The sequence below is a fragment of the Acomys russatus genome, chromosome 11, assembly GCF_903995435.1.
Source record: "Acomys russatus chromosome 11, mAcoRus1.1, whole genome shotgun sequence".
NCBI lineage: Eukaryota > Metazoa > Chordata > Mammalia > Rodentia > Muridae > Acomys > Acomys russatus.
In genome coordinates, this window is record NC_067147.1 from 31,325,050 (window position 1) to 31,464,962 (window position 139,913).

Below are 139,913 nucleotides of genomic sequence, written 5' to 3' on the forward strand. Positions count from 1 at the left end.
GCGAGTTCAGGACAGCCAGGACTACACAGAGAGACCCTGTCTCAAAACAAACAAACAAAACCAAAAAACAAACAAACAAAAAAACCTCATGTTCCTTCCTGTACTCCTCACTCAAGCTTGGTAACTAAACTCACTGGTTCCCCAGGGTGAACTATAGTGGAGCTTAACTTTTCCTTCGGGACCCTAGGAGGGGGGATGGCATTTACTTTTCACCAAGGAAGGATTTCTCTCCAAACAGGATCCAGAGATTTCCTGAAATGAAGGGTTGCCAATACCAGGCCCTTCCTGTGTGTCTGTATCTTGAAATGTGTCTGTAAACCAAACTTAATAGAATCTCCTGGAAGCCATGTTATTCACTCCTACTCGTTCCAAATATAAATGACTCTGCATATCATAAAAATATTTGCAGTTTGTAAAACCACTCTTGTCTTTACCTAAGTCTAAAGTTCAAGGGCTCCTCTGGGAGATACTGGCAATTACCAGTGTTTAGTTCGGATATCTGAGTGTCAGAATCTCTGTAACCAAAGATAAGGCTGTTCTCTAGCCAATAACATTAAATTTACATATGCAAAAGTAGCCGAGCAATAAGCACAGGGATTAGTAACAAGAAGCCAGCAATCCCAGTGTCTTTGTCTGAGCATCTGTTTGCAAGGAACCCAAACTAAGATTCAAGCGCCTGCAGTTAATTTTGGCTAAGATCCCAGGAAACAATGGATGGGGGTGGGGTAGTAAGAAGGGAGAGTACCAGGCAGTAAAGAGAGTAAAGAGTATATTTCTCGTTTCCACGCGTCCCTGAAGCTTAATCCTACTTTAGAATTCTGAGAACTACAACTGATGTGTCTAGCTGTTGTCCCTTCCAAGAGGCAAAGCTGGGAGTAGCATCTCCCATGAGTTCCTGGGGGGAAGAACTAGTATATCCATGTTTATGACATCACAGTGATGACAGGAAAAGGGGAAGTCCTTTGACAAAGTGGTAAAACGGAGGCAATGGAAATTAGACTCCCACAAAGATAGAAAAGATGCGAAGGTACCAGGAGTACTACCTCCAGATAGATATTTTTGGATTTAAAATAAATCTCCAGGGCTGAGAGATGGCTCAGTGGTTAAGAGCACATAGTGCTCTTACAGAGGACCTGGGTTTTATTCCCAACACCCAAGTCAGGCAGCTCACAGTAGCCTGTAGCTTCAGGGATCCCCCCCCCCCCTTTCTCTTCTGGCTTCCTCAGGCTCTATACTGTGTACAAACACAGACTCAGTGGCATGCATATCTATAACTAAAAGATGAAATTAAAAATAAGCCCCTAGGATTCTTTATCAGTTAATCCTTTATTTGAACATCTGTTTTATATACCCATTGTGTTAAGTAGACACAAAAGTTGGGGTCATCTGCGAAGACAGAACCTCAACTGAGAAAATTCGTCCATCCAACGAGGCTGTAGACAAGTCTAGAGAGCATTTTCTTGATTAGTTATTGGTATAGCAGGGCCCAGGCCATTGTGAGCAGTGCCACTCCTGGCCCTGGGGTGTATAAGAAAGAAGGCTGAGCAAGCTAACAGGACCAAGCCAGTGACCAGCATTCCTCTGTGGCCTCTGCTTCAGTCTCTGCCTCCAGGTTTCTGCCTTCAATTCCTGCCCTGGCTTCTCTTCAAGATGTACCGTAAGCTGTAAGCTGAAATAAACCCTCTGTTCCCCACATTGCTTTTGGCCATGGTGTTTATCACAGCAACAGAAACCAAACTAAGGCACTTATAAATCTAGGGTTGTATAAACATTTCTTGGTTAAGAACAGGTAGAGAGCCAGGTGTGGTGGCACACGCCTTTAATCCCAGCACTTGGGAGGCGAATCTCTGTGAGTTTGAGGCCAGCCTGGTCTACAAAGCGAGTCCAGGACAGCCAGGGCTACACAGAGAAACCCTGTCTTGGGGAAAAAAAAAAAAAAAGAACAGGTAGAGAGCAGGGGAAATTAAGAAGCCCCCACTTACTCAGATGTCTCAAGGAATGACAATTAGGTCTTCATTGTGGTAGCAGAGTTCTGACTTCAATTTTTAATATGAAAAGGGAAATTAATATTTAAGAGGAAAACAAGGGGCTGGAGAAATGGCTCAGCCGTTAAGCTCATGTACCACTCTTACAGAGGAGCCATGTTCAGTCCCCAGGACCCACACTGGGTGCCTATAACTCCAGCTTCAAGCTTCAGATGCCCTCTTCTAGCATCTGTCGGCAATTGTGCTGACGGACACATACTTACACCCAAACGCAACAATTATAAATCCACTCCTGAAAAAAGGAGGAAGCTTATAGGCTTCCCACAGGGATTGTAAATTTTAAAGATGATTCAGTCCTGATGAAATGTAAGAATGCCTGGTGTGGCTTATCTACCACCCACCCCCCACTCCTGGGGTCCAAGGATCACTGGCTTTCTCCGTTATACGTTCTCATGTTGTCTTTATGCTGCAGATATTCCAGTAAAGTGCTAAATATTGAGAGAAATAGAGTCATTATTGTTTTCCATGACACAGGTTTGGCCCATACAAATGGAACCCTCAAAGGGACTGTGCACAGTCACCATAAGCCAGCAGAGCACAGTGTTTGCTAAAAGTGTTTAGTTTCTCCCGATGAGATGCTGTTATGGGAACAGCTCTTGTTTCTGGCTCCTCTACTTTGCCAGTGAGAGAACTCACCTGTCAGACCAACTTTCAACATTCAATGTGACAGGAAATGGCTCACAACTATGCCCTCTATCTGCTTCTGCTAAGAATTGTCCAGGCTCTCCATCCTATGATCTTCCTCCCTTTTCATCCCCAAGGACACATGAAAGCATGCACACATACATGCTTTCATATTTATTAAACAAGTAAATAAAAGCAAGACTTCTTTTTACAGGTTCTTAAAATTTGTTTTAATTACGTATCTGTGGAGGGTTTGTGCAAATGCATGCAGTACCTACATAGGCCAGAAGAGGGTGCTAGATCTCCAGACACTGAAGTTACAAGCAGTTGTGAACAGACCAACACGGGTACCAGGAATTGAACTCAGGCTTTCCTGCAAGAGCAATATGCACTCTTAACCACTGGACCATCTCTCCAGCTTTCCCAAGAAAACTTTAAGTGAAAGCTAAAATCCAGTCTCCTCTCTTCTGTTCTCTTGTCGGTGTATCCATTCTGTCCTCTTCTTCCCTGTGCCTAAAAAAATAAAGATAATATGTGGCTCATCTTGACTAAGGTTTGGAGCTGTGGCACCCAGTGCCTAATTACACATGTGGGGCTGGGTACTGTTACATGCCCCAAAGCATTCTTAGCCATCAGAAAGTGGGCAGGCCCCCGGATTCAGAGAGGCATTGGTTTTTCATAATTGCATTGTTTCAGTGTGTTTTCAGTTGCTAAGAACACAATACCACGCATAGGGTAAATATAAAGAAAAGGCATTTGCTTCGGTTCACATTCTGACCCAAAGGGCCATGTCTGAAAATGGATTTCCCGCCGACACAGTCCTAAGGTGGCACAAGGTGTCATGTATATCAAGAAGACGCAGTGTGTGCCAGGAACCCAGTCAAACCGGCTCTTACCATAGCACTACTCTCCAGACAGTCCATTAATCCGCTAATTGTGTGAATGGATTAATCCATGCATAAAGGTAGGGCACTCACCACCTCTTTAAGGTCCCACCTCCTAATAGCTCATAATGGGGATTAGATTTCAACATGAGTCTTGGATAAGACAAGCCATGTTCAGGCCACAGCCGCCATAATCCTGCAAACCTGAGCAGATTTAGACCACGCATTAGCTCACACAGTTCCTCTGGGTGGATTATCCAGGCACATACATAATTTTTAAAGTCTGAAATTTGGTGGTTCTGGCTCAGGAGGTTACAGTCAAGCTGTCAAACACTCAGGGCTAGAGGACCAATATCAAGGCTATTGACGTGTTTGTCGACAGGCTTTCGCTCCGCCCAGGCTGTTGGAAAGAGTGCAGGCTCCATTTATTCCCTTTTGGAACTCACCACAACACTCCCTGATGGTTGAAAACACATAGCAGTTGGCTTTCCCCACTTCCCGCCCCCCCCCCTCCCCGAGTAAGTAATTAAGATGAGGTGCCGAATGTCTTTTAAAACATAATTTCATAAATGAGGCTGGAGAGGTGACTCAGCTATTAAGAACATTTACCGAGTTAAGTTGCCAGCACCCATTGTGAGCACTGGGTGGCTCACAGCGCTGCCTCTAACTCCAGCTCCCGGGATTCAACACCCTCTTCTTTACACGTGTCGACCACACCCGTTCACATAAATAAAATAATATTTTAAAGTGGTAGGTCATCATTTTTGCCTCAAGCTATTGGTCACGCTGTTCAAAGTGGGAGAAGAGACCATAGGAGAGGATGAGGACCACTAGATTAGCACCACTGAAAGCCATCTTGGAAGATGGCAGCCACAAACCCCTGGACCACCTACAAAAGTTTTGCCAAGAGCAAGTACTGGGAGGAGATGTATGAGTTTACTTTTGGCTCTTGTGCCTTCTACTTCTCCAAGGAACTCTGAGCTGAGCGGATGACTGACATGCTGGAGTCTCTTGAAAATACCACCTACTATTAGACATAATCAGGATGGATCAAGAGGGTACATTCAGAGAATTGGAAGAGCCAAACACTACACTTAAAGGTTGAGGTCTCTGTGGAGCCAGTCTAGGACCTTACAATGAAATGAGTTCGGATCTTTTCTTAACTTGCATAGAGTTGTCTTTCATAAAGTCAGGGGTACTCACTCTGGAACATTAGGTTGTGAAGAGGCCGTGCCTATAATGAATTCTTGTGGGCTAACCCCATCGTGCGTGGAGAGGGTGAGGCTCAATGTGCCAAGTGCAAGTCAAAATGTTAATCTTTAATCCCTGGTAGGTGTAATGGCTTTTAGCTGTCACAACTCTTTCATCCAAAAAAAAAAAAAAAAAAAAAAAAAAAAAAATTCTCAGCCACCACCTTTGAGTTCTGCTTCCCCAGCAGAACCACAGTCCTGATACTTTTAGAAACTGAGAAAGGTGACAGGCTGTGGTCATTTAGAATCTGAGGAACCCAAAGACTGAGGCCAAGAAGTCATCAGGACTCTAGAACTCCATGGATGTTACAAACTGTATGTACTTATGCATGTGTGTATATCAGGTGTGTGGCGTGAACACTGAACATCTACTTCACAGCACCTCAGGCAGGATCCATAGTTCCCAGGGAGCTTCTGAGAGGCTCAGGGAGGTGCACATGGACAACTGAGTGATTTCGTTGGGCTTCTGTTGTATTAGAAATATTTTATCAGCCCTGATAGGCTAGGTCAGGCCAATGCCAACCTCTGAATCTCGGTGGCCCAGTGGTTTCTATCTTGCTCATGTTCCGTGTCCACATTGAGATGACTGTTGTAATCTCATTGCACCCACGCCAGGGAACAGGCTAGTGAAGCAGTTGCTATTTTGAACTTGGCAGGTGATAACCCTGGAAAGAACACACTCCCGGAAAAGTCTATACCAGAATTAAGTGTTCAGCCCCAAATGGAAACACATCCATCCTTTCTAGCCATGTCCATTCATAGCACCTGGCTGAATTGGTTCTATGATCCTGTCCAACTACAAAGGACTAGAAGATATATCCTTCAGTGCCCCCAGAATGTACAATTGACAGCTGTATTAATGGTCAGCACTGGCATTCCAATGAAACAGAAGCCCGGATTTCGTCTCTTCTTCTTTCTGTGTACCTTAATTTCCCTGGTCACCACTTCATCTACCTTAGTGCCTGCAGCTGCCTCCGGCTCCCATTGGCTGAACCGATGCCAAGCAAACCAACAAGATTATAGCGATGCAGTCTCCAAGCACCAGCCTCCTGGGCAGCCAAGGGGTGGGAGGCCTAAAGAATGGGGACACCAGGGCTTGGAATGTCAGGGTCTAAACAGACTCATCATAATGAAACACTAACCAGGCAGGGTTAAAGAAAAGTGAGAGAAATCACAGTTATTCCTGGCTTTCAGTCTCACTGGGAATCAATATCGCCAAGAGAAGGGAGACTTCTGTGATTCTCCCTGCCCACAGAGAAAGGGAAGAAAGTCTATCATTGGAAGAGTTTGACGGGGAAGAGATTCTCCTGGTTTCCACGTGCGACACTTTATCTGTGGCCAGTGGCCATGTTCTCCTGTTCTAGAGAACTGGGTGCTTTTGTACCGGTAAAGGTGATTGCAGTCGAGAAATAAAATAGCATTTGATGACTGTGATTGTAAGCTAAGTGTCTTATTCTGTGCATTTCACAAGTTTCCAAGGTCAGCAGCAGAAATGCCCATTGACAGATTTATAAAACTCCATTGTACGTGCCAGGGTGTGTTCCCTCACTGCCCTCTAGTCTCTCCATGGACCAGCTGCACCTTCCTGTTTGACCATACACCTGAGTCTTGGCTAACAACATGTGGGCAGATGTAAGGTGAAAATTTCCACCCCTGAGTCCATCCATTCCTCACCACCAAGAAGCACCCATAACCTTGCTAGTGTGCTCTGAATGGTGAACTGGCCGGGCCACCTTCACTAAGGCAGTACCAGGCTCCTTAGAGGCTTATGAAACATTAAACAGATCCTGTCACTGGCCCAAGATAGCTTCACATGCTAGCGGTGTGCTTGGCTTCAGCAAATCCCTTCTGCCGTGTAGCTGCAATTGTACCTTCTTTCTCTACGTGGTAGTTTCTAGACTGTAAACTTAGAGGTCACCCTTCCTGCCTAGATCTTCAACCTAAGCCTGACCTGGTTAAAACAAAATACTTTGATTTAATTCTGTGCCTAGGTAGCAAGGATCCCCACATACATTGCCGCCTGCCCTGTATCCTTAGCCCAGCTGTGACTGTATCCTGAATAAGAGCACTTTTCTCCAGAAAAATTCCCTTCAGTATTGCAGTTTGAATGGGGGGGACTGTGAATCACGGTCTATAGGTTAAGCACATGCCTGTAGGTGGACCAATCAGAGCAGCGGTGATGACCAGCCCTTCAGTGACCACATGTCTTCCTTCTGCAAGTGTCCTTCCTTCTTGTTTAATTGACTCCTGTTGGGAAACCCTTTTTAAGTAATTGGCCTCTATAGAGATGGGTATATAAATTGTTAGTCCCCAACTGCCTTCTAAATGCCAATTCTTACACCCACTGATAAGCACGGCCCTCACCCCTCATTAAACAAACAGATAAACAACAACAAAAAAACTTCTCTTGGTTACAGAGTACTACAACTGGGCAAATGCAGGGAATAACTGACTGGTGAGTGGCCATCCCCAATGAGACATCTATAACAGAACCCCTAGCCTCAAGGCTCAGGGGACACAGAAGAAGAAAGGGACAGAAAGGTCAAGAACCAGAGGACCAGGATGGTTGCTGCCAGATAGTATCTTCCAGATACGGTGGGGTGTTGCACCCATAAATCTGAATGATGTGTCTGCCTGCACAAGATTTGCAGAAGATCACCCAGGTCGACATTCCAGCATCAAGCAGGGAGGGCTCACAAGGCCCCGCCCCTAGTTGAAGAGCTACAGGCAGCCAGCAGCTGCTTAGAGTTCGTTTTCTTCAGGGACAAGACCTCCGATAGGTTGTCCATATTCAAGTGGTCACCTCGGTATTCAGGTATATGGGCAACACGAATCGGGCTCAGTAGAGTGTGTGTGTGTGTGTGTGTGTGTGTTAAACAATTATGGAAGAGAAAATAGATTTGAGATAGAGTTTGGGGGTACATGGGAGAAGCTGGAGGGGGGAGGAGTAGGTATGATGTAAACACATTTCAGCTATGTATGAAATTCTGAAAAAGAATTTCAAAATTAAATAAATAAAGAGTTGCACACGAAACTTCCAGGATTCGTGCTCCTCACCAGAGAGAGGGAAACAGAATCTTCCATTAGAGACAGAGAACTCAACACTCAAAGCAATGGAGAATGTCTGTAAGAATGTTCCAGAAATATCCTGTGATCTCTGCTTATCCAAAGCCCCCAGCTGTCCCAGCAACCATCCTGTGCCAGTAGCACTTCCTTTTTGTCTAGGATATACTTAATTGGATTTCTGTCACAAGCAAGAGAGTCCTGACTGCTTTGGTAGGGGATTAGGGCGAATGTATGTGCAGCTCTGGGTTCCTGGCCATCACGCCACCTTCAACCTAAATCCCTGACTAGTTGGATTAGGTAAAGCAATGGCAGAAAGTCAATAGTAATCAAATCTCCCTAAATGGGTCAGGGAGTAGAAGCCATGCCTAGTTCAGAGTACAAAAAAAAAAAAAAAAAAAAAAAAAAAGAAAAAAGAAAAAAAAAATTGCCATGGCAGAATTTAAGGAGCTTAATTTGTAAAGGGGTTGGTGGTTGGGTAATTCTGCAGCCTCAAGAGTCCTTCCAAAGCTACCCTTACGTGTTTGAACCCTACCTCCTGTGCTGTGGGGAGCCACAGTGGCTGCTATCCTAGACCTCCAACCTCCTTATCAGTGATCATTCAGAACAACTGATCTACCGTAGGCTGGTTTCTCCTGTTTTTAGATGGTAGATGGAAGAGATTAGATGGCTTCAAGGTCTCTGGACACAGATTCTGTGCTGGCCTTATTATCCTTAAGGGAGTGAAACAGAGGAGAATGGGGCAAGGCTCGCCATTGGCAAACCTCAACCCACAGCTCTCACCAGAGGATTCCTGGAAGGGTTCGCGGACCTGTGGACTAACCAACACCGCCACCTAGCGGGAAGCTTTGGAAGTCACCACCAGCTTCCATACCTGATCAACCCTGAGGCTCTGGGACATCCCATCTTCTCTGCCTCTCAACTAAGGGAAGCTCTTTTATACACAGGCCCTTTGTGCCTAGACTTTGTGCTGCTCTGTACAGGAGCCCAGTTGTCTAGGTGGAAATGGGGCTTCTTATTCGTCATCAAACACAATAGATGCCTCCACTCATCCTCTTGAGATAAAGGTAAGACAAAAATACTGTCCCCCAAAGTGGCATTCCCCTCCCTCCCTCCCCCCCCATCCCCGATATCCTACTTTCTATTTTTACTGCCCTTCACCTCCTCACCTTTTTACCTACTAATTTTGGGAATTGTCCCTCATACTAGTTGACAACTCCAGTCTGGGCTGTGATGTCTGTTGTTGATTTTGTAAACTCTTTGTACCTTACTGAGCAGTTCTTACTTGCAGTTCTTTGGGAAGATCATAGTGTCTCCTCTACCCTGTTTGATGAAACAGCAAAATCCCAGTGAGGTACTAGAGCTGTTATCAATGCCTGAAGGAACCACCATACTAGACGTCTTTTAATGTCTGAGCTACTGGTTTCATTGTCTGGCCCATTAGATATTCAAAAGTTGCCATTCGGAGAGTACCAAGTATGCTTTACCACTGGCAGTTGTCCTATCTCAAATGTTGATGCTGTGGCATGATGCTTGAAAGCTCTGTGTCCTATGAGCACACGAGAGGACCAAAGATTATGCTCTGCACTCCAGGACTGGAAAGCTGGTCCATAGAGAAGCTCACCTCCACTCCCAACCCTACTCACTTCTCTCTGACCCTCAACTTCTTCAAGCCTGGGTCAGAAGATCGGTACCTCTATTGGATGGCTGGGCAGCATCCTACAAAGCCAGATGAGATTCTTTCCTCCCTTGGTACTCCAGTGTGAAGTGTGGCCAGGCCTGAAATCTGGTGGGAAAACCCACCTTACTAGTCTGTTCTCTTGTCCTGAGTAGGAAGGGACGATGATGGTGCATTCTTGGGTCTAGATTCCAGGTACCATCCCAGACGGACTCATTAAGGAGACACTTGAACTATGACCTACCTGTGGTGTGTTAAGCTCATCCTTGAACCCAATGTGGGAGCAGAGAAATGAATGAGCAGAAAATAGCAAGAAGAACACCAAGGCTCCATTAAAATACATAGAAAGTGTCCACAATCCTGGTCATTTGATCTTCTCTTCTCTTCTCCCACCCCCACCCCCACCCCCGCCCTCTGCTCATATCAGTGCAGGTGCCTGTGGAGGACAGAAGAGGGTATCAGATCCCTTGGAGCTAGAGTTACACACAGTTGAATCAACTACATGAGCAGTGGGAACTGACCTGTGGTCCTCGACAAGAGCAGTAATTTTAACTGCGGAGCCATCTCTCCAGGCCCACTCAATGGTCTCTTAACATGGCATCCTCCCCACTTCCAGGCAATGCAGAATAGAAGCTGTTTAAATGGAATGATTTGCTGGCTCCACTTTATTCTTCCAGGATCACAAGTGAAGCCAAGTGGGGAGGTGTCCAGTTCTGTGTACATAACTGACCCTGTGTTTTTAGCAGTTGCTATTGTCAGGATAAATCCCAAGGATTATGATGACTCTTCCCTGTTGATTGAAAAACACCACCCTGATTTTCTAGGGATTTGGGCCTCTCTTCTCCACCCACCTCCTGGGAAAAGTCATGAGGCTGGAGTAGTTGGGGAGTCTCTATATGAGCAAAGCATTAGTTAGCCTGAAAGAAGGCAAAGGTGTGTCTCTACGCAGCAGGGGCCTGTTCTTTTTTGTTTTTTCATTCTTTTTGTGTTGCTGCCCTGTGTTGGACAGTGTTCAGGTCTATGTAGAAAGCTCCTTTAAAATCAATTTATTATTTTCAATGTACACGCATGCATCTTGTACATAGAAGCTCTGGTCCCCTGGAAGAGCATCCAATTCTCTTAGCCATCAAGCCACCTCTCTAAGCCCCACCTGCATCTCTTCTTAAGCCAAAGCAAACCCTTTCTATTTAAGTTGCTGCTTGTCAAGTGCTTGGCCAGGGCATTGAGAAAAGTAACTAACAGGTATAACAGTAACGTCAGCAATAAACATTTGTCCACATCATAATCCCTCCGGAGACACCTTCCTTTAGTTGGTGGTTCTTGCCCTGTGGCCTAACAAGCTGCCTGTTCTTCTCCAGGCTTCAGGCTAACTGAGAACTAGAAGGAATGGCCATTATGGCTTTCAAACACAGGCAGATTTTCTTTAGTAGCCAATTACATATTGTCCGCATGTAAATCTAGAAAATTAAGGCAATTTGCTCTGAAGCAAATTCTCCATGTCACTGCAAGCTATCTAAACACACAGCTCACCTTCTGAGACCGCAAAGCCACACACACCTGGTGTGGGATCCTATCTTCAGCCTCTCTTCTCCCCCCTCCATGGGCAGTCCTGTCAAGTTTCTCCAGGCTGCCCCTGAGGGTCTCCTGTTCCTACAATAAGGGCCACAACAAAGTTACCAAACCCACTCTCGAAGATACAGTTCTCAGGAGTTCCAAGTAGGGCCAGATGTTTTTTTTTTTTTCCTAGAAATCTCAGAAGAACAGAATGGACAAACATGGTGGTTCAAGAGGGAAAAAAAATCATTGAGCATAATAGAAAGAATCTCAGTCTTTAGGTTTAAAGAGCCTATAAAATATTAAGCAGAGGGAATTTCTAAAATGACACACACTTCGATATGTACCAGTGACATTTCCGTGACTCTAGGATAAAGGAAAAACCTCAAAAGCTTTCAGAGATAAAAAAATGTGTTCTTTTCCTACAAAGGGACCAAGAATCAAAAGGACAGGAGACCTCATCAGCAATTCCCAAGGCTAAATGGCAGGGAAGCGAGCCCTCAGAAATCTGAGTGTGGTGGTTGGGGTAGAAGTCTAGGTGCAAAATATCAGCTCGTAGGGAAAAACGAACAAACATCAACATATGCTGTATAAGCCTAGAGCTTGTGTGAATTGGGTTAAGTGATTGTATGTAAGAAAACTTACTGGTGCAAATGCAGGAGACAGCAGCAGAGAAGCTGGGCATGCTGTGTGTGTGTGTGTGTGTTTGTGTGTGTGTGTGTGTGTGTGTGTGTGTGTGAGAGAGAGAGAGAGAGAGAGAGAGAGAGAGACTACCTGAGTCCCTATGAAGGGTGAAGGCAAGGTGGGAGCTTGGACTGCTGGGCACTTTTAGTACATAGACTTTAAAAAGACTGAAGTCGGCAATATAATTGACCTTGGAAAGTGAGGTGGCGTGGGTTGGTTTTAGTACTACCCAACACTGTTGACACTGTGTATTTGTTTCCCATGTGTTTAAAAGGCTCCCAGAGACTGGATCTTTAAAACCTGTCTTATTTAGAGAAAGCAGAAGAAAACACCCTAACTTGCCAAGACAAGAACCCACTCATTAATCTTAGAGAAGTGACTGACATCCCTCCAACCCTGGATGTAGATGTTCTAGACTGAACAGAGGTGGCAGGTGTTCAGGGTACTGACGTCAGCTAGGCTGGATGTCAGCGCAGTGATGTCCTCTCAGTAGCTGGCATCACCGCTTATGATTCAGTGTTTGCCTCTGGTTAGCTTGTTCTTGGTGGGTGGGTGTGCCTTGGATGCCCTGGAAGCCCTTACTGAACTGTCCCAGAAGCACTGAGATTGGAAGGTATATTTTTATCTCGTGCTGGTAGCAGAACTCTGAAGATAATTGCAAACAAACAAAATTTTTCCTTGAGAACACAAATTATAAATATCTTTAAAGTTTCTGCTCCCTCTCGTATGTTGACTGTTGCCCTGTCAGTTTATTTTCTCTCACATGGAATGTTCTTTACAATGTTGTCTTTGACCCCACCCCAACACACACACACCAAAAACAAACACAAAAAAACAAACAAACAAAACAAAACAAAAAAAACTACTTAGGAATGTTGTTTTTAAATTTCAAATGTGTTTATGTTCTCTTTTGGCTACATTTCCTGCAGTCAGATAATCTGAATAGTATTGACTTCTTTTTAAATAGCATTTATGGATTTCATTCCCCAGTTTAACATATGCCTAATTTCTACAAGTGTGTGTTGCTAAGGGAAACTTATATTTTAAATTTGGGAGTAGAAGGTCCAATATGTGTTCACTGTATTATAGTTATGATAACGATTTCCAAAGACACAGATTTTTTATTTATTTGGTCTATAAAAATTAACATTAAAAACCCCATATGCTGCAACCTTGAAATTTTTCTTGTATTTAACTCTTCCTCTGTGTGTGTGTGTGTGTGTGTGTGTGTGTGTGTGTGATGTTGCTGCTGCTGCTGCTACTGCTACTTTGTTGTTGTTGTTATTGTTTGAGACAGGCTTTCTCTATGTGCTGGGACTCACTATGCACCCCCAGGCTGTCCTTGAACTCACAGAAATCCACCTGCCTCTGCCTCCCAAGTGCTGGGATGAAAGGCTTGCAATAATCACATCTGGATTTAATTTGCATATTTTGTGGCTATTTTACTGATATAATATTTAGGAAACATAATTCGTTAGCATTTTCATGAATTGGAATTTTACCATTATGAAGTTACTCTTGCTATGCAAAAGGCATTTGTAGAGCTAGCCTGTCTCACACTGAGACAGCGGCAGTAGCTTTACTTCAGTTAGTATTTGCTTCGTTTTATGTTATTTTCTCTTTATTTTTGTGTGACCTTTCTGGCATCCATGTTTGAAATAATCACATCTGAATGACACACAGTCAATCTTCTAAGCACACTCTGGGCAGATAATCTGATCTCTTACATTATTTAGCTCCTTAATGTTATTAATTAGGATTAATGAATATTTATATTTATTTCTACTATCTTTCTCTGTGCCTCTAACTTTCATCAATCATAAGACACACATTTTTATATCTTTGAAATTAGAATGCTTCTTATAATTTATGTAATTGCTAGCTATTTTTCTTTATTGGTGGCATAAGAAAATCAGACATGTTCTACAACCAATGTAATCTTAGAGCCTGTGAAATGTAATATTTGTTTTTCCTTATGTTTATTTCTTGTACCCCATTCCTTTCTCATATTTATTAATTTAAAATTTTTTAAACTTTTTAAGTTCATGATATTGCAAGCTACACATCCTATGTGTCACTGTAATCATGACTTGTAAATGGTATCAAGCATGCCTACATTAAAATTTTAAAGCTAATTAGTGTCTCACTTGCAATCTTCAGAAAGTCACCCTTAAAACAAGAGGGTGGGGCATAGGATCTTTAAAGGGACATCAAGAAACTGCCTGTAACAAAGTCATGGGAAAGTGGGAGGCTGAGGAGAGATGAAGCCATAAGGGGCAGTAGGGACAAGGTACTCTTCAGGATACATGGGGTGCACACTCTCTGAGGAAGCAAGAAGGTTGTGTGGGACACCACTCCCACCAGGGGCTGAGGACTATGAAATAGTCAGCTCCCAACTCCCTTGGGGGCTGAAAGCTACCCCAGGGTGTTAACACTTCCAAACTTTCAGTCTGCACATGCTCAAGGTTGCAGGATACCGGAGGAAAACATGGGGGCATAGAAGAGGCATATGTGTAAGAGGCACGTTTGCCCCGTCAATGCCATCTTTTTTTGTCATGGAACCCAGATTCTCTGACTTTCTTCCTCCCAGCTGCCCTCCAGGAATCCTCCAGCCCTCAGTGGCAGATTAAGGATGTTGAGGCACCCAGCCTTGTGGACTGGGCAGCTACTGGGTTCTCAGCCTCTTTGGTGTGCAGACAACCATTGCAGGGACTACCTTGCTCCTTTTAGGCAGACCAAACTAATAAGTGCCCTTTGAGATATGTGTTCATTCCATGAATTCTGCTCCTCTAGAAAACACTGACTAACACGGAGTCTCAACATAACAGCCTGTGTTACACGAAGAACCACTGTAGACACAGATGGTTCCACGCCTGAGGTCCCTCTACCAAATGTCTGTCTCCTGGATGTTTAGAATTGGGTCAACTTAACAGAATCTCGGGTCAACTTAACAGAAGCTCTGGTCATCTGGGAAGAGGGAATCTCAGCTCAGAATATTCCCCTATCAGATTGGCCTGTAGGCAAGTGTGTGGGGCATTTTCTTGATTAATGTTTGATATGAGAGGGCTTGCGCCTACTGTGGGGGTTGGGAGTGCCACCCTTAGACCTCTGGTACTGGGTGGTAAAAGAAAGCAAGCTTAACAAGCCATAGGGAGCAAGCCCGGAAGTGGCACTCTTCCATGACCCCTGTTTCGTCTCCTGCCTTAAGGTTCCTGCCTTGGGTTCCTGCTCTGACTCTGCTCTGTAATGGACTGTAAGCTGAAATAAACCCTTTTTTCCTCACATAGCTTTTGGTCATGGTGTTATGACAGGAAGAGAAAACCAACAAAGACAGTCCCACAAGCAGCACCATCTAGGGGCAGATCTGTGTTTCTGGATCATCTCAGAAACTTAAAACCATCGTAAATCTTAGTGGGTTAAGCATTTCATGAGCGCAGAACGACAGGAGACATAAAGTATATCAAATCATTGTCATTAATTAGCTTGTGTTCACTTAGGGTAATCTCGACAAGCTGGATCTTTTAAAGGCTTGGAAAATATAATTGAATTTGGCATATTCAAGCAAGTGACAAATTGGTCTATGATTCTAAATTAAATGTTGGCTTGATTTGATGTTAAATAGTTTAAGAGGAAGCCACTTAATTTATAATCAGTGTTAAAATGGTTAAGAGAACTTGCATGGCAAAGCTGTTTGATCATTCAAGAAAGACTAGTTTCTTGCGTTGCAACTTTATTTCATTTGGATACTCTAACGTTGTAAAGAAAAATAAAATCTATTAAATTTACAAATGTTTTTAAAGCATCTAAATGAAATTAGTTCATTCAATCAAATTTACTTAGCATTAATGAATATCAAATTCCCTTAAGCCACCAGTCTAATTTGTACTAAAGTTTTCTTGAAGAGAATTATTTCATATAAAGTATACCAAGACTAAAATAGTAAGTAGAATTTATAAGACGTATTTATAAGTTTAAGGGAAAATACAATCTATAACTGATAAACAAATTGCTAAAAAGCAAACAAGAATTGATTACAGTGTTGTTCTCTATGCATCAAGGGCTGGGAAGACAGCTGTCAGTAAGGCACTTTTTTTTTCCAAGAGTGAGGACCTGGGTTTTATCTCCAGACCTTGTGTAAAGAGCTGGGCACCAAAGGACATGCTTCTGTTTGTGACCCTGGTGCTGAGGAGGCTGAGATGCAGGTTCCTGGGGCTCACTGGCCAGCCAGTCTGACTAAATCGGACACCTCCAGGTAAAACTGAGAGATTCGTTTCAAAAGCCAAGGTAGACTCTGAGGATGTCACATACACAGCAATGCATGCATATTCATGCCTACAAACACACACACACACACACACACACACACACACACACACACACGTGCAGGCGCACACACACACACCTCACCTCAAAACTGACTCTCCTTTCTCAGTGTGCTCGCTCTCATTCTCTCCCACATCTGAATGTCTCGCTGGGTTTAAACTTTTACAACTTCGTTCTTGCATGCTTCGTGTCTCAGTTCCCTTCCCCAGAGTGAAGCTCTGAGAAATACCTTGTAAGGACGTCTCTTCCACTTCTCAGACATGTCTTCATCTGGATCTGATTAATCCACCCACTGGGGTCTTTCTTTCTTCATCGTAATGTCTCTATTTCTCACTCCACATCACACAATTTGCTGGGGCTCTTCAAACTGCTTCTCTTTTTCAGGCCCCTCTCTGCCCCTGTGAGGACTTGACTTGGGTCACCAGGTGTGCTGTCTCTGTAGCACGCTGGCCTGCCCAACTGGCCGGAAACCTGAGGCTTCACAGCATCCCCTGACCCACCCCTACCCCTCACCCTCCCCCACCACCCCCACCCCCATCCTGACCCTCATCCCCTCCACACACACACACACACACACACGCCCCATCCCACAGGCCACGCCTGCCTCCACCCAGCTATGCCTCTACTTTCAGCATGGGTTTCAGTTTGCTGAGTGGCACCAAAGGGTGAGTGGTGGCACATTTACAGCTGTCCCTACAGAGATATGTGAGCAATATGGAACGGGGTGGCGAGGGTGGGAGGGCTGGGGGCGCATACATTCCACTTTCTTCCTTCTAAAGAGAGGTGATGTTGCTTTTCAAAGAGTTTTCCAGAAAAGAAAGCCCTCCAGCTCTGTCCAATTCAAAAGCCACAGGTCACCTGTGCTCCAGGACAGCTAGGAATGTGACCCAATATAAGAATGATGAGCTGAGACTTGTGTGTGTGTGTGCAGTTTTGTTTTGGTTTGCTTGTTTGTTTTGGTAACTGGATTGCACGGTCATCCAGCATGAACTTTACTGAGGACTGTATTATACTGCAACATCAAGAGGTTGGACAGGCCTGCACCAGACATGCCTTGCCAAATACCCATGTGTGTTTTCTTCAGAGTTTCTTTAGCAGTAGAGACTGGTACAGGATGATGAGCCAGCATCCTGTCTCACCTCTTACCCAGCTCAGCTTACTCTTATTCTACGCAGACATTAAAAGAGCAATTTGAAGATGAGGCAGAGCACGTGAACTTCTTAGTCCTTATCCCAGGCTCTGCTTTCCACAGATCTTCAGCTAAAGGTCCTTAAATCTGAGATTTACTGTGCAAATTAGAATCTCCACTCACAATTTTAGAAAGATTCCATTTATGCCCTTAACAAAGGTACCAGCCAAAGACTATAAAAATATTTAATTATTTAGAATTTTAGCTTGCTCTGCATGATGCCAGCTCTTGTTCATGGTGGATTACTTTCTTTTGTGTGCTGTGGGTTTTGTTTGCCATTTCCTCGTCAGTGGGGCTGTGTGGAAGGCGTGCACAGTCAAAAGAAGAAACGCACGAAAGCATGTTGTTGCTCAACTCAAGCTTTATGCAGTCCAGAACCTCAGCCAGGGAATGACGCCACCCACAGTGGACAGGTCTTCAACCCTTTGATTAACGTCCTCAAGATGAGTCCTCCCGGACATGCCCAGAGACCCATCTTACAGGATTCCCTATCCTGCCAGGTGCTCACTTAACCTTACCCATCACATTATGTATTAATGTGCATACATCAAACGAGAGTTCTTAATATTTTCATCTCCTCATCATCATTTTGTGTTTAGAGACTTCAAGCTCATCTCTTCCAGTTGTTCATAAAATCATTTAATAGATATCACCAAATATAATCACCCCATTGTGCTAAGGAACACTAGTACTCATTACTTTTATCCAACAGTGTTTGTCACCTCCTTTCCAATCTCTATGGCCTTGCCCTTCACCCTTTACTGAGGTTATTTGTATTTATTTTTATCTTATGCACATGAGTGTTTGCCTGCATGTATGTATGTGCACCAAGTATAGGCAGTGCCTGTAGAGGCCAGAAGAGGGTATTGGATTCCCTGGTCCTCTGCAGCCAGGGCTCTTAACCACCAAGCCTTTGCTCTACCCCTCATTAAAGTTTTTAATTCACACTTTCTAAGTTTACTAATGATCTTGGACATCTTTTCATGAGTTCATTTATCTCCTTTGGCAAAATGTCGGTTTGAATTCTTTTCAAGTGGACGGTTTCTCTCTTTGAGTTGTAAAATTATGTCTATTGTGTTTTGCAAAAAGGTATCTTAATCTGTGGTTTATGTTTTCACTTTTTCTTCACAGTATCTTTTGGAGGAACAGAACATTGAAATTTTGTGTATTCCAATTTGTCAGCTTGTTTCTTTTCTGTCTTAGCTTTCTATGAAATCCACTCCCCAAAAAAGATTATTTCATGTGCTTCCTTAAAGAAACTGTCTGAGATTTTGAAATTAACAAGTAGGTGGGTAGTCTATTTCAATTTAATTTTTTGTGCATTGCACAAGGCATTGTGCCAATGTCCAATTGCTTCATTACTATTTGTTGAAATGGCTATCCCTTCTCTATTGAATTCAACATGTATTGAAAATCAATGGACTGTGTAAGTGTGGGTCTATTTTCTGTTCTGTTTCATTGATCCGTGTCTCCAACCCTTTGTCAGTTCATGCAGTCTTGATTGCCGAGCTTTAAAGTAAATCAGGAAGGCAAGTACTGTATATCTTCAACTTTTGTTTCACATAATTCTTGTGGCTTTGCCTTTTCTTATATATCTTATAATTGGCTTTTCTGGCTCAATACAAAGGCTGCTTGGATTTGGGTATTTGGGGATTATGGTGAATTTATAGATCAATCTGGAAGGAATTGACATCTTCACAGCAGCAAGACTTCTAAGGCCAATGTATCTTGTCATTTATGCTGATTCCTCTCAGCAATGTCTGGTAGTTTTCAGCACAAACCTTTCACAGGGTCTATTTTATTCATCTCTAAATATTTCACAAGCTTTTAGTGGCATTATACGTGGAATTTCTTTTTTAAATGTATAATTGTTCATTACCAGTTCCTGGAAATAAAAAGGACTTTTGTATATTCTCTTTGTATCTTGCAACCGGGGTAGGGGAGGGGGTGGGGGAGGGTATGGGGGAGGGGGATGGGGGGGTGGGGGGAATCACAATGGCATTTGTTTTCTATTCTTCAGGACTCTCCATGTAAACAATCATGTTGCCTGCAAATAGTTCTTACTTCTTTCTTTCCGTTCATATGCCTTTCATCCTCTTATGTGAGCAAGATGGATAAACTGTAGGTCTAAGTCTAAATCAACACTCTCAATAAATACACAACAACTGAATGAAAATAAAACATTTTGTCATGATTTAATAGGTAGCATTTTCTTTCTCAGTGACACCTGAAATTATGGTATATTTTACTATCAATAGTGTTAGGAAAAGAAGAAATCTTGCTTTTCCTAGATTATGCAGCAAACAAACCCTGGAGTTATGTTGTGTGGAGGTCCAGATATCAGGTTATATATACCCAGGGACTCCATACTTTATACTATTATCACTTACTTCCTTTAAAAGCATGGGTTTTCATTTTAAGACTGAACCTTGTCTGCTGTATGAGATCCCTGAAGGCTAAAAGTGGTTGGTAAGCCAGTGACATTTAGTGGCTGTTGATCATGATAAATATAAATAGGAAATTCCGCAAACGGGAAAGGGCTGGGGGCTTACTTTATTTACAAGCTAACATGGTCACCTGATAGCTTCCTGCAGACACAGGGCGCCAGGGCACAAAACAAGCACAGTATTGTTTGTAGGATGGCAGGCAAGTCTGTGTTGGTTCCTCCTGGCTATAAAGTGCCTCAGGGGCCAGGCATAGTGGCTGCTTGCCTGCTAGGGAGGCTGGAGCGTATTGCTTGAGCAAGAAAGCTTACATTCACAACCAGCCTGAAGAGATTCCCCATCTCAAAACAAAAGCGACCTGCCAAGGGGCAATGCAAGACTGGCTCAGGTGGAAGCTGGGCAGGTTCCAGCAGCGGACAATTATACATTTAGGAAGCAGCATGTTTAATAACACCCAAAGCCTAAGACGTATTGAGAGATAAATCAAGCAGAGCATATGGAAAGTTATTGCTCAAAATGATAACACATTGAGCTGAAGAGATGGCTAAAGGGTTATGAGCACTGGCTGCTATTCCAGACGACCCAGGTTCAATTCCCGGCATCCACATCATGGCGCTCAATCATCACACATGATTGTTTGTTGTCCCAGCACATCTAATGCTCTCATTTGGCTTCCATGGGCATCAGACCAGCAAGCAGTACACAGACATACATGCAGGCAAAACACCCGTACACACAATTTTTTAAATTGATTTTTAAAACCTTAAAGATGATAACACACTGCTGAGAAAAATCAAAGGCTTAATAGAAGACCTTAAACTCTGTTCAGACATGAGAAGAATTAACACAGATTTGTATTTTATCTAGGAAACCCCAAACTTAGAACCCTGAATCCTTTCAAGGACTTTGAAAGAAAACAGCTGACATCATGGAGAGATGTTATCATCTTCATCATCATCGGCATCATCAATTATTCAGAGCATTTATCTGCCACTATTTCAAACAGAAATGCCTTTTCTACTCCCAAGAGCATTTTTAGTACAGTATCCTTGAAAAGAGAGTACACAGGATGGTTAATAGGACACCACCTTGGAATTGCTCAGGTAGCCATGACAACAGATCAGATCAATACAACGTTATCTAGGTTTACGGTGATGGTAATGGGGTTATTAACCCTCCACAGTAGATTGAGGAAAGGAGGATCTGGAGGCCTCACCTGAGATTCTAGCTAGTGCTCCCCTCCCCGTCTCCAAGCTGCACGCAGTCATGGGAGATGCTAGAGTACATAGGAAGTGAAGGTTGGTGAAAAGCTGGATTTGATGATGCAACTTCTAAGAGTTGCATCCATGCTCAGTTGGGATTTTGCAGTGATGTATATGCTTGGGGTCACCTCTACTTCTATACATGATCCCTCACCCATTCTCTGTGAGAAAATAGGAAGTAAACCAATTGGTCTCACCATGATGGACTTTAATAGAATCATACTAGGATCTGTCCTGTGTGCACGTCTAGAGTGAATGGACCTTTGGTTGTGCCTCCCCAGAGAAAGTTAACACAGTAGTGACCTAGTGAGTGACACAGTCCTAGTGGTCAGCAGAAGTAGAGCCTGATGTTTGTCTCCAGTGTGTCACAGATAGGTCTGTGGCAGTTTGTCCATGTGTTCAATAAACTTGTTTCTAAGACTCTATTTCCAAACTTCTCTGCAGGTAGGTCTGGTCATGTGACACAGATGGCAATGAAACACAGATGGAAGTGGTACTGATAACATTTAGTAGCTTGACCATAAAAGTTGGCCCAGTGCAGTAGCCAGCATCTTACATTCTAACAAATACGCCAGCCTGACTACTACCTTACCCCAAACTTAAACATTTCTCCCTTGTACATGATATCTAAGTAGAAAAATGGCTTAACTGTGTACTGTGTGTGTGTGTGTGTGTGTGTGTGTGTGTGTGTGTGTGTGATTAATGTCTAACAGAGAGTTATTAGAAACTAAATAAGAAATGATCTTTTACTGTAATACAGGTCTTGGCTATTACATTTATTATCTGTATATGTGTGCACACACATGTGTGAGTGTGTGTGTGTGTGTGTATGTGTATGTGTGTGGTGTAAAGATCTCTCATGGTAATGAAGAAGCACATATTCTGAGGAGCATGCTTTAGTGGCTCCAAGCCTCATTGCTTTTGCGGTCTTCATGTATAAAATCATACAAATATATCTCTTGAGCCCAGAGTAAGTCTGATTAAAAAATTAGTGATGAAGGCACATGTATTCTTTGCATCTTCCCACTCTTTTCTGTTCTAAGAACCAAGGTAGGCTAACACATCTTTGAAAGAAAAAGATAAAATTTAAAGAAAACAAACAATTTTTGTGGAGTCCTTGGATGATGAGAAACTTTAAAGCAGCCTCACAGTTGTTAGGACTCAATCTCCAAAACCAAGGGAAGTGCAGGATGCCTTTAATGCAATAGGCCAGCTGGACCAACATTGTGGGAAATGACAGGCAAGGCACACATTGGTGGCACTGCTCAGATTTCTTTCTTTTTTTCAATTGGTGGAGGTGGGGGGTGCAAATATGGCTCAGCAGTTAAGAGCACTTACTGTGCTCTTGCAGAGGACCTGACTTCAGTTCCTAACAAGTCTGTTGAGTAGCTCACAACCACATATAACTCCAAGTCCAGGGGCATTTGATGGAAGACAGAGGGGAGTATTGAATCCCCTGGACTGGAGTTGTAGATGGGTATGAGCTGTCTGATGTGAATGCTAGGAGCCAATGGAACATAGGTCCTCTCTAAGAGCAGTTAGCCCTCCTAACCACTCAGCTATCGCCTCTCCAGCCCCATGTCTCAGATTTCTGATGCTGGTCTGAGATTTCAGGTCTGTGTTAGGTTAGCAAGCCAATCATAAATTGTCACATATGTGATTTGTGACACGATGTCTCCATTTAGACAACAGAGCCCAGGGAGCCTCCTGGCATAACTTTGTAACACTGGAAAGTGTCTTTTGTAAGTATTACTGTAATGATTAAAAAATAAGATGCCAAGCAACAGATAGGATATGAAGAAATTTATTATATGAGCATGGGCGAGCATAGAAGTGGGAGGGGCACCCTAGAGAGAAAGAGAGAGACAGAGACAAGGGAGAGGATGAGAGAAACAGGTAAAAGAAGAAAAGAGGCAAGAGAAGGACAAGAGAGAGAGAGAGAGAGAGAGAGAGAGAGAGAGAGAGAGAGAGAGAGAGAGAGAGAGAGAGAAGAGGTATATTTGCCCTTTTTATATCCTAGGTAGCTGGCACAAATAGTGGCAGGCAGGTAATGTGATGTCATAGGTTGCTAGGCAGACTAGGGGCAGTACACTAACAATTACAGCTCTGAGGAAGAAGGCTTCCCCAGTGCAAGTGTTACAGCTTTGAAGGGAAAGGTATCCTGGAAGTTGGGTGTCAATCAAGACCACAAAATCACATAGCACAACACACCTCACACAAGAGATTTATTGGGAGGGAAAAACCCAAGAGGGTGGATGCCTCGGCTCAGGCAAGAAGCAGCAGAAAACTGAGCAGAAGACAGGGTCTATATAGGGTTTTCTGGGGGAGGGGCAGAGATTTCCAGGGTGAATATTTCAAGGGTGGGGATTGGTGGGCTTTCAAGCCCTGAGCTTGGACTTTTACTCTGCAAAGTGGCACTTGGCTTCCTGCACCTGGAGGGGCTGGTCCCAACTGTTAGGCCCTTAATGTGTTCTGTGAGTGGACTGTGGTGGTTGAAGGCTCTCAGAGGTGGGGCTGGGACACTTGCATGCCTTGAGGGGCTTCATTCCCCCTTTTTGTTTAGTATTGATAAACAATCAGAGATTGGGAAAAGAAGACAACATTATCTTTATACTACTTCCTGCTGAATGGGGGCAACGAAGTCTTTAGGGTGAACTTGAGCTTCACCATCAGGGTATAATTGGGTGTCATGGGCCCCTGGCTCCATAGCTAGGGGCTAATCCTGTTACAGCAGCTGATTAAAAGTCTAGTTAGAAAGCTTTTGACTCTGTTGTTGAAGAAGTCTAGAGAAGTTTATGAGGCAAGGTTTGACTAGTAGGATTAAGAAAAGGAGGAGAAGGGGGTTAAGATGGCTAATATCCAGTTTCATACGGACTGTCAATTATCCCCTGGTCAGAGGCATTGAGCTGTTTCTTATGGTTTTGGAAGTCTGTCTGGAGTTGTAGGATCTTATCTTTTCCTCTACCTGACGGTTGACATAGAAGCAGCATTCCTACCTTAAGAAGAGACAACAGTCACCTCTTCTCTGGTGTTAGTAAATCTAATCTTTGCCAATTTTGTAGCACTATGGCTGTCTGTGAGTGTATTTGGCCCTGGAGTTTGAGAATGGTCTGATGGAGATCCTATGTGAACTTAGATGAAAACCGATGTTAAATATCTAGGGACGTAGTCAGTCCTGCCGCTCCAGTGGTGACACACCCAGTTATACCCAGAACTGCTAGAAGGGGTACGATCTGAACCACTCCTTTTTCATGCCATGCCAATGTAAACACTGTGATGGGCACTGGCAAGGGCTATTTTGCAGGTACCACCCCTAGTTTTGGAAAAAGGAAGACCAGGACAGAGGTCTCAGACCACCCAGTGGCTAGCAAGCAATAAACTTGTGTGCTACAGATAATTGAGGCACTGTGAATGTTTATACATAAGGGCTGGGTAGCAGTGCTCAGAGTCAGATATTGCCACAGCCTGAGGGATCCAGGGTGCCCATAAGGCTGTCTCTGAGCAGTTACAACAGTCTGTGATACCAGAGCAATGTGGGAGAGGTAAGGGGTAGTGGTGGTATGTGGCTCAGAGCAGTTAGTGAGAGATGAGGTGAGAGAGCCTAGTAGTCTAGAGATCCTCAAGTTACTCATGGTAGTCCTGAGTTTGTCTCAGGAGGGACATACGAGCAGAACTCCCCAAAGCATGCAGGCAGAGTGCCATTCAGCAGCTGATATGTAAATAGAACGGCCCAAATTTGTCCTGTGGGATTTACAGGACCAGTATGGGTAACCTCTTTAAGTTTCTGGTCACTTTTTATAGCAGTCTTCCTTTTCACCATAGAGAAACCGGGCATAAGAGGAGAAGGGAAAGTAGTCTTAGTAAAAGATAAGATAAGACAATTCCAGATAGATCCCAAAAAAACATAAAAAAACAGCTCTATGCCTCTGGCCAGGGGATCATTGACAGTCTGTATGGAACTGGATACCACCCTTAACTCCCTTCTCCTCCTTTTCTTAATCCAACTAGTGATACCCTGACTCATAAACTTCTTGTCTAGATTTCTTCAACAGCAGATTCAAACTTTAGATAGTCCAGATACTGAAGGATAAAGAAGTGACAGGGAAGTGAATGAGCCTTGGACAGCCTGGTTGATATAGAGCAGTTTCCCAACCCTATTAGGATGAGCTGTTGGTTAGAGGTCGAGGTCTCTTGCACACTAAACATCCATATGTAAGAGCCATCCCAAACAGGCGTAGATAGGAAGAAATAAAGGAGAGGACAAGTTTATACATAAAAGATTTTTGCATCATTTGTTTGCAACGTGGCAGAAGTTGTCACCGTTGAAAACTGAGCATGTCAAATTTGACCATTGAACTGTACAGAGGCCAAGTCGCTTGTAGTGACAGGGGCTTCTATAAGCTCCATGTGGGAGCTGAGAGACAAGAGAGAAGAAAAGGCCAAGGAGGCATAGGGAAGGTATGTGACTTCCAGGACAGAGCTGAGAGATAGGAGGGACAAAGTCACAGAGGCCCAGAAGGGCTGAAGGAAGCTACTTAGCAGACCATTCCCAGAGAGAGTAGGCAAGGAAATGGAGGGTTCCCATAGAGGGAGAGGAGCAGGTATCTTAATACCTAGAGAGTTGCCCACATGGTAGGGTGTAGCAGGCTCCAGGAGCCAGAGACAGGACTTTCCCCCAGTAGGCAAGGAGAGACAGAAGCTTCATGGAGGTGGAGGTAGCTGATGAGATGCACTCTAGACTTTGGAACCAAATACAATGGGTGACAGAAGATAGCAGAAAGAAGTGATCCATATGCACCTTAAGAGAGTCAAATCAGCAGCTTGAGTCAGTTTGAAACGTTGAGATGTGGGCATGGCTTAAAGATAAGTGTGGCATCACTTACCAGCACTACCTGGAGAGAGGGAACTCGGGGAGGGAGTGGTGTTTGGAGACCCTTGTTTGTTAAAAGATGGGACAGGTGGTAAGGAGGGAAGGTGGTAATAGGTGACCCAAATGTTACTCTCTTTGATTTGTGTGTAAGAAGTTCAGCTGTGGCCAGAGGTACATTCTTTATATGAATGCATGGAGGTATAGCTTTAATACCTTATTAAGCAAGCACTGTTTTTAAATCCTATCTCTCATAAACTGAATCCAGTGACCAGAAAAGCCCAGGGATAAGTTCTGAACCCTGGCCACTGAAGCATCCATAACAAGCAGCATTAGCAGTAGTGACCATGGGGCTGGCAGGGGCCGAGAAAGCAAAAGCAAAACCAATAAACACGGAACACAGCCAGCTCACAATTTCAAAGAAGACCAGTCAGAAGCAAAACATGTGATGGCCACCATCATTCATTCATTCAATTGAGCCTGACTGGTATCTGTGTTGGTTCCCATGTTTACAACAAAGCTTATGGGTACACCAGAAAACATAGGCCCATCTGCACACAGAAGGCAGACAGACAAAAACTTCACAAACAGTTAGGATCAGGAGAATGGGCTTTGTCTTGTCTTTTGCCCCAGATGGGAGTGAAAGGGTTTTGGAACTGGATGAGGGGGGAATGGCATTTAGCTACAGAAGGGTTTAGGGTGTACCATACTAGGGAATCCAGTTAGGAAAGACAGTTAGGGAAAAGGTATGTCAGATTGTGTGCTTTAGAAGAGAGGAGAAAGGGGATGGCTGGTGAGCCAGGGTCAATTGGATGGGGGAAGAAAACGAAATAGAGGCTCCTAATTTAGCTAGGAGGTCCCTTCCCAGCAAGGGGATGGGACAGGTGGGTACCACTAGGAAGGAGTGAGTGATGTGAATACCCCTAAAGATACAGCTAACTCATGAGGTTTGCTAATGCTGTCCTCCTACTTCAACAGTAGAGAAATGAGGAGAGATGGGTCCCCCAAAACTCCATAAGGATCGACAAAGTTGCCCTAGTATCCTGAAGGCAGGAGGTGGATCTCCCTGATACTGTGATGCCTATCTAAGGCTCTGCTGGAGATGGTCATGGTCAGGCCAAGAGAGCCTGGGCCTCCTTCATCATTGTTTTAGTTAGGGTTTCTATTGCTGTAAGAGACACCATAACCATGGTGAGTCTCATAAATGAAAACATTTGATTGGCGCTGGTTTACAGTTTCAGAGGTTTAGTCCATTATCACCATGGTGGGAAACATGGTGGCATGCAGGCAGACACGGTGCTGGAGAAGGAGCTGAGAGTTCTACATCTTGTTCTGCAGGCAGCAAGGAGAGACTTTTTCCACACTGAGCATAGCTTGAGCATAGCAGACCTCAAAGCCCCCCATCCACAGGACCTACGTCCTCCAACAAGGCCACACCTCCTAATAGTGCCACTTCCTGTGGGCCAAGCTTTCAAACACATGAGTCTATGGGGGCCATACCTATTCAAACTATTACAGTCATCCATGGCCAGACCTAGGAGGTCATCTGGAAAATAACCTGGACTTGATGTTTTCATGCTTAGAAAGACATGAGGACAGTCAGCAGCCCATTGTCCCTCTTGATGGCACTTGGGCATGATTCAAATGGTTTGTGAGGGGTTGGACAGACCTGGGCCCAGTGATCCTCCTGACCACATCTGAACAGGGATCTGAAGGTTCTTAGGCTTTGGGAGCCTGGACAGCTGCTATGGCTGGCTTAAAGGCCGTAGACAGCATGAGGTATTTTTATTTCCAGGCTTTTTCATCTCTCCCGTGGTACACCTTGAAGACCTGGGCTAAAACTTCTGCCTGTAGAGTCAGGGGTCCTTTCTTTAGACATTTAGATTTGGCCTCAATATCAGGGAAATTCTGGGATAAGAAGTAAGTCATTATAAGTTGTTTTCCACCAAGGGTCTTGGGATCCAGATTGGTATATTGTAGGAGGGCCTTTGTAAGGTGGTCTAAGAATTGAGATTAGTTTTCATGCTTTTCCTGAATGGCATCTTGGATTATTTTCATAACTTAGTGCTTTAAGAGAAACCTTGTGGAGACCAGCCAGGAGGCAAGTTATAAACTGGCCACCAGCTAAAATACCCCTCAGGGTATTGTAGGTCCATTCAGGATCCTGGTCAGGAACCACCTCAGCCCTTATCAGATGGGCGGCATTAGTTTGGTGGGTTTTGTCTGCATGTGCTCTAGCCTGGTCCTAGACTCACCTGTGTACCTCCAGGAGATGATTGTTGGTGAGAATCATATAAATGTCATGGAGGGTGAGGGTGGAAAATTGGGTAATATATTGAAATTCTTTAATAAAGGTAGAAATATTAGCAGTGTAGGACCTCAATCTCTTTTCTATTTGAGAGTTCACTTAATGAGAGGGGAACATGTAACCTGACCAAGCCTTCCACTCCAGCAACCTCCTGCAAGGGGATTTACGTCAAGTGTGGGGGGGTGTAAATGGGTCCTTAGGTGGGAGTGAGTAGCAGGCAGACTAAGGGCAGCCAATGGGCTAAAGAGAGTTGTTTGGGCAGCCTACCGCTGAGGAGGGAAAAAAGGAGATTGAAGAAGTCAGAGAGGGAAAAAAGGGATTGTGGGTAGAGGTTGGTAAGGGAGAGGCTTGTTAGTGTGATTGGAAATAGTGCGGTAGTCTTTTGGTTTGGGCTTTATAGCTAAGAGGAGTTGGGTTTTTTTTCCCTTGGTTGACTCATGCTGTGTGGTCACTCTTTAATAAATATGAGAGTGAACTCACATGGCAAAATCCATCCTTTCCAAGCCTAGCAAAGATAGCTGTCAGTCACGCGTTTCCTTTCATATGACCTATGTGTAGATTTTTAATCATCAACCCCAGTGTTACAAGTTTTAAGTTAACCATTTTGTTACAGATTTTACAGGTTTTTGTCTGTTTGTTTCTTTGTTTTTTATGACTGAATAGTGCTTTGCTGTTTTTTTGTTTGGTTGGTTAGTTGGTTGATTTGTTTTTCAAGACAGAGTTTTTCTGTGTAGTTTTCTTGGCTATCCTGGACTCATTTTGTAGACCAGGCTAGCCTCTAACTCACACAGCTTCACCTGCTTCTGCCTCCCTAGTGCTGGGGTAACAGGTGTGTGCCACCACAACCAGCTGATGTAACAGGTTTTCTTTTTTTATCATATGCTCACAAATCTTGAGGTACAGAAAGTTTACACAATATCCTTACACTCTTGAGATAGGATTTACATCTTAGCAAAAGCTAAGAGAGTATGAGATGACTAACAATTGTCCCTCTTAGGAATAGCCTGTCCTTTTATTTTGCTCTCTTTTCTCTGTCTCATAGTCAGGCGACCCACCTAATGTGGGACAGAGATTTTTGAGGAAACCTTTAAATAAGCATGCTTGGATGTGGAAGTAGGGGAGCCATACTCCAATTTCAAAGCCAGCTTTAAAGTGGGACAGCATAAAACAACAGTTTAATGTCACTTATACCTACAAAGATGGGACATTTTTGAGTCCTGGCTATAGAGAGAAGATACTGCAGGGAGGAGGACGTGAGGGAGCACCAGCCAGCATCGAGTGTGTGCTGGATGTGTGCACATGGCAGCTGGATGTGTGCACATGGCAGCTGGCCTCATCTTTGCTCCCCACCCCGCCATCCACCCCTCACCCCACACCTCCTGATAGGTCCCCACTTCCACTTTGCAACAAACTCATAGACCCATCAATGTTAACTTAAAAGCCAGGACATTACTGGGGAGAGTGGGACAGGGCAACATGATAACTAGACAAAAAAATATAACGGCTTGGAGAGGAGAAATGAGAAATGAAATCTCTTTCATTTACCAGATCGCTTGCAGTAGTTGTACAAATCCTGAATAATATTAGGATCTAAGGTGCTGTTAGGCAGCCATTTGGACTGATTATCTGGGAGTATTGAGACCAAATTCAATTGCAAAAGTGAATAAATTTAGGGCCCTTCATGCCAGGTGGTAGCTGGAGAGGCAGGATATTTTCTAAAAAGCATCCCAAGGGGGGATGAGAAGGTATAGAAGACACCATTCTCATGCATGAGAGAAGGTGCTGGGAGGAAAAAATGTCACTGTGCAGCTTGTAGTTAAGGGAGTCCCCAGGACTCCAGTCCCTGGAGGGCCAGAGGAAGACACAAGTTTTTCAGTGGGTCATCAACACACTCAACTGAGGACAGGGGCTTATGAGGACAGATTAGGTGCCTGGTACCAGGGTTCTCATAGAAATCAGAAGGTGAGGAGGCCTCAGGCACTATCCACAGAAAAGGGTTAAAGAACAGAATCACAAAAGCCTTGAGGGCCTAGACAAGCTGTGAGATTATAGGCAGCTCTCAAAGGAAGGTGGGAGAGGAACACAGAAAGGGACATATCAGCCCAGTGGGGCCTAAGGAAACTACAGGCTTACAGCTCCAAGAGATGGGACATGTTGTCAGGTGACGAGGGCCAGTTGTAGCCTTAAGGACTGTGACTGGGGCTATGTCCACCTCCAAGAGTACCAGAGGAGTTCAGGATGCTCAGCGGTGGCTTCCTCAAACTTAGAGAAATGTTTTCACTAATCAAAGGGGAAACTTGCCTAATGGCCACTGGTGGGTGGGGTGCCAAGTGATCAGTGAGTCTGGGTGAGTCTGTGGTGGGTAGACCCCAAGGAGGGAGCATGGGCACTAGGAGAGCCTATCTGAGGAATGGTGCTAACGCGGTGTTACACTTCTGAGGGGGAAGGCTGTTGGAGTGAAGTTTTGTGCACTGTGTAAAGGGTGTTCTTGAAAATGCAAATGCTGACTTCTGTGCTGGTGCAGATCAGATTCAGGCCAGACTTTGGCATTGTCTTTATTACGAAGCACCTCCTATCTCAGGGCTTTATAAAATTGTTTTCTCCACCTTTTGGTTGGTTTTAATAAGAATCTGATGGCCAATAAGCTGAGGCAGTATTAGGAGGCAAGACTTCTGGGCCCAGAGAAGGGGTCCCAGATGGGGGCCAGAGGCAGAGGGAAGTCGCCTTTGGGACACGGATGAAGGAGAAGCTGGGGCGAGACTAAGACCACATGGTTGGGAAGTAGGCCAAGCCAGTATAGCTGGGTTAGAAGTGCTCAAAACCTGCCCAACTTAGTACCACAGTTTAATAATAAATATAAGTCTCCGTGTCTTCAGGAGCTAGGATGGGCATAGAAAAGCCATACGTTTACAAAAGACTTCCCCAATGCAAGGCTTAGTGCGCCGAAGGGAAAGGTATCCCGGCAGTCGGGAGCCAAAAAATACCACAAAAAATCACACACAGCCCAACACACCTCACACAAGAGATTTATTGAGAGGGAAAAGTCTAGGAGGGTGGCTGCCTCTGCTCAGGCAAGAAGCAGCAGAGAACTGAGCAGAAGACAGGGTTTATCTGGGGTTTCCTGGGGAGGGGAGCAGAGCTTTTCAGGGTGGGGATTGGTGGGTTTTCAAGCTCTGAGCTTGGGCTTTTACTTTGCAGGATAGAGCTTGACCACCTGCATCTGGAAGGCCTGGGTCTGGCTATTATGGCCGATAATGTTCTGTGGGCAGATTCTGGCAATTGCAGGTCCTCAGGGTCAGGCCTGGCCACTGCATGCTTGAAGGGGCTTATATCTTTGCCTACTCCTTTCTTACTAGCTTTCTCTCGCTCATTGCGTTGGCTTGCTATCTCGTGTCTCTTGTGTATGCACCGAGCTTTCCCAAGCCCCATGCCACCTTCTCTGAGTTCATCTAAGCTCTCAGTCTTTGAATCCATTCCACTTTATCTAATCTACCAGCTCTCTCCAAACGCACATCTCCCCTCATCCATCACCCCAAGCACTCTATTACCCTCCACTTGAATCTAGCCTTGCTGTCCTTTCGGGATATGTACCTGGCAAGCCTCCAACTTCAAATCAATCCAATTGCTTACTCCTGCCACCAGCCTGCTCGGGCTGCTGAAAGCCATAGTGGAACAAGGAGCCTGGAGTCATTCCTACACACACGTCATAAGGCTCACTTCAGGTACCTTAACAAGCCTCAATAGTTTGCTCTTCCCGTATGAAACACAATAGACATTTCTTGGTTGATTTCCCAGCATCCATTCTTCCCTCTCCTCAAAGCTTCTAGATTTTTTCTTTCTGAAAGTCCCCTTTCCCCATCCTTTTAAGTTTTTTGTTTTGTTTTGTTTTTACTTTGTGTGTGCACACACAGAGGAGGGTATCAGATCCCCTGGAACTGGAATTACGCAGGTGATTGTGAGCCACTGTATGTGGGTGATGAGAAATGGACTCTGGTTATGTGTGTGTGTGTGTGTGTGTGTGTGTGTGTGTGTGTGTGTGTGTGTGTGTTGCTCTTGGGGGAGTTCTTAGGCTTGCTTCCCATGGATTCTATGCCAGCTTTCTTATATAACCCAGGATCACCTACCCAGGGATGGCACCACCCATAGTGGCCTGAACCCTCACATATCAATAATTAAGACTATTCCTCACGGACATGGCCATGGGTCATTGTGATCTGGGAAATCCCTCAGTTGATAATCCTTCTTTCCAGGTGACTCTTGGCTGTGTGCAGTCAACAATACCACCTAAGTAGGGCACCTACATATATAAAACCAGCCCATGCTGGTTCTCATCCTGCCCCCTCCCTTCCTTGTCTCTACTCCATCCTCTGCCAGATTTCTTCAGAGGAAAAGGTTCTGCTCTAAAGACTTAGCTGAGGCCATGCTTAAGTGACCACCCACATGCTAAGCCAGGCCTCCATCCAGCAGATAGGTGAACATAAGAGAAGAGTGCACAGAACAGACACCTGAGTGGAAGAGAGGGGCTGGGGGCCCTGGCATCAGCAAGGCCGAGTGAGAGTGGAGGAGAGATGAGGTGAAGCTCTGTGGGCATGGTCTCTGAAGGAGGAAGGTGACGATGGCACTCCCCTTTGAACAAGCTCATAACAGAAGTGGTAGGAGGAAAACGAAGGAGAGGGCTGTCCCAGGAGCCAACGTGTTCAAAGGAGAGATGGGGTGTGATGGGACAAACTCACAGAAATATTGGGTAGTTCATAGTGACAGGACCAGATATGAGGTGGGAACCAAATGGGAGGTTAGAAAGAGGCATGGCTGGTATAGACAGTGTTCTTTCCAGCCTCTGCCTTAGTTTGTATTCTCCAGCACTTGACTCAGACAAGCACATGAGAACTACTGGCCTTTTTATTTGGGGTGATGAGCGGCACGGGGGGGGTGATGCTAGCATGACCAATGAGGGTACCAGGGAAACAAGGAGACAGGAAAGAAAACAGGCACTCTTGAGCAAAACTGTGGTGCACCCTTGAAGCTAAGCTTTCCTGACCACTGAGGAACTCTGCAAACCATCCATCTCCCAACTCCATGCCCTGTTATGCATTTCCTTTGAAGTCCCCTGCCAAGGCATTTGCCAGCCAACTTCTTGGGGCAAAACTCTCAGCATGCAGGAGGGCCCCAGCTCACTATGCTGTGGTGCTGCCCATCTCAGCTGCCTTGAACTCTGGAAGACCTGTGGGTAGGGCACCAGCTACAGGTGTCTGGCATGCCAACCCCTCCTATGACTCCTTTGCTCTCTCAGCAAATCAGAGCTTAAGTCAGGGAAGGTGGAGGCCTCTGAAAATGCACGTAAGGAGGGCATGAGCAAGCTAGAGACTCACTAGCAGGATCAAGTCAATGAGGCTCCTTGCAGAGCTAAGGAGATTGGGCATAGCTGGCTGAGTGGCTGAGAAAAGATGTTTGGCTTTGCTTTCTCTTCCTGCGGTGTAAGCCCCAATCATGAGTGCAACTGGAAGTTACCATGACCTCTGTCCTTTGACCCATGGTTGCACAAACCAGGGAGAAACAAGATTAACTCTTGCTAGTTCATAATTTCTTTTTCTTCCCATTGATTAATCTCTGTGAGCCAATTCAAATAGAAAGCTCAATTACTTGGCTCTTCTCATATGTGTCTGTACCATCATTGTCCCTCCTTATTTGTTAATCAAATATCATGTAGGGAAATCACCCTATGAGTGAACCGTGAACTTTAGACCTAGCTGGGAAATACTAGGCTGCAGGATAGTCAATACAGGCATTTTGATTTTTGTCCTATTGGCCATAGTTTGACTTTGCAACATGTTTTAGGGCACGTGTAGTTAAAAAAAATGATTTGTGAAGTAGATGAAAATATTGATGATGGGGCTGGAAAGATAGCTCAGTGGTTAAAAGCACTTGCTGCTCCTCTAGAGGCCCTGAGCTTGGTTCCTAGTACTCAGGTAGGGTGGCTCACGACCACCTGGAGCTCCAACTTCAGGAGATTTGACATCCTCTTCTGGCTTCTGTGGGCACCTGTGCACACCTGTGCACGTGTGAGTACACACACATACACACACACACACACACACACACACATCATTTTTTATGCTTGAGAGGAGAGGCTAAGTGATCTTGAAAGAGAATTTATGAAAAGAAGTATTTGGAAGGATGTGGTCAGGGCCAGAACATGGTGTTTTAGGCCTGGATCCTGCCATGTCTTGGGTTCAAGTCTGAGCCTTGCCACTTGCTGTCTATGTGACCTTCGACCAGTTCCTTAACCCCTTTTGGTTTACTTCAGAGTTTCCTTTTCTCTTTTTCTTAAACCGTAGCTACCACCCTGTGAGATAGCAAAGATACAGCCAAGCAGCTTCCCCTTAGACACACAGGGTAAAGCCAGAGAAGTTACGTAATTGGCCCTAAGATCAATCATGAACGCTTGGCAAGTGTGGGCTGGCAATCAGATCTCCTAGTGCCAGGTCAGGGTTTCTCTCAGTTCCCCTCTGGCCTCCCTCATGCAGGCACATCCCTCCCTGCCTGAGCTAGGAGGGGAACTTGGCACAGTGTTCTCACCCTAGGCAGTACTCACAGGAGCAGCAGAAACTCAAAGAAGCATTCCCAGAAATGTCAGCTTCTTGCATCCATCTCCACCCAGGAATTGTGCCAACCACAGTAACCAATGGCAGCAAACCTGAACTTGATGCAGGAATCAGGCCCAAGGAAGTGGATTTAGTTGTCTTGGGGAGTCCACGCTAATTTTCTTCCTTTCTCCTCCTCCTCCTTCTCTTCCTCCTCCTCTTCCCCATCTCTCTCTCTCTCTCTCTCTCTCTCTCTCTCTCTCTCTCTCTCTCTCTCTCTCTCTGTGTGTGTGTGTGTGTGCTTGTGTGTGCATGTTCACCTGTGTATGGAGAAGCAATGGCCTGTTGCTTCCTGTTCCTTTTTTCTTTATTTTTAAAATTAATTTATTATTCTGGGTATGCACAGTATATGTGTGCACATAGTATGTGAGGGTGGGAATGGTTAGAGAGCAATTCTATGGACCTGGTTCTCTCCTCACACTTTTATATGGGTTTGGAGGATTAAATTCAGAACTGGCTTATACAGAAAATACCTTTACTCACACCGACTGAGTTATCTCACTAATCCCTTTTTTTGATTTAACTCTTTTTTTTTCAAGAATATGTGTGCACTGCATGTATACATCTGTATGCACCCTTGCATAAGTATAGTTGCATGTTCTCATGTGTGTGAATGCATGTGTGTACACCAATCTTCATGTACATATATGTACACATATGTAAAAACCTAAAGTTGACATTGGGTGTCTTCTTCAATTGCTCTCCCCTTTATTTATTGAGGTGAGTTCTCTTGCAGGGCCCAGAGCTCATCAGTTTCAGCTTGCCTAGCTAGCGGGTTTGCTCGCCTCTGCCTCCTGTGTAAGCATTTCTTTTTAACATTATTTTTATTTTGGTTTCTTATATCTTTTTCCCCCTTCTCCACCCCAATCCCTTCCAATACCCCAACACCAGATAGGAAAGAAAGAAAGTCAGTGGGGAGAAGAGGCATAATTTTCCCTTGCTCCTTCTTGCTCTTTTAGGGTCCTTTAGTTCTTTGGGGCAAGTCCAATCCTCATTTCAGAATATCTTCAACTTCTTCTCAAACTGCATCAACAGCAACCAGGAGCAGCAGGAGGGAAGCACCAGCAGCCTTCTTCTTTCTTGGCCCCACCCCCATCCCACTCCCACCACACCCGACCCCCATCTCTCTCTCGCCCTCTCTGGGCTCTGGCATTTATCCTCTCTCAAGAGTCCTCATAATTAAACTAACTACACTTGGCAAAGACCATGCCCTTCATGAAACAATTAGCAGCTATGGAGAAACTAAAGCCCAAACTAAAATCCCACACTTGGGATTAAAGCAAAAATATATTCACCTGAGTTTACAAAGTAACTAAAGCTTCCACTACACTCCTGAGTGCTAAGATAACAGGTGGTCACCACACTTGTTCTGCTTTTAATATGCGTTCTGGGATCTGAACTCTGGTCCTTGTATTTACACGGCAAACATTTTATCCATTGGGCCATCTCGTCTTCCTTTCACCTTTTTTTTTTTTTTTTTTTAAGATAGGTTCTCACACTGAATTTGGAATTCACTCATTCTGCAACAGTGACTGACCACCAAGCCCCAGTTACCTTCCTATCTCTGCAAGGACTATGGATGCAGCCCAGTTCATCCAGGGCTAAGGGTACTTGAACTCAGATCTTCATGTTTTCATGGCAAACACTTGACTATCTCCCGAGCCTTTGGGAAATGGTATTTTCTAGGTTGAATGTTGAACGGAGTGAAAGTTGCTTTTGTGTAGAGCATCTCGGCTTTCAGATGTAGAATTTTCCTGTGCGTTGTCATCTCCCACCTTCCCTGTCTTGGTGGTCAGAAAGCAGAATCGAAGAGATCTGCACATGTTCCTTTGCCCCTCTTCCATAGAGCTCTCTTCTCCCCGAGTGTGCCTTCCACCTGTGGGACCCACACAGAAGCCCGAAAGCAGACTGGAGGGTCCACCGAGTTGGCCTCTTAGTGAGGGAACAGGGCAAATTTGGGGGGAATAAATGTCAAGTGTAAGGGTGAGGCAACTGGAAAACAGCACCCCAAGTCTGACACCCCAAGTCCTCCAAGATGCGTAGCAATGGGTGTCTTCTGGTAATGTAATGGCGATGTCTTTAAAGAAATAAAGGGACTACTCCTGGGAATTTGCACACTGCATTCATCTTCCACTGCTGTGATGACATAAAACAGATTTCTAGCATCAACCCTTCCAGGATCTGGAACCAGGAGTCACAGAACTCCGTCCTCTGAGCAAAACAGCTGCTGTCTTCATTAGATCAGCTGTGCCTGAATTGCAAGAATCTGTCACCACCAGACTGGAGACTATTGACATGAACTCAGAAGAAGGGAGTAGGCATGGCCTTGGGTCCCTCACTAGGTCCCAGCTTTTCCTCCCAGGTATTTGTATGCTGTTCTGCCCTAACTGCTTGTGGCTCCAGGGTGTGTAGGGGAGGTGTTAGAGTATACAGCCTGGGAAAGGTTAGAGGAAGGAGGCTCCTTCTACACAGCCTTGGGGGAAGCCACCATTCCTGCCAGATAAAGACTTCCCAGTGCTACTGCTCTGTGGAGAACCCGTCACTCAGACTCTGTAAGTAAAGCAAGCCCAACAAGCTCATTCTTTGCTGGTTTAAACTTTGGTAGGATCCTATTTGGTTTGTCATTCGGAGGACAAAGCTTAGAAGGAGGCGTTGACTTGCTTGAGTATCCCCAGGGAAGGAATTCTCACAACACCAGGGTTAGCACACACATCTGGACCTCCACAGCTGATTCCCCATGAGATGGAAGTGTCTACAGCAAACCTAAGTCCCCCAAGACAACAGGTGGCCTCATAGGCTCCATGGCAGTACGTGGGAAAGTGTTCCTGTGGCAGGTGATTTGCTGGGCACCAATATGAGCTTCTCCTCTCTGTGGGGAGGCTCAGTGCCTCTTCATCTAGGAGATGTGGCCAGAGGACTTGCTTTCAGTGGTGTAGCATATTGCTTTCAGAATGCAGCTCCTCGAGACATCAGCCTCCAAAGGCTAAGGACTTGTTCCTGCATCAAGTCCATCATATGTAAATGGCTTCGTTCCTGGGTTGAAGGCTCTCTTGAAGGCTTTTCAAGCCTCATATCAGCAAATAAATGGGTTTTGGTTTCCTCACTTCCACCTCCAGTTCTCCTGATCAATGCAGGCATAGGTAGCCTTAGCAGTGGGCAGCCCTTCAGCCAGTCTCAGTGGGTCGCCCGGCCCCTTGCAGATAGTCTTTTGACATATGTGCCCCACCAAATCCATTCAAACTCCTGCTGGCTCTTTTTTGTGGTTTTACCCAAAATTCAGGCAGTAGAAAACACCCAAGAAACAGTGTATCTGGCTATAAGACTAAAACCATCCCTGCTTTTCCAGTAACCAGCCTGTATTTGTAAAAGTCAGTTTTGTTCAGTTATTCTTTCCTCTCTTAGGAATCATCAGTTCTTCTGGAGTATAAGCCATATTTCCACTTCCAAATGCACAGCTCACAGATGCTCTATACTGGTCCTTGCTTTGTCCAACTTTACAGCAGCAGAGGGTTGAGTACAATGGATTAGCAGATTTGAGAATAGCACCCCCTCTTGTTTCCCTTGGAGACAGGGATTCACTATGTATCCCATACCAGCTTGGAGATTACTATGTAGATCAAGCAGGCCACTCCTCACAATGATCTTGCTGCCTCAACCTTCTGTGTGCCAGGATGACAGGTGTACATCGCCATGCCTGACTGAGCACACCTGTTCTTAGTGTGTATGTCCATTATTGAGTGTGAACCTCTGAGATCTTAAGCTAAGTCACACTGCTTTTCAGAGAAATGATGTTCACTGCACCCTTCCCCACCCCCAGCCCTTCTCACGCAGTGAGTCTTGGTTAGACAATCAGATTATACTGGATTTGAAACCAGGTTTGGACACCGTTCAGCTACACAGCTCTGGAATAATCACCTAACCTCTCTGAAACTTTTTCCTTAGTAGCAAAAGGAATGTTCTATCCACACCATGGTCATGGTATTGAAGGTTAACGCAGAGTGCTGTGTGCAGGGAGCAACTAACTTCAAGTGTCATCCACTTATTTTGTGTCTTCCTCTCATATTTCCTTTTTTGAATGGAGAAGCCAAGACTATGGGGGGACACAACAAGAGAAGTGTGTATGAAAAAACGACCGACCGAGTTGTCCTACAAACAGAGGCTAGAGTAGGGTGAAGTGAAGGAAATGATTAAATAGAATATTGATATTTCACTGGCGTTTCCCCCCTCCCACAGATTTTGATATATTGAAATATCACTTGATTTAAGAATATGTCATAAAGAAGTCCACTATTTTGTATGTTAACTTAAAAAAGAAATTAACGATCTACAAAGATGTTTCATGGTTAAGAGGTCTCCCAGGCTCTTCATAACCCCTTGTAACTCCAGTTGCAGGGGATCTAACGCCCTCTGCTGGTCTCTTTGAGCACCGACTGTTTCGTGGTGCCCTTAACAGATGTATAGGCAAACTCTCATACACATAAACATATTTTAAAAGTAAAAAAATCTTCTCCCCTCCCTCTGAGCTTAGTGGTGGAGGTCTGTAATCCTAGCACTCGGGAAGCAGATGCAGGGTATCTGTGGATTTGAAACCTCCAAAGTGAGCTCCAGGACAGCCAGAGCTACACAGTGAGACCCTAAATAGGGTCTCAACACCCATCCACAACGAAAAGAAAAAAAATAAATATAACTCGCCTAAAAGTTTTTAAGCCACCCCTTTAAATTCTGCATCTAAAGAGAGCTCAAGTTCAAGACCAGGTAAAGCTGATATTAAAGAGCCTAACTCTCCCAGGCTCGAAGTTTCTGCACAAGAGGATGGTTCCGGCCCAGCCTGGAAGGGGGAGGAGCCAGTGGACTACAACTTCCAGAGGGCCACGGGAAGCGACACCCTCGCTGATTGGCTGCATGAACACCGCCCTCCGCTCCTCCCCCTCCCAAATGACCCCGAGCCAGGTCCCGGGCTAGAGTGCACAGGAGGCCCACTCCAGGCTCGGTACTTCCTTTGCTGGCTTCATGGCTTCCCGGCCGGCGTCCCGATTGCTGCGGCGGCTCCTGAGGTCCAGTGCCCGGGACTGCAGCTCGGGGGCTCCGGTGACGCAGCCCCGCCCCGGGGAGCCCTTGAGACCTGCCAGGGAGGTGAGCCCACCCCGCCCGCCTGCACACACCTACTGGAAGGCTGTCCGAGCATGCCACCCTGAATGTGGAGTACGCACTCTCTGCCCTGGGGTCCTCTTCTGGGGAGGACCCAGGGCACTCAGTGATGGGTTGTCTGAGTTCACTCTTACCCAACGGGAGGGACTCCTTAGAGTTTCTCTTGGACTCCCCTAGCCCTGCGGGCCACCTTCTAACAGGTCTCCGCGCTGCAGGAAATACGGACCACAGACTTTGGGTTCCAGTGAGCTGTTTTAGCCCCTCCTTCCACCCAACCTTTTAAACATGTTTCCTCACCTCCGGAGTGGAGAGTGCCAGTGTAGTCAGGTGTCCTCCGGACACCTGCTTCTTAGTGTGACAAGGACTAAAAATATTGTTAGCCAGGTGCCACCCACAGTCGGTTGTCACTTTGTAGTGGCAGAGCTTCATGACCTCTCTTATTTCTCTAGGGAGGGCTTGGCCTCATTTTAACTCAGGAACAGAGCAAGACCAAGCTCCAGCTGAGGAGTCCCTGCCTGTCTTTGTAGTGGGGGGCACGGTCCCTCAGTCCTCACTGCATCTCGCAGAGGAGTGTTTCCAGTTACAGTGGGTTTTAAGTTGTTTTGTCCGCACGATTAGGGAGACACTTGCAGTGGCCAACTGTTCCTTTTCATTTTGCTCCATCTACTTTTCTTCTATCTCCCAGAGCTGAACTTGATGTCCTAGAGACTCTGAATTTCACAATACTTGACTCTCCCATCTTGCTCAAGATATAGGTCGGCTTATGTCAGAGAGCTCACTTCCCCAGACCTGCCTATGTGGGATCCTCAGATAAAGAGCTTAATTGTTACAGGGCTTTCCAAACCCTTGAACTTTGTGCTTGATTAAGTGAAAAGCTAGGAAAGAGGCAGCCGCTGTGAGGGCTTAAGAAAATAAAGATATTAGCAAAGAAAACTTTTCTTCTTCATAATTTTATTTTGCACTTTTTATGAGCGGGCCTGTACAGTGTGACTGATGGCCTTTCGTCCTCACGTGAACTGAGTGTATCTTCTCTCGGGCCCCTGTAAAGCAGGGGTGGAGGCCCTTAAACCCCAACACTTGTGCTAGTCCTTGCTCCTCAGAGGCAGTACTAGGTCTTACATATGCTGAGGGCATCTCTGATATAGCAGGATTGCCACAGGCCCCAGAGCGGAATCCTGGGATTTGAGCCAGCCCCACACCTTATTAGCCATGTGAGTCTCTTCTCGGAGAATTAGGGCCTGTGTTTTCTAGGAGTGGGGGTTAATGGCTTCATCATTGGGTGTCATGGAGGTATGTGTTGATGTTTACTCCCAGAGCCTGGTGAATGGAGGTACTGTTATCTTGACGTGTATGGCAAATGTTGTGGTAAGTCCTGTTAGGCCCCTCCTCCCTGGACAAGCCGTCATTCTGTCAACTGTGCCATCAGACACTGCATTCTGAGGAGCTAAGTTGGGCTGCCTTCCACCAATTGAAAGTTCCTGGATGCTAGGGCTCCCTCAGCCTTTCTAAGTATTTCCACAGTGCTTACCCGCAGTGTACGCAGCCAGCCAAGCCAACAAGTGTGTTTGGCTGCTCGAAGCACGTTGAATGAGTTAGGAGGAACAGCGGACAGATTGAGACACAAGGAGACCTAAGATCTTATCTTTTGTTGGCCTCTAATTTTACCTGGCTTCTAGTCAAGGCTCTTACTCTCTCTTGCTTTCTTTCTGTAAATACAGAGGCTTAGACCGGCTCACCTTGCACAGGTGTGGGCATCTGTAAGCGAATAGGAGAGCTCAGGGGAAAATATGTACTCAGCTCCTTACAGAACTGCCAATGGGCAGGAGCAGAGGTGGGGATATCCTGGCCCCCCACTTTTCCTGCCTTTCCTACTGAGACCCTCTGCCTGCCCTCCACAGTGCTCTGGTGGTCCGAGGTACAGAGCTATGATAGATGCTCACTGGGCATCCTGTGTGACATGGTGTGGGTGTGAATCTTATGTGCGCACTGGCATGGGGAACGTGGAAAGGGGACCTTGGGTCAGTATAAGGACAGGCTGGACAGCTTCCTCAGGTGCCAGGGAAATCGATGAGGAACTGCCATCATGGCTGAGGTGGGCCAGACATCTTCCCTAATGGATTTACCTCAATCCAGGTATTCCTGTTCTTTCTTTGGAACCCTATTCTAACTCTCTGGAGGCTGAGGCCTGAGCCTGCTGCCCGGGGTTAAAGGGCCGGGTGTCTCTGGGTAAGGCAGAGTCACCTAGATGTCCAGAGTTCTAGAAAAGACTGGAAGCTGGCAAGTGGAGGTTGAAGACAGGAAACAGGTATAAGAGGAAAGCAGAGTAGTGACACTGGGAGGGGGCAGCCAGGACAGTGCCAGGAGGACAATGCTGGGAGAGCAGGGAGGACAGTGCTGGGAGGGAGCAGGAGGACAGTGCTGGGAGGGAGCAGGAGGACAGTGCTGGGAAGGAGCAAGGAGGACAGTGCTGGAAAGGCAGTGCTGGGAGGACTGCTGGGAGAGCAGGGAGGACAGTGCTAGGAGGACAGTGCTGGGAGGGAGCAGGAGGACAGTGCTGGGAGGACAGTGCTGGGAGGGAGCAGGAGGACAGTGCTGGGAGGACAGTGCTGGGAGGGAGCAAGGAGGACAGTGCTGGGAGGACAGTGTTGGGAGGATCTTTCTTCCATACTTTCAACCTACCCAATTTCTTGAAATTCATGTCTCAGGGTAGTGGACTATACTAGTCAGAAGTGACAGACCCTCCCACTCACAGGACATGGGGGAGAGGCCATATAACCAAGTGTGGGGCAACACTTATTTAATAGCTTGAGATAGGTGTGTGTGTGTGTGTTTTTCATGTGCATGTGCCCATGTGTTTGGAAGCCAGAAGGCAATCTCAGGTACCATTCCTCAGATGCCATCGACTTTGTTTTTGAGACAGGGCCTTTTATTGGGAACCAGGGCTTGCCAATTTGGCTAGGCTGGCCAGCCAGCGGCACCAGGGATCTGCCCGTCTCTCCCCCCACCCCACCCCCCTCTCTCTCACTCACTTTTTAAGCATGAGTTCTGGTCATTGAACTCAGATCTTCATGCTTGTAAAGCAGGCACTTTCCTTGCCACCTCAGTTAATCTAATCTAGACCAATCTCTCACATCCCTCTGAAGGGGCTTATCTCCTAGGCAATTCTGGATCCCAACAAGTTGACACTGCTCACCATCACAGATGGCAGTCACTCACTGATACTGTTTGTAAGGGACCCTTCAGTTGCATTAGATGGGCTCATCTCCATTTTGCAGAAGAGGAAGCTAAGCAGGCATGTCCCACTGTTGTGCAGTCATGTCAGAGCCTGTGCCCAGCTAGAGCAAGCCAGGCCTAGTCACTGTCCTCAAGGAGCCAAATGAGTCAAATTAACAGTGAAAGGCAGAAAAAGATTATTCAGTGTGGCCACTTAGGGAAGAGGAACAAAGAGATTCAATGGGCACCTCCCCTCAACAAGTACGTATTTGGGCTCCTGATATGAGGTTTAGGCTTAACTAAAAGGCAAGAAGGGTGCATAATTGAGCATCCTGGTCATGGAGTGGTCCTGTCCATCACTGACTCATCATTGTCTGGCAAAGTGGTCTGGCCGGTTATCTCCACTGTATGAAATCGCTATAGGAAGACAAGGTCCCCCTCTGGCTGGCATCTTTCCCTCTCTGAGCATGAGGCTTTTGGGGGAAATTCCAATTCTTTGTGGGTACCCTATTTCAACAGTTCAGATAGACAGCAAAGAACATAGTGCCCCTCTAGAATACCCCCATCCTTTGGCCACGCCCAATACATAACCTACACAGCCTGTGCCTCAAGATAGCTTGGAGTATGGCCCAACACAGTTATAACTTAAAAATTATGGGATGGGTGGGTTTTTTCTTTTTTTTTTTTTTTAAACATAGGTGTGTGTTGCAATTAATTTACCAGTATGGCCTAATAATAAACATTATTCGGCCTATAATTATTATGGCAGTATTTTCTAACCTGCTAGCAATCAATTAAGACACTGATACACCTGTTATATTTTAAAATAGCCTAGTTAACCAGGGGCAAGGCAAATATTAATCCCCTAAACTACTTCCTGTAGTGGGGCAGGTACAGGATACCTGTCCCAATCCCATGCCATCTGCTTCTAATAATTTCTATCAAGCCATCTCCCATCCATTATCCCAAATACTTGCTAATTACCATCATCTGGGCCAAGTCTCCATCCACGCCAGCCATGTGCTTCTCTTAACCTATGGCCCAGCCTTCTTGTCAGGTCTCTTTTCCTCCCAAGATTCTCTCTGTGTCCCGAAGCCTGGGAATCTTAGTCACGCCTATCCCATTTGCCCTGCCCAGGTATGATGGCTTTTTATTGGTCAAACAGGTCAGGCTCCTAGGCAAGGTACAACATGGGGCACAGAGACAGCAAGTAGTAATTAGCATCAAAATACATCAAACCAACCTCCAACAGTTGTGTGGTTCTTGAGCAAGTAAACTTTGTAGATGACAACATCATGTTGCAACATCCAAGCGCAGGAGCATGCCTGTAACTTAACAGGATCTGGGTGTTTGGTCTATAGCTAGAACCAGGTTTTCCTGCCTCAAACTCTGCACTCAGAACTAGGGTTGTCAACTCCTGAGTTAAAGGTTTCCTCGGCCCTAGCTGTACAGTGCAGTGGTCAGCCACTCAGAGGAAGCCACTCCTAGGGGCAGGGCTCTCCAGACTGTCTTGGAATCTCTGTGGTCAATCTGATGCCAGCATTGAGAACTGCTACAGAGTCCAGCCATTGGATAGAGACCAGTCTGGGAGCGGTTCTGTGCCAGCTACATTTGCGTCTGTTTTTTTTTTTTTTTTTTTTTTTCTCATGAGCTTAGAGGTGGGCCTGTATGTTACACAGTGCTTTGACATTCTGTGGTCAGCACTGGGCCCTTTGGATGGGAGAGGAGCCTGAGGGAAGTGGCCTGCGGTGGAAGTAGGTCATGAGGTGTGGGAGGAGAAAAGAGTCAGGGACAGGGCTTGTTGGATCCAAGTGATAAATTTGCTCAGCCAGCTGGGTGTGTGTGTGTATGTGTGCGTGTGTGTCTGTGTGTGCATGTGTGTGTCTGTGTGTGTATATGTGTGCATGTGTGTGTGTATGTGTGTGTGTGTGTGTCTGTGTGTCTGTATGTGTGTGTCTGTGTGTGTGTTACACTGCTGACGACCAGCCCCTTTACTCCTTGGCTAGGCTGGCTGTCAGGTTTCTGCTGAGTCATATTCCTTGGTTCTCTCACTCCCAGTTCCTGGATTTATTTTGGTTCCTCCCTGTCTTTCACAACCACATGCTAACTTAGAGGGAAAGAGCACCTCTGGCCACGAAGAACTGGAACCTGGAGAGACTTATTAATGACTCAATTCTCTATAGCTGTGGATGGACAAGGTGCCATTCTGCCCCAAACCTGCCTCTTGGAGCCTGCCCAATCTTCCCTTAGGCCTCACAATGGCTGACTAATCCTTCCTTCTGGCACTGGGTAGGGTACGCAAAACATAGAGACTGAAGAAAGAAGAATCTAGAATTCCCACCCACCTCCAGCTTGAATGCGCCTACCTTGCATGGGTGAATCCTGTAGGGAAGCTACTTGCACAGTCTTAGTGGGTAGGCCTTTCCTTCCGTCAGGCAGTCAGTGAGGGGAACAGTGCCAGTTCCTGTGGATAGTGGAGGGGCTAGAGATGCTGTGCAAGCTAAGGGTGAGGCAGCTCACCTGGGCTCCCTCAGCTCTCCACAGCTGGGCCATTTTGCATATCTCCCAGAGTGCATAGCAAGGGCCCATGCTTCATCATGTCCCTGTCCTTGCAGGGGCTGTCCATGAGGCTCCAGTTCCTCCAGGAGCACGCAGCTCCCTTCTCTGCCTTCCTCACGGACAGCTTTGGCCGGCAGCACAGTTACCTGCGGATCTCTCTCACAGAGAAGTGCAACCTCCGATGTGAGTCACCTCCTGGGCCAGCTCTGGGCCACTGTCCCTCTGCTGAGGTGACACCTGTAGTCACTGCCTGTCCAAAAGCATCTTCCTTGGTCGTGCCCCCCCACCCCCACCCCTGCCTTTTCCTTTCCACCTTCCCACTTACTTCGTCATTGGTAGGCTGGTCAGCCTGTGGTGGCTACACAGGGTGAAGTTAGCTTTCAGGTAATGGAATCTATGTTCTCCTTGAGGTTAGACATGGAAACACGGTTGTGATTGGGTTTAGGGTTAAGGGTAGGTCTCGGGCCGTGATCCCTCTTCAGGGTTTGTGTGTGTGTGTGTAGGGGGGGATATTACAGAGGAGTGATAAATGTAGCCGTGGCCATGAGATGCCCAGTCTGACACACAGAACTCACTGTGCGATCCCAGGGGTGTGTTCTGGGGCCTGTCCACTGCTGGAGACTCTGGTGTGGATCTCCCTCTCCCCTCTTTGCATGTTTGTTTACTTGTTCCCTCCTTTTTCTCTTGCCTCCCCCTCCCACCCTCCTGCTATATTTCACAATTGAGTATTGAGTAGTAAAAGCACGTGTATTTGGCAGATGTTTAACTGAGCAAAACGTACTGCATATGAGCTATTCTGTTGTTCTCACCGGCTCTGCAGTCTTTAGAGTCCAGATGTGCATTCAGTGTGCACATTTGACTTTGTGACTCCAGTAGGCATTTTCAGTCTTCTTATAGGATTGCAAGATGTTGATGCCTACAGAGTTCACACTGGGAACCTGGCAGCTGGGTTCAATAGAAACAAACAAAATCACACACACACACACACACACACACACACACACACACACACACACACACACAATTGTAGAGTGCCAGGAGGTGGTTCATTCTGTAAGTGCTTGCCATGCAAGTATGAGACCTTGAATTCAATGTTCAGAATCCATATTTTTTTTAAGGCAAACAAGCCATGGAAAGCAGGGCATAAAAGGAAGGGCCAGGAAGGCAGGGCATGAAAAGCAGGCATGGAGGTCCTCTCTTATAATCCCAGTGCAGAGGTAGGTGGACCCCTTCACTGGCTGGCTTTCCTAGCTGAGTCAGCAAGCTCCTGATAAAAGTGAGAGCCTATCTCCAAAAAATAAGATGGAGAGTGACTAAGGAAGACACTCCAGGTTGACCTTTCGTCTGTTCATTTACACATGCACTTGCACATCAACTTGAACTTGAACACACACACACACACACACACACACAGTGAGAGAGAGAGAGAGAGAACTACACACAAAAAAATAATCTTACAACATTTTGTTTGTGCCTTTGTGTTGGGCTGTGCCGATAGTGGTCTGGGCCTCATATGGCCCATTGACAGGGATGGACATGCCCTTGAGTCTTGCAGATCTGGCCTGACTCTTGATAAAGGCGACCTGCAGAGAGTGATGGTGGGAATGGGAGCCCCCTAACTCCACAGCACACGGCTTTACCCTCATCTGCTCTCTCGTCTTGACAAATAGCCCCATAGTTTTCCATCATCTGCAAAGGAGGGACCTGGGGATACTGCAGTCACAGAGGATGGTGGCTCTCACCAAGCCAGACCATTTTCTTCATCTCATAGCATGTGCAGAGGAGGGAACTTTGCCACAGCTAGAGTGAATGAGCATGGACCAGCCGTCAGACACAAGCCAAGGTACTGGCCTTTCTAGGTCTTTCTAGGTTGGTCTACCCTGGTGCCCTCAGATTGAAGGAGCCAGTATCTCAGGCATGGCTCTGCTCTGAGCCAGGCTCTCCTTTAGCCTAGTTTATCATCCTTAACCCACACCTCACCTGATGGAGGGATAATAAGGCTAGATTTCAGTGAGATGAGAAGTGACAAGTGAGCTCGTATCATTTAGATGGGGTTAGAACCATTGTTAGCCTGTTGAGGATCAGAGGCATCTTCACCTGCCAACCACACCTCTCTCCTAGCTCTTCATTCCCCCTTTTTCCCCCCTCAGGCCAGTATTGCATGCCTGAGGAGGGTGTGTCTCTGACCCCCAAAGCTGACCTGTTAACCACAGAGGAGATCCTGACCCTTGCTCGGCTCTTCGTGAAGGAAGGCGTGGACAAGATCCGGCTCACCGGTGGGGAGCCACTCATCCGGCCAGATGTGGTGGACATTGTGGGTGAGTTGGATAAATGTCACCGGCTGCTCTCATCTCCTGTCTGATCCAGCTGGACTCCAGTGCTAACTAATGCTTATTTGACAGCTGTCACTCATGTAGACATTGAGTCCTGTAACACCCCCCAACACCCCCACCCCCTGCCTAAGACATCTGTTATTTATCTAGCTGTTTTGATGAAGAATGATGCTCCGGAGGTTCATCTCACCCAAGGACTCAGCTACTAGTTGCCAAATCACAGTGGCTTGTTATGACGTTGAGTTCATAGTCCTCGCCATGAGGACCCTGTGACCAGGCTCCTGCTAGCCAGTACTCTGTCCTTTCCCTCCTCTTTGGCCATAGCATTTCTCTTCCCTTTGCCAGGAGCCTGTAACTTGTCCTCTGTTGGGTCCCTGCTCACATTTTGTCAACTCAGCAAGGCCTTGACAATTCTACCTCCTGTATACCCTGTGCTCCTTCCAGCCCCTCTTTCCCTCAGACCCTGACAAGCTGTAGACTATGAGCTAAATATGGGCTGCTACTTATTTTTGTTGTTGTTGTTGTTTTGCTTTTAAGTATGGTTTTTATTCTCTATATGTGTGTATGTGTCTCTGTGTGGTCATTTGCACATGAGTGCAGTGCTCAAAGAGGCCAGAAGAGGGCATCAGAATCCCTGGAGCTGGACCTGGAGGTAGCTGTGTGCCACCTGATGTGGGGTTCTGGGAATTGAACTCTAGTCGGCTGGAAGGACAGTATGTGCTCTCAGCAACTGAGCCATCTCTCCATCCTGACACACAACATTTGGGTTTGAGGATCTTTCCTGAGAATGTTAAGAAGGTCACACATCTGTCTCTTTACGTTTTCATTGTCAGCGTTGGTGTTGAAAAGTCTGGTGTCACTTCATTTGATTATTGTTTCTTTAAGATAATCGGTCTTTTTCTTTTTTTTTTCCCCTCTGAAACTCCTTAGTGTTCCCTTTGTATCTTATTTCCTTGAATTAAAAAAAGAAATTGAATAGGCTCTTCCTTGTGTGTTCTGTTGGCATTCAGTATAATTTCCTTGTCTATTAAAACACTTCTCAGAAGCTTGGGTAAACTTTTGTCCATTATTTGTTTAATACTTTGTTATTTCCATCATCTTTTTTCTCTTTACAGTCTCTATTATCTGGGTGTTACACCATCTCTTTCCTCCATGGTTTTCAACTTAATGTACACATGTATGCTAAGAATGTCTCTTTATGGCCAGCATTGTCTTTGAGAAGTCTTAATGGGAGAATGTCACATTAAGATACACACATGCATATACATATATATATATATGTACATTATACATATATATATAATTTTGTATGTGCGTATGTGTGTAATTTTCTTTTTCCTCTTTTTTTTTTCAGACAAGATCTCAAACTCCCTATGTAACCCAGTTTGACCTTGAGCATCTAACCTTCTAGCTCACCTCTCAAGTGCACGTACCAGCTTAAGTTGTTACCTGATTTCAGGTTTTCTTCCTTTTTTTTTCCCCCTTAGGGAAAGCCACTTGATTTCCTCGGACTCACTGATTTCCCCTTTGGTGTCCACCCATACCACTCCTGAGATCGGCTTTGCCTTTAATCACGTTTAGGATTTCTCTTGACAGGTTAAAGATGAAGCCCTTGTGATTAGGCTCAGCCGGCTTACATTGGAGTGTGGGAAACCCTGGGTTAGTTTATTGCAATGTAATGCTCTATAAAGAATAATAAGTTTGTTTTTGAAAATATGCTATACTCTGAGAGCCCCTTCTTTGTTTTCACTGACTTTGAAGCGTGTGCCGTTTGCCCTTTACAGCCACTGGAGCGTCACAATGACGGCCTGAGATGTAAAGCCTCTCTGCCCTTTCAGAATTTATTTCATAATGTTAATATTTTTATTATTTTTACGTATTATACTTATCATTGTGCTGTTTAGTTGTGGTTTTTTTTTTTTTTTTTTTTTTTTTTTTTGTCACCTTGATGCAAGCCAGGGTCATCTGGGAGAAGAGAGCACCAATTGAGGAATTGCCTGTATCAGACTGGCCTCTAGACAAGCCTATAGGGCTTTTTTTTCCCCCACTTTAGAGGAGTAGATTTGTGTGTATGGGGTGGTGGTGTGTATCTGCATGGTATATACACATGTGGGTAAAGGCCAGAGGATGTGGCCTCTTTGCTTTATTATCCCTTGAGACAGAGTCTGTAAGTGAACCTGGAGCCAGGTGGGCACCCCACAAGCCCTTCTGTCCTCTCTCTCTCTGTGCCCCATAGGGCTAAGTTTATACCATTAGGGTCACAGGTATGTATGGCCATACATGGCTTATTTTTATGGAGTATTAGGGTTTTTAACTCTCCCCCTCCTTTTTTAAAAAATAGTTTTATTTAGATGGGAAAGGAGGATAGAGGCAGACAGGACGTAGGGGAATAAAAAATGTCCCTTCATTTAGTCTCAAGTGTAGGTTCCCTGGTGCGCGTATTCTGTAGGGTGTGGCTTTGTGGAGAAGGCTTCCTGTAGTTCATCTGGCCGTGGGAGCTCATGGGAAGCAAAGTGGCAGGTCCTCCCAGAACGTGACAAGTCCCTCACTCATGTCTGTCATCGCCCCATCAAGACAACTAGCATCCCGTCTAAAGGTCTCTGTCTTGACTCCCTCAAGGAGAAACTGAGCGGGAAGGAAGACACTACCCTTGATGTTAGTCCAGCAGGCCTAGGGCTCTGGAGGGGAGGCTGGAGGCACAGCCACCAGAAGTTGGCTGAAACCCTCCTGTGGTCCTCACCTCTTCCTAGACTTCTCCAGTGGGCTCCCAATTGGCTCCCAAATCCTTAAGAAAGGGACAAGAGACGATCCACAGTGTGGATGACAGTGTGGCCAAGGGCCAGAACAGAGCTCACCTGCCTTGCTGTCCCTTATCTCTGCAGGTTCTCTGCCAGTGACCTTTACCCAGGCCATGCTCACCCCCCCCCCCCCCCACCCCCGCCATAGCATTCTAAAACCTCTGCCCAACTTCCTGCAAGTGTCTCAATTGTTTTCTTCTTTTCTTCCTTCCTTCCTTCCTTTCTTTCTTTCTTTCTCTTTCTTTCTTGTTGTTAGAATGTGTTGATTTGTCAGAGAGAGCCCACAACCTCTACAAATGTTCCTTGTTGGCAATGCCAGAGCCTCCTCTCTCTTTTAGTGAACGGAACATATGCACATTTCAGAGTGGTGAGGCAGGGAGAATTGTACTGTTGGCCCTGTGTGAGGGCTGTCTGCCTCCATGTACGGTGTGTGACTTGCCTATGTCCTCTGCACCCATTGCTTTTAAGCTGCTCTCCTCCCTGGGTAGGGCATTAGTCACTTTTTCATGCCTTTCACCAGACAAAAGCCCCTTAAGGGGGGAGCAGTTTGTTTCAGTACACAGTTTGATGGCAGGGAAGGGTTATGGCTGGGGTCTACCCATGGTGGCAGAAGCAGAGTCTGTGGACAAAACGAGGCCAGTTCCACCCTCTAACCCTCCTCTACAGCCCTATGTCTGTCAGCCAGGCCCAAAGTCCCAAAGGTCTCATGACTGTGCTAAGCAGCGCCACCAGCTGGAGACTAAGTGTTCAAACACAGGAGCCCAAGGCGGGGCATTAGACATTCAAGCCCAAGGCACATTTAATGACTGGCATGGCATGCCTTTCCTCACAGCTCAGGGTGTTGGTTCAAACAGTTGGTTTGGTTATGTAACGTTTCACATGTAGAAACAACATGGTCCAACCAGTTTGTAGTGTTGGCTAACTGGACTGTTTCCAGAGTGGCTTACGTGTGTGTGGCTCTCCAGTAAACCTCCTTAGGTTAAATTCTGACCAACGAAATTTCAGGTTTTGTAAAGGGCTTTGTAAAGCTCCATGCATGGCTTCTCTTCAGAAAGACTGTGGAATTTCATTCTTACACCATCAACATGCTCTTGTGTGGATAGACTTTCTTTGGGGAGACACAATAGATACACACACACACACACACACACACACACACACACATGCCTGTAAGTACACACATACACACATATGCATACATTGCATACCCATATACACATGCAAGACACAGACACACACACACACACACACACACACACACACACACACACACACACACACATGCTTACCCCCTATTTACCCACAAGAGACCAAAGTAACAAATTTTGTGTCGGTAAGCCAGCAGGGGTTTGGGGGCTACCAACAGGAATCAGTGAAGAGGGGTTACTTCCAAACGCAAGAGTGACACAAGGCAGCTGCACCATCAAAAGTCCACCCCAACATGAGTGACAGCTCAGAAAAGCTGACACGCTGGATCTCTCTGCACAGCCTGCAGGCAGCTCACCAGAGAATCTCCCCTCGCTGCAGTGTGGCTATGCAGTTTCTTCCCTAGCCATTTGCTCCTTTTTGTACAGCCAGGGATGCCCCCAGGAACCTTCCAAGTTCCTCCTCCCAGACTTGGTTTGCTTTCTGAGGCTCATGAGCCTCCCTCTCCTTCCCCGAGGAAATGTTTGAATTTGGAGGTAACTACTCACAGAATCCTGGTTCTCATAAGCACGGTGGTTAATTTGGTGATCTGTCTTTTTCTCAGTTCAGCTAGACCCCGGCACCTGACTTTTAGTCCCTGTTCTCATGTGAAGCTAAGCTGGTTCTTTGTTCCTTGAACAAAGGAGTCCGTTCAACCTGTTTGATAGAAGGCCCTGGTCCGAGGGCTGGAAGGATCCTGTCCTAGCCATAGTTGGTAGAGAACGAAGTCAAGTAAATAGCAAGAGCTTCTGTGGTGTTTGCCCACTGTGCTGGTTAGTTTTGTGTCAACTTGGCATAAGGTCAAGTCATCTGTGAGGAAGGAACTTCAATTGAGAAAATGCCTCCTCGAGATTAGGCTTTTAAGGCATTTTCTTAGTGACTGACTAGGGTGGGCCCAGCCCATTGTGGGTGGTGCCATCCCTGGGCTGGTGGTCCTGGGTTCTATATGAAAGCAGGCTGAGCAAGCCATGAGGAGCAAGCCAGTAGGCAGCACCCCTCCATGGCCTCTGCATCAGCTCCTGCCTCCAGGTTCATGCCTTGCTTGAGTTCCTGTCCTCACTGCTTTACATGTTCCATGGCTTCAGTGACCTAATCCATATGATGCTCTTAGCAGAGAACAGGGTGAGCACCCAGCCCAGGGCGAGCACCCACCCCAGGGCGAGCACCCAGTGCTTCATCTGTTGGTTATCTTTTTCCTAGTTTTTATTTGTATGAGTGTTCTGCCTGTATGTATGTATGTTTGCCACATGTGTTCCCTGGTTCCTATTAAGGTCAAAAGAAGACTTCAACGCCCCCACCCCCTGAACCAGTTACAGATGGTCATAAGCTGCCATGTGGGTACTGGGGACCAGGCCTGGTTTTCCTACAAGAGAAGCAAGTGGTCTTAAAAGCCGAGCCATCTCCCCAGCCTCTTATCCTGGTTTTTATTTCCACTCTTATCAGCAAGCCCAGCCTGGCTTACAGAGGCTATCAAGAGCCCCTCTGCACTCTACCCATTTGGAATACGGATTCTGCCTTCCCGCCCCTTTCCCCAGGGAAAGCAGTCTAATGCGCTCCTCTTGTCTCTCTCCAGCCCGACTTCATCAGCTGGAAGGGCTCAGAACCATTGGTGTCACCACCAACGGCATCAACCTAGCCCGGCTGCTGCCCCAGCTTCAGCAGGCAGGGCTCACCGCCGTTAACATCAGCCTGGACACTCTGGTTCCTGCCAAGTTTGAGTTCATCGTCCGCAGAAAAGGTGATCACGCGCAGGCTGAGGTGTGGTTCTCCCCAGGGCCCTGCAGGGGGCGGGGGTGGTCGCTTCCTCCTGGTGTCCAGGTTACAGATGTGCTCTCAGTAAGGAATTTACACACCAAGGTCAAGTTGTTTGCCTGGAGACTCATGGGTCAGCTGAGGCAGAAATGATCACCCCAAGGTGTCAGGCCCAAGGTGCACAGGGCTCCTGGGGTCACCCCTGTGCCCATCTAGATAAAAGCCTCTTTTCCTCTCATTCTGCTCTAAATACTCTCACACAGTTTCTCATGTGGTGGCTTCAGGGACGCCATCCTGGATCTCTGGTCTCCTTAGGTTAGAGCCTGGCTTCTCTTGACAATGGGCATTGTACTCTGGGAGGTCAGAGGGGGGCTAGGAAAGGCAGCTTTCCACCCTATTCTTTTGGAGCAGAGTCAACACCAGCCATGTCAATGTGTCCCTCCTTCCCTCCCTGGTAAGCAGCTTCCTTCCTTCACCCTTCCAGAAACTGACTAAGCTGTGGCTAGTGCTTCTTCTTTCCTCTGGGGAGGGCTGCCCCATCCACTTGGACAAAATTCAAAGTGTAGTAATCCGCTTTTAATGTATTTATATATTTACATTTTATCTTGGGGGGCATGTTATATGTTTATGTATTTGTGGGTGCATTGCAGGTGGAGGCCAAAGGGCAGCCCCTGCTTTTATTCCTCATGAGTTGTCCATCATGACTTTTTTTTGAGACAGAGTCCCCTGCTGGGATCTGGGATACACTGATTTAGACTAGTCTGGTTGGCCATGAGTCCTGGGACTTTGCCTCTCAACCCCTCCCAGGGTTGGGGTTAGAAACATCTCACCATGTCCATCTGTTTCCTGGGGATCAAACTTAGATTCTCATGTTTGTGCCGGAACCCCACAGGCTGTCGGAACAAAACACACAACCACATATCACAGCCTTGCTTGCGGGCCCCTTGGCATCCACTGAAGTGCCATAGGGTGGGAAAAACCTCAAAGTAGGAGAGGTGCCGCCGTCATTCAAGGTGGAGAGTATGGGATGTGATCCTGCTGCCTTGTCCCCAGAGGGTTTGGATCCGGACCACTCCCTCTGATGGAGCTATGAACAGAGATTGCAAGGGCTGGGAAGTGGAGGGGTGCTCTGGCCTGGGCCCCATCGCGGCATTGTTCTCCCCTCTCTTGTCTCCTGGCCTAGCACAAGCCCTATGACCCCAGGGACACATCTGGTGTCAGGGCGCCATCCCTCTCTTCCCCTCTTTGTGTCTGGTCTTCACCTGCTTCTGAAGGGAACCGTTGTTGAGAACATAATAGTGAGAGAGGTCTCTACATCATACAAAAGGAGTGTGAAGACTGCAGCGGGGCCTCAGTTTCCCCATCTAGACTGTGCAGAGGCTCAGCTAGATCATGAGTCAGCAAACTGTGGCCTACAGGCCATAACCAGTTCCTGCTTTTGTACAGACTTGGAGCCAGGAGCGTATGTGTAATCATTAACTATTAAGAACGTGACCTGTGAACCCTAGTTAAACAACATTGTATCCCTAGAAAATAGTCATTCCTCTATCCCGTGGTATTAAAAACAACACATGGGACTGGTAAGATAGTCAATAAAGTAACTCTAATTCCAAGAGACCCAATGCCCTCTGCTCACCATCATGGACACCAGGGACACATGTGGTACGCAGGCATAAATGCAGGCCAGACACCCATATATGTAAAATTAAATAAATAGAAGACGACAACAAATCAAGGTAGATAGCTTTGAAGAATGACACCCGAGGATGTTTTGGCCTTCACTTGTGCATACACCCATACAAATACATAAACATGCCTACATATCCACAAAAAATAAATAAAAAATTAAAGCCATGTTGCTTTACTACATTTGAATGTAGTAAAAACACGCTTCATGTCATATAGCTATATAGAATCTGGGACCTGCCAGGCTTGTGTAACCTGAAATGTTTGCTGTCTAGCCAGTGAGAAAACTCCTGTCTGTCAAGCCAGGAGGCGGGTGGGGGGGGTGGTCTCTCAAGTTCTTTTGTTCCATGTGGCTCTGATGGTTCGCTGGTGAAGGGAGTCCCTGAATCCTTGCTTTTTCCTCTCTGCAGGCTTCCACAAGGTCATGGAGGGTGTCCACAAAGCCATCGAGCTGGGTTACAAGCCTGTGAAGGTGAGGGCCTGTCACTCCTGCTGATTCCTGCCTGCCTTCCTGACCCTGGGCAGGAGGACCATAGGTCCGTGACACCTGGCCAGTGGGTGTGTGCCTCCTCCTACTGCTCCTTGCTGTTACTTCTCCTCCCTGATTGGGTATAGAGAAAAACAGTGACCCCTGTGCAGAGTTCTGGGTGGTAAGAAGCAAGAACTGGGTCCTGACTAGGTGCCACGCCCCGAAGGTCACCCTCAAGGAAGCATGCTAGAGACAGTTGTCCTTGGTCAGGTGAACTGTGTGGTGATGCGAGGCCTCAATGAGGACGAGCTTCTGGACTTTGTGGCCTTGACGGAGAGCCTTCCCCTGGATGTGCGCTTCATTGAGTACATGCCATTTGACGGTGGGTGACAAGGGTTCGGCAGGGAGGGAAGCGGTGGCTGGGCCTCAGGGCCGTACCAGGTACTGCTAATAACGGGATGGAGGGAGGGATGACGTGGAGCCGTTCCAGAGTCAAGTGTGGATGTGATTTGATCCTTGGGGCAGGGCCCTCTTTCATCTCTGGCTCAAAAGCTCCTCCCCTGCCACCCGCAACCAAATACAGGCAACAAGTGGAACTTCAAGAAGATGGTTAGCTACAAGGAAATGCTGGACACCATTCGACAGCAGTGGCCAGGGCTGGAGAAGCTGCCGGAGGACGACTCCAGCACAGCCAAGGTTAGGGAGCGGGAGGGTGGAGCTGGGGGTGGTCCTGCCTTCATCAGAGTTGGTGGGATACTGCCGGAAATTCAGGGTCAAGCTGTGGGGCAGGGTGCTCGGCAGTGCCCTGGTTGCTGAAAAGAGCAGCCTAGATTTGGATGGGTAAGACTAAGCAACATCAGCGGTCATGTTTCTGCAGGTAATTGGGGCAGCACCTGTCTTTCTCTCCCACATGGCCGTCTGTAGGCATGTGGTCCACAAGTGCCTCTAGCCATAGTACCTCTTCTTCAGAGCAAGCCAGGCAAAGGCAGGGGCCTGTGAGTCACCCACTACACTAAAAGAAAGCTGCAAAGTTGGGGTCCTGACATCAGCAAGGGGAATCTTGGGAGTGAGGGATAGCCTACCCTGTCCCTTCCACTGCCCTTCTCCCTCCAGGCCTTTAAGATCCCTGGCTTCCAGGGTCAGGTCAGCTTCATCACATCCATGTCAGAGCATTTCTGTGGGACCTGCAACCGGCTACGCATCACAGCTGATGGAAACCTCAAGGTGAGCATCCCAGCCCCCTTCCATCCCAAGGACCCCTTGCTACCCAGTTCTCTTACATTCCACCTGAGTTCTCTGATTAGAGGGAGAGATGAGTTGTCTGTGCAGGGGAACTTAGGAGTGACCAGAACACATCTGTATTTTCTGCTGGTCACCCCTGTCTCTTCAACCCTTCATTCGTTGGGTCCCCACAGTAGCTACTGGCTTATTGGGATTTGTCTCCAGCACTCGGTGTTGCCAGCGGGGACACCAGACCGATTGTTAGCCATATGTCGTTTTGGTTAGCATTTGCCTCCAGCCAGGGACTCACCTCTGAAACCAGCTCCTATTACTTGGCTAATTGGCATGCTCCATGCTGGGCCTTGTGGCTGTGTAAAGGCTCCTTTCCCTACAGCCATGAGAACGCTTGGCAAATTCCAAGAGGTGGCGGGCAGAAGCATGGCGGCCCTCTGTCTCTTGCATGTCTGTGCTGGTGGCAGGGATGGCGGGCCTTGAGGGCCTTGCCGGGGTGTGGGCTCATTCTGCTTGAAATCAGATCTGGGGAGTCCAGATTGCTGAGAGCTGTGATTCAGAGCCATCTTCTGACTATAGGGGGCAATGTGAAGTTTCTGAGCAAGATGGGTGCATGGTCCCCCACTTGCCTGGACTTGAACTTACTAAAAGGCTATTGAGCAATGATTAAGATGCTTAAATATGTGAGGGCGAAGATGCGAGGTTTGTGCTGGGGAGATGGTTCTATGCAGTCATGGGCACCCAAGTGTGGCTCTCCAACTGCTATGTAAAAAGGCAAGCATGGCTGCATGCTTGTAATCCCAGTCCTGGGGAAGCGGAGACAAGATGGTCTATGGACCACACTGGCCGCCAGTCTAGCTGAGCTGGTGAAATCCAGGTCACTGACAGACCCTCTCCCAAAAACTACAGTGGAGATGATTAAGGAAGACACCTGATATTGACCTTTGTCCTCTGTGCATGCACACACACGCATACACACACATGTACCTCTAGATACAGGGAACGTAGACACATACGCAAAAGAAAAAAAATATGGGACAAAAGAGATAGTTTGATGGTATGTGTACCAGAGTGCACTGGGATGTGTCTAGTGGCTGCTGGGCATAGGGCCTCTTTATGATTGGGGTTGGCGCTGAGGTTTGGGGTCAGCCCATTTGAACCATATATACTCTGGGTATTTGGAAATGGGGAATTTCCTGGTCTGGAGCCAGAAGTGCCTAGGAATGCAGGTGGCGTCTCCATCACCATCCCTATGGGAAATGTGAAATGGTGTCTAAAGAGAATGGGACCCTTACACAGAGTGAATGTTAGAGTTATGGGAACTTAAGGGACAGTGAGACCTTCTGAGGAGCAAGAGCCAACAGCTGGCCCCACCTGGGGGCGGGGGGGGGGATGGAGGAAGTGACGTCGCTTGAGGGAAGAGGGTTAGGGCTTCAGCTGTGGAGGGAAGCACTGGCTGCCAGAGATGAGAGGACAGGGAGGGCCTTCGTTTCCTCTCCTGATCTCCAGGCAGAAGGCAGCACAGGGAAGCTCATGAGGAGAAGTCTGTGGAGTTCTAGTGTTGTCAGTGAAGGGCAGAGCGGAACCCGGGCCTGGTGGTGTAGGAAGGGTGGCTGTCCAGCACGGTGGGGAAGCTGGACTTTGTCTCTTAGAGTCTCTGCCCTCCCCAGCTTTTTAAACATTTTTGTGTCACAACGCACAGCCAACACGGAAGGTTCTGCGGCAGGGTGGGTGCTGGTTTTCTGAGCTGCTGTATCCCCACCCCTATTTCCATCCCCATCCCTGTGACCAAGCTTCACAGAAACGAGGAAACACTGAGTCAAGACTGAGTGGGCACAAGATGTCGTCTCCAGCCAGGTGTGAGCTGCCATTTGGGAGTCAGATGGAAAAAGGTTAACTGTCATTCCCAGGCCATCCTGGACTATACAGTCGGAGCTTAAAAATGAGCCTCAAACAAACACCCAGAGCTGTCATCTCCAACAGCCCTCAGCTGTTTAGCTACCAAGCAAGGAACATAAACTAAAACAGGGGAAGCTACAGGCAGTCGTGTCCGTCCCAGAAGGACCAGGAAGGGCTGATGGGAAACAGGATATGGGTACCACCTCCAGGGTACGCAGCTCCCCCTTGATTAGGGTCCACTGTCATTCATGGTGATAGAGGCTTCCCCATCTGGTATCTCAGAAGATAACAGCAGCCTTGCTTTCTTCCAGTCTCTCTGTGTGTCTTGTTAACTCTCAGCGTATGCCGTACACTTCACAAGGAGTATAACCAAGCCCCACACAGAAGTCTGATTTTTGCCTCTTGCTTTTCTAGCCTCTCTGGCCCCTCCATCCAGTCCCTTCTGTCCTTCATGGCCCTGGGTCCCGCTTCAGGTGTGAGCTGTGGGAGGCATGAGCATTGATGCTGAGCTCAGTGGGGCTAGCAGCTTAGAAGGCGAAGGCAGAGGCTCTGGGGTGAGGCAGCATGTTGTGTTCTCATCCACCACAGGTCTGCCTCTTCGGGAACTCTGAGGTGTCACTGCGGGACCACCTGCGGGCAGGGGCCTCTGAGGAGGAGCTGCTGAGAATCATCGGGGCAGCGGTGGGTAGAAAGAAGAGGCAGCATGCAGGTAAGGGCTGGGCAGGAGCGGGCCAGGGCCAGTGGGAGGAAAGATCGGAGGAGGAGGCAGAAGAATAAAGAAAGCCTGGGCCAAGGCTGCCCAGTGTAAGCATCCATTCCTGTTGGAACTTTGGATGCAAGGGTGGTGGTGGTGGTTCTTCTCTGAGGAAATAGACATAGCATAGGCTGCACAGGGGAACCCCGACCTTTTCCTGGGTTGCTCTATCGGGCTAAGAGATAACACTGGCTCCCTGGATTCCCACTCACTGTCTTTGAGAGCAAAGGAGGGAGTGTCAGGTCCCTGGGCATTTCCAGACTGTTCGCTGGGCTCCACCATGGGTGGGTGGCCTTGCAGTGGTGCATGCGAGGGCTTTTGTCGGCATGCCTGTGGCTGTGCGCAGGACTTTGGGGGCACATTGAGCTCCCTACGTGTTTCTCTCCTCCCTCGCTTTTCTCTCACCCCTCCTTTCCCACGTGCCAGGCATGTTCAATATTGCCCAGATGAAGAACCGGCCCATGATCCTCATCGGTGGGTGATCTATCAGTACGTAACTACTCACCCTTGTCATTTGGGGGGGGGTGTCCTGTGGGGTGGGTGGAGGCCCCCTCTGTGAGGCAACCTCTGTTCTGCCACATAATAGTCTTCCTTTAAAAAAAAAAAACTCTTCCTTCATCTTTTCTGAAACCTTCCATGTTTACTATTCCTTCCCTGCCTACAGCAGCTCTTTTGTCCCAAGAGTATAGAATGGCAGAGCTTCTCTCTCTGGAAATTAGGGCAGGGGCTTCTACAGATCAGATGGCCACTGAGGTAGCTCTTCCCGGAGAGTGGAGCTCCTGATTCAGATAGAGAGCTTCTCTTCAGGTCTGGGATCTCCCAGCAGGACCAGATGTCACTTCTCTGCCACGCAGAGCTACCTGTGCATGTGTGTGACCCATCAGTTGTCTCTGCCAGGCATAAATTGAGGCAGCTCTCTGACCATCCAGGATTTGAACTTGCCACTTCCATAACTCCAGGGACCATGTGCACAGGACCCATCTCAAGTATAGGATGCTTCTTCGTGTGAAAACACTGCTTCATAAATCCCTGGGTGGTGTCCTGTCCTGGGCAACTGGGTTGGTTCCTGAGAATCTAGGAGGGCCACTGCTGATCTGCTCAGTGCCCAGATGACAGCAGAAGACGAAGCCTCGAGCCCCGAGGTCACACCCAGATCTAGGCCTTCTGAGTTAGAACAGAAGAAATACCAAGTAAACCTGAAGGAAATGGTTCTTTCCTACAGCGCTTGGAGCAGAATAAGCCCAAGTAGTACAGAGGCCCAGAGCAAAGGAGATTCCATGGGCCAGAGATAGCCCAACACCATCCCTAGCATACCAGCCACCCAGAGCAGGAGAGATAGGAGAGCATGCCCCTGAGGAAGTCACCTTAGTCATCCCCTCCCCCATCTCCCCTTGGCCTAGGCTTATGTATCTTCATAGCCAGGAGTGGGAACACTTTGATGTCTTTCCCACTGACGGGCAAGAATGAGGCTTAGAGTGATGGAAAAGGAGAAGCTGGGGAGGCCGCTAGCTTCCTAAGCAACCTCTTAACTGAAGTGTGGCCTGGTTTTCTTTTACCTCGGTCAGGGCCTCTCTGACCCCCATGAGCCTATGAACCACCTAGGGATCCGACCTGTTCTGAGCCGTGTGGAAGTATCCACTCCCTGTGGTCCTCAGGCTGCTGCTGTCAGGGTGCTGACTTTGGCCTTTTGTCTGTCCTTTCGGGGAGCAGCACTCTGTAGCATCGCCAAGGTTCCCTGGCCATGGGAACCAGTGTGTCACTTGATGTCCTTGTAAGGACTTGACATTGTTTAAGAAGATGAACTGTTTGCTTGGAGTCTTACCTGTCAGTGAGACGATTGCAGTTCATCCTCATTGGAAGTACCAAGGTGAAAATACCTGTGATTGGTAATTCAGGGCAAGACCTAGCTAGTTTTATGGAAATGAGTGGATATCATAAAGCTGTTTGATCAAGCATCAGCATTCAGGCCTTCGGCATGTCATAGGAAAACTCTGGAACAGAGGTCACAAGCACAGGGAACCTGGAAGTGATCTTGCTCCACCATTGCCTGAGGAGCATAAAGCAAAGCTGGCTACCTTCTGTTGGGTTCCTTCTGTCTGCTCTTGTTCTTCCTTCTCCCCAGTGGGAACGAGAACTTATGGTGGCACAGAAAAGGGTCAGGAGGAGGTGGAGAAAGGGCTGCTTTGGGGACCTTAGTCTCTCTTCTCTTTCCTTCTTGCCTTTCAGGGGTATTTCTGATGCTTGAAGATTCCCCACCAGCTAGCCGGAGCACTTTCTTCTGGGATCCCCTCTGTGTTCAGAATCCGAGTGCCAGAGGGAGTCTCTCTGACAAGATGGCAGCTTGGTGGAAGAGAATCCATGTCCCCGTGGCCCTTCCTCTGTCTCAGCAGTGCCTGGGCTCTGGCTTCCCTCAGAGACACTACAGCTCCTACCCAGAGCCCAACACTCACTCAAAGTGCCTTAGCACAGGCTCCCAGGCCCCTGCTGTCCCCTCAGGCCCAGGGCCCACCTCAAACCAGCTAACTCATGTGGATTCAGAAGGCCGGGCAACTATGGTAGATGTGGGTGGGAAGCCAGACACAGAGCGGGTGGCCGTGGCCTCTGCGGTGGTTCTTCTTGGACCCATGGCCTTCAAGCTTGTCCAGCAGAACCAGCTGAAGAAGGGAGATGCTCTGGCAGTGGCCCAGCTGGCTGGAGTCCAGGCGGCCAAGCTGACTAGTCAGCTGATCCCCCTGTGCCACCACGTGGCCCTGAGCCATGTGCAGGTACAGCTGGAGCTAGACAGTACACGCCATGCTGTGCTGATCCAGGCATCGTGCCGGGCCCGGGGCCCCACCGGGGTAGAGATGGAGGCACTGACCTCAGCCGCCATGGCTGCCCTTACCCTGTATGACATGTGCAAGGCAGTCAGCAGGGACATTGTGGTGGCAGAGGTAAAGCTGATCAGCAAGACTGGAGGTCAGCGAGGGGACTTCCATCGGGCTTAAGAGTAGTACCTCTCTCTCTCCCAGGAGAATGCAATTAGGGCTGAGGAAAAGATGTCACATTCCTCTAAATCTAATCACTATGACCTAGGGTCACCCTGTCTCTTTACCACTGATATTTGTCATAATCTGTGAGGTGTCTTCAACAGAAGACGCCCCAGGCCTGACACCTTCCAGGACTCTGGGAGTGGAAGGTTTGATACTAGATAGCCCCTTGCCCCCATGTCATGTCATATTACTCGGGTTGTTTCAGACAGCTTTAGGCAGCCCTTTCTCATGTGGGGTTCTCTCTTCTCTTCCCTGGGGAGAGAATAAGGGCTCACTAAGCAGAGGAACCCACTTTGAGGAGGGAAAAGCACAAGCTTCATAACGAATGTATCACAGCTTCCCCAGCCCTGTCCTCCGTCGTCCTCCTCCAATAGGATGCACACGTACGAACCACAACCCTAAGGACTCGTGCCAACATTTACCCACACTGGTTTTGCTCACTGTGGTCTGCCCATGCCTCTACTTTGGCCCCTATCAGGGAAAGAAGAGTTGAAGATGACCTTTACCTAAGCGCACAAATAAAACCACAATGCCAACTTCAGAGATGAGGGAGGACTTTTGTCTGGGAAGAGGGCATCAAACTGCTGTTTTACCCATCAGCCCCATTCCAAGACACTCCCCAATGGCTGGTGGGTGGGGAGGGGGACCCTGGAAAGTCTCAGGGGCATATTCTCTAGGCACCCCCACCCCCTGAGACAAAGAGGGGCATGCAGATGCATCCTAAGGCAATTTGATAGGTGGGGGTCCCAGGCTCAGCTCTATCACCTGTGGTCGGAGATGGGGCATGAAAATGGCTTCTTAAGTGGTGCCTGTGGCCTGGCATTCCCTTTTCCCTGTACAGAGGTGTGACAACAGATGCTTAACAAGATGGACACACATTTCCCAACCCAAGCCATCCACATTACCTCAGTTGGCTTGGAATGTTCCAGAAAAATGTGCATCGGCACTGATGGGCCTGGCTCTGCCACTCCAGCAGTTATCCACACACGAAGAAGAAGGCTTTCTAGGCAGGCTGGGGGAGGGGATGAATTTAATATTTTTTAGTATTACAATATATTCTTATAAAAGGGTGCAGGTAAAAAGGACACTGTAGAGCTTTGTACATATGAACCTTGTTTGTCTTCTGCAGCAGCTGGTATGAGCAGCCTTGGCATGAAGGTTGGCAGATGTTCTGGAGAGGAGGCCACAGCGCCCCAGCTGGTGGCAATAGGAGTGGATGGAAAAGCCCATGCCTACATCCACCCACCTGGAGAGTTTTGTCCTTCTGCCTCCTGGACAAACTTCCATCTTGGGAGGGGAATTGGCTGCTGCTGAGAAGGGGTGTGTTGACTGGACTATGAATCTTACATTGTGCACAAAATTAACTGGAGCAGTTGACCCACAGGCAGCAGGAGGGGTGGGTGGGTACTGGGGGTAGACTTCATTTAATGATGAGGACCAGCCTGTCCACCTCCACTGGGCACCAGTCACTTCCTGTTGAGTCACCCACAATGGTCCGTGGTCCAAGGCACTGTTGAAATCTGGTTACAGAGCACCAGAGCCACTGACTTAAAAAATAAATAGAGAAGATGGCTGGGCTCTGGAGAGATGCCAAATAGCTTTTCTGAAGATACAATGTGTTCCTTCAACAAATTCTCTCTTCCTTGTCTTTCCCGGTGCACATCAGTTTTCATGGTGGTTGGAAGGCCAGGACCTAGCCATGCCTGTTGGACAGCAGTGTAGCCCATCCCTGTCCCCTGCCCCTTGAATGGAAGGCAGAGAGCCCAGCCAGTTTAGGAGAGGATGCAAAGATGTCCAGCACCAGCCGCTCCAGTCTCTCCAATAGCTTGCTTCTCCGTGGGGGTGTAAGAGGGGGGAGGAGTCTTAGTGTACAGATGAGTGTTAAAGCTCTCCAGAGCCACTCTTTTTAGAAGCCTTCTGCCCTCTCAGGCTGCCTTCTTCACATCACACTGACTAGGCTTCCACTTGCCGAGATCCCTTTCAAACCAATGGCATGGCCAGCGTAACCCTGTTTCTCCTCCCCACAACTACTACTATGGTCCCACCCCCTGGGAGTCCCCTGTAGGAAGGCAGGCAGCTGCAGAACTGAGCAACCCTCATCCACTGGCAATGACCCTGAGAAGAGCCAGGAGCTGGTCATTGGTAATCAGGCAAGATTGGTCTCGAGATGAGGGAGATGTGGGTTAGGCCATTAGACAATAAACCTTCATGGGGTTGACCTCGCCATGATGTTCCATTTAGAGCATTTGCATAGGTAGAACAGTGCTGCCCCACCAGTACCATAAAAACAGTTGAAGATGGACAGGACGGAAGATGAGTGTGGACAGGAGGACCAGAATGATCCCGTGCAAGTCAGGCTGGGGAGCCAAACAGCACAGATGTAGGGGCAAACCCTGAAGTGAACATCCTACACAAGCACTCCCCCATCCATCCTCATCTCCCCGGCATGTCCTGTCCACTCTCTCGTACCCTGCCTAAAAATCTCCCTCAGAGTGGCAGTTAACTGTGGCGGGTCTTTCCGGCCCTCAGGACCAATTCCCCAAGTCCAGCTGCAGCTGAGCATATGGAGCTATGGGACCTGCAGGTGGAGACAGAGAGGCCACTGTGGCATAGCAGGGGTCAGCTGAGGGAAATGGTAGATGGGGCAGGGAAATATTTGAGTGCTACCCTCTGGTGAGGAACTACTGGGGTCTGAGATCACTGTCACTCCAGGACAGTGGTCAGATTGCCTTGGGATTTGCTTTGGCCCCTACACCCGAGTCTGATGAGGTGATAATGGAGGTCTTTCTGGGCCACCCCTCCTTACCAGAGCCACACTGTAAGCTGATGCTGACACAGAGCTCTGGAGTTTAGAGACTGGGAATTAGTAGATGAGACGGGGGCCACTAGGGAAGCTGAGAGGCCCTGGGACCTGCTATGGGAAAAAGGCACAGATAACTCATTTGCTGGCTCTAGTCCCTTGCTGTGTGATTTTCTAGGACACACTAGGGCTTATCTAGCTAGAACACAGAAGGCCTCTAGTTTCCATCCACAACCCATGCTCCGTCGGACCATCTCTTCAGAGAGGAGCCCTCTGGAGTCCCTACTGCCGGCTCTCAGGTTCCACCCTACCACCACATACTGTAGAAGAGGTTGGGTGGGACAAGGAATGTCATCTCCTGGCTCTTAAAACAGCTCTGTGCCAACATGAAGTGTGAAGAAAACAGTGTCCTCCAGCCTGGGATTTCTTGACCAAAGCCCAGGGCCTGCCAGGGATACCCAAGCTAGTCTTAGAGAACGATGCTCAGGAGGGGGAGGGGCACAAAGAGAGATGGATGAGAATGAATAGTGTAAAGGAGAGATGAGAGAAGGCCCGGTGTCAAAGCGGGGAGACACCCGGTCTAGCTGCACACAGCCCCCAGGACCCAGCCCGGGGCTCCCAAACCCAGCTCTCCGAATCACTTAAAAAGTCATTGCATCAACTTCCTCTTCCCCTCATCCCTGTCTCCAGGCTTGCTGCTATGTGGTCAGTACCCAATCCCCAAGTCAATAATTTAGCCTGTTTATCGCCCGCTCGCGGGTGACCTCTGGGGCCTGGCTCCCTGGTCGCTTGCGGTTGCGCTTGAACTTGCTCAAGTCCTTGTCGAACACTTCTCCGGAGCGCAAGGCTGACACCAGGTCATCGAACTCGCCACTCTCCTCCAGGGTGCCGCCTGCCAGGACCTTCCGCTGCCTCTGCCATCTTTCTTTCTCACGCTGCTCCTTCAACTGGGAGTGGAAAGGAGAGGAAACTCAAGGACACAGGCAAGCTGCTGTCTGCAGCCCTTTTGGTCCTCGGATGCTCTCACAGCCCATGGCTACCACTACACACATCTCCTGCCAGGGACCACTCTGCCTCCTCTCAGGATGCCCTATCCTCTCCACCTTCCATGGCTTTCTCTCCTCCCCCGCCCCCCCCCCCCAGCTGGAAGATGCCTCTCTCTTCTGGGGCTAACAGTGGCCCCTAAAGTGTCCCCAGCTCCTACTCTATCTCGTATATTCCACGCAGCACTCTCTTCACACCCACTCCTGCTGCATCCTGTCCTCAGCCAGGCCCTGGCCTCACCATGGATTCCATGCGTGCCCTCCGCTCATCGTCTTCCTTCCTCCTCCTCATGGCCTCCAGGTCCTGCCGGGCCTCTAAGAAGGCCTGCAAGAAGGTGTCGAAGATGCCGAAGAATTCATCCGGCTGCATCTTACTCTCCTGCTCCCCAAAGTGTGTCAGTGCCTTGGCGAACTACAAAAGACATGGGTAGAAGCATGGTGAGCTGGCTTCCAGCTGAGCCCAGTCCCTGCGGCCAGAAAGGGGGGGGGGGGTAGTTGTCATAGGCTTGGGGACAGGTATTTTGAAACTTTAATACCAGGGTTCATGAGTGGAGACTTTAATCCAAAATTCATTCCCTATTTATTCCTTGTCTCTACCCTGTTATGCACCTCCCCCCCCCACCACCCCCTGCAAAACTATGAGTCTGACTTCTGGGGCAACAAACTAGGACTATCTGATAGTCTGTCTACCTTAGCACCACCTCTGGGTATTTTATACTGTAGATATGGGATCAGGAGATGTTGGCCGGAGCAAGACTTTTCTAAAGTCAGGAACTGCGTGGCTGGAATGGAAAGGGCCCTCACGGGTCATGGAAGTCATTGGGTGACTTAGCTGATGGGTGACTTACTTAGTGACTTAACTTCTTCCCCTGTAAACTGCGGGTCAGCTTCACAATACTGTTGTGGGAGTTCAATGGCATGGCAGGGAGCAGCTGACTCTGCATGATGCAGGCACTGCTCTCGCTTAGTCTTAGCACCATGTTCTCTTACCTAACTCACACAGCATCGTCCAGGAAACACCAATAAATAGTCCTCCAGCAGCCTGAGCACATTCGGGGAGTTCGCTGGACATGCCGGCTGTCCAGCCCCACCCTGAGCTTTCTGAATGAGAGGCTCCATGGTAGAAGGAACCTCACAGAGACAAGTTCAAGGCTGAGCTGGGCACTCAGGATGCTCGCCCAAGTGACTGAAACCCTCTTATTCTCAGCGGTTACATCTGCTCAATGGGACTCTAAGCCTTCAGAAAAGCCGTAAGGTAGGCGGACGAGAAATCATGAAGCCATTGTGGTGGGGCTGGAGTGGAGTGCTTGCCGGGCGAGCACAATGACCTGAGTCTGAGCTCAAGTACTCCAGGTCTGGGCGTGGAGGTGTGAACTCAGCACTGAGAAGGAGGATGCAGGAGGATCTCTGAGACTTGGTGGCCAGCCAGCCTAGCCTAATCATTGAGCCCCAGATCCTAGTGAGACACCCTGTTTCAAAAAGTAAGGTGGAAGGAGGTCTCCATATGCATTACATGCATGTGCGCACACACACAATATACAACAATGCTTTTGGTGCCTCGATGCCTAAGAAGTAGACTCTGATCTTTGTTTGCAGTATGGGCTTATCATTGATTGCCTTAGAGGACAGAGGAGATGGCAGTTCTCTAGGTTCTGGGGCTCTGGGCTTGTCCCTGTCCATGGTAGGATGAGGTCTAGAAAAGAATAACTTGAGGCACTGTGGGGTTCAGAGCAGAGCATCTTTACCTTATCCCTGGCCTCGTTGAGCTGGTCTTCCAGCTCTGAGAAGCTGAAGCTAGACACCGTGATAAAGTCACTCATGACAGGGACAAACTTGTCATTGGGGTCCCGTGCCTGGTGTCTCTGATACTCCAACTCCTGGGAAGAAAGAATGAAACACCATTTGGACAAACAGAGTTCAGGGTCCACCACATGTCCCTTGGTGCCCTCAGAGCATCACATGTGCCTTTGGGAAAGATGACACCTGGATTTACAACTCTAAAGCTAACAGTCGGTGTGTACAGCTATTAACACCTCCCTCACCCATCACCATCGTTATGTGTGGATTGTGCTCCACTCTCCAAGTGGCATGTTCCAGGACTGTCAAATGGAAGCCAGCACCCACGGTAGCAACAGAAGACCCTCTGCTTCTTAACTTGAGCCTGACACAATTCTTCTCCTCCCCTCCCCCTCCCCTCCCCCTTCTCTTCCTTCACAGGAACTCTGGGTAAAGTCTCTAGTTCCCAAGTGTGAGGGACAGGATTGAGGATGCCCCAGGATGTGCATCAGCTATGAATACACAAGAACAGCAATGGCGGTAACAGGGCACGAGACCTGGTGCTGGGATCCAGTGTTTGTGCCCTCACAGTATTCCTGTATTGAGTTCCTAAGGCCTAAGGTGAAGCAAGGGCACTATGATATGATGTTGTCACCTACCAAGTGCATATTTAGAACTGCTCAACAAAGTTATTAAAAAATAATCACTAAAAATTCCATAATGTCTTAAGTTTGTGCTTTTTTTTTTTTTTTTTTAGGCCCCATTCACAGCTATCCCAGGGCACATGTGGCCTACAGATCATGGGTTGGACACTCCCGTCAATTGGCTAGGATGTAAGAGCAGAGTCTTTGTGGATGGGGTTGGTGGCTCCATACAAGAGTCCCAGGGAAGTTTGTCCTTTCTACCAGCGAGGAGGACACTGGACATTGGAGCTGTCAGCACTTCAATCTCAAATGGCCCCACCCTGTAAAATTATATGAGGCCATTGTCTCTTGTCTATAAAAGCCACTCCATAGTTCCCATCAGCGAGTGAGCCCTTGGTGCCTCCATAGTTTCAGGCACGAAGGGAAGAGGTGTGAGGTAGGATCTCATAGGGATGGAGGTCCCCAGTGCCACACGGCTGGACACCTGCTGCCGTCTTCTCAGTCTCCCCAATCACTGTGATCACACATGAGCACGTGACGGTCTTAGAGTTCAGTCCACCAGATGGACATCTCCCTGAGCAGTGGCACAGAGACAGTCTCAGACAGACAGCCCCTCTTTGAGGATCTAAATGAAAACCCCAAGTGGGTAGATAGTTTTTTTTCTTGAATGCTTTCTCCACGGTGCTGTTGTTCTATCTTTCCATTCAGGGGCCCTGGGTCATCAAAATGCATCATAGGGAGGCTTCTGCTGTCTGAGGTGGTGTGTGTGTGTGTGTGTGTGTGTGTGTGTGTGTGTGTGTGTGTGTGTGTGTGTGTGTGTGTGTATTGGGTTGGGGGAGGGCATTGGACCCAGTGATGGCAGCAACACTGGCTTTTCCTTGGGCAGCCCCCTCCACCAAGCCCAGCCGGCTCACTTACCACCTCCACTGCTCGGAGGCCATTCCTGAGAGTGCCCACCTCCTTCTCCAGCTCCGCCAGGCTGTGGGAGACATGGGAGGGGAAGGAAATCCATCAGCTCTGGATGTGAGGAGCCAAGGGTGGTTCAGGCAAAGAGTAGCTTCAGGCGCGGTGGCCTTGAGTCTCAACCCCGCTTAGGCTCCTGACACATGACTCTGGCAAGTCAGTGCCCTGTGTGCCTGTTGGTGGTGTCAGTAGGAAGCTCTGCTCCATAGATCCTTCTAGATGCCGTGTCTCACAGAGTTCCTCTGTGTGTGTGTGTGTGTGTGTGTGTGTGTGTGTGCGTGTGTGTGTGCGTGCGTGCGTGCATGCGTGTGTGCGCGCTCATGCATGTGAAAGTCAACAGACACTTCAGGCATCGTTTCCTAGGAGCTGCCCACTTTTTTTGGGCAGGGTGGCTTGGGTTCTAGGTATAGAGTTTAGATCCTCATGTTACCTGCTGACGTATCTCCCAAGCCCTACCAAAAATTTTCTCACACCTGCGCCTGGCTCGGATTTCTTTCTGTTCGTTACCGCTAGACAGTGTCCATCACCATTTAACAGGCTGTCTTTCCAAAGTCAGATGTCGATGGGATTTGGAGGTGGAGCTTTGGAGAGATCATTTGGTAATGATGATGTCAGCCATGAAGGTGGAGCCCCCAAGAGGGCACTGTGGCTTTCCATTGTCCGTCCTAGCCTGGGCTGCTGCTGCCACACTGAAGTGTCACAGATGTTAAGCAGATCAAGGCACCATGCTCTCAGATTTCACATAAACATCTAATCTTAATAAGTCGTCAAGTCTTAAGTGTTCCGTTATAGCACAGAGTATCTCAATACAGTTTGGTACCTGTTAGCTTTAGCATTTCTGGCTTTGACAGACACATATTAAGTCTTATGGTCTTTGAAGATGCTCTGCCCACTACAGGTCAGCATCCCCACTCTTCCAACTGACTGGACAGTTTTAAAGTGTGCTTATTTTTAAATTAATTTTGTGTATGAGAGAGTTTTGCTTACATACAGAGCTGGGCACCTCATGTGTGTCTGGTGCCTCAGGAGGTCATCTGAGGGCATTAGATCCCCTGGAACTGGGGATATAGATGGTTGTGAGTCACCATGTGGGACTTTGGGAATTGAACCTGGGTCCTCTGGAAAAGCAGCCAGGGTTCTTACCCACTAAGCCATCTTTCCAGCATCCAGATGATCATTTTTTATTCCAAGTCAGCCCCTTCTGCATGGCTCCCTCCCCAGGCAGCTTAGGCAGTGTGCTGCATGACTAACCTGACCCTGGGATAACCAGAGAGGGTGTTCTACACTGTCTCCCTGTTAGGCTTAAGCTCCATTTGCCCACAACTCAACTGACTTAATTAATGTTCCTGTTAAGGGCATTCTTTCTATACACAGCTTACTTCTCCACTCTTCTGGTATCTTCCATAATCACCTCTGAAATAAGGTGATGAGCCCCCTCAGAGAGCAAACCATCTCTGTCAAATGTCTCCCTGAGGAGACATTTTCAACTCCTAGTGTCCCCTTCAAATGATGGAAGCTAGCTGGTACAGTCATAGGTGAAGGAAGTGTGGGGGGACTGCTTACTTGACTTTGGCAGCTTCTGGTAGGTGCTGCAGCTCCGAGGGCATGTTCAGGATGTCTGGAAAGTGCTTCTCCAGAATCATGATCAGGTAATGGAGCAGAGAGATGTTCCTGTGGGTGACAGCTGTGTCAGGGGAGGAGGGGGAGGGGAATGAAGAAGCCAGATGGAGTGTGAAGAAAGGGAAAAGCAACAAGTGGGATAGAGAGATGGCTTGGCAGTTAAAGGCAGCTTTTTGCTCTTCCAGAGGGCTTGAGTCTAAGGGTTCTAAGCACCCACAAATGCCTGTACCTCTAGTGTCAGGGATCAAATACCCTTTTTTTACTGCCCCCCCAACTGCACCCATATGCACACTGTACATGCTTGTGAACTCATGCATAATCTCTCTCTCTCTCTCTCTCTCTCTCTCTCTCTCTCTCTCTCTCACACACACACACACACACACACACACACACACGCACACACACACACACACACACACACACACACACACTACAATAATTCTTTAAAATATTTTTAAAATGAACAAGAACAAGGCAGCTAGAATGGAGAGATAGAAGAGCATTAGAGATTAGAGATGGGAAGAGAGAGTTTAGGATGGGGTGAAACAGGGCTGAGGAAGTCAATGGGTCCCCACCTGTCAATGCTGGACTTGGTATCAGCGATCTTGTTGAGGCTGGCTACTCGGAACCCATAGGCATCCCCACGCTGCCCCTTGTTCATGAAGTTACCAATGGCTAGGACCACCTCCAGCATTTGCTTCAGGCGTTTGCTGAGGGTCAGCTCTCGGGAGGCCAGCAAGATGGCTGGGAAAAAGGGGACAGCTCAGGATGCTGCACAGGGAGCAGGGCACCTGGCTTCTCAGGAGGATTATAGAAAGGGCTGCCTTTTTATCTCTTGGGTAGAAACTACCCATTCTGATCTGGTCCCTCCATCCCTCTGTCCCTCAGGACAAAGCTAGCCTATCCTCAGAGTAAACCACCCCTAGAATGATCTAGAATAGTCATACACATAAAGATTATTATACTTTTTATGGATACATACTTGAATATGGCAATTTTATTGGTTTTTAGACCTAACAGTGTTGTGTTTTCTGAAGCTTTTCATTATGGGATGCTTTGACACATTTTGAAATTCTATATTGTGTGTAAGTAAATGTCTGTTCATGTGGGTGCCCATGTGTTTATATTCCTGTGCAGGTATGTGCACGTGCAGGTGTGAGGAGGTCAGAGGACAACATTAGGTACCAGCACCTGTGCCCTGAGACAGTAGTAAAGGACTAACCCACCCAGTGGTCCATGGCTCTGCTGGACTGAAAATTCCTGAAGATGCTTGTTATCAAGATTTGTAAAAGAAAAGCCCGTGGCACTTGTTATGAAAGCAAGAGGATCTGGGTTCAAATCCTCACCACCTACAAAAAAGGCTAGGCATAACCATGTGTGGGGCTGTAACCCCCATGGTAGAGAGGGGGGAGCAGCCCAACAGCAGGATCCTGGGAGCTTGCTATCCAGCCAGCCTAGCCCAAAGAACATGCTTCAAGTACAGTGAGAGACTGTCTCAAAAACAATATGGAGAAAGAGAGAGGACAACACCTGATGTCCCCCTCTGTCATTGGGGCCTTAGAAAATGGGGGAGCAGACACTTCCTAGGTCAATAGCCCCCCCGGATGGAAATTCTTAAGACATAAGAAAGCAGCCATTATAAAAGCACTCATAACACATTATTCCATTTATAGAAAATTCAAAATAGAAAAACTCATCCAGACATCAAGAGGTCTCTGAAGAGGAGCAAGGAAAGCTTATCTGGAAGGGTGACAGTTTTAGTGTTTGGAGGGACTATAAAGAAGGGCTAGAGCCGGGCAGTGGTGGCACACATCTTTAATCCCAGCACTTGAGCGCAGAGGCAGGTGCATCTCTGTGAGTTCGAGGCCAGCCTGTCCTACATAGTGAGTCTGAGGGCTGACAGACTATGTAGAGAGATGCTTTATGGGGGGGGGATGGGGCTTAGTTGTTAAGGATGAAGCTCACAAGCAAAGGACAGGAAGGGACACAGGGCCTGGAGACATTCAAGTGCTTGACCTGGGTTGATTACATGGACAGCATGGGGAATGACTTCTAATTGTCCAACGTGAAATCTGTAATGATCTGTGTGAGCCATATTTCAATAAAAGGTTCATTAAAAAAAAAAAAAGTAAATAGAATCTACTTGCAAAAATCCCCAGCAATTTAGGTGGCCAGGGATAGTTTTTCTAAGGTTGATGGGCTGTTTGAGAAATCTACAAAGGAATATCCTTTAAAAAATGCTAAAAATGTTGGCAAAACAGAAAATGATAAGAGTTGAAAGGAAATCAGAGAAGATGAGAAAACTCGCATCTGTGATGCTGACATTTCAGAGACATTCGCGAGAATAATATGTTCATGAATACATTCATAAGAATATTACATTTGCAGTCACATTCATTGAGGCTATATTTAGTGAATCTGCTTGTAATGAGAATTGGTAAATTTGGTGTACTCAGCAATGAATGTATTCATAGGGAGAATATATTCAAAACAGAATTGGGAAATTTATCAAACTTGGGCTTAAGCTGCCCTGAAATAACTTCCCCCACAGCCCCGAGTCAGGGATGAGAGGTGGGTGTCAGTGACTCAGCACCCAGCTGAGGTAGGTTCAAGCTTAGCTACTTCAGGAATACTTCTGGGAGACCTAGGAGGAGGAATAAATATGAAGCTCAACTCCTGAACAGATAAGAGCACACTGACATGACTAGGTACACAGCTTTGGGCGCCTCTCCCTAGCCCTGGCTCACAGCCCTTCAAGGACAGCAGCCAGCCATAGTGGATGGATGTCCATAGCTGTAGAAGAGTGATTCCCTCCCCTTTCCCTGATGTTTAGTTCTCTGTAGCTTGATATTATAGAAGAGACTTCATGAACCATCCCAGCTGAGTCTTAGAGCTTAGGTACATGCTCTTTGGAGCAACTAACAGTGTAAGATGAAGCCTTCCCAGGGCCTAAGCTACTTTGGTTCCATGGTTACAAATGGCCACCATTCACATTTCCTCCACTGGCCTAAGATGCAAAAATAGTGGAGTGCCTGCACCTTGGCCTGACCCCCCTGTGCCTCATGTCTCCAAAATAAGGCCTTGAGAGATACCACAGAGATGGATGGTCTATTCAGGTCTCTTGTGGCGTGTGCATGCGTGTACACACTGAACACCACTACCTTTCTCTCTACAATCTCCTACATCCCTAAGCAGCCTTTGAGAATGACCTGACCTGCTCTCTGAACGAGGCATCGCAGAGAGTGTCCAGCAGGGGGCACCTATGCTCTGCTCTGCCTCCCAGCCTGGCACCCTGAGCCTCCAAGATGGTCTCTTGTTTGTTTTTTTTCCTGTCCTGGAAGTCTTGTCCTTATCCCCAAGGGAGATCCAGGCAGCTTCTCCTTTCTAGGTGCACACAGCTGCCCACCATCCCGCCCTTCAGTCTTTCCCACAATTCCCTGCACTGTGTGCTCCTCTGCCATCCTGACAAGCAGCCCCAAGGATATGCTTTCTGACACAATGATGAGGGACAGGAGGGAAGGGACCAGTTGGAAGGACAGCAAACATCTACATCGCCACAGCATTCGTCAAGGCTATCAGAAATGGAAATGTGGAGAGGGCCTGTGTCACCCAGACTCTGTGTCAAGCCAGACCCCCTCTCTAGGGACCACCTTATGCAATCCCCTGCTTTCTGATGAGCTTACACTAAAGCAGACATGCCCAGAAGACTCTGTGAGCTCGACACTTCTCAAGTAGGAAAGGATAGACGACTCTGTGCATGCCAGGCCCCAAGAAGGATGCTGGCTACGTTCCTATTTTCCCATCCTTTCTGTGCCTGTCTGGGGCAGATGTCAGGTGGGGAGCCAATGCCAAGGCAGAGGGAAACATCTGGTTGGCATGTACGCTAACATGAACAAGAACATTTCTCTATAATAATCAGTTTCAAATTGATGGTGAACTCCAGTAATCACATCACTTGCACAGTGGAAGCTGGAAGATTAGGAGTTCAAGGCTAGCCTCCGCTACATAGCAAACTGGGGGCTAGCCTAAGCCACATAAAGCCCTGCTGCAAAATGTAAATGCCACAATTTTAAATGTTATCCTTGACTTGAGCATCTCTCTGGGGGGCAGGGTAAGACAGAAATTTCCCTCTGCCCTGTTAATCAACCCCCAGGCATCACCCCACTCCTACCTTCTACTTTGGGCTTGGCCTCAGCCAGCCGTTCCTGGAACTTCTTCTTAAAGAAGAGGGCCTGTAGCCGCTGCTGGTAGTGGTCGATCCTGTGGACAGGACAGGCTACATCACAGATGGACCTGTGGCTCCAAGGCAGCTCCAGCCTCCTCTTGGGCCATCCTTCCCTACTCTACCCCCAAGTCTCCTGCTACACCTGGTGCAGAGCTGAGCCAGGAACCGCCCCGCCCCCTGCTATGCCCAGTGCCCATCTGACCTGCTCATTTCATAGAGGAAGCGGTCTGCGCGTGCCATCCGCTCAATCTCATGCTTGTGCTCTTCCAGGAGGTCAATGTCGCTCTTCTCAGGGATGAACTTGAGGAGCTGCAAAGAGCAGGCGTGAGTCAGAAGGGACGCTCTTGAGCAGTGCGCACAGCATGAGGCACAGAGAAGCCCATGCGTTGCCTCTGCTCAATATGGGGAGGGGCCTGCTGAGGCAGGAGGATTAAGAGTTCAAGGCCAGCCTTGGCTACCTACAAAAATTTGAGGATAGCCTGTGTTACATGCATAACGAGTTTGAGGCCAGCCTCGTCTAACTACCAACTTCAAGGCAAGCTTGAGTTACCTAGCAAGTTGAGGCCAGTCTGCTCTGCGCATCAGTTTTGAGGTCAACCTGGCTACACTGAACTCAAGTGTTTTACTTTTAATATAAATGTGTCATGTGTGTGTGGTGTCTGCATAGACCAGAAGAAGGGATCGGATCCCCTGGAACTAGAGTTAACAGAGGTTTGTGAGCCTCCAAGTGGGTGCTGGGAACTAAACCCTGGTCTCAGCTGTAAGAGCAGCCAGCACTCTCTGTACATTGAAACCTCCTAATTCATATGTCAATGACAACTGGCAGTAGGTAGAGCCTTTTGGGGGGTAATTAGGGTTAGATGAGGTCACAAAAGTAACACCCTAGTAGTGGCATTAGTGGCCTGATTAAGAGAAAGAGAAATCCAAGTCATAGTACCTTCTCCATCTCCTCCCATGATGCCCTCTACCACACTTTAGCACAGCCCAAGACCTCAACAGGTGCCAAGCTGATACAGCACCATGCTTTTGGACTTCTGGCCTCCAGAGCCATGAGCCAAGTAAATTCTTACTTATAGATTAGCTGGTCTCAGGTATTTTGTCATAGCCCAGAAAATCAGCCAAGTCACTATATTCAATTTGCACATGGCTTCTTTCACTCAATGTAACATCTAAGATTCACCCATGCTGTGCCACTGGCTTGTCTTTGTTTACTGCTTAGTAGTAGTCCACTGAAGGGATGTACCACAGTCTGTTTACCCACTTTCCTATTAATGATCAGTTGGGTTGCTCACCCTTCCGGAGGTTTAATAACTCAAGTTGCTATAATTAAGTCTGTGTATGTCTTTCAGTATGTATATTGGCTTCTCTTCTGTAAGAACTTAAGTGTGAGATCCTGGGCAACAGGGCAGATGTATGTTTAGCCTTAATATGCATGGCAAATAGCTCTGCAAAGCGAGATGCCTGGTAATCCCAGTTCTGCCACACCCTTGTCAGCATGTGGTTGTCAGTCTTTAATTGTAGCTAACAGTGGGTGTGTGCTTTCCTCTGCTGTGGTTTACTGGGTTTCTCTTGTGACAACTGACATTGGGGTTGTTCATACGCTCACAGACTGCCAGACACTGTCTTCCATAAATCGCCTGTTCAGCTCAGTTTCAAAACTGCTTCTTTTGCCACTTTCTCATCGATCTGTAGCATTCTCTACCAGGAGTATATGCTGTTTGTTATATGTATGCTTGGAAAATACCGTCTACATTTTGGCTTGCTATCACTGGGGGTGGGGGTGGGACACATACCCTTTGATTGACACTGACTCTTTCTCTTCTTTTTAATATATTTTAAATTTTATTTTAGTTTATGGGTATGGGTATTTTGTGCACATGCATGTCTGTACTACATGCGTGCCTAGTGCCCACCCACATAGGTAGAAAGAGGGAGTTAGGTCCCCTGAAATTAGGGTTATGGATAGCTGTTAGCTAGCATGTGGGTGCCAGGAAATGAACTTGTGTCCTCTGCAAGGCAGCAAACGCGCCTAACTGCTGAGCCATTGCATCAAAAAAAGCCCAGCTCATCTTTTGAGATAGTCTCATGAAGTCTAGGCTGGCCTCAAGCACCAGTTCTGGGATTGTAGATCTATACCACCACACCCAGTTTCTGTGGTCCTGGGCATGGAACCCAGGACCTCATGCATGCTTGACAACTATGCTCTTCATTTTAATAAAGCCCAATTGATGGCATGCCTGTTTTCCATTTCCTAGGTCTGTCTCAAAGACCACAGTAGATGGAAGTGCAACCAATTTGAGGAGGAACTGACCCTTGCCACCCTGACTCTTCTTGGGACCTTGCAGGGGCCACAAAGTTCTCTGGCAGCCTGTTCTAAAGGAAACACTAGTCCGGGGAAGTTTCTAGAAACTTCTTCAATGCCTCCAGACCCAAGTCTTTTTGACCCAAGGCCTCAGCCTTTTTGAGATGAGGTAGAAGTGCTATGGCTGCACCCAGATTGGGCTGCTCTCTTCCCCTGAGGGTGCTTACCTGCTCCAACATGTCCTTAGCGAGATCCTCTTGTTCATCCATTCTCAAGATGGCCTGTCGTATCTCCTCGTTAGAAAGCTTCAACCTGCAGCAAACCCTTGCTCAGCAGCCTGGCCTGGCCCTCAGTGTGGCCCCCAGGGCTTCTTTCCCCATTGTATGGCCACATCCTTTCCTCTCTAGCCCTCAGTTTGAACCCTCTCTCTTCTCTCCTCTACAAAGCCTTCCCGGGCCAACTTCATAATAGAGTCTAATTTTAATAAAGAGGAAATATGATGCACTCTATACCCAATAATGAGTGTTTTGGTTCTTATCAAAGCCAGAGTCCTCACTGCCTTGCTTGAGCTCCATCAGAGCTGATGAGACATGTGGGATTAAGACAGACACAGGCAGGGACATTCTGACCAGTCTCTTTTTCCTCCTCCACCCCTCCCTTCTGCCTCTACTGGCTTCAGCATCTCCATGGGAGGACGGAGCAGGGCATCAGCAGAACGCTGGGCAAACAACCTTGTTCATTCCGTCTCTGACAGTGCCCACTTCCCATCCACCTCCCATAGGTCTTCCAGGAGGCCCCCTGCTCACCCCCTACACAGTCTTTCTCCACCCTTCCAGGTACACACCCCCTAGGACTCTAAGGAACAAGCACACCCCCACCAGCACCACCCCTCACACTCAATGGAAGAAACTCAAGGCCAGGGAACTAGTGGGAGGGCAGAGGGGGCAGATGTCCCAGAGGAGGCTGTAGGCGGCACTAAGAATAGAGCTTGGGGCGGTGCCCCTGACCCTGCCTCGGGGAGGCCCCATACAGAAGCCGTGCTGTTAACAGATACTGCTTGTTTGTTCCAAAGCCCAGGGAAATGCTTGTAGGCTGAGATCATGCCGCTCCCAGGCCTAAGCCGAGTGGGCCCTCTGTGGGCTTAGGGCAGCTCTGTTCCCAGATGCTAGTCAGGAGCCTCGTGGATGGGGCCGTTTCCTGTCTGAAGAGCCCTCCGTGCTGTTGCTTAATGTGGCCTTGCAGGACAAAGGTCTAGAGGACTGTCCATCCCCGTCCCCTCCGGGGGAAGTCAGAGAGGCAAGGCCAGCATCAGCAGCCTGTTCCTCTGCTGCCGCCGCCGCCACCTTCCCTGGGCCCACGGGCTCAACCACTGTGTTTGTTGTTTTCCAGTGCTCAGAGTTAAGCCAGGACCTGGTGCAGGCTGGGCAGCCAGGCAAGCACTCTCTCAAGGAGTTATCCATTTCTCAGGCCCTCCGCTACCCATTTTGGTCGTCTTCTTGGGGGGCCCCTTTCCCTGATACAGGTGAATACCTACTTGGAGAGAAGAATGATACAGTTCTGAGCCCTCCGGCCATCGATGACTGACAGTTCTTTAACCTTGCGCGAGGCTAGGTAGATGTCCTCCGTGGAGCCCAGTTCTTTCTGCAAACGATGAGTTAAAGGGGGAGCACTAAGGGAGGTGACCCCAATTTTCTAGCTCACCTCTCAGACCCGCCCTCCTTTCAACATGGGGATGCCCCTGACCCAGTGGACAGGACCCAGAGAAAGAGATGTGAGAGGTTAGGGTGTTTGTGAGAGGATCTGGGACCACGCGGGGTTAGAAAGGGTGGAGGGTGGTGAAGGGTTCCCCCCCCCCCACCCCTTCTTAGAGCTCAGACTCTCCTGGAAACCCAGGAAAGGAGCTGCCCAAATGGAAGCCATACTTGATCTCTCTGGCTTCAGGCAATATGGTGTCCACTATAATACACCCACGCCCAACCAGAGCTTCCTCAAGCTTATGAGGAGAAGTTGATTCAAAAGCCCATAAGGCCATAGTGTCTAACTTCTGGAGACTTCCAGCCTATCGCAATGTGGCAGGAGTAAAGGGCTTTACAAGGTCATAAGGGAAAACAGAGACAGAATCCATACTGAATTCGCTTCTGGGAAACCAGTAGGCAGAAGTCAAAGATCCCGAACCTCCTTCTGTTGTTCCCCCCTGGTCAGGGATGCAGAAGCCTGTCTAGAACACAGTTGTGACTCGAGAGACTTTCCCAGAGCCCAGAGCACATGTTCCAAAGCACACAACTCCAGGGCCTGCCGAGCACGCCATTATATTTGTGGATTTTTCCCTCTGGAGTTGTGCAGCGCCCAACATGTGCGTTCGTGCTGGAGAGCCTTGCCTTGGGACTGGTAGGTGATACCACAGAACTAGAAGCCATCTGAGTTCTGTGAGCATTCGCCTCCGCGCCTGGCAGAGGTCTGCTTGCCGTCCCTCGGTTTCTCACATTTTCTCTCTCTCTCTGGGAACCCTCCTGCGTGCCACCCTACATGGATGAGCGATAAAGGCTGGAGACAGTGCAGGCAAGCCTTCTGTCATGGACCCCGTTCCGGGCTACAGCCCAGGACACTGGGTAAGAGACAGAGGGCTCAAAGGCCCGAGAGTGACTCACCTGCTGAGAACCAGATTAGTTATCAGCTCCTAGGCAGGCAGCGGCCACAGCCATCAGAGAATTAAACATGCACAGTGTTAGTCAATAGTCTGGGGATGAGGGAACATCAAGACAAATGTGGGTGTCTTTGGTATCTAGCCTGTCCATTGTGCTCCCAGGAACCGGAAACAGGAACCCAGAAATAGTCACGGACAGCAGCTCAAGGCAGACATGCACCCAGAGAAGCCGGAGAAGGAGAAGCAAACACCAGGCAGTCCTCCTTTTTGGGACCAGGGAGGTGCTGACCTGGGCCAAGTAGCGCCCCCCAAAACATGAGAACTGAGACCTCACTCTTTGACCACTAGTTCTTTCTTTGCCTCTGCTGAGAACCTGCTGGGAGGGCAGGGGTATTCCACCACCACCAAGGTGAACTCTTTCTCAATACATGAACTTGAATCAAAAGCCTGTGATAGTACCTGTCTCTGGGGCAGGAAAAGCAGGTGACCTTGAACTTGCCCCTTCTCCTTGCCTATCTGACATCAAAGGGACTTAGGAGCACAGCTTGTCCTGTGTCTTCCTTCCTCACACTGACTGGCTTGAAGCCACCAGCCACGTAGGACATAAAGAGGACTCAGGACCTTCTGTGCTCCGTGAGGCCTGGGGTCCTAAGATACAGAGAGGGTCGTAACCAGGTGAGTTTGGCTTCTGGCATTGCTCTAGGCTGACTGCTGTGATGTCAGTCCTTGATACTGAACGTGAGAGGGGCCCTGGTGAGCCGTAAGGGCGTGGGCTCAGCAGCCTAAAGTAGGCACATGAGGGCTTTCAGACTTCTGAACAAGTGGGAGGCCTTAAGGCCCACTTGAACTCTATCCCAGCTGTCTCCCATCCTAGCTCAGAGCTTTGGAAAGGCTGGTCCAAAACCCCAGTGAATAACTCATAAATGAAAGAGAGTGTGGCCTTGCCATGTCTGATACATCCGTACGCCCCACCCCACCCCACTCCACCCCGTCCTACTCAGGGCACAGGTGTTCACATAATTGTTCCTGGCTCCCGAGGCCTCGACCTGTCCATGACCATGCTAGCCCAACCACAGCATGAGCTAAAATGTTGCTTTGGAATTAAGAGTAGTGGATCAGATGTTACAGACAGCCACATTTAAATCAAATAAATAATCATTTGTTTTATCTGGAATCCCAAGGCAGGGCTAGAGTGTCAACTCCGCACTATTCCTTTGGATGGGTCCCCTGCAACCTTGGCCCTGACTACTTCTCAAAGAGTCATCTCTGGGTCTAGATGTGGAAAAATACAAAGTAGGATACCCTCTGTAGGCCTCAGCATCTAGCCACCAACCAGAGCTCAGGACCCCTGAGTGTACCAGAAGTTCTTAAAGCCGGTATCCTGGGCTAAGAACAGATGAAGAAATGTACACAGTAATCTTAGAAGACACGTGTGTACACATGGGAAACAAGGGCCATAGAACTGGCCATCACCAAGTGGACCTGGAGGAAGGCCTCCAGGTGTGACAATTGCACTCAGATTCCAGAGCCCCACCCATCTTCAGAGTCACTCAGTATTGGAAGATGAGAACTGACAGTCGGTACCCCTGGAAGTTTCTACAAGCACATAGCATTTTAGACCTGTATCTGGCTACAAACCAACCCCCTTTCCATTCTCTGGCTGAAGCGACTGATCAACAGAACAGAGCAGGGCCTTCAGGAAGCCCTAGTGTTGATCCTCTGAGTGACATGGAGCAGCATCCATCATCTTCCCTACAGCCTTAACCTCTCTGTAGGTAAACTTGTGTGTGTGTACGTGCATGTGCGTGCATGTGTGTGTGTGTGTATGTGCATGTGCGTGCGTGTGTGTGTGTGTAAGTCAATATTGGAAGTCAAGACCCAAGAGACCAGAGAGTTCAGTCTTACCTGGTGCCTCTGATATGCTGAGAACATTTTTTCAAAATCTTCCAGGTCCAGAATCCGAAACACCTGCATATCATCAATCTCATTCCACACAGTACCAGAGACACGCTCCTGAGAACCAGGGTAAGGAGAGGAACTCATGACTGACCTGGCTTCTCCATGACAGAGATGCCAACAGTTCCCCAACCCCACCAGTCCCCAATGGCACATGTTACAGTGGCCGGGCTTTCAGACTTCCAGAAAGGGGTCAGATAACACCACCTTTCTCCAACCTCCCTCTTCCTCAATACTCTGCTCAAGGCAGAGACAGAGGACACCACCTCTTCATCCTCTCCCTTTCTTGTGACGCTACATGCAAGTGTCTGAGAAATGACTGGAAGTGCCGGAGAGTTGGAGCACACACATCAAAGGAGGGGCTCTTTGCTTCTTTCAGAAAAGTCAACCCAAGGCAATACTCTGAGAGCACCCTGCGTGCCTGTTCTCTGCCTTCAGTCTCTGGAAGACTTGTGGCTCACACATATACTGGGTCATCTGGGCCTGAACACGGGTTGCATTTCCTAGGACTAAGATGGCCATTTTCTTTCCCAGGATCTTCTTCCTACTTCCCCCAATTCTCATAAGAAAGACATGGGCCAAAACCTGGGACATGCTGGCCCTGTGGAGAGGCTCTGTTAGGATCAGCAAAAACTTGCCTCAAGCCCCTATTGGTCACAGCCAGGGAAGGTGTGTCCATCAGTTATGATCACAATGGACCTATACGTTTATAGTTTCCAGCTCTCTCAATTGAGGCACTGTCCTATCTTTCTGGAGGACCCTTGTGCTAGGGTCTATAGAAGCCTAAATTGCACCAGTAATCTTGTATTATCATGTAGGTTGTCCAGAGGACAAGCATGGAGGACATGCATAGAGTAGGAGAGTACCTCTCATTGCGCCATCCCTCCTCCATCTTATCTAGAACATTAGTCTTTGGAGCTAAATTTACCCAGTCACCCACTTTCATCTGTCTAGAGGCCAGTCAGACAACCTCCCTCACCCCTTCCTGCATCACCTCCTCAGATTGGAGTCAGTGTGCCTTTCACTCACTTCTGTTTTCTTAAACTCTGAAAAGAGGAGGCTAGGCCAGAGTCAAGAGGGAGGAGACATTCCTGTGGCCTTCCGAAGGCCAGAGACCCTCATGTGGAATGCTGGGCTCTGAAGCTCACAGCAGCAAGGGATATAGGCAACTGGCCAAAGCCAACACAGACGCATTCTTTTCATGGTGGAAACAACCACTGTGTGTGTGTGTGCGTCTGTGTGTGTGTGTGTGTGTGTGTGTGTGTGTGTGTGTGTGTGTGTGTGTCTACACATTTAAGAGCATATCTAGGCTAGAAGAAGGGGCTAGAGGAAGAAACTGGGTTCCGGGAAAGGAAGATGTGGGAGGGGAAGAAGAGAGAGAGAGTGGGGGTAGGGGTGGGGAGAGGAGATGGGAACTCAGTGAGGAAGGCAGGGAGGGGAGCTAACTGAAACAATGTGGGGACCTAGGGACCCAGCACCTCCTGTTCAAGGGTGGGGAGGTCCATGAGAGTAAGATTTCCAGTCCTCTGTATTCTTGGGGAGGTCAGAGCAAGGATGGAGGGACTGAAACACTTGGGTGTTCAACATGACAAACCAGTCACCTCAACCTTAACTGCTTCTCAAACACAGCCTGTCCCACCCATCTGCCAAGGTTTTCAGCCTTTCTAGGAAGCATCATCAGGGCCAGGCCCTTTCTGATAATTGCCACATCATAGCGTCCATCTTTCTCTCCCTGATATATCCACCTTGAATGCTAATTCTCCAGTTAAATTTTTTTTCAACACTCTGTCATCTCTAACCTAGATTTCTGGGACTTCTGAGCCCTGGAGATAGCCACAGAAGTGCCACCCAGCCTTTCCCCAGGACTCTGCTTCATGATCGTCCCCCTTACAGAGCACCACCTTCGGAGCCAGGCAGACCCACTAACCAACATCTCCAGCCCTGCTATCATGTGATCTGTGAGTAAATGGCAAGACAGTGTTTTAGCCCCATAGCACAAATGGGAAACTGAGTCTTAGGGGAGCATAGTTCAACCGGGTTGGCATGAGAATCGTGATGACGGACTTAGAGCACATGTGGAGTGCACCATGAGTAATACCTAACTCACGTTACTAAGACTGTCCGTGTCAGCCATTGGTCCCAGTGCTTTCAAAATATTCTGCCAGTCATTCCTCAGAGCCATTCTTTGAAGGGCATTGTGGTGACCCCAGTTTACAGATAGGAAGCTGAAGGTCAAATAATCAAATCATCTGCCCTGTCATGGAATTAAGAGCGTGGTATTGCATAGTAGGCTGTCACTCCATGGATATAGGAAGGGTAGACTATCTTACTCTGGGTCCCTATTCATGTGGCATTTATTAATACCAGCCCACAGCCCAACATCATACCAATATCACAGAGGCTATTGACCATCTTGTCTCATTTTCTTCTTGTTGTTCATGCTGTGTGTATGTAATATATATGCTAAGTGTTCATGGGCATTTTTGTGCCACAGTATGTGCATGTGAAGGTCAGAGGGCAACTTTGTAGAATCAGTTCTCTCCTTCCACCTTCACATTGGTTTCTGGGACTGAACTCATGTCATCAGGCATACACAGACTTTATCACCTTAGGCAGCTCACCAGTCTTTGTATTCTCTTAATCCTTGCTACATCCTACAATTGAATACATCTCGTGAGGGGATATGCATATGTGTGGGGCGGGTATGTATACACATATATGGAGGCATGCTTGTGCATATGTGTGTACTGTGCATATGTAAACTGGGTCATCTGCAGGTGTTATTCTACAAGAGCTGCTCACCTTTACAGAGACAGGGTCTCTCGCTGTCTTGGAGCTTAGGTAGGCTGGCTGACTGGCCAGAGAGCCTCAGGGATTGCCCTGTCTCTGCCTCTTCAGTGTGGGATCAAGTCCATACCATCATGTCCTCCTCCTCCTCCTCCTCCTCCTCCTCCAACTACAACTACTAATACTACTAATCCTACTTTTCCTTCTCCTTCTTCTTCTTCATGTGAGTCTAGGTATCAAACCTGGGTCCTCAGACTTGCCTGACAAGTACTTTTCCAACTGAGTTATCTATCTCATCCTTCACAGTCCATTAAAATTATTTTACATTTATTTCTTGGAGGGGCACACATGCCACTACATACATGTGTCAAGGTTAGAAGTCAACCTGCAGGAATCTGTTTTCTCCTTCCACCTTACGGGTTCCAGGGCCTTGAGTCAGGCTGTCAGCCTGAGCAGCAAGCACCTTTATGCACTGAGCTCCCTCACTGGCCCCTGACTTGATAACATATTAAAAAACAATTTTATAAGTTGCAAGTACAAACTAGCATCTTTTGCTTTCCACACAGCCTCTGGCTTTAGGTTCTGGAATGTCCGTTACCTGCTCATGTTCTCCTGGCCTATAGCTCTCTCACTGCTCCATCAGAAAGCAACATGTGCAGGTCACAGTTGCTGCCTAGAGAAGTTGCCCAGAGATATCTATATCTATATAACTATATCTATATATAAATATATCTATAAAAATATTTTCTTGTGGGTTTTTTTTTGTTTTTTGTTTTGTTTGTTTGTTTGTTTTATGTGGATGATGGGTTCAAACTCAGCTTCCCATGCTTACGGAGAAAGCACTCTTGTCCACCGAGCCATCTCCTTTGCCCCTAATGTCTGCTTTTTTTGTTCATCCTTAGCATACTCAAGTTCATTGGTAAGCAGCTTTGCCGGTAAACACAAGGTCTACAGCAAACATTTCTCCCAGTGTTAGTGTCCTCAGAGGTGAGCCCCCTGACCCTAGCAAACCCATCTTCAGTGCCCACCATGGCCATCCTGAAGACAATGAAGATGGCCTGTGCAAAAAAGCAAGCTGCAGGACACGGACCTGGCCAGTCCCTTAGCCACTTACCTCATTCAGCTTGACCCAGTTGAAGGACTTCAGTGGGTGTGAAGGCTGGGGAATGCACTTTTTCCTGAGTGGGGCATTGTTGCTGGGAAAGGGGTCCTGAGGCAGGGGCAGGCCTGAGTTGAAGCAGGGTGGGGCACCTGGGGGGATGGGAGACCCACCAGGAGGAAGGGGAGGTGGGGGTGGGGGTGGGCAGCAGGCAAAGGGGAGAGGAGGTGGGGGTGGAGGCAGTTCATTGGTTGTTGTGGAGGAAGGCAAGGTGAGTGGACCTCCAGGGGGAGGTGGAGAAGATACTGGGCCAGTCTGTGGGAAGACAAAAATGGCAAGATGGTGCACTCATCAGCACACAACCTAACCAAGTCTCCACACTGTCCTCATTTCCTTGCTGAACCTGCCATCCTTCACATACATCTAGACACCATTTTCTCTCTCTGCATCTCAACAGCCGACACACACACACACACACACACACACACACACACACACACACACACACTTGACACCAGGCAACCAGAGTCACAAATATCAAAGTGAAACATCAGGATGGATGCATATAGTGGTGTTCACTGACAAATTCATCCAGCCACAAGGAAGGGGCAGGAATTCTACCTGCATCATCCCATCTGAGACACACTTCGGGGAGCAGCAGCATCCAGAGGAAGGGTCATTCTTTTCTAATTTGTTAACATTAAAGGGTCACCCAAACAGACTAATAAGCCATATCAGTTGTGGTCCAAGGTCCTCCTTTCTCTTCTCCCTTATCTTGGGGTTCTTATCTTCCCCCTACACCTGCTGTGCCCACTCTGGTGAGAAACTCAGGGTGCTGGCTAAGCTACATAAATAGGAAGGGGGTGGTGCCCGCGCGTACTGAGATTTCACTGAGTTGTGCTACCAGCTCTGCCACTTGTCCCCTAGCTTGACGCAGCTCCTGGGACTCGCGGGCCAGTTTGTCCTTCATCTTGTTCAGCGTCCTCATCATCTCGTCCTTCTCCAGCGTCTTGGTCTCACATTCCCGCTCTTTTCTCTCTAGCCGGCTCAAGAGCTCCGTGTGTTCTGGAGGGCAATGGGGAAGGGGAGAGGGAGGGAGAAAGTGAGAAGAGAGTGGGTAGCAGGCATGGCTTCTCTGAGGAAGGAGATGGGGTCCCAGTAAGGATGGTAAAGGGCTCAGGGAGTGGAGGTGGAGCTGGGTTAGGCAGAGCCTCTCACCTTTCCGGAACTTCTCCGCTTGGTCCCTCCACTGCTTTACCTCATTCTCGTTGATGAGCCTGTTGAGAAGTGGAGGGACCCCATGACTTTGACAACCACCTCACCTCTTCCCAGAAGTCGGGCACCTCTATTCCCCAGAGGTAAACCCTGATCTCTGATCTGTTCAGGCACAGGCTTCTCAGATGCCTCTTCGGGTCCCCATTTCTGACCATTCTCACCCTGTGGACCTCATGGACCATGAGAACAGGAAGGACCCCAAGTGGTCTTCCAATCCAACATCCTGTGTGATGGTTGATGAGAACAAAACGTACCTAATAGATAGAGGGCTGAATCCAGGCTGCCTTTAGTCCCATTAACACGCACATGCGTGTGCACATAGATACACACACACACACACACACACACACACACACACACACATCTCTTTGTAAAAGTAGATCAATGTATCTAAGAGCCAGAAACATCAGCCCAGTATGTAAGGGCAGGGAAAGCCGTCCACCACAACAGAGCAGAGAATTAATGGAACATGATCCTGGTCACATCTGAGACACAGGACCACCTCATTCATAACAAACTTCTAACAGGTGCTAAAACTAGTGTTTCCTCAGATTGCAAAGCTATGAGCAATTGGATCCTAGCAGGATAGCCTAGTAATTACTCCATTTTGCATTTGTTTACATATTTACTTCATGCCACTGCAAGTGGAACTCAGAAAGGACAACATCGAGAGTTTATTCTCTTTCTACCAAGTGGATTCCGGGGATTGAGCTCAGTTTGTTGGGCTTGGCACCTGGTGTCTTCACTGCTGAGCAACCCTGCTGGGCCATGGTGAGATTTCTTTGGAGGGTACTGGGGTGTTACACCTTGACCATGCAAAGAAATGGCTCCCTAGGAACAGATACAGTTTTGATTATGTTCCCTGATTTGAGGAGGGTTTCAGGGTAGACTGGGTTCTTCTAGGGCCCAGCAAACGCACATGGTAAAGAAAGACTAATTAACCCAGACAGCCTGGCTGTGCTGGGACCTGGTGGCACTCCTGGAGTTAGCTGACACAGGAGCTTGTGTGAGTGAAGCAGGTGCCAGTTGAGGCCCTTGTGGATGAACTGGGCTGATACCATTTGTCAGTGAAGCCCAGGGGCCCAATTAGGAGATAACTGGAAACGTCAAACTGTAAACCTGTGTGTGCTACATCCAGGGAAGCAAGAATTGATGGGAGGGCCAAAGGAAGCCAACTGACCAGATGGGGGTGGGGAACCTCTTGCGTGACCCATGAGTTCTGTTCTATAGAGAAAGGCTCTTAGCAAAGAACTCTAGGAGACACCAATGCACTCATGTGCCAAGCCAGCATGCAGGGAAGCTTAAGACCTTTCCCCTCTCTCCAGCCTGCCTCCTGTCCCCAGCTGCATCTTGGGGGGGGGGGGTCAGGAACTTGTGTTATCTAAGTAGATCGGGGACACTGAAAGGGTCAGAGGAGAAATGGAATAGAGCAAAGAAGAGACAAGCCAGTCATATTACACACATGAACAGGCAAGGACACATGCATGCACATATGCAGAGATTATCCCTGGCCCTGCTCTGACTTCTGTGGCCTCAGTGGAGAGACAGCTAAGGCTAAATCAGAGACATTTAAGGCTGGACCACACTTGGATCAGGCCTCCCATTTGCAGTAGCTTAAAATGATTTTAAAGACTTGGGGCATTTTAGTAACAAGCCAGTTAGGGGTTGAGTGAAATCAACGCTTGATCATTTGTGCAAATAAAGTGAGAATCTTTTAAAATCCACTTTGCATTTGGAATGCAGAGCCAAGAAGGAAGGCACTTCTTCCAATGAAGGACAATTAGTTCAAATTCATATCAAAGTTAAATAAAAGTTGAAGTAGAAAGCCAGGGCATTAAAGTAGGTCTCATTGTTAGCTCACCAGTTTAAACATAAATGGTTTCTGTGGGTCCTTCTGTACACACACTCAGTAGAAGGTCTACGGCTCCAACAACCTCAATATGTTCATGCTCAAATGGACATGTCCCATGTCAGTGGCCACCAAACCTTCTGGAAGGAGCCAACGTTGATAGTTTGGGTATGTACACCCTGCACAGTGGCTGTCACACTGTCTTGTGCGTGTTTGTATAAAGTATAAGGACACACTGAGGCGATAGCTCAGGGGGTAAAGGGTCAGACTTGAGTTTGGTCCCTGGAGCCTGCTTAGACAGCGGGTGAGGCGGTGAACACCTGTAATCCCAGCACAGGGAGGTGGAGATAGGCAGATCCGCAACGTTCTCTACCTGGCTAGTCTAGCCTAATCGGACCCATCGCCAAGGAGATGGGCAATGTGCCTGACCGTACTACTGGAGGTTGTTCCATATATTTCACCTGTACATCCTATGTGTGCATGTATTCACATATGAACATGTGTACACACATGCATGAACATGACATATGTGCACACACACCAAAACAAAAAATAAAGAAAAATCAAAACAAAAATGATTCTCAGCTTAAACTGGAGGACTGGGCTGGCTCAGGAGCTGTAGTCTATTGGCCAGTGCTCTGTGGAAATGTTCTTAGGCCCTTTGGCTAAGCCTTGCAGTGCACTAGGGAGAACAGAGGGTTGTAAGTGTAATATATGCCCACACTGGCCAATACAGTCATCAGTAAGATCATGATGTGCAGCTAGTTACATTTAAATGAGACAAAGACTCCAATCTCACAGTTACACTGGCCACATGTACCTCAATACACATAGGCCAAATAATGGTGGCTTCTGGGGTTAATCTTTATTGTCACCTTGGCAGGACCTACAGTCATCAAAGAGGCAAACTTCTTGGTGCATCTGTGAGGAATTCCTAGGTTGGGTCTACAGGGAAGGAAGGTCCACCAGCATGTGGGTTAGGGACCTGCGCTTCATGAAGAGAGGAGAGCCAGCTGAGCCTCCGTATCTCTCTCTCTCTCTCTCTCCTCTACTCGCTCTCTCTCTCGCTCTCTCTCGCTCATCCTCGCTATCTCCATCTCTCTCTCTCTCTGTGTGTGTGTGTGTGTGTGTGTGTGTGTGTCCCAGTAAGCTGCTTCAAGATCCAGCCAGAATGGATTATACAATCAGCTATGTGTCAAAAGAAACCATATTTTCTTCCTTCTTTCCCTCCATCCTTTCTTCCTCCCCTCCCATTCTTCCTTCCTTCCTTTTTCTTCCCTCCCTCCCTCTGCCTCTTCCTCCCTTTCTCCCTCCTTCACTTCCTTCCTCATTTCCTCCCTCCCTTTGTCCCTCCCTTTCTCCTTCTCTCTCTCCCTCCTTCCCTTTCTTTCTCCTTTCCTCTCTCCCTCCCTCCTTCTCTTCCTTCTTCTTTTCCTCCCTCCCTCCTTTTCTCCTTTTCTCAGTCCATCCCTCTTTCCCTTCATCATTCCCTTCCTTCCTCCTTCTCTCGTGTCTTCCCTTCCATTGTTTTGGCCACAGGAACAAGAGCAGTAATTCAGCCAGCTGCCACCCTGGTCAGGGTCTTCCGTGCCTATGAGACCGGGTTTCTACACACTCACATGGGTTGGAGAGGAAGTTGAGGGTTTGCTGGGAGAATCCAGAGTGGGAGAGAAATAAAGAGGGCAGAGGACAGGTCAAGGGCCATCCATAACTCACATGTTGACGACATTCCTGACATTGAAGTTTTCCAGTGGGGCCAGGTCAGGGTCCACACCCCGCTCATCCTGGAGGACGATCTGCTGAAGGATGCGGTCCAGGAGCTGCCACTGCTGGAAGTATCCCACCATTCCTCTTGTCTGAGGGACAGAAGGCATGGTGTCTGTCCTGAGCCCTGGGACCCCTGAAGTCCTTGTTCTGGCATGACTGCCCAGGCTCAGGCCAGCAAGGCAAGCCCTTCCCCCTCTTAGGAAGCCACTGGTCTGGTGGGAGAGATACTGCTGCTACCAGTGATGGAGTGTCACAATCAAGTTAACCCCTAGCTATCTGAAGATGGACGTTCATGGCCTGGTCAACCCTCCTGACATTTCTCTGCAGCATGAAATGCTTCCTGTTTCCTGTGGGGACCCTGGGCATATTGTGCCCTGCGCATGCGAATGGCCTTTTCCACTGTCTAGAAAAGGCACCTGCTTGAGAATATTACATGCTGAAAACTGAAGTCCCTAGGGAAAACTTAAAACAAGATTGTCACGATCATCTTTGTCTTCGCTTTACAGAAAAAGATGAATGGCCGCTGGCTCCAGGATGGGCTGAGGCCACCAGAATGAACTCAAGAAGGGCTGACTGGAACCCAGGGAGGCTTCTTGGTGGAGATGACCTTGAACTATGAAGGCAAAGGCTTCTTGTCTTCTCACCCTCACCCAGCACAGTCTACCTGGATGTAGACTTCCTTTTCACACAATAGGCAGTACCTCTCCTTCCTTGGTTGCTTCACCTTTCATGGACACTAGGGCATCAATTCCTGACATCAAATCCTGCCTACAAGCTAGACAATTGTGTCTTCAAAGCCCCATGTAGAGACAAGATGGTGGCTATGCACATTGCTTATGGGCCACCAAACAGGGAGATGCTGGGAGCAGAGGAAAACAAATTCCAGTGACTTCCATGAGGATCTGGGCTGGTTTTGGAAAGTGTGTGTGTGTGTGTGTGTGTGTGTGTATGTTGTGTGTGTGCAATGTATGTGTGATGTATTTGTGTGTATGATGTGTGCATATGTGTGTTGTGTGTGTATAATGTGTGTGTGATGCATGTATCATGTATGTGTGTATGTGATGTCTGTGTATGAGGTGTGTGTATGAGGTGTGTGTATGTGTGTGTGTGTGTGTGTGTGTGTGTGTGTGTGTGTGTGTGTGTCCAAGGGCTGGAAGAAGTTGCTAGATCCCCTGGAGCTGGAGTTACAAGTATCTGTGAAACACCAAGCACGTGGTTTGGAAACCTGAACTCAGGTCCTCTTGAAGAGAATCAGGTGCCTTTAATTGCAGAGCCATTTGTGGAGCCTCTGGGCTGAATTTGGAGAAGCTTGGCTTCCTGGTGCAGCTCACTGTCTCTGTCATCCTCTCACCACTCTACCGGCACCGCATTGCTAACTAGTCCATTTACTGTTCCTCAGAAATGCAGTGTAAAGCCAGATGGCAGCTCACAGCTACAGGTTTCATCTGAAGCCTGACCCCAAGCACCAAAAAGTAACATCTCTATGTGAAGAGCTCACTCAGAAGCAAGAGCTTACAGGTTCAGCAGCCTGAGGTTCAGTGACAATGTGCTAAGACCCTCCCATCAGACAGTGCCCCAAGTTGTCACTAATGCCACCATCACTATGACTTTGGTGATCCTGATTAGGGTGATTATTATAGAGAACCAAACAGATTTTCAGAATATTCAATTTTTGGAACAAAGTAACAAAGTCTGGGTGCAGCTGAGGCTCATTTCCGATTATATTCTGGGGCAACGATGAATAATTTTAAGCATTTTATTCTGTTCCCATAAACACATGGACCTTGAGGACTCAGCCACCTGCTCCCAAGATGCCATTTGTTGTCTATAAAGATTCGGGAGTCAGTCAGAATGATACAACTTAAGAACAAAACCAAACACAAGGCTGGGGAGATGGTTCAGACTGGCCGAGTGCTGCTGGCCACACAACCACCAGGACCAGCTCCATCCCATAATTATTATAAAGGAGCTGGCAAGGCAGAGGCAGGAAGATCCCTGAGGCTCAGCAGTGAGAGACCTCATTTCAAAAAATAATGTGGAAAATGACTGAAGAAGATACCTGATATAGACATCACACACACACACACACACACACACACGTGCGCATGCACACACATGCATATATAATCATACACTATAGTTGAAACAAAGCAACATGAGCATTGCATATCTGTTCAGTTCCTCTAAGTATGAAATTTCCTTCTTGCAAATGACAAGACCACCAAATAAACCTGCCCTTTCCAGATCACAGAAGATACATTTTTGTCATGATCAAAACTGCTGCTTGTCCGACTGCAAGGCTGGGCTTGCTCCAACCATTTACTCAGCTCCACCCACAGGTTGACAGGAGGCAACCCAAGGAAGAAGGAGCCTGAGTCACTCACTGGGCCTGCCCTCCCAAAGGCAAGCACAGAGAGTTTTGTCAGACCGATAGGCCCAGCAACCTCTCAGAGGCTCACATCAGCCTGCTGGCTCTCAGGCTGAGAGCAGGGTACTCACAAGGCATCTGCAGGCAGTGGTGCAGCACAGAGAGCAGGCAGGGGTATGCTTCCGTGTGCTTCAGCTTCTTGTGGATCAGTTCAAACATCTGAGAGGCGCTTTTTGTGTCGATGTGCACCTGGGGGAGTTTAGACCACAGTGAAGTGGTCAGTCAGTAAGATACTAAGGAAGAAAGGAAGGACCAGAAGATTCTATTTCCATCCTCCTAGCCCCATCCATATCCGGGTCAGGGTTTTCCATTCCTGACTATCACCCAGGAACAAAAGAAGAAAGGCAGATGAGAGCAAAGGGAAGAGTTAGTGATTATACAAACAAATCTCCCCATCTCAGCAGCACTGGCATCTTGGGGGTGGATAATTCTTCAGAGTGGGGCGGGGCATTCCATGTCTTGAGGAATGTTTAGCGGTGTCCCTAGCCACTACACCCTAGATGCCAATGGTGTCCTCCCTCTTCCCTCCCCAGGTTGTGACATGCAAAACATGTCCACTCTTAGCCAATGCCTCATGGATAATAAAAACCACCCTGGCTAGGAACAGCTGATCCACACTAAGGGCAGGAAGGGGGCATAGATGCTTCAAAGTGGCAGGTGCCCTGTATTTCAAGGCTGTGTGGCAGCTAGTAACCTGTTCAAATTCTCTCGTCTGTGATTCCTCATCTATAATTCCAGGCTTTGTGAGTGTGTCATGGGTGATGCTTAGTGCCTGTAAGCCCTGCCCAAAAGAGCCTACTGTTTAGGGACAACAAGTGAGCAAAGGAGATGTGTGTACTCAGAGCTGGCAAGAGGCTCAAATGAAATGGCTTCGTAATTAAGCATCATCTGGCTAGGAATAGAAGAGGCAACTTGGGAAATTTGGGGGAGGCAAGAAAAGCCAGCCCAGGGAAAGGATTTGAGGTTAAATATGTCCGCGTGCTGGCTTTCTTACTATGGGACTTTTGGTTTGCTGAGGGGCAGATGATAAGGTATAGTACATGAGGTGAGGCCCCCAGAGTTAACATACTACCAGGTTTCCTTTAGAAACAGGACCTGGCCATGGGGTACCACTGGGAATCCAGACAGCACTGGACTGACCTTAAGCACAGGATCTGGAGAAATGGTTACAGGGATGCCCAGGACCCTGTATAACTGTCCCATCACCACAGGCACCTCACCATGTCAAACCTCCGGGCTAGCTCCAGGTCATCCTCATTTCGGACCATCTCAAAGAAGTCTAAATGCCTAGATAGATGTGGGAGGGTAGACAGGGGGTACAGAGAAAGTAATATTAAAGCCAGACCACTCATGATGGAGGATTCCAGCCCCTTCGATGTCCCATTGCCTATCTGAAAGCTTTACTCAGACGAGGCTAAGGCAAGACCAGAAAGAGGCTATGCGATGTAGGTGAGTTCCCTCTCCTTAATAAGATTTCACAGTCTTCCTTTAGGGTGGTCACACCAGGGCCCAGTCACCACCGATCACATTTCTCCACTGTGACTTTGGTGACTTGTTAGACATAGTTGTTTTTGGTGATGGGAGGCTGCTTTGTGTGCTCCAGGTTATTATCAACGTCCCTAACTATGTATCAACATCCCTTAACCCATAAGATCCCAGGAGGCCTTCGGGCCCCAGCCAATTATGACGGATCAAATAAGGTAGAACATTACGGTGAATTTAAGACCAGTCTGGGCCATATATTGAATTCCAGGCTAGGCTAGGCTAGAGTATAAGGCCCTGTCTTAAAACCACAGGAGCCCAACAGCACAACTGTGCCAACCCAAAACACTTGGCACTGCTAGGACCTCCTAGAGGCACCAACCTCCTTGAAGGACCACTGTCTTCCCAGTATTGCCATATTATTTTCAACTTCTCAAAGCAAATCTCTCTTTTATTTTTCCTTGGAAACACTGCCCCTTTCCACATCAAAACAATTGATTCTCTCTTTTCCTTCTTCCTCACTCTGGTCTGTGTGTGTGTGTGTGTGTGTGTTACATCTGTGCTATATGTCCATTTGGAGATCAAAGGAGGATGTCAGTTGTCTGTTCCTTCTATTTCTCGACCATATTCCCTTGAGCCAGGTCTCTCCCTGAACCTGGAGCAAGGCTGGTGGTGGCCAGAAAACCCCAGCAATCATTCCCTTCCCAAAATGTTGGTATTTCAGGCCCTTGTGTAGCCATACTCTTTACATGGGTCCCAGAGATCTGAACTGAGTTCCTCTCACTTGCACAGTAAGAACTTTTACCTGCTGAGTTACGCCCCCAACCCTGCCATGCTGTCCTCTTAAACCCTAGTGTGATAAAGTGACTTGCACTAGTGAGATAGAACGAGTGTGGCTCATGGGCAACACATAAGAACATGATCATGCATTTTACTCAGCAGGGAATTAAAGTATACATATGAGGTGGGGCAGGAACATTTAGCATGCCTGCCCCCTCAAAAGTAAGACTGTCAGCAGACTCTCCCAGATGAAGTTGAAAACCAAAGGACACTCCCACCTGTTTCTAGATTCCCCCAAAGGCAAGGCTACCTTGATTGAGGACCACACTGGGTTCACCTGTCTATAACATCAGGGATGAGTTAAGCAGGCCAGCATGGCTTCATCTGCCATACACAGTGCTGATTGCTAAAACTAGGGTGGGTGTGTTAGGTGGGCCCCAGGGGAAGAACACCCTTTTCTAAAGGCCTAGCCACCCCCATCAAGAGGAACTGCCATCACAGGTTTGTAGTGGATCTGGGTAGCTGAGGCCTTACTTGTCCAGGATGGCATTCTCATGTTGTCGGAGTTTGTCTATCACTGGCTGGATCCCCAGCATCAGGAACTCATACCGGAGATGCAGGCGGAATTCCAGATTGTCCTGAGGGTCACCAAGGGAAGACCAGACTCAGTGGCTCTTCTCATGTCCAAGAGAAACACGCATAGACTCTGCCAGTATCTACCTCAGCCATGGTCCCATGTCATGTTCTGCAGCCAACTTATCCAGAACCACTTCCAGGGACTTCCTTTGACCTTGCTATCTCTCTAAAGCAAGCCTGCCAACAAGCCCCTGTTCAGCCTCCCACTTCACTCCAGGTCCCTGGTCAGTGTTTCTTTGGCACCAAAGGGCAGTGCCACACAACAAAGCAGGGGCTTGCCTATGTTCCTGCTCTACTTCCTAGTTTTGTAGCCTTGGCAAAGCCTTTGCTTCCTCAATTGTAAAACTGGCCTAATATTCACCTGGGGGGGGGGCGGCGGATGGTGTGAAGGTTGGAATGGTAATGACCTCCATAGGTGCATATATTTGAATGATGCCTTCACGGTTGGTGGAACTGGTTGGGAAGGATTGGGAGGTGGGGCTTTGTCGGAGAAGTTGTGTCACTGGGGTTGGGATTTGAGGTTTCAATGCCCCACACCATTCCCAGGTTAGCTCTCTCCTGCTCATGCTTGTGAATCCTATGTATGTCCTCAGCTTCCGCGCTAATGCCATGCCTGCCTCATGCCGCACTCCCCACTATGATGGGAAGCCCCCATCAAACTCTTACGTAAGTTTCCTTGGTCAGGTGTCTCATCACAGGAATAAAAAAGTAGCTAAGACAGAAATTAGTGCCAAGGCGTGGGCTATTTCTGTGACAGGTGTGACCATGGTATTTTTTGGAGGGATGTGGAACACTTTGTGACTTTGAACTAGGAAAGCATTGACGGCTGTAAGTGGGGCTTAACAGGCCAAGCCAGTTGAAGCTTGGAGATCAATGGTTTTGTAAACAATGTGGACCATGGAGGCTCAGCTCAAGAAGTTTCAGAAGAGCATCATATTAGCAACTGGCTTAGAGACCATTCTTGTGATATTTTGGCAAAGAATGCAGCTGCTATTTCTCCTTACCCTAAGAATCTGCTGGATTGAAGGTTTTTGGACTAATTTCACTGACAGAGGAGATTTTAAGACAGCTTTTAATATCGACTGTCTCATTATCACTGATCACTCTTATGCATGTCTACAATAAAAAAGAGCAAGCAGAGCAAAAAAGAAATACAAAAGTGGACAGTTTGGGGAGAAAAAGAGCACCAGGAAGTTTAATGTTGGAGCCAAGGTTTGTGCTAAAAATAGTAAGGAGAACTAGAATAAAAGGAGAGCCAGTGTTTGTGGTGCGAAAAGCATCAAGAAGGCAAACTTTATGCAACTGCAATCAAGGAGGGGGGCTAGGTTCTATTGCAAATAGGCAGCTTAACTTGGCACCATCACCATGTGGTTCTGAATGAGCTATGAAAGATGTAAGGATAAAGGGGTGGTGGGGGTCTCCCTCCCCAGTTAAGGACATCCCCCAAAGCTATGGGTGTATGAGAAATGCCTCTGCATGGAGGAGGCCCAGACAGGCCATTGTGTGAAGCTGTGAAAGAGAATCCCCAATTGTTATGTGGAGAGCGGGGACTGACTCTGACATGAACTCTGGTGTCCCATATTTGACCACCTCCCTTTGGTAGGGAGGCCTGATAGCCTTCAAAGAAAGAATAAGCAGGCTACCAAGATGAGACTTGACAGCCTATGACCATATAGTGGGGGAGGAGATCCCCCTTGGTCATAGATCTACGGGAGGGCAATAGGGTGAAAGCGGGAGGAACGGGAGGATACAAGTAATGGCATAACAATTTAGTTGTAATATGAATAAATTAATTAAATTTTAAAAAGAGTTATAATGAAGAGATTTTCTTGAATCTCAGAGGAGACCTTGGACTTTTAAACAAACATTGAGACTGTGAAAGGCTATGGGGATTTTTGAAATCGGACTAAATGCATTTTGCATTATTATATGGCCACAAGCCTATGTGGAAACTTGGATGAGAATTACCCCCTGTGGACTCATGTATTTGAATGATTGGTTTCCAGTTAGTGAAACTGTTTGGAAAGGATTAGGGGGTGTGGCCTAGTTGTAGGTGTGTCACTGGAGGTAGGCTTTGAAGTTTCAAAAATCTACACCATTCCCACTTAGCTCTCTTTCTTTTCTCACCTGCTGATAAGTATATGAATTTTAGCTTTTGTTTCCGTGCTTTGCGTGCCTGCCTATTGCGATGCTGCCCACCATGATGGTTATGGACTCTAACCTTCTGAAACTGTAAGCCTTTCTTCTATAATAAACTCTTTCTTCTATAATCTTCCTCAGTCATGATGCCTCATCACAGTAACAGAGAAGTAACCAAGATATTCTTATTCTTAACATTTGCCTAGCACAGTATGACTACCAGCAGATCAGGGCAAATGACAGTCATAAAGGGTTGGTATTGACAAAGTTCCAAGATGTCACTATCTTAGGGATAGATTATTCCCTAGACTATCTGATGTAATTCAGGTAATGGGAATAGCACACACACACATACAAAGGCATTCTGGTGAGAGGGAGGGAAATGGAGAGACAATTAATTAGCTAGCTAATTAATTAATTGCTTTTTTGGCCTTTTTGCTCTTTGGTTGGACCTGAATTGGAACAGCTGTTTGCTCCAAAAATTGAGACTTCAGCTGTTTTCAGGTTTTTCTAATGTTGCTGTCTAAAGGACTAGGGATCCCATGCTGTTCCTAGAAGAAGAGAAAACAGAAACCATACCTGCTAATCCTCCTAGAAAAACATGACTAGTTAACCTAGAAAGAAGTCCACAAGTAGGTCTTTAGAAAGTTCTATAAAGAAGGACCAAGAGTTTCTCTCCTCCCATAAAGAGCTTCCACCCCTTTAAGGCATCACCAGCCTCATTGGGGATTGGTGCCCAAATGCAGCACGCTACCACTGACGGAAACTGCCCGGAGAATTCTCGGATTTAGACAAAACCAAGAAGAATATAGTATGGGGCTCAAAATCAGAATCAGTCCTCAACACCACTTTGAACAGCCACCGCTAAGATGGATTTGGGTCCCATGCAGGCTGGGTCTTTGGGAGAGTGGAGTTAGACACCTGCAAGCTATCCTTCCATGGCTCCAAGTGAAGGACTCAAGAAGTTCTAAAGATATCTGGGGTGACAATGGCAGCAGTGGTCACATAAACTAGATGCCTCCATCCTTCTCACTGTCACTTGCCTAGAAAGCTCTTAGACTCACATAATACCCGAGGTCCAAGAACAAAAGGAAGGGGCCTCACCTCTCCAGCCCCCGCGTTGAGGACAGCGTTGATGAAGGACATGATGGCTGTCTTCAGGTTGACCTCATCCCTGTACCGGCCCAAGCTTCGATCCAGCTCATTCAGCAGAGTCTAATGGGAAGACAGGAACGGTTGGGGGAGGGGTCTCAGGATGCTACCAGAGAAATCTCTTCCCTGTACTACTGCCCCTCTGGCCACCTAGGAAGCCTCTCCTTTCCTCTCTGCGTGATCATACCTCTCCAGATTATGGGGGGCCACCCCAGATCTCACCTATGCCTCTCCACAGCTCAGGCTCAGACCATCTGGCTTCCTGCTCAGCCTCCAGGGTTTTGGGTCCCACAGCTGCTTTCTGATTGTGCACCAGCCATTCCTGCCCGGCTCCCCAATCTCATGGGTGCTACCTTTCATCCACTTTGCATCTTTTCCAAAGGGTCAGGGGCCACTTTATGCACAGGCTAATTGTTCGTTTGCAATGTGTGATGCCAGATCAACAGCCTGACTCATAATACACAGATTTCGCCATGCCGGGTCAACTTCTGAGACCTGACACCAGGCACTGTGCTAAGACACTTCAGACTTCCGGCCTACTTCATGTGGAATTCTCTGGTCAGGTCAGACAAAAGAAGGATGCTTAGCATGGCCCTGCATTGCCAGTTGTGGACCCTGTGTCTACAAATTTAGCACTCACCCAGGCCTAAAATCTTGACCCAGCAATTGTACTCAGTTCAACAATCCTCATCTGGATCCCTATCATGAGCCAGGAGCTGATCTCAGAGAGCCAGAGCTACAAATACATGAAGCAAACCAGTATCTCAGCCCCAGGGACCCACAGTCTGGTGAAGAGGACAAGTCTGTTTTGAAAGCCAGGCCACAGCTCTGAACGTACAATTGCTTGGGTCTTTTGTGGGAAGCCCTCTGGGTCCTAGTTCTCTCTTCCTTCTGTGAGTGGACAGGCAGCTTATACGGTGTCCCTTCCCTCCGTTTCCTTTATGTGGTTCTCATCTCTCTTGTCTTTACCCTGTGTCACCCCTTCTACCCCGCAGGTGATGCCCCAACACCCCTCCAGCCCATTGCCCACCTGGAAACGAGTGCGCTCAGCTGCATACACCTGGTAGTGTAGCATGGCCTGCAGAACCTTCTTGTGGCCTCCGGGCACAAGACATACGGCACCCAGGATCTCCAGCACCGCGACCTTAGTCTTGCTGTTCTCTGTGCGTAGGCTCTGTGCGATGGTGCTGATGGCCTCGGGCTGTGCCAGGACATGTGCCCGTCCCTGGGAGTTGTTCATCAGGGCCTTGATGCAGCCAATCAGAGACGTGTGGATGCGGCTCTCACAGGTGGTGTGGTCCATGCTCCGGAGGAAATTCAGCAGACAGGTCAAGCCTTCCAGCTCAATGAAGCGGGTCACAAACCTAAGCCAGACCACAAAAGGAGTTTGCTGATTTTTGTGTTCCACACATATTTTACAGATAATGACCCAGCGTGTGCATCACTCACCATGCTCTGCCCACAGCTGCCTCCTGACTCATTCATGTACTTTATCCATAGGCCTGACATCTCATCCTTGCAGAAGACTTAGATTTTTAAAAAAATTCTTAAAAGAGCACGTGTGTGTTTGTGTGTGTGTGTGTGTGTGTGTGCGTGTGCGCGCGCACGCACGCACACACATGCACATACAGGTGCCTGAGAAGCCAGAAGAGGGCTGAACCACTGGAGTTAGAATTTAAGGTAGTTGTGAACCACCTAGTGTGGATGCTAGGAGCAGACCTTTGACCCTCTGAAAGAGCAGGAAGTGCTTTTAACTGCTGAGCCATCTCTCTAGTCCCAGAGTGTTGAAAGCACAGCATGAAGGTCCTTGTGCCCACAGATCTCCAGGAAAACCAGGAATGTTAAGCACACAGGATTGTTCTCTCAAAGTAATGGGTATAAAACCTGTTCTTCCATCCAGAGTTCTGGGAATTGGTAGTGATTAACAGCACGGTGATCTTCATTATCTGTTGGGCCAGGCCATACCAAGTGCTTACAACCAGGACTGGAGCTATAGTAATGTAAATAATCCTTACAGCCAGGGGCTCCCCAGGCTCCCACAACCAGGACCAGAGGTGGCTAATAACCCAAATGACCTCTACACTATCTGTAGGACCAAAACCAGGCCAGATCCTTCTCTAGGCCCTAAGGCTAGTACAGGTGGCCTATCTCTAGAATCCATCTTCTTGGAAGAAATGACATGTGCCCTGAGTTGAAATGCTATATAATTACACTTCCCTGTGCTCTGGGGATTGTATTACACCAGGGAATTTGTTTTCCAAATTATACTACTGTGTTTCAATTTGTTGGGCATAAACTGTCTGGCATCAGACTCTCCTTAAGTTTTGATCCAGGTTAACAAAGTCAATTCAAAGCTGGGCATGGTGGCGCACACCTTTAATCCCAGCACTTGGGAGGCAGAGGCAGGTGGATCACTGTGAGTTCGAGGCCAGCCTGGTCTACAAAGTGAGTCTAGGACAGCCAAGGCTAACACAGAGAAACTCTATCTCGAAAAAACCAAAACCAAAACCCAAAACCCAAAAACAAACAAAAAACCCCAAAAAACCAAAGTCAATTCAAACAAAGTTTTCATTCTCACCAAGTTCATTTCCCTGCCTGCCTACACCTCCAGGGAGGCCCCCTCACCAGAAGATTTACATTGTATTTGTATTTTATTTGTGTGTGGTGTGTGTGTGTGTGTGTGTGTGTGTGTGTGTGTGTGTGTGTGTGTGTGTGTGTGTTCTTGTGTTTGTACACACACACCTATGTGTGCTGGAGGTAGAGGTGCGATATTAACGTCAGGTGTCCTCCTCTGTGGTTCTCTACTCTGTTTCTTGGGACAGGGTCTCTCAGTGCATCTGGACCTTGCTAATTCAGATAGCCTGGCTGGCCAGCAAGCTCCAGGGTACCATTTGTCTCTGCCTCTAGGCACCGAGGTTACTGGTGTATGGCTTTTAAGTGGGTGGTGGAGATCTGAACTCGGGTCCTCGAGCTTGTGCATCAAGGACTTTACCCTCTGAGTCATTTCCGCAGCCCTGCTGTCTGCAGTTTAGATACTGTATACTACGGCAGCATCTCCCCCAAAAGCTCGTGTGTTAAAAGTTTGCTCCTTAACTGCTAAAACTAGTTTTAGAGGTTCTAGAAACATTAGGGGCTGGGGACTGGCTGGAAGAAGTACATCACCGGGGCTGTGCCTCAGAAGGGTACGTAGTGTTTCTGCTTCCATACTCTTTCTGTTTCTCCCTGTCCACTGTGAGGGGAACTGCCTCTGCCACCATGGAGTTTTCCTCGCCTCAGGCCAGAGCCAAAGCCCAATAATAGCCATAGACTCGAATGTTCTCAAAGTCCTTTCTCCCTTCAGTTGCTTTTCTCAGCTACTTGGTCTAGTGATAGAAAGATAATTCACACACTGAATTTGCATACCACTGATTGTCATTTGCATAGCTTAGATGAAGGGATGGGTGGAAACATGATTATAATCAATAATTGTGGGCCAACCTGAAGACTCATTTCTAAATTAGACTGGGTATTGGGAGAATTGTGGACAGCTAACAAGAAAACAGTTCAGCACAGAGGGGCCATGTAGGATCAGAGCCAAAGGACCAAGGCTGGAAAGCTCCCTTTCAGGAGACCCCATGGAAATAGCAGTTATATTGATGCCTTACAAGCATTTAGCCCAATCATTCTTTTTTTTTTTTTTTTTTTTTTTTTTTTTGGTTTTTTGAGACAGGGTTTCTCTGTGTTGCCTTGGCTCTCCTGGACTCGCTTTGTAGAGCAGGCTGTCCTTGAACCCACAGCTATCCACCTGTCTTTCTCTGCCTCTTGAGTGCTGGGATTAAATGTGTGTGCACCACCACACCCAGCTAGCCCAATCTGCACTCCTATAAAGAGCCTCTGGGAACCATGCAGGGTCCAAAGACCTCTATGGGGAAAGAGAATCACCCTTCATCTTGGAAAACCTTTAACTGAAAATTAGCATTCCATCAATGACGAATGTGAGCTACCAACCACAGAACTGTTAGCAGAATCAGAGAATTTGCCACCCAAGTAAATCACCACTATTTTCATATCAAATTATATAGCTGTTGCAGATATCTTAAAATATCATTTTCACCCATCAGTACTTCAAGATTATAGTGCTTATCACATCCGCTGCCAGCTCTCTGTTCAAGCGGTTAAAAAGCACACTTACTGCTATCTCCTCCATTTTTTAATATTTGTGAGCCTATTTTAATTGAATCAGCTTACTCTTCAATTCTGTTTGTTTGTCTATTTTGTGTTGTTATTTAAAATTATTACTCCCAGAAAGCAAGGTTAGCCTTTATCTGGGTGTCTGTGTGTGAAACATCTTTGGCAATACATTAAAAAAAAAAAAAAAAAAAAAAAAAAAAAAAAAAAAAAAAAGCTGTAGAGACCTTAATTTAGTAGCATAATTAATGATCTGAGAAAATGGTCATGAATTGAGTTCAGAATCACTACTTATAATTAATATGTAAATGTATCTCTGTGAATTTTATGTTGGGTAAATATCAGCAGAATATGCTCTCAATTTAAGTTAACTATATATTTTTATTTTCTCCCTATTTTATGCTTGTCTGCATTCACAAAATTTCTATGATGATGTCATGCAATCCTTAAAATCATTATTTTACTCAGGGGAATTAAAATAAACTTCTGATTATATACCATTATATACTATCTTCACTGTGCATCACGGCCATACACTCAAGAACATACCTAATGAAAAGAACATATGTAATAACAAAATGTAAGAAAATAATTGGATAATTAGTGGTGTATACCAATTATTCTTTTGAATATCACTTATTTAATCACAAGTCTATATAATTTAAAATGCAATCAAAGATAGGCTTACTGACTCATTCGCAAGGTTGCTGAGAATTTAACAGTAGGCTTTTCCAATGTTAGAAGCCACTTCAAGCATGCCACTGGGAGGAGTCAAAAGCAAGGATATTTTGTGGCTCTTGGCTGCCTTTGTTGTATTCCTGTGGCCATTGGGACACCTATCTGTCCCTTTCCTTCCTACTTGACTCTCACTTTAGATGGCTAGAGCATATGAAAAGCCTCCACATCGCCCCCTAGTGCGCGGAGGCTTTCATTTCTTTTTAAAATAAGATTTATTTATTATTATGTATACAGTGCTCTGCCTGCATGTACACCTGCAGGCCAGAAGAGGGCATCAGATCACATTACAGATGGTTGTGAACCACCATGTGCTTGCTAGGAATTGGACTCAGGACCTTTGGAAGAGCAGACAGTACTCTTAACCACTGAGCCATCTCTCCAGCCCCCGCGTAGAGCATTTCTCAACCCATGCTCTCCCCCTTCCTTGCTGAGCTGTCACTCTGCTCATTCTTTCTCAGAAAGTCCTTCATTATACACCACCTGGCCTCAAGTCCTCTTTTTCAGAGTGCCTCAGGACCCAAGGCATGTCCACTTCCCCACCTGTCCATAGCCTTCCAGCACCCCAGGAGAGAAATGAGGACTGGGAAGCAAAGAAGATAAAAGTGGACTCTTACGGAATTCTGCAAGTGACCTTGTCCAATAGGACAGCCATGGCGCAGAACATTATGCATGGCTGCAGGATATACAGAGCCACTTGGCTAGGGCATAGGAGGAAGGAAGTGATTGAGTAGGGACAGTTCAAGTCACCTCATGGGCTGTGTCCGGAGGGCTGTCTTCAGGTCTTCCACAACTTGGTTCCTTGTGTCCGTTTCCTCCTCATCAAACTCATACAGGTTCTGCATCTGAGGCCCACACATAAAGAGAGTAGACATCAGACTGAGCTGCTTGTCTTCCAGGCCTCTGAATCCCAGAGCAGCTGTGACTGGGAGAGCATCCTTGCCTTGGGAAGGGCGAAGACTCAGAGAATGTTTTACTACGACAGTTAGACTCTGAGAGGAACCCGTGTTCTGGTCTGTCACTTAACTCTCTGTGTCTAGGAACTAGAGGGAAATACTGGCCCAGCCTATTTCCCAAGATGTGTGATGTCTAACTGGGTTAATATGCATTCAACTAGTCCAAGGAGATGGATTGGGTAAGATTTCAAATTACTAGAAAGCTGCTGAGCCTTAGTGTGTGTGGCACTGGAGAGCAGGAAAGATGATTTGGTGTTGGGGGAACCACTGCATTCCAAGACCTGGGTGGGGGTGGGGTGCGGGTGGGGGCAGGGGGAGGGTGGGGCGACGGAGAGGCAAAGCCAGAGCAGAATGGATGCTTACCGCGGCCATGGAGTTGATACGGTCGATGTAATAGTCTGGCCAGCTGGTCGCCAGCTTGTTGGGGTCCTCCTGCTCCTGGAACAAGATTGATGGATTTAGGTGTGTTCAGCCTGTGGCCCATGGGTTGCATGTTCTTAGGATAGCTACATATGTGCCCCAATACATTAGTAGAGGGCAGTGTTGTGCCACAGGGTCAAAGGGTTGGATACTTCAGGATGAACAGATTCATAGGCGAAGACCAAAGCATCATTTGAAGTCTTTAGGGACCGGGAACAAGGTCAATCTATGAAAATTGCATCTCTTCCCCATGTTTCTGCCTCTTTCTTTTCTCTTTTTTTCAAGTGAAATACTGACAATGAATGCAGATATGTATGCCCACCAATGGAGGGTGGAGACTGTGCAGGAGTCATTTTCAACGGACCACATGTACAAACTCCTGCCACCCCTATTCTGCTTATAGTTAGTAAAACACTGATTGCTGAACATCATACAAATTTATATTTTATGTCTTCCATTTGTGTGTGTGTGTGTGTGTGTGTGTGTGTGTGTGTTTATGAGAGTACAGGTGCACAAGTATGTATAGGTGCACGTGTATGTGTGTACACATAGACGAAGGCCTGAGCACAACCCTGGGTATTGTACCTCAGGCACTGCCCACCTTGTTTTTGAAACCAGATCTCTCACTGGCCTGGAGATTCGTCAAGCAGTTTAGAATAGCAAGCCAGCAAGTCCATGGGGATTCCACCTGCCTCTGCTAACACTGGGGTTATAAATGTGCTGACCACCACACATGTTTTTTTTTTTTTTAACCTACATTTTGAATCTCAAACACAGCTGCTCACACTTATGTCCTTCACCAATGGGCTATCTATCCATTGTGTTTTACTTTTTAAAAACTCTTTTCATTATCTTGTATAGTGGTTTGGATAAAGAATGTCCCCCATACATTTATGCATTTAGACACTTGGTTCCCAGGCAGGGCGTGCATGGCGCTCTTAGGACTTGGAGCTTTGCTAGTATGCTGGGAAGCAGGCAGAAGAAGGGATGTGACACCTCTCATCTTTGCATCGCACTGAGCCTGACCTATCCCAATAATCTGGCAGGTGCCCATCTCGTGGATTTCTGGCAAATCCTAATTCTCAGAGGGTAATCCCAAGAGAATAGGGATGCTTTTACTGCCATTTTTTGTTTGTTTGGTTGTCTGTTTGTTTCACTGGTTGTGTGTATGTGTGTGTGCATGTGTGTGTTTTATTTGTATGTGCATGTATGCAGGTGTATGTGTGTGAAATGTTAACATATGAATGTATGCATGTGTGCATGCACATAGAGAAACCAGAGGACAACTTCACATGATAGTCCTCAGGAGCCAGTCACCCTATTTTTTGAGACAAGGGCTCTCATTGGAACCTGGGGCTCACCAACTCAGCCAAGCTCCTTATCCCAAAAAACCCCTCCTACCACCACCTCCCTAAGACTGGGATTACAAGCATGCATCAGCAATCTGGGGTTTTTTTTTTTTTATATGGTTTCTGGGATTTGAGCTCATGTCTTCAAGCTTGCATAGCAAGCACTTAACTGACTGACCTCTCTTCCAAGCCCATTGTTTTTCTTTAGTGTTTCCCTTCAAGAGGCAAGCTACATAGATGCTGGTACCTAACACCATCTCTTAAATCAATTAAAGAAAGAAAGAGTGAATCAATAAAGAATTAAGCATTAGAGCTGCCCCTTCTGGGGACCCCGAGTTGGAGCAGAAGGGGGGGAGAGAGAGAGAGAGAGAGAGAGAGAGAGAGAGAGAGAGAGAGAGAGAGAGAGAGAGAGAGAGAGAGAGACCTTCTTCTTGCTGCAGTAGATCTGCCATTTCTTCTCTGGTGGTAGTGCAAACACAGCCTCCCGGTTTTTGTCTGTGAGGTCCAACTCATCCTACAAAGACAAGAACAATTATGCCTAAATACAAAGCTCCACAGAAGATTACAACATCCCACACTGCCCCTCGGCCTAGGATCGTTGTGTCAGAGAGTACCACACACACCACAGGCCTTTCTTGTTCTGCTAGAAGCAGAGCTCCAAACCCTCGCCTCAACCAAGTCCAGCTTCTATGCCATGCCCCTTTGTTTCCTGACCACACATTGTCTTTGCAAATCCCCTTCCTGCTCCATGCCACCCACTTCCCACTCTTCTGCTTTGCTTTGCTCTCCCCTCATCCGGTGTCTGCTCGCTTGTCTGTACAAAGTCTGATAACACCTTCGGTTAAGGCCTGACAATGAAAGCCTTGCTCCATTAGAACAGGCTTTTCCTCTCTCTCAGATCTCCCCATCCTTCTGCCTGCCTACTGAGTCTCTCCTCTGACCTTTCCTGGATCCATCAGGCTTAGCATGGGCTGGGGAAGCTGGCAAGGGCCAGAGGCTGAGCAGCCAAAAGGTTACACCATCCCAAAGGAAGCATTGACATTGACCTGAAGCCCTCCCACCTTCAGGACACCGGGCGAGGCTGTGCAAGGTGGGGTATGTTTTCTGAGGAGCAAGCCTCTGAGGGTGTCATATGTCGGGGTCATGCTCTTGGTAACTTGGCTGACTTTGTAGGCTTAACTGTGATGGATGGCTTCTAAAGAGCTGTTTTGTTTTGTTTGTTTGGTGTGTGTGTGTGTGTGTGTGTGTGTGTGTGTGTGTGTGTACTCATACATATGGACCAAAGCACATCCTTGGGTGTTGTCACTTAGGGGCTGTCTACCTTGTTTTGTTTCTGAGACAAAGTTCCTCCCTTGGCTGGACATCACTGAGCTGGCTTTGTTGGAGAGCAAGCAAGCCCCAGAGATCTGTCTCTGCCTCCCTAGTGCTGGGATCATAAGTGCAGGTTATCTGCCAACTTTTTTCTTTTAGATGGGTGCTCTGGCCTCAAACTCAGGTCCTTACACTTCTGGGATAAGCACTCTCCCAAGTGTACAATTTCCAAAGCCCTTGTTTAATTTTGTTTTGAGACATGCTGACTTCACAGGCCAAGCTGGCATGGAACTTACTATGGAACACAGATTTGCCTTAAATTATAACCCCCTCTCATGGCCCAGAGCTCTCTTTTTGAAGTTTCTTTACTATGTAGCTTATGAGCTATTTCAAGGATAATCAACGAAATAGTTAAAAAGCCATGTGTGAAACATAAGATGTTTTTCAACTCAATTGTAAGCTAATCTGGTTTGTGTATGTGGTACTGGGATTGAACATGCTAGGTAAGCACCCTATCCCTGAGCCATAGCCCCAGCCCCCACCATGAGATTTTAAAAACCAAAAGTAAAACACATTAAGGCCACAAAGTATAATCTTAATCTTTATATTTTCAAGTGTGATAAACAGTAAAAGTTATATCTACAGGAAGTATAAAACTCTTTATATTTATACTATTTCTTTGTATTTTTAATCAAGAGAGAACTTTAAAAAGTGTGTGTGTGTGTGTGTGTGTGTGTGTGTGTGTGTGTGTGTGTACACTCATAGAGTGCAGAAGAAGTCATCAGATCCCCTGGTGCTGAAATAACAGATAGTTGCAAACCACCCTGTGGTGCTGGGAATCAAACTCCTGCCCTCTGTAAGAGCAGCAAACACTCTTAGCCACTGAGATGTCTCTCCATCCCTAAGACCTTAGAGGTAACATTCAAGACTCCTTCCCTAGGTCAGAACCATTAAGTAGAAATGAAATGGGAATGGCATATTTTAAAATGTTCTATTCATACTAAAAAAATCAAAGAGAAAGAGTAGGTGAAATTAATTTTAATGTTACATTTATTTCAACTAATATACCTAAAATATGATCATTTCAACATGTAATAAATATAAAAAAAGATCAGAAAGATATTTTACATTTTCCTTTCCTCTTTCTTTCTTTCTTTTTTCAGAGACTGTCTTGTAGGTCAGACTTGTCTGGGATTCACTATGTAGCCAATGATGACCTTGAACTCCTGCCTCCACTTCCCAAGTGCACATCTGGCTCACTATTTCTTCCAGACTAAGTCTTCAAAACTCCATGTGTGTGACCACCCACTCTCTGTCCTCCTGGGGGTGGTCAGCAGCTCAGCTCCGCTCAGCTCCACTAAGCTCCGCTCAGGTGGCCAGCAGCTGTCATTGACAGCACAGACCACAGTGTTTAAAAACACTGCTCATCAGCTTGCCTGTCTTTGAAATGCAACATGTCTGCAGATTTAGTGACAAAGAGAAACTCTTTCATCAACCCATTCTCCACATAGCCCAGGAGCTAGTCTTCTTATATCCAAGCCAAGTCCTAAGCAGGAACCAGACATCTCTGCCTCCATGTTTCTAGTTATTCACCCTTGTGTTCCAAGGCTCTCAGAGGCCCCTGTAGATCCTACTTTCTGCTTGCTTTTGACATTCAAGGCCCCGCTGGAAACTCCAGAAATCAACTGAGAGAATGTTACCAAGAGTTCCCAGTGTCTCTTTTCATAATCTGACCCTTTCTAATGGCAGCCAGGCTGGTCCAACACCAGATGGTCCAGAACCAAAGGCAGATCCTTTGTCCTCAGGACCATTTCATGATGTCTCTCAGCAAGGGTCTGTTTCCTCTACAGAGAAGGTGCTTTGGGAGCCTACCTCATCCCTAAAAAGAACTCTGTGGACAGGAAAACTCCTCTCCTCTCCTCTGCCCATCTCTGCTTTCTGTCCACCCATTTTCCCATCAGTACCCTCCCAAACCCTTCCCTCACTGACCACCAGCTCTGCAAAGCGGATGTTGAGCTCCTCTGGGTTCGGCATGGGACCGGAGAACTCCAGATACTGCAATGGGTGGCTGTCCCGGAGGTCAATCTCAGGGAGGTCACTGCCTCCAAAGCAGCAAAGGAAGCCCAGGCCATGGTGGTTCCTTTTGCGGAGGGCCATGGTCACTGCAGGCTGGGGTGGTCAGCAGGCAGGCGCCTTAGGTCCTCATTGGCACAATCTAGGTAACAGGACAGAGAGAATGGGTGGTCATGAGAAAGAGGCAGAAATGTATGGCCAGAGGCCACTCTGCCTTCAGAACTCTCATCACAGAGATTGTTGAGGGCCATCAGCTCAGTATTAAAGGCCTGTCCCGTGTCTCACAGACTCTCTCCTTCTTTCGGCTTCTTTCAACAGTTACTCAACTGCCCTCATCAGGCTTGCAGTGTCTCCTGACATGGACATTTCTCCATCCCCTCTCTGCCCCTGGAGAAGTAAAGAGGACAGTAGGCACACATGTGACCTTCTGGTGGCTGGGGATGAAGCTTATCTGATGCTTTCCAGCCCTGTGGTAAGACTAGCTTAGGAATTCTCTGGCCCCCATAATCAACATCCACCAAAGTCCATTGATTGGATTTGTTTCATGGTCTGTGAGTCATGGTTTTAAAGGCATAAGGGGGTGGAGGTGGGGAGTCAGGTGTTAGGAGGAACTCCAAGTTGATTATAGGGCACAGCTCCTGATTCATTGGCCTGCAGAGAGGAAGAAGAGAGAATGAGCCTTCTCAGCTTTTTTCCACTTTCTCGTATCAGGCATTTCAAGAAGCATCAAATAACCATAAGACAATGCCATCCCCCACCCCCAAATCTGGTTTGGAGGAGGCCAGAGTCCTCAGCAAGAGAAGAGCTGGGAGAGTAAACCCCAAGACAGACGAGGCTGCCCTTTGGGATGGTGTTGAATATATTTGGGGAGATCTGGCCAGATGTGCTTTTCATGCCCACCAAGAAGAAAGGACACAGCTCTGGCTAGGAACTGGAAGGGATGAGTGGGAACCGAAAGGCTTAACTCATTGGCTCGCCACTGAGGAAGCCTTACTCAGTGATGCCAGCTGGACCAAGAGCACTGGCCCCTACCATGGTTGCCATGGCTACACCTATGGTTGCCATAGATACCCCTGATTACTTTTTTTTTTTTTTTAACCCCTGATTACTTAAACCATAGGAACACAGACCTCTTTAGTGCTTCACCCCTGATTCCTAACTTACTCCAGGTGGCCTGAGTGGGTTTAATAAGATTACTAAGAAGATTCACATACGAAATATTGCCCAGATCATCTTCCCACCCCTTACACATAGAGCTTCATTTCTAAATATAAATATAAGATTTGCATGCACGCGCGCGCGCGCGCGCGCGCGCGTGTGTGTGTGTGTGTGTGTGTGTGTGTGTGTGTGTGTGTGTGCCATGATGCACATGTAGAAGTTAGGGGAACACATATGAGAGTCAGTTCTCTCAGGCGTGGTGCAGTCACCTTCCCCTGCTGAGCCACCTTGCCCTTCTTTTTATTTAATTTGGTGGGGAGTTGTTAGAATACTTTAGAGTCTTGGTATTTAGCTGTTTCTCCTAGACCTAGATTATTAGTACATGAGGATGAACCCATGGCTGTCATTACCGCACTGCTGAAAACACTGACAGGGACAAGCACTAAAATCCCAATGATGTGACAGCCACATCTTTGATGCCTGTGCACTCTTCATCCACACTTGGGGCCCTGCCATCAGCTAGTGAGTCTTCCTTACCAGCCCCCTTTGCTATGTAGCAATGTGGGAATTTTCGCTCAGACCTGTGAAACCGAAACTATAGGAACCCCAAAGCATTCCTTTGAAGCAGGCTTTAGAATCTTACAGAGAAGTAAACAAGATAATCATGGCACATGTGAACCCTAGAACCTTCTAGAGAATAGCACTTTACTCTCAGACTTCCAACAATTTAGCTAATAGCTATGAAACTTTATGCCAGCTCTCATTTAAGTTACAAGCCATTTTAACTGCCATTCTAGAACCTTTTAAAAAATGATTCCGTTTTTATCTTTCTTTATAAATCCTGTGATATGCTTTTTAATAGGTTCAAATGGAGCCTTAAATAAAACAGTCTACAAGAGCTGTGTGACACTGGTCCTTTTCTTGATTAAACACCGGCTCTAGTGCATATTTGAGGCACCTTGAAGACAGAGGCTGCATCCCCTGCCTGTCTGCTGACCTTCATTTCTATAGTAAGAGAAGACTTGTACTTAGAGGGTGCTCGATCTATAGGTCTAAATCAACTTAGAAATTACCTATGTTTGCAGAAAATGAGGGTAGAAAGGCTCTTTATTAAGGAGCCTGGCAATACCAATTGAAATTGCTCAGACCTGGCAGTTGACAGGCAATCAGGAAGCTTTTCGATGAATAAGAAGAAAGTTGTAGGGGCTGGCCTGGGGGAGTCACTATACTGGGCCATGGTGGCAAAGACTGCAGATGAGCAAGGAGGGCTATCTGGGGATTTCCCATGGGATTCGGCAACTGATGACAGAGATGGATGAGCCTTGTTACTCTTTCATTGCTGAAACAAAATGCCCGACCAAAGTTACTTCAGGAAGTTTTCTGGTACCATACCTCATGGTAGAAAGGACATGGAAGCAGAAATGCAAGGCAGTTGGTGACATCACACCTCTTGTCAGTCATGGGGGAGGGAGCTACGAATTCTAGCACACAGCTGTTTCCTTCTTTTTATGCAGCCTGCGGAACAGAGGCGCGTCTTCCCATCCCAGTGAGCCCACCCCAGCTACTCCCTCACAGACAGGCCCAGAGATTTGACTCTGCTTATTCTAGATTATGTCAAGTTGGCAGGCAATATTAATAAGCAGAGTAGGTGAGACAAAGCCCTAGTGTCCGGGTGTCAGGCTTTGTCAGGCTCTAAATCTGATGACAGATGGGCTTGAGGGTTACCACAAAGAATACGAAGCTAGTCTCCTTTTGTCTCATCTGCCTCATGAATGTAAAGGGAGCTGGTGAGGAAGACAGCTCTGGATTGAATGCAGGCTCATAAAGAAGCTTCCAGGGGCTGAAGTAATGAGGCTAGGCTTGTAGCATGATAAAACTCTAGAAGGGTCAGACTGCTGTCTAGGAGGACTTGTGGTCTTTTGCTCTTGCCTTTATCTCTTCACCTTCCTGCAGCCCGAGTTTTCCTCAACCTTCTCTGCTCTTTCGCTCCCCCAAGACCCTCCCAATTCAGGGATGTGGGCCAGCATGACCCACCCTGGTACAGGGCTATACCAGCTGCTCACAGCCATTACTGTTGCGGTTGCCCAGCGTCCTTGTGACACCCGTTATCTATTATATGTGATATTTCCTCCCAGTGTGGGGAGCTAGGTCCAGTGACTGCTCACCCCTCTACCCATCTTGCTGACAGAACAAGGAGGAGAGGCTTGAGCCTCAGCTTTGCCTCCTGACTTTGCCTACTTGGCTGTGGTGACCTTAAAGATATCTCCTAGCCAGGATCCCATGTGCCTCATCTCAGACACTGGCATAGTCATGTCTTCCGACAGGGGCGGGGGGGGGGGGCTCTTTCTGGAGTGAACAAGGCTATAGACTTAAAATGCCAGGAGCCCCTGGGTGCTCACTAGGTGGAGACCAACATGGTTGCTGGGCTTCTATCTCACAGTCACCACAGATGAGACTGGCTCTTCTCAGAATCACATTCCTTCAGTGGGTCCCTGGGGATGCTTAGGCTCAGGCATAGAACAATTGCCTGGCAGAATTCAGGAGTTGCCCAGCTTTATCTTTAGAAACGGAGAAATCAAGACAGAGGAATTAGTCTTTTCCTGCACTCGGAACTTACTAGTTAGAAAAGTAAACAAAGAGATGGTGGGGGTTAGGGGTGACAGATAGGCCAATTCCTGATTTGGTCATTACTTAAGATGGACAGGTATTAACGCATGGCCTTGTACTCCACAGGTATACGTAATGAGTATGCATTAATTAAAACTAAGGCTGGAGTCTGGGGAGATGGTAAAGTTCTTGCCTTCCAACTATGAAGACCTGACTTCAATCCCCAGAATCCATGTGAAACAATTCCAGACATAGTTGTCCATGTGATCCGAGAGCTGGGAGCTTGGGGAACAGGAGGATCACTAGGGCTTGTCAGTGTGTAGGCCAGCCAACATATCCTATTCAGTAAATTCAAGGCCAGTGAGAAACTTTGTGTCCAGAAAAGATATGAAGGTAGATGAGCAATACCTGGGTTTGTCCTCTGGCTTATACACACACATAAGCACAAGCACATGCGCGCGCGTGCACACACACACACACACACACACACACACACACACACACACACACACACACACACCAAATAGAGCTGGCAATATAGCTAGGTGCTAGAATGCTTGCCTAGCATGCAAGAAATTCTAGGTTTAATTCCCAACACTGCACACCAATCAATCAATCAATCAATCAATCAATCAACCAAAGTTTAAAAAGAAAAAGAAAGCAAAGCAGAAGCCAGTGACTGGCTGTGGACAGGGACTGGGCCCTAACGGAAAGTCCTTGTAAAGCTTTTTTAAGACTAAGAACAGAATTGAGAAGCCACAAGGAAAAGCAGGAAGCAAGAACAGAAGGAAATCAGTGATTTGAGCTCAGGCCAGAGGGACTGAACCTGCCTCCAGCATGACCCACTTTTCTCTCCATGGAAGCCTCTCCAGTGCTGCAGCCTCTTGCCCTCTACAGCCTTCCCTTTTCCTGTGGGGCCACAAAGCCATGGACAGGGTCAACACCTTCTATGAGCTGCAAGTCTCCTGAAAGAGTCTCAGTCTCACAGCCTCTCCATCCTCTGAGACTGGGGCTGGTCCCTGCTCTGCCACTATACTTGTGGGTCAGCAGCCATGGCATTTCACAGTGCTTTTCTCTCTGAGACTTACCATTCTCCTTTGGCTGAAGATCACAGCCAATGGCAGCTGAAGACCACAGCTGTCTTTGGCTGAAGACCACCAAGGACTCTACTACCCCAAACATTTCTCACTATCTGGCTCAACCCCATCTCGAAGGCTTCCCAAGGAGCTCCCCTCAGTCCACTCTGAGCATCCCAGCTCCCTACGTTCCACCCTGAGCCAGGCAAGAAGGACTTCTTATCTCTCAATTCTGTTCTCATTTGGTCTACTCTAATCCTCACCTTACGCCATGACCCTCCACCACTCTACACTGCACAGCTTGCAGGTGGGGAGCTCCTAAGGCACATCAGTCTAGGTTGACTTCTAGCTCTATAAGCACATACATACATGTTCACAGACACCTGCACACATACCTGTAACACACACACACACACACACACACACACACACACACACACAGAAGTGGTGATTAAGGAACAAACAACAACTATAAAACCATGGTTCTAAGAGAGTCGGGACATCAAAAAGATCATAGAGCTACTTAACTGAATGAGGAGGATTCTGACCCAAAACTGTTAGGACCCCTTAGCCTCCAAGTTCCTGTCCAATGGCCTAAGTCAGGACCAGTTCAGCATCTTCTCAAACATTCAACAGATTCAGAGCCTCTAACCCCGGCGGCTTCTATGTTTCCTGTAAGTTGTTCTGGTGACTCTGAGATCTTGGGCCAACTTCACAGTGACCTTGGGATAAGTCAAATAGGGTGGAGGATGGGCAGGTGGGGTAGAAGAGGGAACTGGGAGGAAAGAGTAACAATAAGGACCCTTTGGGAAGGTGGTGTGTAAACTGGCTATCATAGAAGCTATGTGTGTGTGTATACATACATATGCATACATACATATGTATATACAGAGAGAGAGACAGACAGAGACAGAGAGAGAGAGAGAGAGAGAGAGAGAGAGAGAGAGAGAGAGAGAGAGAGAGAGAGAGAGAGAGATTAAGTGGAGTTACCCTATAAAAGGGTCGAAATTCCACCAGATCCCATAGGCTAACAAAAAGCCTAGTGTCTGGAACTGGTTAGCTCTTTTGGAGTTGTTGGCTGGCAGGATCCATAGACTCCCAAACATTATAGGATGCTGCCAATGCTCTTGGTTACCCTCTAGAACTTGACAGGAAGGTCCTATTGCCGAGGAAACTATGCACCTGAGCCCTAGAACATGGAGAAGTCCAGCTGGTTCTGACCTGAAGATTCATCCCATGGGAGAGCTGTCGTGGCACTAGAAGGGGCTATTGACACTACTAGAGGAGAAAAGAGCTCTGTGAGCCAGAATAACCAGCCTGGCAAGATGTGCACACTGGTGCAATAGTGACATGAATATCGTGGGAGCATTATAAACCTCAGTTATGGTATCAAGTATCAAAGCACCAAGAACTGTTAGGTCCTTAGTCAACAGTGCTTAGTGGTACAGAGACCCAGCTAGGACTCACAGGTTTGTGTTCTGAACTCCATTCTTGTCCAGTGCCCTTGTCACAAAGCCAGAACTGAGCCACCACCCCCCTTTAGTTCTTGAGGCCAATGCTTCAGGTTTGAGTGGTCACACTTGCCCACTTCCCTACATAGTACAAAATGAACACTTGCCTCCAGCTCACTCTCCTTGGCCTCATGTGTTCTGCGCTCAAGCTGTACTGGGCCATGTAGTATAGGGAACCCACCTGAGTGTGTACACATGGTCCCTCTCTAGAACCCACCTGAGTGTGTACACATGGTCCCTCTCTAGAACCCACCTGGGTGTGTATACATGGTCCCTCTCTAGAACCCACCTGAGTGTGTACACATGGTCCCTCTCTAGAACCCACCTGAGTGTGTACACATGGTCCCTCTCTAGAATTCACCTGGGTGTGTATACATGGCCTCTCTCTAGAATCCACCTGTGTGTATACATGGTCCCTCTCTAGAACCCATCTGAGTGTGTATACATGGTCCCTCTCTAGAATCCACCTGAGTGTGTATACATGGTCTCTCTCTAGAATCCACATGGGTGTGTATGCATGGTCCCTCTCTAGAACCCACCTGGGTGTATATACATGGCCTTTCTCTAGAACCCACTTGGGTGTGTACACATGGTCCCTCTCTAGAATCCATCTGAGTGTGTACACATGGCCTCTCTCTAGAACCCACCTGGGTGTGTACACGTGGTCCCTCTCTACAACCCACCTGAGTGTGTACACATGGCCTCTCTCTAGAACCCACCTAGGTGTGTACACATGGTTCCTCTCTAGAACCCAGTTGGGTGTGTACACATGGCCTCTCTCTGGGTCCTTCATGGGTCTTCCCTATAACTCAGTGGCCTCTTATATACCAGCTTGTCACTCTCAGTATCTTAGCATTGACATTCAATAAGGCCTTGTGTGTAGCCCAGAGCCAGGCTGGAGGCAAATCCTACATCACAGGTAGAGTGTACCTTCTTGGAGTCAAAGCAGGGTAGACAGGGCAGGGATCAAAGGACAGGGATAGCAACTGATCTTTCTGCTAGAAGACAAATGACATTGAAATTGATACATACAAGGTGATCTTTCACAACCACCTCAGCTTGTCCATACAATTTCACCTGTCAATCAACTCAGTCATTCTTTCCAAAAAAAGAATTGTATGGCATATATCAATAGTAAAAGTGCATATAGAGTATATGTAGATGGTATGTGGGTATGGTGTGTGTGAATGATAAATGTGCATTTAAGGTGTAGATAAATGGTATGTATACATGTGTAAAGTGCATGTACATAATGTATGTAGATAGTATATGTGTGTGCATTAGACGCTATATGCGTATAGATCCTGTGAGAAAATGGCACATGTGCATATGTGTGGTTTGTGCATATAGCATATATGCATGTATAATATATATATATATAGGATATGTACGTATGTAGTATATATCTGTGTGGTGTAGATGTCAGATGGTATGCATGTACATGGCAATGTGTGAGCATTTGTGGTATGTTCTTAGTATATATGCATGTGTAATGTGTATAGATGGCGCATGTGCGGTGTGTGTAGATGGTGTCTGTGCATGCTCCAGAGAATCTGAGACGGAAGAAACAAATTGACATCAATCATTGCTCCCAAACACTTCCAATGCCTCACACCTCAAACCAAACCAACTCAAAAAGCCCAGCACATCTCTAGGAAGAACACTAGTGCGCACTGAGAGCTGGCTTGGGCTCAGGCTCCTGTCTTTCTCTCCCTCTCCCTCCCTAATCCTTCTCCCTTCCCCTTTTTGGTGATGTTGGAGATTTGACCATTGAACCCAAAGCCTTGAGCATACCCAGAGCCCCTCTTTGGTCTTATTTTTACCTTTCACCTTTTATTTTGAGACAGGCCTCCATTTCTCAGGCTGGTTTTGAGCTCACTCTGTACGTAGCTCAGCCAGGCCTTGAACTGACATCCTCCTGCCTCAGCCTCCCAAGTAGCAGGCAGCAGAAGCCGGCATTACCAGGCTTGTAAATTCATTTTGCTACTTATGGATTCATTTAATTATCCCAACATCCTGTAGTTAGCCAGACTACCCTTGAATGGACTATGTAGCTAAGGTACAACTCAAATGTGTGATCCTCCCACCTCAGCCTCCGTAGTAGCCGGGATTACCGGGCTGTGCCACCAGGCCCATATATATAGAAACAGAGGCTCAAAGAAGCCCAGTAGCCCAACTGAAGTTTGTAAAGCATTCAAACCTCCACTTCACTAATTCTAAAAGTCAGAAACAACCTTTCCACTGCGGAAAGATCAGAGGGCATAAACAGTAGCAAGATTGAAACCAGAAGGCGTCCAACAGCAACGGCACTACCTAAGGTATGCATGCTGCGATCCCATCCCTCTAACCCATCTCTCCATCCCAGCTCTCAGAATAGAACCTTCTTTTTCCAGAGAGCAGCCTGGCTCAGAGCCCCAGCGTAGGCAGCCATCCAGCCGCACCATCTCACCATACACGGTCCCACAGAAGTCCTAGTGATCTGGTCCCCAGGGCAAGTCGGCTGGATGCACTCTAGAGCTACGCCCTCCTGTCACTGCCCTGAAACTTTTTAATATGTTTTAAATAAGAAACCCTGCATTTTCTCCTTACCCTGGGTCCTGCAAACCACGAAGCGGGTCCTTCCCGTCTCTTAAGTGGCCAGCTCGGACACGATTTCCCAGGAAGTGCAGCCTGGGCCAGCCACTCCCTGTATGTTTCCAAATTTGTTACCCACAGTCCCTAGCTGGAGGCAGATACATTACTTTAATCTGGGTGGCTTCCTGCCCCAACAGCCTTGATCCACATTGCTCAGGAACTGGCCCCCAGGACCCTGATCTCTCCTTCCTCTCTGGCTTCACTCCTCCATTCCAAGCTACCAGGCTTCCTATCACAGTGACCCACTTACTCCTCCGGGGAACAGAGGACGTGGAAAGCTGCTTTTGAATCGCCACACTCCCCGGAGGCAGGAACTTGATAAGAGCTAATGAATTGCTGTGTTCGGCAGATTCCTGACTCGGTCCATGATAGGACAGGGTATTAAAGTAGCGATACGTTAAGCCTGCACAAAGATTCTATGTCCTTCATCATTCTCCAGTTAGATAAGCAATAACAGGAGGAGATTAGCCTAGTTTCGAATAGGGTCAAGAACATTTCTGCTCCATCTCCTGTGGGTCTCCATGGTACCCCTCTCTCATCCCCAACTGCCACCTCCACCTCTCCTTCTCTCCATCAATCTCCTCTCCATCCACCCCTACTTTTGCAAAATCAATGGCCTTTCTGGCCACTCCAATCCACCTCCACTCTGCTCAAAACCTTGTTCATAGAGATTCACAGTATTTGATTGATTTTGTATTTGTTTATATGTTTTGTAACAATGAGCTTTGTTCCATCTAGATTCTGGTCCCAAGAGAACAGCCTCCAGCACCCCGCCGTGTCCTGGGAAAGCATTCTCTAAAAGAATGAGTTCCAACAGCAAGGTATGCAAAGAAGAAAAGGATTCACTCCTCAGAAATTAGTCTGCTTGCACACCCAAGGAACCCAGGCCTTTTCCTCTCTAGCATCCACGAAAAACCTTGTAGACCTTGGTCAAATACTCTCGAGAGGGGTCAAGTGACACTCAGAAAGGAATGCTCTTTTATAGATTTGCGCAGTTAAATCATACCTGAAATTCTCAGGTAAACTCAGGGCATTTTGATATCTGAACCTCTCATTTCTGGTTTTGCTTATTTCTTGAAAAGTTTTACTTATATTTTATATGGATGAATGTTTTGCCTGCATGTATGTATGTACAACCATATGCATGCAGTAGCCATAGAAGCCAGAACGGGTGAGTTTGAGGCCAGCCTGGTCTACCAGGACAGCCAAGGCTACACAGAGAAACCCTGTCTCGAAAAACCAAAAACCAAAAACCAAAACCAAAAAAACAAAAAACAACAACAAAAACAAACAGAAGCCGGAACAGGGCATCAGATCCCTTGGAGGGAGGCCTGTATTGGTGCTAAGAATTGAACCTCTAAGTCCTCTGCAAGAGTAGCCAGTGCCCTTAACCACTGGGCCATCTGTCTAACCCTTTTATTTTTTGAGTTTTTGAGACAAGGTCTCACTACGTAGCCCAGACTGTTCTAGAGCACACTATGTAGATCCCTAGACTGGTCTTAGAACTGGTGATGATCCTCCTGCCTCAGCCTCCCAAGTGTAGGAATGAGAGGCGCATCCCACTGATCTTTTTCACATCCCTTCATCGCCTGTCATCCTACACCATCTTGCATACAAATGTTGTAAGAGACAGTTTTCTCTAAGTGTTTGAAGGAACAGGCTACAGAGGCCGAGCTTTTCTTTAGAACCCAGCCCCTGCCCAATGTCTTCAAACCCTGCACCAATACCTCATTTCCACCCACTTCCCTTTTCATCTCTGACACTCCTGCAAGCTCTACACAGAAAGGGCCCTCTCAGTTGTGGGTGATTGGAATGTTGACTTAGCCATCTTAGAAACCTGGCAACGATGTACCACCTCCCTGCTTTCTGTCACTCTATCACCCCGACTACGACCCTTTTCTCTAGTCTCTCCCATTTCCATGGTGACCCACCTGCCCACAGTGCTCCCTATTCTCTGCAGCTGCTTCTGTTTCCCAGACCCAGTGCCTCCCCTGTGCCCACCCTTGCCCAAAGTCCATTTCTGTGATAGATATCCCTTCCCTACCCCCAAGGACGACCTCCCTCCACATAGAGAGTCCTCCCCCAGCCAACCTTCCCACAGAGCCCATCTCCACAGGGAGGTCCCCGGCCCCCCAGTGCAGTTCTTCCATTCTGTTGACTCTCACCTGGTAAGTCTCACTTCCCATTGGTACCTGCTGCCCTCACTCATCCTGGCATACTGGTGTCATGAAATTTCGGGCTGATCTACTGCTTCCTGAATTACAGCCACTCTCACCAAGCCAGGACATTCGTCATCCCCACAGTTTAGCAGGAACTATCCAGTGGCCAGTGCAGGGCCTGGCAATTAGTGGGCATGCTGGGGGCACAGCCAAGGCTCAGAGCCTGGATGTCTGCTTTTCTCCCCGTGCCTCTAAAAGATCCCTTTCAGCTTTGTATCTCAGACAAATCCAGTGATCCCTCGAGAACCTACTTTCTCTGACCTCTACCTTCATAGATTTCTAGGCAAGACACAGCCTGGGAACTCCTGCAAACATCTTCCCAAGCTGACTCTGTCTCTCCTCGTCCTTTAGACCACCCTCGCTTCTCTCTGGGAATGGCCTGGCAGGCCAGAGGTTCAAAACCACAGAGGCGCTTTTAACTGTTCCCCACTGTCAGTACCTCTCTACACCAGGCATAGGTGACACATTATTTCTTAAGTAAATAAAAAGAAACTTTGATTTTTCTCAAACAGGGGCCTCATAGCCCAGCTGTATTCAAAATTGCTACGTGGCCAAGGATGACCCTGAACTTGTGGTCCTCCTGCCTCTGCCTCCCAGGTTCTGAGACTGCTGGCAAGTGCACTTATACCCAGTTTTATGGCATGCTGTGGTTGGAATCCAGGGCCACATGTAGGCTTGGCAAGCACTCTACCAACTGACTTTCCCTCAGAGTCCTTCTCCATAGGGAACTCAAGACATTCTTCATTTAGGTCTTAGCACCCCAGTTTTAGGTTTGAGGGAGGAGTGCACAAAGAAATCAAGGCACTCAGTCAAGGTTCACAGAACATATCCCCCCTGACGTGGGATTATAAACAGATTTTGACCAGCTGGCCAAAGCTCCAATACACACACACACACACACACACACACACACACACACACACACACACATACACACACCATGTTCTCTCTTTGTAGATTACCTAGTGTGGACACTGAGTCAGCTCTCCCTACAAGTGTTCTTTGTCAATTCTGCAGTCACCTATGTAAGACCCTTCCATTCCATTCAGACAGTGGGGACATGACTCTATTGTCACAGCATCTGGGGGGCCTGGTGTGCTAAGTCTTGCTTGTCTGGCTGTGACTTTGCTTACCTCACCTTCTGAGCTTGCATGAGCCCTGCCCATGGAACAGCTTCTGCAAGGCATGGTCCTCATTGGCCTGCTGACTGCCAGCCCAGGCTGAGGCAACCCCTTTCTTCTCTGCTTCGCGGTTTGCCTCTCATACCGCTTCTTGGCTTCAGGCCAAAACCACACAACAAACTACCTGCTTGGGTGAGAGCCGAGGTTCCCAAGCTCTCGTCTTTTGTGTTACCTTTTTCTGCTCCATCTCAAAGGGCAATGTACCCCAAGTCACCTAGTGGCTCAACCACCTAGATGCCCTCAGAGTTCCAGGTTGGCAGGCATGGGGTCAAGGGGCCAGGCACCTGCATTTCTGCAAGTTCCCCTGAGTGATCTGGACACAAGACTTTTAGTTTTGGCTTGCCTCTGCCTTCATCTGTGGCAGTATTTATACCATCCTTTCCCACAATTCACCTCTTCTTTTCAGTATAGTCAATAGCAATGCCTGGATCCTACTCCAAGCAAACTAAGCAAGAAGCTATAGGTGGGTCTGGGGCCTGGGTAGAGGGCAATAGGGCAAGTGGCTCATCTTGGTGCGGTGAAGATTGTTCATATTTTAAAACTGGAATGTCTCACATATTGAGACTCTTTGCAACTCAAGTAAGTTGGGTTAGCTGGCGACCTTACCAAGCTGGGGCACATAAAAAGTTGTTCAGGCTAGCCTAATCTAGAGCTACACTGGCCAGCACTAGAAATACCCTAGTCAACGAGCAACTTCCTCTGACCTTCCTTTAAAGTAACAGCTCGTCAGCCTTTTGTTATCGCTTAGATCTGATTATCTCAAAGTGGCTCCCAGGACCAGCAGCAGTGTCACCCAGGAACTCTTTCAGAAAAGCAGAGCTAGTTACCTTAAATAGCAATCGACATCTTTAACTTCTCCATGTTCCTCCCATAAGCCATGTACCCACCATCTTAGGTGCTTCGGGTACCCCAATCCAAATGGTAAGAAATAGGCAAGGTCACTGTCACTGTGGTCTCTTGAATCCAGAAAGAAAACCAACCGGGTTCCACTGGTCATTGGTGGTAGCACCATATTGACAACCATGTGTACTCTTTCGGCAATCCATGTGCTTCTCACCTTCAGCCTCTTACGAATCCCTACTAGAAGGACCTCAGGTTTAGTGATGAGCTCAGTGGTATAGTGATGAGCTCAGTGGTAATGAAGGAGTTAACTGTCCAGCCTGAGCTGGTGGGAGAGGTTTGAGGCTAGGAGCTCAGTTCCCCTGGGAGGGTGTAGGGCAGGTCTGAAAGAGCTTGGTCATAAATCTCAAGCAGCAATGTTTACTGACCACTGACTAAGTAGCCAGTTCCAATAAGCCATCTAATTAAACTCAACAATAGCTTCATAAAGTACACGGCATGTGTTTTTTTTGTTGTTGTTGTTTTGTTGTTTTTTGTTTGTTTGTTTGTTTTTGAGGCCCATGGATGAAAATTTCTTCTCCTTGCTCCAGTTGAGGAGCAACGAGGCAATGGATCCAAGAGGCAGACAGATGGAGGGTGCCATGACTTTGAGAAAGCAGTTGTGAATCCATGGCTTTAGATTTCTGAATTTCCTAATGAGCAAGGCCAAGTCACAGGCCCAGTCACTGATGGTAGACCTCCCTACAGGAGTAGGCTCCTTACTTCATCACCAGGACCTGGCCAGATGCACCCACCCTGCAAGTGGCAGATCTGAGAGAAAGGGAGAAAGGAGTTGATGGGGCCAGCTCACAGCTTCTCCCAGAGTCATGGGGCAGATGCTTCTTCTCTGATGAGGAGATAGGAGGTGAGAAAGAGTAGGCAGCCAGGCTTTCTTCCCCAACACCAGGTAAGCCTGGTCCCATCCTAGAGACATCACTTGGTTCGAAGAAAGAAATCCGGACTGTGGCTTCACACAGATTCCTCACGTTTGCACATTTGCCCATGGGGGCCACCAGTACTGAGAAGTACAGAAAAGCCTCTTTGGGAAGAAGCCATGGAGGTTCCTCCACTCCCAAGGGCTGCCAGTGTTCATGTGTTCAATCAGGGAAGTTGTTTCGGGAAACCTGTGCATCTTGCCCTTTACCTGGACTTCATAAAGAGGAGAAGAGGGATGAATCAATGACTAAACCTCCTTCAGATCCATGGTGGGTGGGAGAAGATTCCCAGCCAGCCTAGAGCCAGATTTGCTGCATGGCAGAAGCTCCCAGAGGGCTCAAGCACAGCCGCCTTGCTCCCAACCCTAAAGTTTCATAGGGCCCCCAAATAACTTAAACTGCTTCTCATTTTCTTGGTTGTTTTCTTCCTTCTGTCTGGAGCTGTGCCCCATCAGGTGCCAGCTCGAGATCATCACTACAATGACCTAACAGGTTTTTGTGACATGAGTGAAGGTGCCGGGGGCATGCAGGCTGATGCCTGGCCCATAGTAGGACCATGGATACACTGTGGGTCTTTGCATCATTGTTGTTTGAAGATGGCTTCTTTGAGAAGGCTGGAGGCAAGCTAGGGAGATGGCTGAGTTGGAGAATGTTTGCCTTATAGGCATTAAGACCTAAGTTTGGTTTCCCAGAACCCACATAAAATGCCAGGCATCGTGACACACACTTGGGATCCCAGTGCTGGGAAAGTGGGGACAAGTATATCCCTGGGAGTGGCAGACCAGCCACCCTAGCATACTTGGTGAGTTCCAGTCCTGTGAGAGATCCTGCCTCAAAAATAATAGTGTATAATGCACAAAATACAACAGCCAGAGCTGTCCTCTGGCTTTCACATGCATGTGGCTTCGTGCACATGCACCTGCACACACATGAATGTGTATGGACACACATACACTGGTTATTTTTTTTTTAAAGAGAGAAGACTAGAGAAGGTTTTGAATGCAAGCAAAAGACACAGAATGGCAAGTAAGAAAGTACCAAGTCCTAAGGCTATGGGATCATGTGACCCAGAATGGGCACTGACCCTAGAGGAAGGGATACAGAGGAGGGACAGAACTCCTGTGAAAGGATGACAGGGGTCTGAGCCATCTCTCTGGCAGAGGAGCTGAGATTCAGTCACTCAAAATAGAGCTTCCTTTTTCTCTCACCCTGCAATTTACCTCCCCTCCTCCACTGCTCCCTGGGCCATACTCCACATGCCTGTGTCCAGACTCATTTGTTTAACTCCCCCCCCTCCCCAAGCCCTGCCCTGGGGACTCTGAGGAATCTGAGAAATGTCTCCCATTCTAAGTGCTGGAGGGAAAGAAGTGAAATAAAATGAAGGGAACCCTTCCTCTAGACTTCTGTCTTCAGAGGATTTCCCACCACTGCTCCCAATGATCCTCTTCCCTTAACAGATGGTCATCCTGACTCAGTGTTGCTATGGACACCCGGTGTGAACTTCCCAAATCAGGAGAGGTACCAGCAGCCTCCCTCCCACCACCCAACCACAATAGCTTCTCTGCCACCTTCACCAACTTCTACCCTTCCCTCCTTCAGCATGTGGGTCAACGAGTATCCCTACCTTTTCCCATCTAAGCCTTCATCCATCCACAGTTACCCAGACCAGAGATGTCCAGTAAGGATTCTGATAATAATGATAGAAAGGGTCCTTGTCCTCCAGGAGCAAAACCAGGTTATGGGTACTCACACACTCCTAGTAGAAAGGGGCTCATTTTCTTGCTCAATAAGTCTTCTGTGTATGCATGCACACACATGTCCATATGTGTGTATACCTTGTGTATACATCTGTGAAGATGTGCTTGTATGTGTGCATGTGTTTAAGCCTGAGGTCAGCTGTGGTCATTTCCCAGGTGACTCTATCCTCTATTTTTTTTTTTTAAGGAAGAGTCTCTCACTGGCCTGGAGCTCACCAAACAAACTAATCTAGCTGGCCAGAAACCACAAGGATTCACCTCTCTCCACATCCCTAGGGTTGTAAGTACAAACACATGGCCTCATGGCAAGCATTTGTTTTGTTTTCACATGGGTTCTGGGGACTGAACTCAGAGTAGCACTTTACTGATGAAGCCACCCATGGCAGCCATCTAAACTTCCCAGCCATGGTGAGATGCAGCCATAGTCTCCCTGCCCTCGCTCCTGCATGCACAAACCTCTGAAAGAAATCACACTACCAGGCACATGCAAAGAGCCTCATGCCGCTGCACTGTTTTCTGCTGCAGACCTTGGAGATGGGTTATGTGCCAAGGGATGCTGTCTTCTGTCATTGTCTGGACCCTGTATCTGGTATGCAGTTTCAGGCAACATTTAGTAGTAGCCTGCATGTATATGTCAGGCTCTTAAGACAAAGGACAAAGAAGACACTTTCCTGAGGACCTAGTGGAAGAACATACATGCACAAGACTCGTGATAACACAGGATGGGAAGTTCATGGTGACAGGTGTAAGATAGCCCTGTAATGGTGCAGAGGGACATCCAATACCATGGCTACCTGGTTAGAATGGCCCAGATGACGGATATACATGAAGCAGACACCGCAAAGGCTTTCTGAGAGAGGCAATGTCAACTCTGTATATTAAAGAGGAGAAGCAGGCAGTCTGAAGACACTGGCTTGGCTCCTCCTCTTCTGGTCATCTTAGTCACCTCTCACTGACTTGGATCCCTTCCCTTTCATCAGCCTCCATCTCGAAACGTCCCTTCTACTGAGACATTTGTTTAAAAAATGGATCCAGGCCCACCCAAATGCATATGGCATGCCTGTTTGGAGCTAGATTCCCCCCTTTGTTATTTAGGTTTAATGTTTTAACATCAATAAATGATGCTAACGGTATAACAAAAGCTAAAAATATAAGCAAGAAGTTATCTCCCTTTGGCTATTTTAATTTTTTTTCTGCTTTTACTTATTTATTTTAAACAATTTAAATATATTTACTTTATTTTGTATATGTGATTTTTTTTAACTCACATGTATGTATGTGTACCACTTACATTCTAGTCCTAATGCTACTTCTTATCTGTGACATGTTTGGCAAGCCAGTTTACCTCCCCATGCTTCAGTGTTATGATATGAGTCTGAGAGTGACCCCTACAGGCACACCTTTTGAACACTTGACTACAAGCTTGTGATGCCATTTGAAAAGTTATAGGGCCTTTTCCAGGTGGATCGTGCTGGTGGAAGTTGGCAACTAGGGACAGGTTTTTAAAAATGATACCCACTTGCTTCTAGTGACAGTCTTTTCCTGCATCCTGTTCACCACCAAGGGAACAAAGAGCTCCGTGACATTCTAGTTTTCACTGGCCTTCCCTCTATGATGGTCTGAAGTCCCTTTGACACTTGGAGCCAAGACAAGACACACCTTTCTTTCCTTGAGTTGCTTATGTTGACTATTTTATCACAGTAACAAGAAAAGTGACAAATACCCTAAGTTTCCCCAACTTGAAAATAGAACAATCATATAATCGGCCTCAACAGATAATTGTTGAAGGATGACTGAGTTACACGTAGCAACTAGGAAAGTACCTGGCACCTGGTGAACATCAAGTGCATGCATGCTTGCAGGTGTGTATGTGTGCATGAATATATGTGATGCATGTCTGTATGTATGCACACATGTATGTATGCATGCATGTGTGTGCATGAGAGATGTTCATCATATTGACAAATATTCAGGAGAGGTGGCTTAAGTAAGGGGTTGTTTTGGCTCTGGCCTCAGAGGGTTCCATGCACCATGTGGAGAAAGCATGGCAGAACATAACGGCTCTCTGTATGCCAGCCAGGGAACGGAAAGGATGCCCCGGCCTTTGGCTTTCTCCTTTCTTACCTTTTACCCCACCTGGGATGCCAATCTCTAAGATGGCACTGCCCTCACTCATGGTGATTCTAGATACCTTAGCTAAATCACTCTGGAAAGGCCCTCAAAGGCACACCTAGAGATATGCCCCACCCACCAGTCTACCAGGTGCCTCTCAAGGCATCCAGTCACAATGACAGCCATGATTACCCATCACAAAGTGGTTAACATCACACCCCATCTGCAAGGCTCCTCAGAGTCCCCCTCCTTAGCCCTGCTTACCTCTCATTTATCCATACAGTCTATGCATTATCATCTCTCTTCAACAGCAGATCCACTCTCAAAAGCCCAGGGTCCAACCTGATCCAGCCTACTCATGGATGTCAATGAATGCCCAGACATGTATCACTGTGCATGTGTCCTTTGTGAGACACTTTTCTCATCTTTCTTTTTTTATTAATTTATTCAGATTACATCTCAATTGTTATCCTAATCACTTGTATCCTCCCATTCCTTCCCGTCCCCCTCTTGCTTTCACCCTATTCCCCTCCCTTAGGTCTTTGACTGATGGGGATCTTCTCCCCCACTATATGGTCATAGACTATCAAGTCTCATCTTGGTAACCTGCTTATTCTTTCTTTGAGTGCCACCAGGCCTCCTCACCAAGGGGAGGTGGTCAAATATGGGGCACCAGAGTACATGTCAGGGTCAGTGCCCACTCCTCACATAACTGTGGAGAATGTCCTGTCCATTGGGTAGATCAGAGTAGGGGTTCGATGTTTACTACCTGTATTGTCCTTGGTTAGTGCAATAGTTTGAGCAGACCCTTCTGGGCCCCAACCCACCCATCACGATGTTCTTCTTGTAGATTTCTAAGGCCCTCTGGATCCTTCTATTTCCCCATTCTCCTATATTTCTTTCACCTACAGTCCCAGTAGGATGTCCTCAGATCTATCCCAATCTCCTGGTTAGTGAAGACTTTCATGGGACATGCCTTTTGGGCTAGTGTTCAATTATAAGTGAGTATATACCATGTGATTCTTTCTGTTTCTGGGTTAGCTCACTCAGTATGATCAATATAATTTCTAGTTCCATCCATTCCTCATCTTTCATTGTTGTCCAGAGTGAATAGAATCACTGCCTAGTACATAACAGGCCCTCAAGAAACTTAACTTAGCAACTGTCAAAGCTTAGACAAGTGATACACATGCCCCAGTTAACCCTTTAATGTCTCTACCCCTACATAAATGAGGCAACAACAAAATATGTTAAGTGTGAATGTGGCTGCTCAAGCAAACCACAATGTATGTGGTGAGCAGATGATGCCTAATTGGAGAGGGCCTGAAAGGGTTAATCCATGACTCTTCTCACCCCACATGAAGGAAGACAAGGCTGGTATGCTGGAGCCCTGGCAGCTGTCTGGGTGGAAGAAAAATGTCAGAGGTGTGTGGCCGCAGAGCTGTTTTGGTCCTGATGTGGTTTTGACCCAGGCATCTAGATTCTCCCCCCACCTCCTGCTGCCTGGGCCTGGAGCATTTAGGAGCTCTCAAGCTGAGCAAGCTAAGCAGTGGGAACTTCTGCCTGCCTGGGTCCCACGCCACATCCTGGCCCTGGAGGATGTAGACCCAAGGTCTGGACATGCTTCCCAGCTATTCCCAGGTGGCCTGTTCTCCCTCCAGCTCAGCTGGGCTGCCTGAGCCAGAGGGCTACAGAGGCAGGTCTGGTTGCCTCCAATATCACTTTGTCTCTAGTCAGAGAAAGGAAGATTACAGGCTCAGCACATGGAGGAGGGTCTGGTTCAGAAACCACCTTCCATCATCCTTGAAGCATCCTGCCCCTGCTGGCCTGGGAAAGCTGAGAGTCCAAGGGAAAAGGCGCTTCTAGTGACTAAGTCACAAAGGTTACCACTACCACTAGGGGTGTTTCAGGTCTCTAGCTTCTTAGAAAATTCTAGTCTACTTCCCCCAGCATCCAGAATGATCCAGGAAGAGATGCAACCAACAGGCATCACTACAATGAAATAGATAAATCCAGCATTGGTCCCCTGGCATCCTGCATCCCACAACCATCTCAGATGCCCCATCTCTGTGCCATGCATTATACATGGTAAGGGTACAGCAGTGGAAATACACCACATGCACTCTCCTGGGAAGCAGTCAGGAGGGGCAGTGATGTTTCTGAATGCTACATGGAATGAAATGGGTAAATGGCATATAACTCAACCAGGGAAGGCGGAAGTATCACATACTTGAGAAGGGCAACAGTGGCAGAATTCTGGAGAGCAGTGACCTGGAGGACAATCCAGTGAGAGATACTGAATGATGACATGGCTCTCAAAAAGCAGGCTGTCTCCGACAGAATCTGGGGTGGGTGCCAACTCCCACTCTCGAGGGACTCTCACTATAAACAGCCCCCGCCAAGAGCAGGAATATGATTCTTTCTCTTCATCCTCAAGAACCAGAGTGGAATAGACACACTTGGAAGTGCACCCAGTGCCAAGGAGTAAGCAAAGTCTCTCCTTACCCGAACAACACTTGAGCTTCTCGTACCCCATTGGCAGTCTCCAAAATCCCTATCTCCATCTCCCCCTATTAAGTCTTAAAAACTTCAAAGGTGGTAGCTCCTCATCAAGTATCAAATAAGGCATCTCTCAGCCTCTAGCAGAGGCATCCATTGTGGCACAAATTGGGGTCCTGTGCATTTTCCAAAGTACTACTGGCTCCCATGCCCCTACACACACACACACACACACACACACACACACACAGAGAGAGAGAGAGAGGGGGGGGGCGGGAGGGAGGGAGACTGTTACACTTCACCACCTTGTGCACAGCTGCAGGATCACACACTACTCCAGACAATGGCCAGGAAACAGGCAGGCAGTAACAAATGTGTGGTTCACATATAGGCAAAAATAGCATGGTGCGTGTTACCCACAGCCAGTCTGGGGCATGTGAGAGGTGTCCCAGCCCCACCCCTCTACCCCACCTTGCTGCCTCTGGGCCCCTGCATGGATCATAGTATGAGAATGAGAACCACTGATTAGACTGGCCTGTTCAGACACCAACCAATGAAGGTGGTCTCAGAGTAAATGATCCAAACACCAGATGCTTGCAACTTCTCAGTGAAAAATTATAAGGCCTCCATGCCATTTGTGGTACTTACTCATATGCATTCATTCAGTCACTATTTACTGAGAGTTTACCACATGCCAGATACTGTGGCTGGGGAGTGTGTCTTCTTTTGCATGCCTGCACCCCCCTCCAAAACTCATTCATTGAGGGACCTGAGTGTGTTTACCCAGAGCCCACACTTTAAAAGTCACATGTCATCCTGGGGAGAGAGCTCAGTGGTTAAAGCACTTGGCAGAGAAGTGTGAGAGAGCCAGAGTTTGGATCCCCAGCTTCCATGTAAGTTCTGGGTGGGGGTGGTGACCCTCTTGTCATTCTAGCCTCAGAGGGCAGAGTCAGGGAACCACCGGGACAAACTGGCTAGCAAGACTAGCCATACTGGTGAGCTCTGGGTTTGACTAGGAAACCCTGCCTCCGTAAACAAAGTGGAAGATGGATAGAAGATGATTCCTGACATCATCCTTTGGCCTCTACATGCTTGCACACATACAAGTGCACCCCCACACATGCATACAACACATATACACATGAACACACACACAAATGCTCACATACTAAACTTCATCTTGATACATTTAAGATGTAGTGACTTTAGGAAAAGTGGGTTGACCCTCATGAATAAATTAGTATTTTGAAAAGACGGAAGAAGAAGACCACTTAGGCACTGTCCCTTCTACTGTGTGAGGACACGGCACTCACCCATCGGAAGGGTGTGGCAGTAAGGTACCATTTTGGAAGTAGAGAGAAGCTCTCTCACTGGGAATTACCCAATTAAAGACTTGACTTTGAACTTCACAGACTGAAGAATTGTGAGAAATTCATCCAGTTGTTCACAGATAATGCAGGCTGGGGTACTCTGTGGCGTAAACAGGCTAAGATGGGAGAAGGATGCCATGTTACACCTGCCAGGTCCTTGCATTTAGGAAAGGAGTAGGTTGAGGAGAGTCAGGAGGACGTCGATTTTCAAGTTCTGTCCTAACTGTCCTATCAGGGGGCCAGCTTCTCTGGGGAGGAGGTAAAGGATCACCTCAGCTACCTGAAAGAAACTAGGGGAAGAAACAAGAGCTGCAGGGGGCGGACATTTATAAACATGGGGACACTGAGTGGAGTCTGAAGCAGGCTTGGGAATTCCTCTGGCATGAGTCTGCAGGTAGCTGGAAGTGCAAGAGTCAATAATGCATGAGGTGAGTCACGCAGTACCTGAGCAGCATATGCAGCGGGTGAATAATCAGCATGCGGACCCACTTCTGAGATGCTGAAACTAGGTCTGGGACTTTCTAGATTTCCCAGGAAACGGGCTGATGTTCAGATAAGACATGTTAAGGGGAGAAGAGTTCAACTTCTCATGGAGAGAAACGTGCTCAACAGAAGCCCAGGCATGGGCACCTCAAGGATGCTACCACTGGCTCTGGAGCCCAGGAGCACTTCCATAGCCTCTGTGGAAAGAATGAGAATGGACCACATGGGCTCCTAGGTTTGAGTACTTGGTCCCCAGTTGGTAGAACTGTTTAGGAAGGATTAGGAGGTGTGGTCTTGTTGGAAGTGGTGTATCATTGGGGGGTGGGCTTAGAGTGCGCTCTGTGTGTGTGTGTGTGTGTGTGTGTGAGAGAGAGAGAGAGAGAGAGAGAGAGAGAGAGACATGTGCTTGTAGATCTGATATGAGCACTCAGTTACTTCCCCCAGCTCCATGCTTGCTCTCCTGTTGCCATGCTCCTACCCAGGATGATCATGGACTCCAACTTAAATTTTTTTAAACATATATATTGCTTTGGTCATGGTGTTTTGATTAAGACAGACCCCATCCAGAGAAAGCAGAGGTGTGAGTGCCACTGTTCTCTGTAGCAACCACTGTCACTCTAGAAACCTCGTCACAGACAGTTGACTCGGGAAAAGGTTACCCCCTTCACTCCTGATGGCCATGCCTCCCTCTGGGAATCCTGTTCTCACCTTAGGTGAGCATTCAGCTCTTCCTTCCTCTGACAGGACCCTCCCGCCCTTACTGCTGAGAGCCCCCAGGTGCTAAGAAAGAAGGTGCCTATTGTCGCCAAGTCACAGTACAAGCAAGGAAGCTGAAGCTCAGATGCAGGTCACTTGTCCTCGGACCTTCAGCAAACTCTTGACAGAGATGTCCATACAAGTGCACCCTCTGTATCACAGCACTGACCTCCTCTCCCAAGCAACAGCAGAAGTGGACACGTTCTGGGTGGGTCTTGGCTTCCTTTTAGCCTCTGCTAAAGATTGTGCATGCAATGGAAGCAGTCACAAATGTGCGATTCCAACAGAAACATTAAAGCCAGGCATGGCAGCCCATGCCTGCCATGCAGCACTTGGGAGCTGATGCAGGAGGCTGATCACGAATTCCAGGCCAGCCCAGGTTACATAGTGAGTTCCAGGCCAGCCTGGGTTACATAGTGAGTTCCTGGCTGAAGACTCGGGATGTAGCTCAGTGGGTAGCATCCGGTTAAGCATGCACCTGTCCTGGGTTTGTGCCCTTGTATCCCATAAACTTTACATAGAGACCTCTGCCTGTAATTTCAGCTCCTGAGAGGTGCAGGCAGATCAAGAAAGGGTGCCTTGGTTACATAGAGAGTTCCGGGCTAGCTTGGGCTACAGAATGAGACTATTTGCCAAACAAATTCTTAAATCTCTCCAACTTTTAGCCAAGACTTACTAGAAGAAAAGTTCTCCTTATGTAGTATGAGCCCAGCAAAGGCCCAATTATGACTCCCCTGTCTTCAGAAGACAATCTCCAGCACCCTGGAAACCAATCATGGCTTCTGAGTTTTGTCACAGATTTCCTTTTTGGAGCTCGGAGTCCACGTGCCCTCCCCAGCACCGGTGAGCAGTGAGCAGATGGTAGGGGAGGTTTGCTGTGAGTGCCCAGTTCAGCTGAAAAAGTGCCCTCAAGACAGAGCTTGGTTACGTCTACCACAGTACGGTGAACTCTTTCTAAACGTGACCTAAGGCTCTGATGGGAGAGTTGTATCCCTGAGCAATGATCCCTTTCCACAAGGATAGGTCAGTTACCTGGGACTCCAAAGCCACCCCAAGTTTACTCTCCCTACTGCCCTCTAGTGCTTGGTGGAGAGGACAACCTGGCTTGGGGATAGACCTATACTCCTAAGACCGTTTTGTCTCTCATCATTGTCCCCCAAGGGGCCTCTTGCCACCACACCACGTCCAGATGCATCCTGGGCATGGCAGGAAAGACAGAAGCTGAGCTCTGGCCTCAGCCTAGAGCTTTCTCCAAACTCGATGAGCTCTTGGAACCTTGCCCTGCTGAGAGGGTATCCAGGTCCCCTGGACCTCATGCATGTCATCTTTCAGCTTGCCTACCCTCCTGCAGGTGTTGCCTACCCTCTCCTGCAGGTGTTGCCCACCCTCTCCTGCAGGTGTTGCCCACCCTCCTGCAGGTGTTGCCCACCCTCTCCTGCAGGTGTTGCCCACCCTCTCCTGCAAGTGGACATGACCAGGGCCTCCTCCATCTCCATCTGCAGCATTGTCTCAGTCAGAAACCAGGGCTTGTTTTCTTAATTAACTGAAAACACTAACACAGGGGTTCAGGAGCTGGCAGGGGCCTGGACTCCAGTAGCTGCTAGGGGGAAAAAACATTGTTACTTTGAAATGGAGCTCATCTAGGCCCCCACTGGGGATGTCAAAACAAACAGGGACATTTGATCTCAGGGTGTAGGAGCTGGCGCCAGCTCAGGTTACAAAACCAGAGATGGATTTACCCACAGTGTCAAACAGGTGATGAGACCCTGGGCACAGCTGGGCCCCACAAAAGCCCCCTTCCATGAGCAAGGGCTATTGAGGAGGAGAGAGAGGTCACTAAGTTTTACTCTAACCCTTTCATGGTGGGTGTGGAGCTGGGAGTCTCGAGGAGGCTGCAGATAACACACATTCCCTTGAAATAAAGTTAGAAATAACTCATTAAGATGTAGCCTAATAGGGCTGGCAAGTCAGCACAGAATTAACAGTGTCAGGAAAGGGGAGGATGTCATGTATGGGTGACGATTGAAGAGGAAGGTCACAGCAGTACAGGAAGAAGAAACATCTGGCTAGGAGAGGTCAAAAGCAGAAGTGGGTACCAGGTAAGACAGAGGTGAAGGCACAGTGTACCAGGTGAAGGAGGGTGCATAGGCAAAGGCTAGAGAAGTCAAGAAAAAGATGAGAACCTTCAAGACGGTAAGGGGCGTGGATGGGGTGGGTGAGGATGTGGTTTAGTTGATGGACTGCTTGTCTCGCAGGAGCACAGCCTGCTATTTGATCTCCAGCACTGGCAAAGACTGGGTGTGGTGGCAGCGACCTGCTATCCCACTACTTGGGAATAGAAGGAAGAGGATCTGTTCAGGGTCATCCTTGGCTACATAGAAAGTTTTAGGCTAGCCTAAGCTATATAAGATCCTGGATAGAGGAGAAAATAGAAGAGAAGGGAGTGGAAGGGGAGGAGAGAGGAAAGGGAAGGGGAGGGGAGAGAGAGAAGATGACAAATGGTACCCTGTGTCTGGAGATCCCAGCTCGTGCAGGCTCAAGGAGATATGCCATGGGGGAACTAGCCATGGGCTTCTTGGGGTTAATTCCATTCAGTCAGAGGTTAGCCTATGACCCAGAAGCCAAATGTGGCCCTGGCTGCTTCTACAACCCCAGTTTCACTAGAACTTACCCACATGGGTCTACTTACAGATTGTCTGTAGCTGCTTTAGGGACAAGAGCAGAAATAAGGGGAGAGACATGAAGCACATTGTGGCCCTCAAAGCCACAGCCTTTATTCTCAGGATCTTTGCAGGAGATGTTGGCAGATCCCCAGTGGGGGAAGGGCAAGAGAATGCAGATCAGCTGAGCATGGAACCCAGAGCACGCAGACACAGTGGAACTCATGGAGAAGGAGGAATGGCCACAAGCCACCTCAACACCAAAGCTAAGAAATGGATAAGGAGGAGAAGCAGCAAAGTCTGAGCTCCCTGCCTCCTGGACTGGCAAAGTCTCCCATCCAAGGAGAGTTCTGTGTGCCCATCCCCAGCTATAGGTCCAGGAACCAGGCCAGCCCTAGATGCTCTCTGGATGGTTGGATGTTAGATACAGCTGTGGTTCCCTATGGTGAGGTTGGCACCTTGGCCATGTCACCCAACAGATATACCCTGAAAGAGGCTCGAATTTGGGAAAGCTGAAAGGACACTGCTCTCTGAGATGCCATTGTGTCTCAGGAGGCCTGCAGCTCCTCGATAACCTCAGCACACACTGGCCCTTCTACAATGGCCCACCCAGGAAGGTGCAAAGAGTCATGGAGGTCAGAGGTGCCGTATTCAAAATATGACACCTTGCTCCAAATTCACGGTCATCTCTCCAGACCTGCTTGTATCCTTCTGAGCCTCTGGCCTCCACCCATCCTAAGACAGAGAGCTGGAGGCCACAACAAACACACACACACGCACACCCCTATAGATTTCAGTGAGCAGATAAGACCTTGGCACACTCACTGATGCCTTCAAAGCACACAGTAAATGGTGCTGACCATTGTGACTCTGTGAGAATGGCCTAATCCCCGCCCCCCGCACCCCACCACCACCACACACACCACACCAGGCATAGAAATCCAGATCTCCACAGCCTCTAGGTTGCTTCCTGGCATCTTCTGTTTCAGAAAATCCCCTGTTCAGACTTTCGCCCGAAGAAGAGCTTAGAATTCAGCAAAAGGCTTCCCTGAAGCCAAAGCCCTGGTCTTGGAAGACCCAGAGTTGTTGCTGTGTTCATTCGTGTCCACTGCAGGCCCCAGGACTCAGGCTGCTGCACACATGCATGCAACAAGTGTACCTAGGCGGCTGAGGTCAGCCGCACACGTGCTCATGTCCTAGGAAACGGGGTTGGAGAACCATTTGCTCTTCTCCCCGCATGGACCTGGACCTTTCACCCATGTGTTCCCATGCCAGCTCTGGTGACCTGGGCCTCCCCCTGAGGCCATGTTCCCAGGCCTCAGCAGTAACAGGCTCCCTATTCTTCCCTGCACTTGGCAGACCTGCCGCCTCCCACTATGGCACTGCCTGCTGGGGTTCAGGGGCAGCCTTTCTCAATGCAAGGGAACAACGCGGACTTTGGGAGCAAGCCCGCTCTCTCCCCTTGTCTGGGAAGAAGACTTGGCCTGAGTTTCCTGCTGAGATAGACTCACAAGGTTATACACATCACCCAGGGCACTACATTAGACATTGCTTTAGGGCATTTTCACAAAGAACCCTGAAACCCACACTGGTCATACTTTGTTTTGAAGGAGGAAGATTGCCATCTGTTCCTCCTGATGCCAGTCCTCAGATGGTTCTAGCATTATCCTGACGGCAACCTTCTGCTTCCTGCTTCAAGTATGACAACTGCGAGAAGGGTCAAGGTTATCCCCACATGCAAGGAAACCCCAGCCCCACCTTTTCTCCCTCACACAGCTGTCGATCCCATCCCACTGTCAAAACTCACTACAACTTAAGCCCAAGATCTGCACTCTGAAATCCACAGATGAGGGACAGGAGGCAGCAATTTTCTTTCACACTCACCAAAAGCGCCCAGCTATTTTCCAACTTTCTTTTTCAAGCTTCCGATCTCAGCCCTCAACAGCGGCCGGCTACCAAGGGGCTTCAAACAGGGAGTGCTGTGGGCATGGATCCCTGGAGGTGTGCACATCATTGCAAGTGACCTGTTCCTCCAGAGGTTCTGGACTCAAATTGAGCTCAGGAGGGTCCCTGTTGCAGCCCAGCAGTACCCAGCAGGAGAGGCAGGGCTCACTGTCAGGATCTCAGAGTGCTTAGTATACAGCTGCCTTTCTTAAAGAGACAGTCTTTCGGAAACTTTCTGGATGGGCAAGACACAAGAAAGGAAGAAGGGAAGAGGAAGTCAGAAAAAGGAAGGGAGGGAGGGAAGAAGGAAGGGAGGGAAAGGGAGATGAATGGGGAGAGAAAAAAAGAAGAAAAAAATTAAAATTAAAAACATTTTTAAAAAAATAAAGGAGAAGAAGGAAGAGAAGCAGGGAGAGAAGAAAGGAAAGAAAGGGAAAGACATGAAAGAGAGGGAAAGAGGGAAGGGGAGAAGAAAGGCAAAGGGAAGGGGGACAAGTAGAGGAAGATGAGACAGCAATCTTGAGGGGAAGGCAGCATTAGCACCTCCATTGAGCAGGAGCCCAGGCCTGAGGATTACAAGCTTCTCCACCCTTCAGACACATGGGGCATGGAGGTGGAAGGTCCCTTTTCAGAGGCAGCTTTAGTGCAGGGCCGGACCCACCCAGAAGGTAGCATGGCACCCCAACACGCCAGAACAAACTTGAGCAGCTCACTGGATGCCTTGCAGCTTCCTCAGGAAGTGAGGGAGAAACTGACTGGGCCCTCCAGGCCCTATTGTTGTAGTTCCACATTACAGATGAGGAAGCTGGGCCTGGGAGAGTAAACGGCTGCCTCTTGGCTAATGAGTAGCAACTGTAGGGGATCAGCCTCTCAGCCT

The 139,913-nt window shown here is 47.7% G+C and overlaps 2 protein-coding genes across 3 annotated transcripts; one reads left to right on the top strand and one right to left on the bottom strand.

Moving 5' to 3' along the window:
* The first annotated feature begins 39,750 nt into the window (after positions 1–39,750).
* On the top strand, positions 39,751–62,963 carry Mocs1 (molybdenum cofactor synthesis 1). 2 transcript variants are annotated; one of them, XM_051153043.1, is made up of 11 exons: positions 39,751–39,949; positions 45,793–45,919; positions 47,887–48,054; positions 53,626–53,790; positions 55,901–55,962; positions 56,230–56,341; positions 56,543–56,655; positions 57,073–57,183; positions 59,680–59,800; positions 60,272–60,319; positions 62,072–62,963. In XM_051153043.1, the coding sequence occupies exons 1-11, from the start codon at positions 39,827–39,829 to the stop codon at positions 62,830–62,832; spliced, it is 1,911 nt and encodes a 636-aa protein (XP_051009000.1). In that variant the 5' UTR covers positions 39,751–39,826; the 3' UTR covers positions 62,833–62,963. The 2 variants fall into 2 exon arrangements, with proteins under 2 accessions (XP_051009000.1, XP_051009001.1); XM_051153044.1 differs by having other exon boundaries at positions 39,752–39,949; positions 60,272–60,334; positions 62,072–62,218.
* A 3,117-nt stretch (positions 62,964–66,080) lies between these two features.
* On the bottom strand, positions 66,081–120,611 carry Daam2 (dishevelled associated activator of morphogenesis 2). The gene is given in 27 exon segments (XM_051153045.1): positions 66,081–66,624; positions 66,962–67,132; positions 68,466–68,597; positions 70,059–70,119; positions 71,667–71,774; positions 72,299–72,467; positions 75,895–75,983; positions 76,151–76,257; positions 78,478–78,562; positions 79,785–79,891; positions 80,629–80,772; positions 82,800–82,907; positions 86,752–87,051; positions 87,617–87,801; positions 87,955–88,013; positions 91,577–91,701; positions 91,703–91,716; positions 94,127–94,244; positions 95,276–95,342; positions 96,852–96,955; positions 100,197–100,307; positions 101,275–101,608; positions 105,897–105,991; positions 106,466–106,540; positions 108,296–108,385; positions 111,172–111,397; positions 120,197–120,611. Coding segments are annotated over 26 exon segments (3,348 nt in total). The 5' UTR covers positions 111,340–111,397; positions 120,197–120,611; the 3' UTR covers positions 66,081–66,402.
* Positions 120,612–139,913: the final 19,302 nt, after the last annotated feature.

What these genes read in the sequence shown, in the direction of transcription:
- Mocs1 (XM_051153043.1), top strand. Translation starts at nt 39,827, where the DNA reads ATGGCTTCCCGGCCGGCGTCCCGATTGCTGCGGCGGCTCCTGAGGTCC. An exon ending in CAGCTGATGGAAACCTCAAG is followed by an intron (nt 57,184 to 59,679) that starts GTGAGCATCCCA and finishes CATCCACCACAG; the next exon opens with GTCTGCCTCTTCGGGAACTC. An exon ending in AAAGAAGAGGCAGCATGCAG is followed by an intron (nt 59,801 to 60,271) that starts GTAAGGGCTGGG and finishes CCCACGTGCCAG; the next exon opens with GCATGTTCAATATTGCCCAG.